Raw genomic sequence first — 105735 nt, forward strand, 5'->3', positions numbered from 1 at the left:
AGCCTGGTTTTGCAAGCCGTACCTTGCAGCTCGTATGGAAATCTGCTGTGGCCATGCAATCTCCCAAGAAAGCCAGTTGAGGCACTGGATTAGTCTAGGGAAAGCTTTCCATTTTCTGTGTTTGGTCTGAATGCTGCTTGCAGCCCCGGACAGTCTCCTGACTTGCTGAGCACAGTGGCCAGATGGTGATCAAACCTGTGCTGTGCCCTGTGGGGCATGGTTTTACACTATAAACATAAATGGAATATAGATTAATGTAAATTATGTGTATATATATAAAAACAGTGACACTATGTTTGTGTAACTAGTGTCTGACATTGGGTATCTGAGCTCTCCCGAAGGAACACTGTCCAGCAGCATGTCTCATGGATGGCAATATCTGAACAAGATGACCACACTAGGAAGTGGGTTTTTAAGCCAGGCAGGCTGGCCCAGATGGCCAGTGAAGTGGGGTCAGAGAGCAGCTGGAGATGTGATGGACATCCTCACCTCCGCTACAGTAGGCAAACATAACCTGAATGACATTGAATTTGAGTAAAATGGAGTCTAGAGCATGAGACTGGATGATTTGAATGGCAGTTTGTATCCCCAAACTCTTACTTCCTTGATAGGAAGTTCCTTTAGGTTGAAGAATGCTTTAACTCAGTGCACTCACTGCATACGAAACTGGTGGACCTGTAATTGCTGCTGAACTGGCGTGTCCAAGGGATCTGCAACAGTCTCAGCTGCACGTAGGCATCTGTTTTTGCAGTCACAAGTGAGGGACCTGTGTTTGTCCAGCTTCAGGGCAGTAGACATCCCTCAGCACCTCACAGTGGGAGAAGAAATAACAGTCTTAATCTCTGCAGAGATCCTCCTTCCGTGTTCAGCAGCGTAAGGCAGAAGGGATCTTTCACAAGTATGTGTTAGATAAGAAATGAGAATGGAAACAAGGCTTTAAACTACATATTTTACACTATTATGTTACTAGCCAAGCTTCTCCTGGGCTATAGATATGTTGGGGTGAGATTTTTGAGAACTAGAGGGTTTTGTGCCTTTTAGTGTCTTAAGTCTCTGAATGTGCTCCACTTATTCTTAGGCTTCCTTTCCAGCTGTATCGTTAAATGTATTTCCAGCTGAAATACATACTTAATCAGCTGCCTCAAGGTTTTTTTTTTAACAGGGAAGAACTCCAAATACGCTTATTTTCATGGTAAGATCACAAGCATTGGCCACCGCTGTGTATTTTGGCTTTTTAGTTCACATGTGTGTTTATACATATTCTTCCTGTCCTTGCAGATGTTCTCAGCTACTCTTTGTAGATCCAACAGACTGACCCTTCTTCTCTTAAATACAAAATTTTATATGTCAATTTAGCAAATAATTGACTGGTTTTCTTTTGAGGATAAGCTCTTTTGTACAGAAGACAGTGGTACTGCCCTGCCAGTGTAGGTGGCTCAAATACTTCATGCTTCTTTTGCTTTTTTTAATAAATATTTCACTGCTCCTTTTTATCTGCACTGGTTCTCCCTGCTTTAAATCAATGTATTGGATTAAATTTACACTAATCCTACTTTATCACGTTGGAGAGTGGTTATGTATATCAATATATGGAATAGGAAGCTTGTTTGGAATGGTAGCAGTAGCTGTTGATGGCTAGGCATAAAGCTACTTTGAAATACTTATGTGTGCTGATATAACATCTAATTAGAGGGAAGATGGATGAAACCTGCTTGTTACTGGATACACAGGCGCTTGCCTCGGGCTCAGCGAGGAGGAGCTCAGCCAAAGCTGAGGACTCAAGTCCCTAATTGGAGCACTGTGTTGGGGAGATGCTAGAGGTATTTCTCCTCTTCCAGCAGGAGAGAGCTGGTGTTCCAGCAGGCGGATTGCTGGGGCGTAACGAGGACATGCCTTTCCCTACCTGCAGAGGGGCTCTTGAACTAGCAGCGTGTAGTCTGAATGCAGGTAAGTGGCCCAAGAGCCTGGGACATATCCCCGGACAGTGGCTTTACAGAGGTGAGTGTCTATAAAGTGGTGTTGAGAAGCAGCAGTCCTGCAGGGAACAGCTCTTGGCCATGGGAGACATTTCACAGCATGAAGCCCAGTCAGTCTGGAAAGGCTGAATTGTCTTTGAAGAGAAGAACCAAAGGAAGAGCAGTTGAATTGATTTTTACAACTCGTAAAGCGATGGTGTTACTTTAAAGCTTGTTTGTAGTGCTCATACTCACCTCTGTTGACCTGCATGGCCAGAGCTGGCTTGCTTTTTCTGCAGTCAAGATTTCTGTTGGGGTAGTAGTCAGAGGGAAATGAGAGGTATCAGCTCTATCCTGGCTGCGTGCTGGGGTAGGCTGCTGGACTGGAAAGGTTAATTTGTGGTTTTAATGGTGTATGTATCTATGGGGCACTTCCTAAGTAGAAAGAGTAAAGTCCTAAGTTAAAAGTGGCTGAGATATTAATTCCCCTCTCTGCAAAATAAGGATAAATACTTCTTCATCTGCCAAAAGGGGCTGTGTGGGCTTAATTAGCGTTTGCAAAGTGCTTGTGGATAGCATCTTTCATCTGAGAATCTAAAGGCAAAATATATTCTAGACATTCTTGCGCAGCTTTGCAATTATTCTTCCAGCTGTTGTGAGCTGTGCCAACAAAAACTACTCTCCTGTCATCAAGGGACTGTTGATGCCTTGTGACTTGTTTTGATTTTGATATTCCCTTCCCTCCACTCCTTCTCCTCCACCCTCTACACAAAATACGGTATGCCTTCCAAATCTGGGGGAGAGAATAAAACCTATTCTTTTCCATCACAAACTATTTGTGTCTTATCTTGTGTGGGTGTCTTTGTCTTTTTGTCTTTCCTCTTTTTTTTTTTTTTTTGTTGTTGTTATTGCCATAATTTATTAAAGTCCTAGTCACTCCAGAAAGGCATGCTGGCCCATGCACTGTCATTTTTTATTTTAAGGTGGATGTGAAGCACTGGATGAATTCCTCCATTCCCTGGACTCAGGTTACCCTGAGTTCATACTCGCAGCATTTGAGGAGTTAAGACCTACAGCTTTGTTCTCCCAAATGCTAATTTTATTGCTAACAGTACTTTGTGAAAGCCTCTTTGTAAAAATCAGCGTTACTCTAAATTTAGTTTTAAAGGAAGGCTTGTATGTATATAGTTTCCAAGGGAATAATATTAAGCCTAACAATTTTTAGATTAAGTAGTTATGGGTTCAACCCAGTATAAACCATAAGCATATCTATGTAAAAAAAGTACCCCTGGATTCCAGATACGTTTGCTGTTGTTGATGCTTGCTGTGAGACTAGGCCCTTGCACTGTGTCTTGCTGTCTTCGCCCACCCCGACATGGCCTTGCAGCACCATCACGTAGTTGGCGCTTGGCAGCAGTAGTTGCCCGCTGCAAAGCTGGGTGGGTTTGTGGGTGAGCTGAGCACAGACTGCCTACGAGGGAAGTACAGACACGGGAAACCGGGTTTTGGGAACACTGGGTACCCCAGAGCACCTCCACAAGTCTATCACTTGGGTAACTGTGGCCATTACTGTTACTCTTGCCAGGATTCATTTATCCTGACTTAAACAGATGAGATTTTAATTCTTTTTTTAACTTGAAGAAAGTGCAAAATAAAATTTGAAGTCTTGGAACGTTTAAGCTTATAATTATCTGTGGGAATGAAGGCTACAAAGAAATTACCTCACGAGTAGCTATGTACGGCCGCTTTCATCAACCTGTGTGTTAAAGCTAGATCTGTTTGCTTTAGCACTTAAACCCTTGCTCCTGTTTGCCCTTCAAACCAAGTAATGCTGTGGGAGAATGAACTGGAGTCTGTCCCACCGCGTGCATCTCTGTCAGGAAGCGAGCTGGTTCTTAGTGACGAATTCTTTTATTGTTGGCAAGGGTTTAAGAGCCAGAAAAATAAAATGCAGTGCAATAACTTGCTTTTAAATCCCAAGTTATACATTGCGGAGTACATGGCAAGGTGTGGTTATTCTCTGCCTGGTGCTTCTGGCTTGAGGGATTTAATGTTCCAAATTGAAATTAATATCCCTGGTTCCCACTAAGGGTGAGGGGAGTTGTATGACTTCATGAAGATTTGTGTCTGTGTTTGTTGGTGTGAACTTCATTATGGGAGCAGAGGTATCTGACTTCCACATAAAATGTAGCAAGTTTCTTCCCTCCAGAAGAGAATTCTGAATTCTGCCAAGTGTGTCATTGATGGTTTTCAAAATAATAAATCTTAGCACGGTGCATGCGCTTTGCTCCTTACCAGAGTCTCTGATATTTGTTGGGTGAGGACGGCAGTAGCTGAGATGCAATCCACCACTGCCTCCCTGTGCTTTGATGCCTTAATAGGGAATGGAAAAATCTTTCAGTGAGCGATAACTTAAGCAACAAGTTTGACTGAAGCACGAGATGAGCTCCTTTGAGCATCCTGATAATCATTTGCTCTTTTATGCAATAGCTGAAATTTGAGCTTATGGCAGCAGATTTCCTTCTGTCCCTGGGCTGCCTGTCCTCTGTGGAAGTGGTGCACCGAGATGGGTATGCCCCATGCTGCTCTCAGCCAGGGGAGGCTTTCTAGTTACCTTTTTTTGCTGAAGAGCTCTTGATGTTTTCCTGAGAAATGTCAGGAAATATTGCCTGGTATTTGGAAACAATTTTGCTTCACTGTCTCTTTTGGAAGGGTTGTTTTTTTCCTTCCTACTAATCCTCTTTCCCATCTGATGACTGTGGCCCCTTTGCGGCAATGCCTGTGGCTCTTGCAGCAACATGGTCATTCATGACCAGGAACCCTGGATGGGGGAATAAAGGACAAGTGGCTTCAAGGAGAGACTTGGAGGAGGAAGTTAAGGAAAACACAAAAACTCCACAAGCAAATTTTGGTTCTGTAACCCTGAGTTCTGGTTACGTGCAGTTCTTCAGCATAACTGTCTTCACAGCTACAGACAAGTTGAATGAAATGAGCAACCAGGGAGGCTGTCAAGCCATACCCCTGGACGGAGGAACCAAACTGCCTCTCCTCTGTGCATCATCTTGTGGTTGTATTGCTGAAAAATGGGGCTCATACTCCTGTTCTTAGGGGACACGTTGATGTTCCAGTAGAGCTTCATCATCTGAAGAAAGCTCAAAATTACATCTCTGAAATTGTCATTCTGTCATTCCAAGCACAGCCTTGTGTATCATTGCCAGATAATTCCTCTCTCTTCAAATATGGGGAGCCATGGAGACGTGTTCCTCTCTCAGCAGCTTTTTAGCTACTCTTACCTCTGGCGCTCTTCTGTTCCTGGAGCAGAAGAGATCAACAAGCAAGTTTGTCATCATTTATTTTCTTACATATGCCTTAATTACAGCACTTCAGAGGAGGGATTTTTCCCATCTCCCTGTCTAGTTCAGTTTGTCTCATTGCAGGCCTTCCCTTTTGGGCTGGAATTAAGTGGTGAGTCGTGTCTCAGGAACCAGCTGGTATTTAGTCATCCCTCGCTTTAAAAGTTTGGTAGAAATCCATTCCTCCAGTTTGACCTCTGTGCTCTCTGCCTGCCCCAGTGGCCTTTTCCTTTTCCTAGCAGATTTGTGTTTCTGAAGCTGGGTGAGTTATTCCCACCCACCACTGTGTTGTGTTTTCCCCTAAACTGGTATGATTGATTCCATTCATACCCTCAAAGCAGTCTTTTTCCTTAACAGACTTGATGCAGTAAAATGAACAGGAAAACAAATTTGTTATTCCTGAATATTTTCAAACTCCCTAGTCTCCCATATTTATTTTTTAATTTTTTTTTTTAAGAGAAACTTCCCATTGAGCTCTCTTGTGAGAGCTTTGTATCTCGACTTTTCCCTTAATGGCTGGCTTCTGGGCTACAGCACTCAACGCACAAGTATAATAGCCTTAAGCATCATCTAATGCTTTCCATTCCCAGGATCCCTAAGCGCTAGACAGCTATACGTTCACAGCTCTGTGGAAATACAGCCATCTGGGAGGTGGAAAGATGATCTTCGACTAGAAGAGCAGTATTACACTTCAGTGTGGGAGCAGAAAGTTGGGCTGAGACTGCTATGGGGTGTTCGGAAGGATTGCTGGGAGGTTCATGGCTCATCTGCATATGGATATGCAAACTAATCTGAATTCAACTTCTCAGGTTCAATTGTTTGAAGTTTATGAAATTTAGTTCTTACTCAGAATGAAATTTGCCTGAAGGTTTGTCTTAATTTACTTCCAGAGTCAAATTAAGCTAATTCAAAAGAAGGTCACTTCTGCAAATAGAGGTTTCGTATGGTTGAACTAATTGGCTTGGATTAATACCCTTTTAGTTAAAATAGAGTAATTTTCATTGTAGTGAAGTCAGCGCTGGGTTAAGACCCAGGAATTCTTCCCGTTGTCAAAGGGGTTTGACTTGCTTTTATTCATGCCCCATTTCTGTGCCTTTGATGTGGGCACGTTGGCTGGGCACCAGGTGTTTTGTGTCGCTTACCACGTGTTCATGTGTGGTGAGTTTTCTCTGTGCACAGCAAATTCACCACATCAGTTGAAATCTGCCTTTCTATGCAGTAAGATGCCTTGAGTCTGTCAGAGCAGTATTAATTTTAAATTTATATTAAAGCAAGTAATGTGTTGTTTTTTCTTCCAGAGCAGTAAAGCAATAAATTAGAAAAAGCCTCCTCAATACTTTTAGGAAATTACAATTTTTGTTTGTACTTTTGGAAATCTACAATGAAAACAATGTAAAGGTTTTAAAGATGCTCCAAAAATGAAAAACAGTCTAAAACAAAAGCTTGGGCAGCTCATGGATAAGTTTTCCCATGAAAAATGCTTTTCCCTTGTAGACATAGTAAAAGCTGAACAATCTTGCTTAGGACTTGATTCTCAGATTTCAGGGCAAGTCTGCTTTAAAGTTCTTGAATCTACGCACATAATTCATCCTTCCTGGTAAATGCTGTATTGCTGGTTTTCCTTGTAAAATCAATAAACAGAGATAAAGAAGAAAAATAAGCGGTAAGATCTTTGAGTGAAGGGGAGAGGTGGTGCTTTTGCAGGTACTTGGAAGAAATAAAATTTAAGCCATTTTCCTCATCTCAAGCTGCTGTTCTTTTTGTAGGTATTGACTTTTAAAATCTTCTTCATTCTCCTGTTCCTGCTAGGAGGCGAACACTTGCACTCATCTGAACTCCAGCATATGGCTGTTATGCAAGTGTGTGAGCAGGAGAGAGGGACCTACAATTTCTCTCAAGCACCACAGATTAGATAAAATTTCCCTCTGTAAAAGCACCTATACGTGCTCTTAATGTTAGACCTTGTGTATTTTATCTTGAGTAGTCATCCTTTCTACCTGAATTATGTTACTGCATTTTAATTGTTAAAAAATATCTAGTTTGATTGTATTGTCTGTTCGATAAACTGGGATCTTAGGTGCTTGTAACTTTTATGGGCAGCTTTGATTGGCATCAGGAATTACCGTTTTGGCATTGACTTCAGCCTGCGAGTAAAGACATGAAGCTTGTATGAGTTGCGTGGCCGTTATATGCAGCTATCAGCTGTCGCTGACACCGTGATAATGATGCTTTTTTGTCATGAGGATTAAAATTATACTGCTCCCTTCCCAAATTAATGAAATAATTATTTAATAATTAGATAAAAGATAAATGGGCATAGTAGACTTGGTTTCATTAGCCTGATAATTTAGTTTGATGTTAGTCTGCTTTTTACATTTAAAATGTTTATATGCTTTCAGTTCATTTTGTTTAGTTAATAAAGTAAATACAGCTGGAAACTTCTGTGTACCATTTACCTTCTCACCAGGAGCAGACACAAAGCGAGAGCCACCCCTGCCTAGCCACCCCCTACCACGAGGCAGCTCCGTGAGCCGCTGGAGGAAACACCTCTCCGGGTGCCACTCAGTCTGTGCAACCCAGGCTGCAGAAATGTGTGGTTCTTCCCTCCTCTCACCTCACGCTCATCTGTAAGCACTTAAAAATACGTATGATGATTTCATCTCCTGGATCTGCTGTTTTTCAGTGCTTACAAAGTCTGCTCCGGGGCAAGACAGTGCAGTGTTGGTAGGACTTCCTGAAGGGCCTTACGCCTTCTGCGTAGGTGGCTGCAGGGAAACCCAGCACTGCATGGTGAACATGCCGAAAGATGAAGGCTGAGAAAGGTGGATAAGGGGATGGACGCTGTGCTGGTTCCTAGTGCTTCTTCAGTGTTATGTGTTGGTTTCAGAGCAGTTTGGGGAAGAAGAGAAGCATTACCTTCATTTATTTTATTTAAGCCAGGGATTTTTTTTGGCCCCACAGGTCAAGGGTTTTCCCTAGGCAAGAAGATAGGAATTACCGGCTAGAAGCCCAAAGCTCTCAGGACCAAGAGCACTTTTGTTGCCTTGGAGCTGAGGTGTCTCATGGTGATGCTGGAATACATAGTGTAGAGAAACCTTGAAGTGGTTCCAGAACTGCTCAAAGAAAGAGATTTCCTCGAGTCTTTTTATTGTATAAAGTGTGTTTTAGTCATTGATGGTGGCCTATTGGCAGGGACCTTTGCAGTGAATGCTCTTTCTTCTTTTTGTGATCAGAGCAGAGTGTGCAGGTTGCTATGTGGCAGGCAGTTAAGTGCAGCCCTGAATAATCCCGTAGAGAGCAGTTGCTGCCCGCAAGAAAGGGTGTGAAGCAACTTCATATTCTCTTATGGGGAGTTCATGTATTCCTATTCAGTGTTAGCTGAGCAGATGCTCAAAATGCTAATGATTGTTTGGAAGACGAACCCCCATGGAAGTATTTTCTGCACATTGTCTCTTCCACATCATCCCCAAGGAATGGAAAAGACCTTTAAGATCACCAAGTCCAACCATCAACCCGACACCACCATGCCCACTAAACCATGTCCTGAAGTGCCACCTCTACACGATTTTTGAATACTTCCAGTGATGGTGACTCCACCACCTCCCTGGGCAGCCTGTTCCAATACTTGACCACTCTATAAAGAAATTTTTTTTCCAATGTCTAGTTTAAACCTCCCCTGGCGAAACTTGAGGCCATTTTCTCTTGTTCTGTCACTGGTTACTTGGGAGAAGAGACCAACACCCATTTCACCACAACCCCCTTTCAGGTAGTTGCAGAGAGCGATGATCCTCTTTTCCAGACTGAACAACCCCAGTTCCCTCAGCTGCTTCTTGTAAGACTTACTCTCCAGCCCCCTCACCAGCTCCGTTGCCTTTCTCTGGACACGCTGCAGGACCTCAACGTCGTTCTTGTCAGGAGGGGCCCAACACTGAACACAGGATTTGAGGTGCAGTCTCACCAGTGCCAAGTACAGGGGCACAATCACTTCCCTACTCCCGCTGGCCCCACTAGTGCTGACACAGGCCAGGACGCTGTTGGCCTTCTTGGCCACCTGGTCACACTGCTGGCTCATGTTCAGCCGGCTGTCAACCAGCACCCCCAGGTCCCTTTCCGCCGGGCAGCTCTCCAGCCACTCCTCCCCAAGCCTGGAGCGTTGCGTGGGGTTGTTGTGACCCAAGTGCAGGACCCGGCACTTGGCCTTGTTGAACCTCATACAGTTGACCTCAGCCCATCGATCCAGCCTGTCCAGATCCCTCTGCAGAGCCCTCCTACCCTCCAGCAGATCAACACTCCCACCCAACTTGGTGTCATCTGCAAACTTACTGAGGGAGCATTCGATCCCCTCATCCAGATCATCAATAAAGATATTGAACAAGATTGGCCCCAGAACCGAGCCCTGGGGAACACCGCTTGTCACCGGCTGCCAGCCGGATTTAATGCTGTTCACCACAACTCTCTGGGCTCGGCCATCCAGCCAGTTCTTTACCCAGTGAAGAGTAAACCTGTCTAAGCTACGAGCCACCAGTTTCTCCAGGAGAATGCTGTGGGAGATGCTGTCAAAGGCTTTACTAAAGTCTAGGTAAAAAACATCCCCAGCCTTTTCCCTCATCCACCAGACGAGTCACCTGGTCCTAGAAGGAGATCAGGTTGGTCAAGCAGGACCTGCCTTTTATGAACCTGTGCTGGCTGGGCCTGATCCCTTGGTTGTCCTGCACAGGCCCTGTGGGTGCCCTCAAGATGAACCGCTCCATGATCTTCCCCGGTATGGAGGTCAGGCTGACAGGCCAGTAGTTCCCGGGATCCTCCTTCTGGCCTTTCTTGTAGATGGGCGTCACATTGGCAAGCCTCCAGTCTTCTGGGACCTCCCCTGTTAACCAGGTCTGCTGATAAATGATAGAGAGTGGCTTGGCAAGCTCCTCCGCCAGCTCTCTCAGTACTCTCAGGTGGATCCCATCAGGCCCCATAGACTTGTGGGTGTCCAGGTGGCTTAACATGTCCTTAACTGTTTCCTCCTGGATTATGGGCGGGTTATTGTGCTCTCCATCCCCATCTTCCAGCTCAGGGGGCTGAATACCCTGCGGATACCTGGACTGGCTATTAAAGACTGAGTCAAAGAAGGCATTAAGTACCTCAGCCTTGTCCTCGTCCTTGGAGACAATGTTCCCCCCCGCATCCGGTAAGGGATGAAGATTCTCCTTCGCTCTCTTTTTGTTATTAATATATTTGTAAAAGCATTTTTTGTTATCCTTTACGACCATGGCCAGACTGAGCTCTAGCTGGGCTTTTGCCTTTCTAATTTTGTCTCTGTTTGACCTAATGAGATCCTTGTACTCTTCCTGAGTTGCCTGCCCCTTCTTCCAAAGGTGAAAAACTCTTTTTTCCCTGATTCCCAGCAGAATCTCCTTGTTCAGCCAGGCCGGTCGCCTTCCCCACCAGCTCTTCTTATGGCACATGGGGACCGCCTGCTCCTGCGCCTTTAAGATTTCCTTCTTGAAGACTGTCCAGCCTTCCTGGACCCCTTTGTCTTTCAGGACTGTCTCCCAAGGGACTCTCTCAACCAGTGACCTGAACAGGCCAAAGTCTGCCCTCCGGAAGTCCATGGTAGTGGTTTTGCTGACCCCTCTCCCTACTTTGCTCAGATTCAAGAATTCTATTGTGTCATGGTTGCTAAACCCAAGACGGCGTCCAACCACCACGTCTCCCACCAGTCCTTCTCTGTCTGTAAACAGCAGGTCAGGCGTGGCACCTCCCCTGGTAGGCTCACTTACCAGCTGTAAATTCCCCGGAGCCTGTCAGGGTGCAGCTCTGGGGACTGGGATGTCACCGGTTAGGACTGTCGATCAGGCTGTGGCATTCCTGGGCTGTGCCCTGGCCTCAGCCCGCCTGGCACAGTCTGGACATGATCACGCTGTTAAGCTTCCAGCCTCCAAATCGTGACAGCTTGGTCCCAGTTCCCTTTGGGGACAGTCCCCAGCCTGTGCCATTTCCTGACCCTTACCTGGGGGCTCCTTGGGTCGGCTCTGGCACGGTTTAACTCACTACTGTAGCCACAGCCCCTGCATTTAGTCCTTGTCCCTGTCATTTAACTACTTGTTTTTTCTTCTGTCATCTCCCTGTGTAGAGAGAGAGATCTTCCAGGTGAGAGACACCTCTTTCTGGATGGTACATGGGGACCATGTTCTTGGGGCTATCTCTGTTCCTGTTGAAGTACTGCACAACAGTACTGCCATTAAACTTGCTGGCAATAATTGGTCTTCCCATGGTAGGATTGTCCCTGTTCTAGTTTCTCTTTTCTGACTTTACTATAAAAGTGTTGCTTTGTCTTCCTGTGTTAGAAGGTTGTTCTGTAGTACTTAAACTCTTTATTTTTGTGGTGTTAACTGCCTGTCACACCACAGAATCCTTCTCTGATTGGTCTTTACCCTCAAAATATTGGCATCGTCATTCCAAACTCCCTCCCCTGCCAATATGTCTAGTCCTTAATGTGAAATGAAAACACAGGAAATCCAAAATATTTCACGTGAAGGTTTGAACTACAAGTTCTGGTCGTGACGTGGCGGTGGCCAAGGACTGGCTGTGCAGTTCAGGGTGGCTGGAGGAGCAGTGCCAATAGAAACCCCTGGTCTGCACCTTCGAAAGGATTGGGCTCCCTCAGCATGACTGCTGGGACAATGCGAAAATCAGCACCAAAAGAGGGAGGCAGGGGGCTGTGTATCTCTAAAATTTTATGTATATGTTTTTTTTAATTGTAATCCATTAAATAATTTTAAAAATGAAATCCCATATGGTCTTAAGGTTTTGGAGGAGAGAGAACAAGACTGCTTTATTTTGGTGAGCAAAGAAATGAAAAAGCAATAGGTTGCCTTAGATGATACCTTACTGTATTTCTTCAGACCATGAGTAGAACTGTAGACTTTACAAAAATCTGTTTTGTTTTGTGTTGTTTTGGGGTTTTTTGAGAAATCCAAGACAAGTACTGAAACCTGTTTGATATCCCATGTTTGAGGCATGTCAAACATTTCGTGTTAGCAGAACCAGACACAGTTGAGGCTAATACATAAAGTAGTAAAAGTGAACATTTTACTCCTGTCTACTGTTACTATGAAATTCCTATTTCAGTCTGGATATTAAATTTCCTTTTCAAAAAAAAATTCTACCTGCTCCTGAATCCAGATCCATAAGACATGCTGTGCTTTCAACCTTCATATGCATCTTTCTTGGATGGGATTCTCATTTAAAGGTTATGGGACTCTCTGGACTGAAACACTGAAGGCAAGTCACTGGTTTTGTATTTATTCTCTTTAGTGCTTCTTCACAGTTTTTGCAGTCTGGTAGCACTGCCTTCTAGAAGCTAACTAAAATCAAAAGGAGATCTGAGACTTTTCAGTCTTGTGGTTGTTCTTTGCACCAGCGGGGTGCTTATCAGAGGATGTGCACACTGGAAGGGATGTAAAGTTAAAGCCACCAGCTTTTACCTGTGTGGCCAGCACGTGTTGATTGCTTGAAGTATTGCAAATTTTATAGTTAAGTGAAGTTACCAGGAAATTACTGTTACTTAGGTCCGCTAAATGTCTTTGAGTTGCCTTTTGTGCATATCCATTTCTTGTTATACTTCAGAAAAAAACTGCGTCTGAAGGAGCAAACTGCAGTATCCACAGTGTTGGCAGCACTTCTACACCAGAACCCTTTGGAGGTGACACATAAGTACGTGTGGGAAGGGGACTGTTTTGAATAGCTTTGCGTGGGGTGAAGTACCTGTGGATAATTTTCGGTGAGAATTATGTACAGGTGTACCGTCTTTTCTTTCTAGTTGACCCTGTAGATCATCTGTGGAGGTGCTGAGATTTTAGCAAAAGAAACGGCTGTGTGGAAATCAAAGCACAGGGGTTAAACTTACTCATTGGGAATCACAGTTTCTTTGTATGGCTTAAGTCTGGAGCCAAGTTTATTGTCTCCAGTTTGAGCAAAGGTGAAGTTTGCATTTGAGTCTACGCTGATCCAGTTCCTGCCATACTTAACATGATTGCCTCTGCCAAAATGTCTCTGTCAGGTAAAGCTTCCCAGGTTACGTTTCACTGCAATGTAAGGGAAATTCTGCAGATACTTTGTAAGAGTCTGTGTTGTATAAAGCACATGGTGCAAAATTAAAGAAGGCACGGAGCTCCACGTGTTGTATGAAATGGAGGCATGTTAATTGAAGACAGCGATGTTTTGCGTTAATGGCACACAGCTGCCTGTCAATGCGCATCTCCATGGCACATTGAAGCAGCTAGATGCCGAACATCACCAAAGTCTCAGGTCTTCAAGATCTTGGGGGGAATGGAGGCACTGTCAACTCTGTAATGTTTATTCAGATGTGTGCACGGTCTGTAGTGCTTTTGTTCCTTAATGGTGGCTCTGCCTTTGGTTCTGGGGTGAATCAGAACAGCTCACTGGGGGACAGTATTTACAAGAATCCAGGACTGAATGAGTGACTGAAGCTCTCGGGGCTCCAGTTGTGCCTCTCTGGCTCGGAGTGATCCCCACAAGCTGCCTAGGCTGTATCTCGCTGCCGGTCTGAATGGCAGATCTGCCGAGGAATGGGCTGCTGCGCGTGAAGCCTGAACAAATGGTTCATTTGCATGGTTAGTTCATATGTTTGCAAAGTTTGTTTCATGCTATAAAGCGCTAAACTTCATTTCTGGTGAGCAGGTGTTTGGCAAGTAAAGAGACATCACACCATCAGCTGGGGTAGAGGAGGAATCTGCTACCAGGGTGTTGATTCAGAAGTCGTGGCTGGTATTCAGGAAACTTCTATTTGAAGAGTTTTCTGAAGTTCTTTGCTTGCAAATGAAATGAGAACCCTGCTGGGCTCCCAGTCTTGTGCTTATAATGGTGCTGGGCAGCAGGATCTGTTTCTAGGAGGTCCTAGGAAGAGGTCAGTGGTGCAGTTAGCTGCGCAAGTCCGAGGAGGGGTCGAGTCCTGCGTCCTTTCAGAGTTGTGTGTCACTGCTGCCCTGCAAATTAATCGGTGTCTCCTTGGCTCTTCATTATTATGGAGTTATCCTTTGCAAAGTCTGCTGTAATACTGAACTTCGGAACATGACTCAAAATAAAGCCCCAAGTAAAAATTTCGTTCAAAGAAGTAACTTCAGATCTCACAAGGTGCCATGAAGGGGGTGTCAGGCTTTGTTGCGATTTAGGTTCATCCTGGTACCCTGCTTGTGTACAGCGTGCTTCTGAGTTGTCAAATGAGTGGGCTTTGGCTCTTAACTGTGCTATTTCCCCTGCCTTTATTCTGCCTCCTTGTATGTCTCGCTCCAGTGCTGGCTCTGGCTTGAGCAGCAGCAGGTTGCCCGGTCTGCTGGGGCTGTAAGTCTGCGTAATGCCGCTTGCTGTGCGGGCTGTTTCTCTTTAGCATTCCCCTGTACTTGCATGTGGGGTTTTTGTTTGGATTGGCGAGCGTGAATGATCATTTTTGAAACACTCCTATAGATTTGAAAGCTTTTGTCCTGAAAAAATGAAGTCTGTCTGCCCGTTCACCCTGGAAAGATTGCAGAAGGGTCTTAGCATTTGGGAGATACCGGCCGAAAGATGCTGTTAGAAGACAAAGGTGCGAAGTGGGATTTCCTAAACGCAGCCTTGTTCTGACTCTGCCCTCGCAGAACACAGTGGCAAAAATAGCAATTATTTTCGTGAAAGCTGGAGTGGTCTTGGAAGATCCCACCCATGCTGTATTCTTTATAATTTATTTTCCAGAGGGATTTTGGAGCTGTGTATAGCAGCAGCCCGGGAGATGGAGTTGTTGGCTGTTTGTGTGGCCCTTTTGTAAGCATAAGTAGGTCAGTGTTACCAAGTGGTACTCGTGACACTTCACCCTGAAAACAAAGCATAGCTGTTGGGCTGTTTTTCTGCCCACTTGCTTCATTTGGGGTACGTGTTTCGCCTTCAAACTGGCATATGATGATTTAAATCCGAGTGAAGCATTGCTGTGATGCTCCCTTTCTTCCAGGGGTCTGAGCCATGAATCCTGTAACACAAATGTGCTAATTAACTAATTGCATCACTGTGCTGCAGGTAGGTATGGATATGCAAAAAGAGGTGGGAGAAGATGAGAGGTTCCCACTTCTGATCTGTCTTTTCTTTATAAATTACCCCAAATTGCTTTTCTGGTTTTGAAGCTACTCTGAGGACTTAGTGCAGTCAATGATTTGCAGTTGATGTGGTGAAAGTGTTTTGAACTGGAACATGCATGATTATTGGTTTTGGCCCTCTTTTTGAGGACCTCAGAGCATCTTACAAAGAACTAGCTCTGCCCCCTTCAAAGGAAAACCATCAGAAGATCCTGGGTACTAGGGTATGTTCAGTTCCAAACAAACTTCAAATTTCAGAGCTACATGAGTGAAGTGTCAGAAATAAGCACCCTTTTCCTCCTTCCTTTTATTCTTTTATTCTGTTTAAATTGTGGGGGTTCTGCCCCCCCTTTAATTTTTATTTTTAATAAATAGTATTTTATTATACAAATAGTATAATGTTATTTATAGAATATTATAGTATAAATATATGTTTATAAAATATATATTATATTAAATAAATAACAGCGATTTATTTTGAAGCTTCAAGTTTGGGCCTGATTGAAGTCAAAGGGCCAGGGGGACTCCAGGAAGACTTCTTGCTTGTTCCTGGTGTTTCTTGCTCCCACATGCAGGTTTTATTTCAGAGTCAGAGCTATGAAATAATTTAAGCCAGACCAGCGCCAGGTGCTTAATTTTTCCTGTCTCTCAGGATCATCTTTTAAGACCATCAAGACCAATGTCCTCAAATAACATCCCTGGCAGTGTGAGGCTATGGGCATGGCTCAGCGTGGGTGTCCCCTTTCAACCTTGTGAAAGTGGGATGGTTGAGGGGTGCAGATTGACCAGTTTTGTGTAGTTACATCTTTTGGTCTTGTACAAGCAAATTTGTAAGATGCTTTATGTCCTGCTGAACAGGAAGTTGCTCTTGATTATATTTCTAGTCTCAGTTGCTATTTGTAACCCATGAGATCCCTTGTGAATTCCTGAGGAATTCTGCAAGCGAGGGAACCGGAGCAGATGAAGTGAATTCCCCGAGGTTGCGCGGAAGGTCTGAGACACAGCTGGGAATAAAACCCCAGTCACCCGACACCCCATCCCTTGCTTTAACTACTGTACAGGAATTTCCTCCTACTGTGTCTCTAATAGAAACTGCAGGGCCAGATTAAGTGGGCAGATTGTAATCACTGCTGCTGAGCTATCCCAGCTGTAGAATTACTGCACCCCTCTGCTCTTTGCTACTAATTTGGAAAGTTTGCTGCCTCTTCCCCTCCAGTGCTCCACCTTGCCACATTCCAGGCTCCGCGTTGTGGGAAAAGAGCTTGAATGACCATAAAGAGCCCAGATGCTGGGTCCGGGGGCAGGAAGCAGGAGTCAGCTACCCCTGATTTGTGAAGCTAAAAATAGTGAAAGCATTAATATGGATCTCTCCTGCTGGGCAGACTGGCCTCTCCAGATGTATCCTTGTTGTGGAGGCAGACAGCTCAGGGCACAGGCAGGCAGCTTGTTAAATTCATTTCTTAGCAATTTGATTTATTCTTTTATTTGTATTACAGCAGTGCCTGCAGCCCTGAGTGGAGCTGAGAACCCCTGGTTAGGACATCATGGCATGACATGGGTGCACTGCAAGAGATAATCTGAGGCTAAAGATATTCTAGATGAATTTAAGAGTGAGCAAGTGTAGCAAAGGAAACAGAAGGCAGCAGCCGCGTGACACAAGCCAGTGATAAACCTACAGCGAGTTGTTTATTATCTGTTACCAGCACAACTGGTGTCCTCAGCTTATCCTTGGCCATATCGTTGCTGGCATGGGCTCACCCTGGTGGGAGCGCTGTGGAATGGCTGGTGCTTGGTGGGCAATCAGGAGAGCCAGGCATCTCCCCCTCTTCCTAAACCAGCTCAGGAGCATGGTCTGTCAGGAGTGGTTGCGTGGGCAGAGCCTGTCTGGATGGCAGATGCACTGGACAATCTTTCAAAGTCCCTCTGAGTCCCCTTTTCAGTGATTTCGTGTCGGGGTAGCGAGTGGGAGAGCACACGTGGGCATCTGGGGGACTAGAGGGCATCTGGACGTTGTTTAGTGTTGTGGCTGGAGTGGGGAGGGTAGGGAACAAGATGATCAAAGTAGCTTTTGTTCCCTGCAGCATAGATTATAGTAATGTTGCTATGGCCACAAATCTCCCACAAATTGCTGCAGCCAATTCATGAATTTCCTTTTTTATTACATCCTAACATTGAAAATCAGCTGGGCTGCCAGAAACCTCTCCCAAGGAAATCTTTACCGCTGGAGACGTGAAGAGCTGCAGCAGAGGTTGGAGTACAGACAGTAAGTATTGCTATACTAGGGGGATGCTGTAAAGAGAATCTCTTGTTGCTGTAATTTTGGGATGCTTTTGAGACTGAAGTAATTAAATTAATCCTAAATATCTATCTGCTCACTTATATCCCATGACTCATTAAGTAGTTATTCCTGTCTCCAGGGTAATTGGAGTATCAGGATACCTGAGCCGCAGGCAGTCTAGTCGTGTGAGCTTTATCCCGCTCTGTTCTGCTCCCTGCAATGCTTTCTCAACGAAGCCGCCTGGTCTCAGACAAGCTTCACCATCCCCTGCGCAGCAGTGGGGTTCCCGAAGCCGGGCTGTGAGATCCCTGGCAATGCCTCCTGCTGCTGCAGCACATGAGAAGCTTTTATTTTTTCCTTCTGTTTGTAGCTTTGCTTGCTTACAAAGGAGCATGTACCGTACAACGTGTCTCTGGCTGCCCAGCCAAACAAGCGTCCCTTCAGCAGCCTTCAGCTCTTTGAGCCCCAAGCACCGGGGGTGAGGGACTTCTGTTTGTTTTTCTTTCTGTTTCCAGTCAGCTCTGCATTTTGCCTGAAATCACTCAGCCAGCAAAACCCTTGTCTTTGTGGGTGGGGAGGAAGGGAGCGGGGAGAAAGTTGGTTTTGGCTGCAGCACGGCTTTCTAACCCCATGGCAGGTTTTGAGATACCAACGCTTTGTCCCACCAGCTCCCACATGAATCAATCCCATGAGGGTTGTGTTAGTGCTTTGGGAACAGGGCTAAACAAGAGACTCCTAAATGCCAGTCGTTTCTCCATCACTGACTGCCTTCTGTAGCCCTGGGCAAATCATTTAGCTCTCCCTTGCCTTAATCTGCCTAATCATTGCCTTCCGATATCTCAAAGTTCTGGTAATTGTTGCTGCTGGCTGTACGTTGAGGCAATGACTGAAGCTCTCAGTTTGGAGAGGGGACAGTTTCAGCATGGCTCCCTGTTAGTCTGTAGCCAAATAAACAGCAAAACTCCTGTTTGCTGTGTTTAATACAACAACTTACAGGTGATGACTGAGTTTATAACACAAGACTTAGCTGTCGGCATGGGGTCACTTGCTTGTTCCAACATGGGTGCTAACAGGTGGTACTGGTGTGACCTTGTTGTTTGGAAATCAAAGTATATGTTACTTTGATCAATCTGTTAATTCGATGCTCATTGAAACATATCCTTCGTACTCGTCCTCTTCTGAGTCATGGGGTAGATTTTGCCATGGTTTGAAGTGACAGAGCAAAAGCTTTAGTGCATAAAACAACCTTGTTCATGAGAAATCTTTTGCATGTCTACACCGTGTATTATATGAGGAACTATGAGGTTTATGGTTATTAAACATGATCGAGCCTTTCTGCCGGGGAGGAGAAATGGTTGTGCCCTCCAACTGTCTGGGTTAAGCACAGCTAGTGTTTTGCATCTTTTATGTCCGTTGGCTTGTTCTTCTTGAGTTCCTTGTTTTTGTGGGTATTGTGGGTCTCTTCTGTGTAACACCTTGAGTTTGCATGCGTACATCAAAGGCTCAGCGTTAGTGCCAGTGTCAGGAATAACAAGCTTTCAGCACCGTGGTTGGGTTCAGCTGCCAGCTTTTATACAGAGCACCTGGGGTGAGATGAGCCTCTGAGGCATCCCATTTGGGGCTGGGGGTGCAAGGAACATGGGTGAAGAGGTGGAGCAGCAAGGATGAGCATTTTGGGGTAACTCTACATAAAGAAGTAGAGGAAGAAATCCAAGTCTATCTCCTGGAGCATTTCCCCGATGGGAGGGAGAGGGCCAAATCTGGAGGAACTGTCTGAGAAATGGAATAAGGATTGTGGTGGAGCTGGAAGTAAAGGAGGGAAGTGTCCCAGATGAGGAATGGTGCACAAGGAGGCAGGTTCAGATTGTAGGCAGAGGCTGTGTGCCCTGATTTAATTCCTTTTTTTTCTGTTTGTTTTTACTTCCTTTTCATGCCATTTGCACTAACTGTACTGACACTTTTGGTTAATTTCTAAGAAAAGAATCAAAAACCTAAACTGTTTCTGCAGCTTCAAAAGCAGGAAATCCTCATTAGCTGTGGTGTGGCCTTATCAGCCCGTTCTCACGCTGGCAGTCTGAGCTTTGCCACCCTGAAGTCCCCTTCCCATGGCATAGCAGGCTTGGACCAGGCTGTTGTGGTTCTTGTGAGCTGCATGTCTGGCTAGAAAAATCAAGGCTATGCTGAACAGACAGACTTGGACTGCTCTGGCACCCAATCAGTGCGATGGTCTTCTGTCCCACATCCATGGTGAGTTCTCAGGTTCACCCCACAAAGTGTTAACATTCTTGTAACTGATTTGGCAGAGAAATTTATGGCCGGGGGAAGTCATAAATAACCTCTTTCCCCACCACTTAGTGTCCTAAATGTTAGTGTGACTTTTTTTTGGCCCCAGAACATCAATTTGTAGTGTCACAAATGTGTGTTAAGTGTGGATGTTTCATAGTCTCTTTGGCTACCTTTTGTAGAGGGCACAACATGGAGCAAGCAGCACACGTGGCTTTGGGTATTTCCCACGAGAGAGACTGATCTGTTCCTCTAGTACAGATCATTCTGTATCGTGCAACTGAATACAGAAGGAATGTGCTGTTTCTTACCCAGGACTTGCTGCTTATTCCTTTCGTCATTTGCTGCAAGACCACCTTACTACCCTTCTGCCTCCAAATCATCTGCTGCAGGGATTGGTTTGGGTCAGTATCTTTTATAAAAATCTTCCAGTGCTATTCCCTCTGTGTGCTATCAAAATATAGATAATAAATACCATGGATCGTCCTTTTGTGTGTGTGTGTGGAGGCAGAGGGAGGTTGGGGGATGTTTTTTTGAGGAAGGACTGTGTAGAAATCTTTCTCAGTTCCGTTCGTGTAATCAGTGTTTAGCATTCTTATTATGTGCTTCAGCCCCATCACCTTTAACTCGATTGTTCTGAGATGACTTATCAGAAAGAGACGGAGGTTCATTATGTTAATTGGCTCTGAAATTACTGCATTAAATATCTGTAATTGGTATTATTATTCTGGTCTTGCCGTGTCCTCGGGTTTTCAGTGAGCAGAAATTAATATGGAAACCTGCACTTTCTGTTGTGGTTGCTGGCGGAGCCTCATGTGAGGTTAATGTTTAAGGAGCCTGTTCAATGCTGCTTTTAGCGAAGAGTGGGTTTGGTGACGTGCAGAGGGGTAAGATCCCTGCTTGAAGAGATCTGTGTTTAATCCTGGCTCCAAGGAGAGCTCCCTGCTCCCGCCAAGGTGGGACTTCTTCAGCAGGACTGCTCTGGTTTAGATCCCAAAGTGCTTTTTGGAGAAGGGAAAGCACCGCTTACCCCACATTGTCCTGAACCAAGGCAAGAGCTGCCCACAGGGAGGGAAGAACCTGCAGGAGTCTGCTGCAAAGCTTGCAACCATGGAGGGGGTTCCAATTGCCTGCTCAGGGTTTTGGCCCTGGGATTAATATAATGCTTTTTGTCTGCTTGAAAGAAGAATTTTCAATCATTTTAGAACGACAACTGTAAGTACAGGGAAGATGCGGCACTAGGAAAATGAACTATGAATGAGCGGTTGGAAAACTAATTTTAGGAGGGAACAAGTGTAGAATAAGCTGGTGTTTCCACTCCTGACTGCACCACCTAAAATTGTTCGGAGAAGGGATAACTTCTGCCAGTGTGGTGTGTCTTTCTCCTGTTGACAGCACAATTTCTACCCAGTTATGAGATCCTCTAACAACCAAAGCTATTCTCTTCCCTCCCACCTTTCCGGTACAGCCAAAACGGTATTTTCCTTCATCAGGCAGAGTGAAAGCTTTCTTAACAGTTACTGACAGTGTTGTGAGCTTGGACGAGCTGTGTCATAACTTAATCCTCTCTAAACTGCAAAGCACAGGCAACGTTTCAGTAATCTGCTGTAACAGGATCTCTGTGCCCAGCAGAAATTACAACGTAGGTTGGAAACTTGGTGTTGGTGGGAGGGCATTGAAAAGAGGGGAGGGCTGCTGGATAATGGGTGAGGAAAGTAAGAGGGCTGGGGTAGGAGCCAGAAATTGGAGTAAGGACAGCATTAACAGGTAGATGAGGTGCATGGGGAGGAAATGGAGAGGTATCTGAGTAAAGGGGAGGAAATGAGGATCTGCTTTCAGTTCCTCCTAAGCAATTCTTTCGAAGCACGTGTTTTTGTTTCTGCTCCGTTCCTTGGTGATCCCTAGGGAACTCGCTCTGGCAGAGGGCTGGAGGGTGACATGCCAAGGAATGCTGGGCCGCTCTTGAGTGTGAAGGATGGGCATGGCTTCTTGCCCAGGAGTCAGGCAAGACACCCAGGAGTTGTTTGGGAGAGGCATGTGGCCACCCTGGCTGGGCCGGAGTAAGACCAAACCCTGAGCTGTGTGTAGGGCATGAGAGTTATTCCCTCGGCGCATTATATCTACCATGGTAATGATTTCGCTCCTTGAAGCCGGATTTATTTGAAGAGTAAGTATGCAGCAGGCTGTTCAGAGCTTCATTTGAAAGAAAACACCTGTACCACTTGGTTGGGCCAAATGTCTGTTGGGAGCAGTGTCCTGCGTGGACGCAGTTGTGAAGGGAAGAGTGGAAGAGCTATCTATAGTGATTCCCCTCCTATTCCCTCCTGTCCCGTAGTAGCCAGGGACCTCCAGAGCTGGAAATTGCCCAGTGACCTGCCCTTTCCATGCCTGTGGTCCTGTAGATCAAACCATTTCTACGTTTGTCCTTAACAAATTATAAATATGTGCCATCTCTGCAAAAACTGGAAGATGCAAATAAAGCCAGCTGCTGACTGCACTTCTACCCTCTACAAACTCAAGGATCTTCCTTTCATCTCCCATATCTTCTGTTCTGTGCATTTGCAAATACTAGTTTGCTTGGCGAAAGCGCACAGCTCTTCATCCCCTCTCCAGCTCCAGAATAAGGGATGAGCTGGACTGTCATCTGTGTTAGACATTGTGGATGCAAATTAAAAGCTAAATTCAAGCTTTAGAGGGCACTTCTTAAGGTGCAGAAGGAAAGCTATTTGGAGACAGTGGGTAAGCACACTGTGGGCAAGGAAATCCTTTTCCCACTCCAGCTGCCTGTGTGGATGCCTAGAGCTTTGTAAAGAAATTTTCCGCAGTCTGATGCACACATTGTAGAATTAAGGACAAACTTTGCTGCCACTGTTTTAAAACGATTTCCTTATTATTTGAATCTTTGATCAAAAATATCTCGAGGCTTTTTTCACCACGCTTCTGAGTCCTCTCTGAGCAACACAAGATGCTGTCAGCCTTTCTGTGGAGTCAAATTTTCTCAAGTTTTGCTGGTTTTGTTGTTGGTTATTGTTTGGAGTTTTTTGTTGTGGGTTTTTTTTTTCCAAAAAGCATTCTTTAGGTTGAAGTTGGAATGATACAGCTTCCATCTGGGAACTATCTTAGTTTTTAATTTGAAAAAACAGACTATAAAACACACACTCATAAAAAGTTTGTCCTTTCCCATGTTCTAGAAAATGATTCTCATCAGCCTCTTAAAGCACTCTAGTTTCATGTATTTGAGCTCCTTGACATGTTCAGGGAGATAGTTACTTTGGGTTTTAATACGGGGTCATACATAAATTTCCAGTATGGATCATTTGGGGAAGATTAATATGGAGAATGTGTTAATAGTAAAGAATATGAAGTCATTGCAGATTTTGCAGCACTTACTATGCACAAATAGTATAGTGACCATAAAGTTGCCGTCCACTTTTGCTTGAAAATGAGATGTACTTATAACTTTGAAAAGTCGCGCCTGTACATGTGCATGCATACTCCTGCCGTGCTGTGGAATGGTAGTTGGCAAGTATCAAGCGTTGGCCGCAGGCTAGCAGTGCTTCAACCTGACCATCTATTTACACCTGCCACTTTGTTGTCATCTTTTTGGGAGCTGCAAGGTTTAACAGCAGGGTACACCGGGAGTTCACTTGCTCGGCAGTAGCGTAGCACTATCCAAATGCATTGATCAGTTTTCTGCAGACTTCTGTAAACCAGCTTCTGCTCCCCAATTTTGGCTTTTTGGCATTTGTTGCATCTCTGGCTCTGCTCAGCGCAATTGAGTTTTCTGGTAGAGGGGCAGGAGTAAGGCACTACTTAACAGCTTAAGAATTTGCCGGCTGATACCTTCAATTTTCCATAGGGCGACACTGATTTCCCAGGCTTTGATTTGATGCTCTTATTCACGAGCCTGACAAAGCCTGTATGTCTCCCTCACCCCCAGGGAGGTCCCTTGATTAAGTCATTTGTGCTTCATGGGACCTCATGGGGAGCCTGTGCTGCCAAAAGTAATGAGCTTGAAAAGACCAGCAGTGTCAGGTTATATCAGCATCCTTCAAAGATCTCATTCACTTCTGATTCCTTGTTATTCTTGGTGGGCTTAGTTAGGATGCCATCTGATTTTTGCGATACGGAATTCTTTTGCAGCTTGGATATGGAGAAGCAGAGTTGGGCAAGGGATGGTGCGAAGCAGCAAGGTGTCTGGCAGTGTTTGACCTGCCAGGGTTGCAGCTGCCCACCTTCTCCTTCATCCCAAGCAGTACTTGCTTCAGGGATTGTTGGAGACTTAAAAAAAACCCCAAAAAACAGCCACCAAACCACCACCAAATTGCTTCTGAGTAACGTGAAATCCTGATTATGGAAATGTTGTGTATCACAACACGCATTCATCTTCTGCCCACTCAGAAATCCTGCTGGTGGCCCATGCATGAACAGGAGTATATTTAAAGAGAATTTTGCTTAAAATGCACTTGTTAGGATGCCTATGTAAAACTTCATGGCTAAAATCGATGTTTTTTGTTTGTGAAGCAGCAATGGTGTACTGAGTAACTTTTATGGACGAATAAAGTGTTAGTCTTTTTCCAAAGGAGCACGCAGCCTGAATTGGATAATGCAGCAAAACAAAACGGCAGAGAAAGGTGAGTAAAGAGCCCTGAGAGGGGATTGATGCAGGTTTTTATCCGAGAGGGGTGGACGGTGGCATTCCTACGCTTCTCTTTGCTAGGATTTCCCTTTAACCGATCTTGTAAAAATACTAGGAGTACATGTAACTTCAGGTGTGACGATTGTATTTTGAACAGAGATAAGTTGCAGTTATAGAGGGCTTGTGCTTTTATTATGCCTTATTTTGCCACAAGTGATGTTGGAAGCTGGGGGCTGATTTTAGGCTCTGAAGGGAGGTGAGGACTCCCAGCTTGCAGACCCGTTGCTGATCCAGATGAATAGCCGAGAGCAGGGATTCCTGAGCAAGCGCCTGGCAAAGGTGTCCTGAACTGCCCTTGGGAGAAATGTATCTGCTTCTCTCTTTCTTTTTCTCCTACTTTGGGGAGACCCTAGAGATATCAGCTAGTTAACTCGGGCACCTAATGTTTGGTGGTGCAAAAACCTCATCTGCAGTTTGACCAGGTTTTCACTTTTCAGTGCAGCTGGGGCTGATGCTAACATCCGTTATTAAAAGCTTGCCAGACTTTCTGTGTTTGAAAATCCTATTTTCGGTTGCTCACATTTTGTCAAACTATGTTTCATCTAGAACTTTCCAGCTAATTGTCTGCTGGGAGACGTGCTTTTTGGGAAGACTAGTGAAAATCATTCATCTGTTTTTGGAGAAAGAAACTGAGAAAATGCACACTTTCTTACAATTTAAAAAAAAAAATAAATAAAGGCATGGTGGCCATTTAAAGTCGCTGTGCCCCTGCACTTGGGAGCAATGATTTGATGTTTGGCAGATGTTTCTTTTGTAGTTCCCTTAAAAATCCTCTGAAGTTGGGCCAATCTGGAAATTTACGGGGGTATAAGGGCAGGGAACTGGAGGAGGAGGGAGAACAGCTCTATTGCTTCAGTATCACTGAATACTGCCCTTGAGTTAGATCCTCACCTTGCTGTTGCCACAGAGTGTGTGATTTTGGGGAAGCTGCTGGAAACGGTCTCTTCAGAAATATTGTTCTCAGAGCAGTGTGTGTTTTTTGGAGACCTTGGATCTAGTTTGGCAGGGTTAGTGGGGTTCATTGGGACCTGTCCTCTCCGGGTGTGCCTGTATATGAAAATATATATGCATATATATATCTGTATGTTGGCAAAGACAGTAAAATATATCTATATATAGATATATCGAGGTCTGAGGCATCCCCATGTTAGCAGTAGCTGCTGGTCCTAGTCCCTCCCTGCCTGAGAGCTTCATGTCCTTATGGCAGGACAATCTTAATGTCTTAGAGATTCATGCTGGGCCGGGTTTGGGTTGAAACTGCTTCAGAAGATTTTAGAAGAGGTGTAAGAAAACACAGTTGTACAAATCTTATTTCTGGAAGAAACTAGGCTGGAAGTGGGCTAAGGGCAGTGTTTCACACCCTGAAGTGTTGGGCAGAGCATCAGTGAGATGCAGAGCGTGGGCTACAGACGCTCTGGTACCCACTCCTGCCCTGCTGGCAGTTAGTGCCTGCAGGAAGCAGACAGGCAAATCACTGTGATCCTGTTAGAAATGGAGGGCCAAGAGAGCAGGAAAACCCCTGAGGGACATCTTGGATAAGGCTCTACAAATTCCATTTGATACATCATGCCTTTTTCTTCAAAATACTCTGGAGTTTGCAGAAAAGGGACCTGAAGCCCTGTGCCTTCACTTTACTTCTGCAGCTTGGACTGGTGCATTGGCCTGTTGGCTTGAAGCGTTGTGGAGGACAGTGAGGATAATGGCCCTTCTTTTTCTTTCTCTTTTTCTTTTTGGTGGAGGTGGTAATGACCTGCAGGAAAAAGAAATATGGTGAGGCATTATGTAATATTTTGTGCCACTGTTCCTCATAAAGGAAAGTTTTAATTGCTGGATGGCTGAGATGAACAGATATCTCATCTCTGCTCAGTTTGCTCAGCAGGAACTAGTAAGTGCATGACATACTCTTCTGTAACAAAACAAACCAGCAAACAACCTCCTTGTCTTGAAGATGGAGCCTGCATTAAAATGAAACACTCAGGGTAGGCGGAATCAAAGTTGCCCGAAGAGCCTCTGTACTTTAATGACATTTTTAATAAAGCTTTTGCGCATGTTAAAGTTATAGAATTAGGCATCATTGGTGGTAGCACCAAGCATCATACCTGTGATGACAAAGGCCTGCAGGAGTACTGGATGGGAGGAGAAAAGTGTGAGCGCCATTGAAGGATGTATTTGTCTTTACTCCTGGGCAAATACCTACATTACTAGTTTTTCAAGTTATTTCGATTTGATAGATGGTACATAAGCAGATGTATTTTTTAAGTATGACTTCTCCTGCTTAATCAATTTTCTCTTGTCCATAGTGAAAAGAAATTGTGTAATATCTTGTGCTTATAGGTAGGAGTGGGTTCTCTGCGAGCTTGTGGTAAAACGCTGCTCTGAACAAATTTAGTTTTGTGTGCCTAGACAGAGTCATGAAGATAGCGTAAGCCCATGTCTCTGCTCTTTTTTTCATCACTGTAGGAAATAAAAGTTACGTAAAGTCTGTGGTAAAGCTATAGCCCTGCAAATGCGATCATGGGATTTCTTAGGAATAGCTGCATTCTTGCTGTTCTTGTGATTTTCATCAAGTATAAAGTCACTGCGGAGAAAATCTCTGGACTTCACAAAACTGATGGAGTAATAAATCGTTATGAGACTACGATAAATGACTTGGAGTAATCCAGATGACTTGTAAACTGCAGTCCCATAAATCATATGTGAAATGACTCACGATGAAGTTGCATGTGGAGGAGCAAGCAGTGTGGGCCATGCCGAGGGAAGAGGGCTCTGCCCTGGAGAAACAATTGCTGTGAAAAAGTAGTTGTGGTTGTACTGAGTAGCCAAGTCTACTTGAATTCCCAGAGTGATAGTGCAGTAAGAAGTGTTTAATGCCATCTATGGACATTTGAACTGTGGAATAGGAACAAAGGATGTTTTTATTTCCAAAAACTGCATTTATGAAAATAGTAGTGGAATAGCTTATGTAGCTCTGATATCCGTGTTTTGAAATGGACATGGGAAAAGCTAGAGAACATGCAGAAGGAGCAGCAGGGCAGTATTTGGAGTGGAGGGAAAATACCTAGACTTCAGCTTTTTAAATCTCCAACCGTGTGTGTTGGGTCAAGAGAGAGACCAAAATATGACTCCCTTGGGTGGGGAGAGAGTACTGGATATTGCCAAGCTTGTTGGAGAGGACTGTGAGAAGTATCAGCTGTTTGGAAGGTTATGTTAGAAGGTGGGCATCGGCTGCAATTAATCATTGGAGCAAATTACCGAGAGGGTATGGATTCGCTATCTCTTCGGATCAAGCCTTGATGCATCTTTGGAAGTTGTACTTTAATTAAAAGCAGGTAACTGGGTTCACTGGGAGACCATATAACCAGTTACTTTTGCTTTACCTGTGGCAGTGCTCAGATTTAGAGAGGGTGAGGCTGTTCTGCTTGTGGAGAAAATCCGTGGCATGGTCACAAACTAAGCTATGGTTTAGTCCTGTGTCCATCGCAAAGTTGACACCATGTCAGGAGATGGTTTCTGAACACCTCATGCCAGCACAATTCTGCACAGTGACACAGTTTGGTGATGTCGAGGAAAGGGAGTGTCCATTCCCTTTCTTGAAGGCTAAATCCCATAGCACCATTTTTGCTGTGAAAGCAAAATACCATCGTGAAACAGAGGGTGGTTTTGCACAGTAAAACGCTGGAGGTTCTTGCTTGGGCCGTTTTCTTTCAAATTCAATTCAAAAACTAATTTTCTAAAAGGGGATAAAGTGCTTTATCTGCCTGTGGAAGAGGGAAGGACTTCTGTGCTGAGACAAAACTACTTTGAAGCAGCAATTTGCCCCTGCTGGGCAGCCCTCCACTTGCATGCTAATTCTTTGTGCCACTCAGCTCTTCTAATGTGAAGAGGATTTGCAATATCCCCAACTGTGGGCTATGACTTCAGGTAAAGAGGGACAAGCCAGCCACAGAGGACCTTAGTTTGAAGATCTATTTTTTTTCCTTAAAGGTTGTCTGGAGCCTGAGCAGCATGTGCAAAGTTGCTTCTTTCTGAATGCTTTTTCTGAGTTAGCTAAGAAAAAAGCCACCTTTTTTTTCTTCCCTCAAAAGTAAGTCCTGATACTGTCTCTTGTCTTCTCAATCTTTGTTGATAAGTGTTAGGAGTAACAGTGCAACAGTAATGTCCCATTTTCCTTTTCCAACCTCATTTTTGCATTGAGCATCCTTGTGCGTTCCTCCTTTTCTTGTGCCAAGCCCTGTTCTTTCTGTGTTTCTATGTTTGCCCTCCCTATATATCGTCCTATCAACTGATTGTCAGACTTGAGCTTGCTGAGGGAATTTAGGGATTTTTAAAGGAGATCTTTGTCAGTTTGGGATTTAGATAGTCATCTAAAGGCACATGGTCAAGAGTTGTGTCTCCTACAAGGGACGGGAAAGGGAAATTGTGGCTACTGGAGTGAGTGGTTAAGGTCACACAAACCTTTCAGTGGAGCATCTCCAACATGAGCTACACCCTGCCCGTGCATTGGCAAGCTCCTGGTCAGCTGTAAGGTAAATTATTAGCTTCAATCCCTTTCTCTTCCGGTGACACAGCGGGCAGGCAGTAGCTTTTAGGGCGTCTCTAGCCTATTTGACTTTCAATTGCAGGTCTGAACCCAGACTGGCAGCCTTTGAAAGTAAAGGGTGAGGTGGTAGAAGGTGGTAAGGGTGGTAGAAACTAATCCTTTGCTAGCAGGGTTGGACTTTAGTCTTATGGGTGGGGGGAATAATTTTCCAGTTTTTTTCTGGGAAATCAGTTGGTTTTGTTTGGGCTTGCAAAAGAAACTAACAGTTTATCCCTATTTTTTTGCAAGCCTTTAAAAATTCCATTCTTGCAGTGGGATCATAAAATCTTTGATTCTCTCTGCTCTGCAACAGCAGGTTTTAATGTCACTATTTGTTTGCTAAAGTGGCAGCTTAGATAGAGGCTCTCTGGGGTTTTCTTCTGTGCTTCTCCCCCTGCCCGGGCCCTTCCTGCCTTATCCCTGTACAGTCTGCCCTGGAACGCTGGCATGACGACAGGCACCCCAAACGCTCCTTCAGTTCTAGCTCTGTTTTACATATTCTTTTCCAGACTATTAATATGCCACTGTGCTCAAACGAGGCATAAACAATTCAGACAGCAAATGCTATAGAACAAGTGCAGTTAATGGACCCAGATGTTTATGTTGCCAGTTTTATGTGACATGTTGCCTGCATTAGCCTGGAAAACTTTCTGCTCTTAAATATCAAAGAGCTCTATTTAATGTTTTGCATTGTCCAAACTTCTGCTGGACTTTGCTATCTCCTTAAGGGTGCTTTGGTGCCGCAGGTATGGGGGGGACCAGAAATGCATTCTGCCTGACATTCCATAATATCTCCATCCCAACCGTGGTCAGCTCAGCAGCTTTGGTGGAGAGGCGGCTGGAGAGATGCCAGTACGTGTGCGCACAGCAGAGCAGATTGCAGCCTCCTGTGCCTTCACCGGGGATGGGTGGCCCACTAAGGCTGCAGATCGGAGCTCATGCTGCGCTGTGTCTTGATCGCCTTGGCCTTCTGCTCAGATTGGGTTAGAGAGTTGCGTGCCAGGAATGATTTCCACGGGCATATTTCTGTATTGGGTCACAATATTTGTCTACCTTAGTGTAGGAGAATGAGCTTAAATCCCCATACTGTAAACAAATTTTATATATGCAATAGCATGCCTGACAATGTGAAAAACAATGATGGTACAGGCAGAAGCAATGTGGGTGAGAGCCTTGAAAGAAGAGAAAATAGGGAACCAAGTGGATATATTATCAGGAAAGGGTGAGGTGAAACCAGATTGTGGTGTTTTTGTGACCAAGCGGTAAAGGAAAAAGCTTTTGAGTGGACGTTGCAAGGATGAGCAAAAGAAAATGGGCAAATTTATCTGGATAGTGAAGAGAGGAGGTCAGAAAGGAAAACTGAGATAGTCAAATATCTGAAGATGCCATTTAGTGCCATGCATTGCACTCTTGGCCTTCCCCAGCCCCTGCTCCAGGCCGCCTGGGGCTTCAAATGCTCCATCCCTATTTCCTGCTGGGAGGAGAGCTCATCTGCGTATATATCCGAGGTGCTGTTTTTAATTTCCAGGAGGATGTAGATCTTCTTTGTTTATGTTGGAACAGTGAGCTGGAGAGGCCCGGAGGAGACCATGTGCCTAGGAGCAGGGATGGATTCCCTGGGGAGCAAGAGGAGCCTGCCTGGGCATCTCTCCACAGCTGCTCTCTGCATCAGCCATGCCCTGCTCTGCCTCGAGCCCATGTTCTTGCTGCCTTTCTCCAGCCCTGCATCCCAGAGGTGCAAGGTACCGACCCTGCCCGTTGTACACGGTACAGCATTAACACTTCTCTTGTCGTAATCACACAGAACTTTGCTGAGACGTAAGGAGAGGTTTAATCCCTATTTTACGTATTGAGGCAGTCCCCATGCTGGACTTCTTCCATCTCCAGCACTTGGTGGTGAGCTTGATGACTTTAGTGTAGTTGCTTAGGGCAAAGCTTCCTTTTTACTTTTCGAAGCGACTCTTACATGCACACGCGCTCCTTGAGGCTCTCCGCAGCAGACATCTGTCGCTTGCTTTGCTCCTGTGGGCAGTAGCGGTGAGGCGCGCGGTGAAAGGTTGACGGTGGGGTGAGTGGCAGATGTTGGTAATCGTCATCTCTGCAGCGTGTGCACTGTTCTGCTCCGTCTGTGCCAAATGCAACCCCGTTTGCTTAGCAAAATAACCCAGGATGAAAGACAGGAGTGACATGAAAAAATTTAAATGTTCTTTAAAAAAAGACAGCAACAGACTTCTGTTTCAAAGGATGGAGGGGTCCTTATCCACTAAACATGTCATGCCATGCAGATTCCTGAGAACTTTAGAGGCTTTTGGGAGCTCCATCCCACCAAACTGTAACACATCAAAGGAGTGTCCATGGGGCTTGGAGTACAAACATGTAATATGCAGATGGCACAGGGAGTTCACCAGGCTCTGAGTCCATGCCCAGGGAACAAATAGTCCCTTGCTGAGAGACCATCTGACAGCCTCTTCCTTTTAGATGACTGACTGCATCAAAGGTGACCTGAAAAACTTTTTCTAATACATTAAAAAAACCCCAGGAAAGCTCCCAACTTAAAGATCTGAAAGTCCAGCTACAAGAGCCATCCCCCTGCTTAAAAGATCATAATTTCCAGAGTTCTGCTTGTCTTCACAGACTTTAAGGCATAGTTCCCTGGCACGGGGTGGCTTTAGTTCTTGTTCTAGCAAACATGGAGCTCTCCAAGCGTGGTGTCCACATGTGCCGAGGGGGGCATGGAGGGACCCACAGCAAGTGGGCAGTTGAGAATGACCCACTCTTCAATACTTACCATGTAGCATCATTTGTCATCTGATAAACTAGAGGGACGGGACACCATCCTTGGCATCAAGGCACCTTGACAGGCTTGATGAGTGGACCCATGTGAACCTCATGAGCTTCCACAAGGCCAAGTGCAAGGTCCCCCACCTGGGTCGGGGCAACCCCTGGTATCAGCACATGCTGGGAGATGCAGGGGTGGAGAGCAGCCCCATGGAGAAGCACTTGGGAGTCCTGGTGGGTGAAAAGCTGGGCAGGAGCCGGCAATGTGCGCTCACAGCCCAGAAGGCTACCCGTGTCCTGGGCTGCCCCCAAAGCCGCGTGGCCAGCAGGGCGAGGGAGGGGATTCTGCCCCTCTGCCCCGCTCTGGGGAGACCCCCCTGCAGTGCTGCGTCCAGCTTTGGAGCCCTCCGCACAGGAGAGACATGGACCTGCTGGAGCGGGGCCAGAGGAGGCCCCAGCGATGCTCCGAGGGCTGGAACAGCTCTGCTGGGAGGACAGGCTGGGAGAGCTGGGGGTGTTCAGCCCGGAGAAGAGAAGGTTCCAGGGAGATCTTATGGCAGCCTTTCAAAATATTAAGGGGATTTATAGGAAAGAGAAGAACTTCTTAACCAGACCTGTAGTGACAGGACAAGGGAAGATGGTTTTAAAATGAAAGCAGGTAGGTTTAGATTGGACTTGGCACTTTTGTTTTTTTAAGATTGGGGCAGTAAAACCCTTGCCCATGTTGCCCAGAGAGGTGGTCGATGCCCCATTCCTGGAAACACCACAGGTCAGGTTGGACGGGGCTTTGAGTGCAAGGTATGACTGCTCATTGCAGGGGGTTTGGACTGGATGACCTTGAAAGATCCTTTCCAACACAAAGCATTCTGTGATTCTGTCATCTCAGCTGGGGATCATGGTGTTTAGCAGTTTCATCTGAGGTAGCAGCAGTGGTGTTTCTGAGGCTATTGGTGCAGGAATTACTTGGGGTTGTTAATACAGTTCTAAGACTTCTGTCTTAAATTATCTTTAGAGCATTGTTTCCTACAGAAGACCTCACCTTTGTAGTAGAGGAGCTTTTGAGGCACCAAGTAACGCTGCCTTATTAGGTGCATCTGTAGTGTGATGTTGGCCTCTTGCTGCAACTCGGTGGTGTAACCAAGATTTACAGGCAGCGAGGCTGCCTCTGCCCTGATTGTGGAGTGGCCCAGGTTCAGCTGGGTTTTACCTTCTGTTGACTCAGGATCTGCAATGCAGATGAAGAGCACAACCCTCTATGCCCTTCCAGTGAGGGTTCGTCAGCCTTGGTTTGTCAACCTTTGTCAACCCCCTCCCTCATTGCAAGCACCCCGAGAGGTGGGTTAAGGCACCCCACATGTGTTTCATGGCTTGTTGGTGTGTGGGTAGTACTTCAGGACCTCAGGAAGGCTCAGCACCCCGCAAAGTGACGGGGAGGCAGGACTTGAATTCAGTCATACCATTTGTCTGGTGCCCAAAGTAATGTACTGCTTTGACCAAGAATGCCCCTGTTCGTTCTGCCCTCCCAAAAACGTGATACTGGAAGCAAGCCCTCTGCCAGGCAAGCAGCCAGCCAATGTCTCAGTAGTGGGGTGTTCTCTGCCCTCCAGCCCCATGGTACTCAGGACAGCTGGATGAGGATGAAGACCAGCATCTCTTACCAGCTCAGTCTGGCAGGGAGAAGCGGTTGGGTTGGTCTACCAGTTCAAGGGATAGCTGATGCAAATTAAATCGCTTTTTGATCGTCTGTAGAGAAGAGTCCAGCAGAAGCCTGGGGTGGTGCTTGGACAAAAAGCAGACGCCTGCTGTCTCAGGAATCTTCAAAACATTTCTCCTTTTGCCAGCGCTGTTTGAGACTTTCCTGGGTTGGGTCTGTGCCAGCCACATTGTGCTCCAATCCCCCGCTTATCCCCTTCAGGGGCTGGCACAGCAGGGAAGCAGCATTACTTGCCCTTGATTGACGGGGCAGCGCTGAGCACGGCGAAACAAATACCCCAGGGGTGTCTGATGTCTCCTCTCCATCTCCTGGAACCGAGCCTGAAGGAGGCGAGCACCCCAGCCTGCTTCTGCGGGGTCCCTTACACGTCAGCAGCACCTCGGTGAGCTGCGTTTCAATCACAGCACACGTTACAGAGGAGCTAGTTTTTGTGCGTAGGGATGAGGGTAAAGGAGAGGCTTGTTTAGAAGCAAATTAGCACAAAGTCTCCTTCAACACCTAATTACAATATGTGCCATCAGTCCATCCTTTCACGAGCCCGGGCTGTGCTCCATCCCACGGAGAGCCCCTCGCATACTACCACGCTTGATTTTAGCCCGAGGGACGTGAAGCAGCATGTTGCCTGCGTTGCCATGTCGCAGCAGATGTGTGCCAAAGTGCTGCTGGCTCCCACTGATGGCAGGGAGAGTCACGACGATGTATGTGTATGTGCGTGTGTTTTGGCAGAGATGCAAAAATCAGCATTTACCGTATATTACGGAGCCACCTCCCCTTCTGTCAAGTGAGAATAACATTTCAGAAAGTGCACATCCCCGTGAGGCAACAATTTGGTAGCAAACAGCAGTTGTTGGCTCTTGAACAGCTTCTGCTGGTCCAGCTAGTTCTTTAAAGGCTGGGGTTTTTGGTGCCTTTTTTTTTTTTTTTTTTCCTTTTAATGGCACCTTGCTAAGGGCCAGATACTGTTGTGACAGTACCTCTGAAATCCTTAAGTTGCTTGCAGCACTCTAAGGAGCCAAGTAATAAAAGAGCTAGAATAAAATGTATCCCTCAATGTCCTTCACTTCTGCTGACAACTGCAGTTTAAATTACTGGTGCAACCTTTTAGCATAGCCAGCTTGTAAAAACTAATAAAAAATAAAATGAAGTCGTAACAGCTACTTGCCACTGCTTCTATGATGGGGAGTAGAGAGAAACTGCCTTTCTTTTTGGGTGAACCTGTGCTAGTGTGCTGCTACTGCTGTTAATATTATATCCTGATCGCTGTCATTAATAGATGCTGTAATTTTTACTTTATGTAAGTTATACAGTGTTTATTAGAGAAGGGGCTTTGCTTTTATCATAAGGTAGCATTTATCCCATGAGCACCCTAATGTTTTTCAGAGCTTACATTAGAATTATGCTTTTAAAAAACCTAAGCTCTCAGGAGAGTGATTTGTTTAGCTGATGCAGATTTGGGCATCCCATTTCCAGATGCTCTGATTCCTTTGGTCCTCTGCCCCCAAGTCTCTAGAGTTTCAGGGACCCAGAAGGATTTGTGACTTTGGAAAAAAAAATAATAATTTAACCAATGTGGATTTTTATTTTGTAAACTGTATGCATTCAAAGCTTGCAAGAAAACATTTCCAGACCTCAAAGAGCCAGTGAGGGTTGTGTACAGATGCTGGGTTCACAAAGTGTGGGTGAGCATTGAAGCGTGTGTTTTGCAGGGCATGTTGAAATCAAATCCTCAGCTTTGGCTGTTGAGTAACATCTTCCCTCATTATTTCTGGAGAACTTTAAAAAAAGCTTTGCAGTCCAGGGAGGAGCAAGGGATAGAGGGGTCGTGGCTGTTAGTTCTCATTTCTGCAAACATCTTGTAGTCTTGTGCAGATGGAAGCGTGCCACATCCTGCAGCCTGCCAAGAGAGAGAAGAGCTACATTCACAATATGTTTCCTTCCTTGTAGCCCAAAGATGTGGGCACTTGGGAAGCATTTTGCTAGCTGAAGTGAAAAGGATGGAGGCAGCCTTTATAAGCAGCTGCCAATCTTGTCACCAGAGCCTAGCATCAGCCCTGGAGGACCAGCACCAGCTCCCTGCCGGGAGCGGCGGCGGAGCTGGGACTGTGTGAAAGGCTGTGAGTATGGAACGCATTAGTAAGAGTAGGGGTGGGAAGAGGGAGGCTTGGGACGTTCTGCTTGTACTAGCCGCCAAAACTGTGACTGTCCAAAAGGCTGTGTAGGAGGATGAAGGCAGGATGTAGATGGCCCTGATGTGCAGTGCTTTTTGTTCTGAAACGAAAGGAAATGCCATCTACAGCAAAGGTGTCGCCCACTGAACGATAGTCCTGAAACCTTGGACTTTGGTTAGCAAAAGGTATTTTATTTTGTTTCAGTTTTCTATATGTTTAGCTGCTGAGATCAGAGAGTTGTTTGCAGCAGAAGCGTGTCTGAGAGAGGATTTCAGCTAGGGAAAAAGCTGGATGAAAATCATAGTGAGTTACTGGGCTTGAGGCTGGAACTGGTGGGTGGAACTCATGGTGTGTCATGCAACAGGTCAGACTGGATGGCTTGCAGTAGTCCTCTTTGACCTTGGCACTTGCAGAGCAAAGTAGGTTGTTGGGTGGGTTTTTGGGTTTTTTTGTTGTTGTTTTTTTTTAAAGTGGGAAACAGTCAAATTCATGTGACTTCAGAGCTATCGGTTGCCAGGTGTTGGAGTATAAACATTTTCTTGTGAAGGGAGCCAAGAAAGCCTGCAAGCTGGTCTTGGGCTGATGGGGCATAGCACTGGTGACCCACATCTCATCCCATTTAGCTACAAAGGATTTGAAATATCCCTTTTCCAGGTTGTCTTGTTTAGAGAGAGCTATCGGCAACAGTTGTAAAGCATGCTGGTCATTTACCGCTGAAGTTCTGCTGTGGCTTGTACTGGCTGTTACGAAGCCAAGTATCCTCATCCCCAGCTCCAGGTAATGGGCCAGGTTTTGGTGGAGTGAAGGTAACTCAGCAAGTCAGTAGCAGGGCTGACAACCAAGAGCATCTTTCACATCCTTCTTCTGGACCTCGCTGTCCCCATAAGTGTGCGTACTGCCCTTAGAAGCCAAAACATCAAATTCAGGCAGGGGAGGCTCAGAGTTCATTTCTCTGGTGTGCCTGCAATGGAAGAGGCTCAGGAGCAGGAGTCCAGGTCAAAACTTTGCTTGGGGAATTTTGGCCAGTTTGCTCTTTATTACAGATGCCCTACAGACTCCCTTTGTGAGTCTCTGCCATTCTGAGGAATATGCAGGAGACCAGGATGTGCCTCATTGCTCTGGGCATGATAGCACCCGAGGTTTTCTTTGCCTTGGGCCTAACCCTGTGCCTGTCTCCTCAGCTGGTGTCCTCCAGCCTCTGATACTCCCCAGCAGCCCAGGCTGTCAAGCCCATGGGAGCATTCAGGCAGAAGACTGACTGCTTATGAATCTCTCATCTGTTTGGAGATGGTCTGGAAGGAGTGTTTTTAGCCTCTCTTGCATGATGCCTCTAGGCGATGGGTAGTACGTTTCTTAAGTACATGTGGTTTTGCTTGTGTTTTTATATTAAATGGGAGAAGAACCCTTGAGATCAACATTGGGAGAAAGAAGAAAAGTAGTGAAGGAGTTGATGCGTGATGCCAGACAGGTCAGAGCCAAGGTGCAGAAGGTAAAGCGCAGATGAGCCCTGCAGTGTCAGTCTACTCCATGCCTGGCATTAGATTGCTTCTTCCCTTGCTGTATTTTAACAGTCTACCAAAACATTTCTGCACTCTTCTAGCAACACTCCCTTCTCCCCATAGTCAGGTTGAAGTAATGGTAAGATGGGGAAAGCTTGTAAAAGTTGGGCAGCACCAGTACAGTGTCACCCATGGAGCCTTAATCAAGCTGCTTACACATTTTTTTGGCCATCAACTCTTTTTTTTAATCATCTATTATTTACTGAAAGTTTTAGCCCAATTCAGTTGGCAGAACTGCAGGCAAAGAAGCAGCATTTCACAATATTCTGATTTCAGCAGTTTAAATTCTGATTTTAAAAGCAGTGTTGAATGGCATTAATGGTCTGAGCTTGCCAGCTCAGTGTCTGGGCACCTGAGGATCCAAATCCCCGCATGCAGCTCAGTGTGGGGAGTTGGGCTCTGAAACGGCATGCGTGATCTGAAAATTTTTCTTCTTTAGCATCTTTCATTGGGCAGATTCTTGTCCCAAAACACTTAGTAACCAAGGTAGGTTCACTGTGCAAGGATTAGTCCGTGGGCTGCTGATGCACAGCTATTGTGTGCCTGACTGGGAACCACGGGCAATCTCACGATAGAGGCTGGAGATTGCTGCCAGCAGCACCTTTCTCCTCCTCCAGTTCTCTTCTCGCTCCTGTAATAAAGCCAGAGGATGGGATTTTGTGCCTTGCACTCAGCTCCGTCAGGCAGACTCCAGAGTGTTGTCGAAACTGTTGATGAAGTTGGGCTCGGGCAAAGGTGTCAAGCGAGAAGCGAAGTGGCTGGAGCCTGGAGTCACTTCTGCCTCTGCCAGGGAGCAGCATTTTCTGGCAGAGGGACACAAGGACAGCAAGTGGCAGTTGCGTCCTATGCAAAGCTACTCTGGCAGCCTGAGTTTTTGAGTGGAAGTAGCACATGGATTGTTACTGGGGGCTGTGACAGATTCAAGTTGGGATTTGGCTGCCAGATCTAACTCCTGCTCTTAGGAAAAGTTGGATGAAATGTAGTGGCCCGTGATACAGCAAGAAGCAGACTAGGTGCTCTCAAGGTCCCCTTTGGCCTTGAACTCTACTAATCTGTGAAAAAATCACAGCTGCATCTCTAATAACACATGACCAGTTCAAGCCCCTGTTTTGACTTGCTGTCAAAAGATTTCTCCAGGAGCGCTGTGTCCTTGTGTGTCATGTTTGGAGCATCTGCTCCATATATACTTGGGTTGAACCGCTTCCAGCAGACTTAGCAACTGTGCTGGTGATTTCCTCCAGGAAATCCAACCATGCAGGATAGTGTTTGACTTACGGGATCGTGGCAATCAAGCCATAATGACACTCTTTTTAAGTTGTCTTTTTTTTTTTTTTTTAACCTGTTAGCTGTCTCTCCACCCCCAACCACACATCTGTACATGTAGGTTGTTTTTTTTTTTGCCTTGTTCAAGTGAAAGAGTAAATCCTTTCTGATATATTCCAGATCAGCCCTTGAGCTCCACTCCTGTGAGAGCCTGCTGACTTTGAATTCAAAAGATCTCATGTCTTTGAGGCCAAGCTGTGGTCTTCCATCTTTCCTCAAAGTTAAACTGAAAGAGAAAATTCTTTTTTTTCTTAAAAAGAGAGAAAGAGAGAAAATAAGCATGCTGTGTAAGGGAATTGGTCTTACCTGCAGCAGAAGAGAATGCCAACATGCAGCATTTCACGTTAAAATATGGTTGTTTAGTGAAGGCTTTATTTTCAAGCACCTAGCATGTTGTTTAGTAAGTGTTTCATAGAGATAAATACTTCCTTTTAAAGCAGTACTGTTGGCTGGCAGGGATCCAACCTGTGATCCTACATTAAGGCATTATTTGGTGTTTAAACCGCTACATTATCATGGTGACTAGAAATGGTAGGTCTGATCCCTAACTTCCTGCAGGTCTGCTGATAACAAGGTCTGGCTCAGGCCGAGTTTTACATGTGCTGACTCCTGAGTTCGGTCTTTATGTCTGTGCCGAGTTTAACTGCAGGCAGGAGTGTTGGTCGCTGGCATAATTGCCTTGTTGCCTAGTTGATATTTTCAGAAATGAATGCCAAAAGATAGGCCAAGGACATCGCATTTCAACAAGTTGGGCTTAACATCTGCCTCAATCTCTGCGTTTTGTTCCCTTGCTGCCCAGCTCAAGGTGTTTGGCGCTGGAAGCAAAGCTGCTTGAACATGGGCTCTAATGCACATGCCAAGCAAGAAAAGCTTGCCTTAAATGTGGATTTCTAATGCTTAACTTGTAACATCATCCTGTAGAGCAATATTAAATGTTGCCAACAGTTGTTGTTCATATCAAATGACTGTCTTGACATACAGAGGGGTTGGGTGTGGTTGATACCTTAAAATGCCTGTTCTGCCAGGCACTATAGCGATGAAGTATTAAGCTATTAAGCCCTATACCAAAGATGAGCTGTGCATCTTGAGAGGAGGTGCAGACAACTATCTGGCACATATATATTCTTAAATATATATTTTTTGTATATGTATGTGTGTGTGTATGTATGTATAGAGCGGAATAAATTTGTAAGAGCTGCTATATGCTAGCTCTCTTCCATAGGGCCCTGCTTAGTCCAGATTTACACAGTTGTTACAGCTGTGTGTTTGGGAGGGCAGAGGTAATAGATGGAAGACCTTTAACATGAGGGGACCTCTCCTTTTAAAAAGCAGCTCTTCTGAGCAAGGTGACCTTGGCTCTGCTTCTAACTTGGGAAACCAGCAATGCAGTGGAAAGGAGATGCTGATCAGTGCAGTGAAGGCTCAGTCAGATGCCAGCAGAAGATAAAACACAGACTGGGTCGGTGGAGTTTTAACTACAAGTGAGGTTGTCAGGCTTGCTGTGTAAAACTGTAGGTGCTCTCCCAAACTTGTATGTATTGAATAGATACCTGGGAGGTGTGTATTGGGTTTTTGTTTGTTTTTTTAAAGCTCCAATGTTGGTATGGCATACTGGGGAGAAAAACAGCTTTCTTACCTGCCTCCAAGGTACACAGTGATTTGCTGTCAGAGTAGGCGACAGCTCAGCTAGCGCTTACAGGTATGGAGAAAGTCTCGTGTGATGTTTTGCAAGGCAATCTTAGCAAACTCTTCGTTTTCAGAAACCATTTCTTTCAAAATTCTATAGTCTGTGGAACACATGCACGAGAATACTTGGTGTTTATACCCTCCTTTTGGGAAAAATACATCTAGAAAGCCCATTGAAACTGCAGTCATTTTCTGGCACGTCTGTGTACAGTAAATCCGTGCGGCTCAGGTTACGATACAAGGACAGGTAATGGGCTGACTCTTTCTTTGTTCTGTCACCACTTCTCCTGCTCTTTTCTTCAGCAGAGAAAAACCACACATAGACCTTCTTCCACAAACCCATGTTCTGAGCCAGCAATAAAATAGGAAACTGTTTTTTCCCAAATATAATTTGAAACATGATGACTGGACCATTCCTAAACAGCTTCCAACTTAACAATAAAGAAACTTCACAGAGTGCTTGGCAGGAGCCTCTGTACATAATTTAGATCATAATCAGATGCATTAACACATTTTATATGGATCTCGTGGGGGCCAAGAAGACAAGGTGTGCTGGGTAATTTCTTTCCAGATTTCTTTACCTGATTGTTTATTACTCTTGGGGACTTCATTTGTGGTCCAAATGTCACCAGCAGAATCCTGCTGCTTCATGTGCCTGCATTTAGAGTAGCTAGTAGCAAGGCTTCAAATAACCTAATTGGCGTGTTATCATCAGTCTTTCCATCTGTGTGTGTCAAAGGGAGGATGGAGAGTACGTGGGGAGGGAGAGAGGCGAGAGGAACAAAAGCAAGGGCCCAATTCTGCAAATTGCTGAGCTTCCCCTGTGCCTGCAACTCAGTGGGAGGGAAGGTGCCGAGACTGCTCGACGAGTAGCGTGTTTCCCACTGAGTATAATCATGAGCTCTGCTTCTAGAGAACTGCACGGGGGAAGCACTCCCTCCCCACCTTTTCATTTTAGCTGTTAAGCATAAGCAGCTCTAATTTTATAAAGCTTGTGAAAGCTTTTCGGCACTCTGTGCAAAGAAACCATCGTATATCATTCGCATTGCTTCATTGTTTTGCCATGAATCCACCCATGCCAAAAGCATCCTTGTTGTGAAATCTCTCCTTTGTCAGAAAATTCTGTTGCCGCTTTGATAAATGATGTTTTGGATTTCTTTCTGCTCCACTGGTTTGTATTATCCCCTCAAAAGGTGGGAAGTGAAGTTCCCTGTCACTTCAATGTCTCCTTTATACATGCTGAAGTAACAACCCTTCTCATATGTTTCATGGGTATTTATTTGTTATTAAATGCTACCATCAGGATTCCCAATCCTTCCCCAGCCGTGGGCTGTTGAGGCCAGGCTCTGCTCCGAGCTGCACAGCGCCGGGTTGGCAGCCTGGTCACCGGGGGGCAAGGGGATGCTCCTGGGCACTGGGGCTCACTCATCCCGGGTGTAACCCACCGGCGGTGGCCTCGACTGGCTAGCATCGACCCACACGATCCACAGCCGTGGGCCAGAAGGCGGCACAACCAGGAACTGACCCCTCAAAGCAGCTTGGGTGTGGCCGCTGTGTTCAGGAAGCGAAAGTTTAAGAGCACAAAAGTGGCCGGATTGTGCCCACTGGACTTGGGGCCAGAAAACAGGCAGATGTACTACTAGTGTAGCCTCGGGGCTATGGTAGTCTGTACCTAAAACAGAGCCTCTCCTTCCCCTTTTTCCTGTGATACTGGTGCTGAAAACCACCCCAGGCTGGAAAGCCAATGTTTTACTGTCACGCAGCAAAGGAGTGCTGTGGCACGGTGCTTGTTGTGCACAGCAGCCAATACAGGCAAACTGTGCCAGCCCAGACCCTTGGAGCCAGAACAGATTTGCGTGCAGAAAGATCCTTTGGAGGCCAGAGGAGAAGCACTGATTTCTGTTTGCCTCTCTTTTTTTCTTTTTTTTTTTCCCCTTAATAATTGTTTATCAACAACATTTTCCGAGGTGATGATGAAACTCAGTATCCCAGATCAACTGAGATCGTCAAGTGACTTTTACAACAGAACATAATGATGATGAAGAAATGAGTACCCTGAAAAATCAGAGGTGATTGAGTTGTTGACTTTCCATTTCATGTGCCAGGCGAGTCCCCGTGTCTCGCTCCTGTAACACCAGTGTGTTGTGCTGTTGAAATGCTGCCGGGGAGAAAGGAGAGGGTGAAGAGCTGAGTCACCTGGTGCCTTTCCCACAAACACCTGCCTTTCCTTGGGTTTTCCAGCTAAGTACAGAGGAATGGCATTACTTGCAGGATATCTTGCCCCACGGTATTAAAGTTATGGTTGTTGAGCTCTCCTGAACAAACCCTTTCCCTTCCATGTCCTGCTTATGTTGAATCGCGAGAGCATCAGAGCAGGCTGATAAGCGCTCCAAAGGGTTTGTACAGGCAGAGCAGGCAGGCGTGCACAAAAGGGAGAAAATATCCCCAGTCCCTTTGCTATTTATAGCCAGCTCACGAGCAGTTTCCTTGCTTCCAGTGCCCAAATTACCAACTGTGACTGATGTATTCTCCTTAGGTCAGCGGCACGTACAGCGACCAACTTGTCTTGACAAGCTTGGGGGGTTATCTGTTCAGCTGATGAAGTTAGCGCAGCGGCATGCTGAGCAGCACCGCGCTGCTCGCTCTGTGGGTTGGCTGGGGCAGGGACATGCTTGGGCTGTGGAAGGGCATCTGAGCTTGCCGGCGTGGTGAAGGAAGAAGAATGTTTTGTTTTCTATTTGCTTAAGATCTACTTGGTCTGGACTAAAGAATTATTGACGTTCAACCTGTCTTTGTACCAAAACACTGTGGCTGTTCAAACAATTGCTCAGCTGAAACTATTGGATTACCTCTCGCTAAAGCATTAGTTAATTTGGCTTGCTGTTTTGTCAGGCCTCTGAAGATAATAGCTTGCTTTAGCCTTTCGTCTCCGGCTAGCATGAAAGAAGCGGCTGCCTGGACTGGATGTGCTGCTGCCTTCTAACTTCTGTGAATTAGAAGCACCATGGCTTATCTGCATGGCATAGGATCCATACAGCCTTCACCTGCCTTCTCCTATACATCCTGCATGTATACCCCTGCTTAGCTGGGTAAGAATTTGGTTTGCTGAAGACCTGCCAGGTGCTGATCTGTTCCTGCTAGATCACAGCTGCTGTGTTCTCCTACTGCAAGGTTTGGGTAGCCCCTTACAGCTCAGGCCTCATATCTGGTGGGGGAAAAAAAAAGAAAAAGGTGGTGAAACTCTTCCAGCTTGTCTTGTCCATGTGTTGTTTGATAAAATGCAAGGGGGGAAGTGTTGCTTTTCTGCTGTGTGGTTTACCTGTGTGGCCTGGCTGGTCCCTCTCATGTACGGGGAGAAGAGCAGAACTGCCACTGAGTAGGGCAACTGAGGAATTTAGGTTCTCTTTTGCCTGATTTCAGGTGAATATCATCTGCTATTTGGTGGATGCTGTTTAAGTGTCACAAGCAGGGGCATAGACATAAATAAGGCAGAATGGAAAAGATAAAACACTTAAACTCTTCTGCTGTAAATGGGAAGAAGGTGCTGCTTTTTTATTTTCTGTATCAGGCAGTAGGATGCTGGCTGTTGTGTATGTGTGTGGTTGCCCTCCACTGCCTGATAATAGAATGAGCTCCTTATACCAGACACTTTTTTTGGCCAAGATCAGTGTGTTTCTTCAGATTGACTTTGAAGAGAGTCAGGAGCATTTTTACGTGCAGGGATGGTGTCATGGTTTAGCCCCAGCTGGCAGCTAAGCCCCACGCAGCCGCTCACTCACTCCCCCACGGTGGGACGGGGGAGAGAATCGGAAGAGTAAAAGTGAGGAAACTCATGGGTTGAGATAAAGACAGTTTAATAAGTAAAGCAAAAGCCGCGCACGCAAGCAAAGCAAGACAAAGAATTCATTCACTACTCCCCATGGGCAGGCAGGTGTTCAGCCATCTCCAGGGAAGCAGGGCTCCGTCACGCGTAATGGTTTCTTGGGAAGACAGACGCCGTAACTCTGAACGTCCCTCCACCCCTTCCTTCTTCTTTGTCCCAGCTTTATATACCGAGCATGACGTTATATGGTATGGAATATCTCTTTGGCCAGCCTGGGTCAGCTGTCCCAGCTGTGTCCCCTCCCAGCTCCCCATGCACCCCCAGCCTGCTCGCTGCAGGCCAGCATGAGAAGCTGGACTGTCCTTGAGTACTTAGCAACAACTCAAAACATCAGCACCTTATCAACATTTTCTCATGCCAAATCCAAAACATAGCCTCACGCTAGCTTCTATGAAGAAAATTAACTCTACCCTGGCTGAAACCAGGACAGATGGGTTGTTGAGAACTGGTTGGTGTGACTGCTCACTCTTCATCTGCAAAGCCACCCTGGGCAAGAGGCAACTTCTGTGAAGCAGAAGGAGTTGTCCACTGCCAAGGGATGCAGAAAAGCAGACTCCATCATTAAACATGGCCAAGGTTTGCAGAGGGGTGCAGATGCTTGCAGTGGGGTAGCCAGGGCTTGGAGAGTCATGCTGCTGCAAGACGTGGCTCTGAGCCATCTATCATCAAGCCCCAGTGACCCCACGGGGCACATCACACCTCAAAATAGGCAGCACACCCCTTGCCTTCTGGTCTGTTCAGTGGAGTAGGCTTGAGTTATGCATCAGGCTGAGAATTATGTGACAGTCTTAATTACCAAATCGTTTGCTGACCTTCAGTTTTATGAAAATAATCTAAAAGTGAGTTTATCAGCACTTAAATGGCTGTTACAGTGGAGAAGCAGAGGCTTAGAGGATTTGAGGGAATTGCATCCAGCACTTGTGATTTCCACTCAGCTGTGTTATACTGTGTCCTTGAAGGTTGCTGATATTCACTAAGTCAGGTAATCCTGGTCAGCAAAACAAGTGACTTGTGGTTTTGGATGGGTTTTTTTCCCTTCTGGATCAGGACCAGCAAAGTCAGGAAGATAGCCATGTGCCTTACAAGACCATATTAAGGGTGAAAATTTTGCACTGCACTTGAAACCATTTCAGAAAGTGTACACTAGGAACTATAGATTTTTGTCTTTTGTAGATTTTGGAAGACAGCTGTGAGAGCAAGCTGAAAGGAAAACGAACCTGAAAGGAGCTTTGGTGAAGCTCTATAGTTACACTTTCCAGTAACAACAGAAGACATTTCTAAAAAAAAAATTCCAAACCTGGTGATACCTAGAATTCAAAGATAGTATCTAATCCATTATTTTTTCCTCCCACTAAAGCAACCAGATGGGATCCAGCCTGTGCATGCCTTGTGTGTCTCTCTGCGTGTTGGATACATGAAAGGATCTGGGGAAATGATTATGTAGTGGATGAGCAGAGAGATGGGAGCAGAGGAATCCTTAAAAGGATGTCTCTTAAAATGTCCTTTAATGTCAGTCCAAACCATTTAATCTCACAGTGTTGTTCTCATGAATGTTTTATCACCTCCTACAGGTATTAAGTTGTTTGTTTGGTTTTTTTTAAGTATTAAGCTACCACTAAAGCACCTCAAATTTTAACGTGCAAGTGGTATATGTGTCTTAATTGAACAGATGTATTCCTGTGTCAAGATGTAAATGTTAGCGAGAAGGAAGCACAGTGTGCTGGGAGACTTCCCCCTGTCACCAGATCATCCATTTAATGAAGAGCTTATGAAGAGTTATTTTTATTATACATTACAGCTTTATATAGTTCAGCTATCTCCAAGAAAGACTTCCACCTTCTCTTTGTCCTTTCTTTGAATCATAGAACAAATCATGTTGAAAGGGACCTCTGGAGCTCTGTAATCCAACGTCCTGCTTGGAGTAAAGCTAACCGCAAAGGCAGGTGAGGTTGCTCAAGGCTTTGTCCAGTTGAGGTTTGACCATCACTGGGGTTGGGGGCCTAAAACCTCTCTGGGCTCCTGTTCCAGTCATTTGTTTCCCCCTGTATATTCTGTCGTAGGAGACTACATCAAAAACCTTGCTGCTATCATGGTAATGAATGTCAACTGCTGTCTGCTAATCTACCCATCCGGTCACTTGGTTACAGAAGACAATCAGATCAGTGAGGTCATTTGCCCACAGTACATCTGTTCCCAATCAGGGAACATCGGTTCCCAATCACTGTCTTCCCTTCATGGCCAAGGGAATGGCTTCCAGGAGGATTTGCTTCATCTATCCCTGCCCACAGACTTCTGCTGGCAGCAAGGTGCCATGCAGGGAGCTGGGCAGGGTAGGTGCAGCCTTTCCAGTTGCATTGCTGTACTCCATATTCCTACCTCTGAGGTACAAATACTCTGAAGAGCGAGATTGTGTTGTCAAAGTTAATGCTTGGAAACTTACTGCAGATAACCTTGGCTTCCTCTTGACTTGGCTGCTCGCGGGCTTTCATTGCCTTAGCTAATAAAGCCTTTACAATTGCTTAGAGACACTTAAAGTTGTTAGTGTTTAAATAAAGGGATTAATATCAGGCATCCTGCTGCTAAACTTGTATGTTTGAATTTTGAAAAAGTGCATTTTCGCTGTGAGGTGCGAACAGGCTCTGAAAACCGGTTAACTTTTACCAGTAAATGGACTGTAACTCCTTCTGAGGAGCCGCTGAACTCTTCAGCATCGATTAATACTTGCCAGCCAATGGAAACAATTATGTTGCCTCCGTGAAGAATATATAGAGAGGGGTCTTACAGCATGAATATAGGAAGATGCATCACCTGCCCTTTAAACGTACTCCTGCTGTTGACTTTATTGATGATTGAGTCAGTATTTTAATATTTCCGTGCCTCGGTTTCACTGCCTATAAATTACTTGCGTCTTCCTTTTGGGTTATTGAGGACTGCTTGGCTATCATGTATAAAGTGCTGTCAAGGTAGGGTGCCAAGTGAATACAAACTATTTTATTTTTAGTGCCTTTTGAAATCTTGGTCTTTTTGTTCTCCCTTTTATCTGTCTTTTTCTTTTTAATCACACAAAATAGAAATAAACTCAATCACAGCTGTTGCTGGAGAAGAATCATTAGGCCCTTCCAGCTGGCTCCCTTGGGGCCAGCGCGGGATTGTTCCCCGCGCTGCATTTCAAACGTATTTTATCTCCTTTACTCTTGCGTGTGTGTGGAGTGATGAGCATCTTTCACTTCTGTCAGCTCTCTTCATTGATCCAAGTGGGAAGGGCTATTTTTAGGTGGCTGTGAATAAACGGACATCAGGCACCGCAGAAAAGGAACTGGGTTATTTTTGGAAACCCATCAGCAGCCGTTTTGGCAGGTCCTGCTGCAAGTTTTGTCTTTGGTTGGGCTGTCTCAGGTTGTGGTATCAGTTGCCAAGGTTGTGAACCTGGTTTCTTGGGTGTGATTTGCTGTCCGAGTCTGGAATTAGCAGCTGCTGGAGATTGTCTTGATGGCATTGGTTTATGGGAGTTAATTCCCTTAAACCAGCCTTGCTTGGAGGAATGCAGGATGAAGATTGAGGTGGAGATTTTGGGGCAGAGGATGAATTCAGCTTGGGGGCAACAGGTAAAATATACCTTGAGTGAAGACAAGCCTGTGGACATGGCCTCACAGTTGAAGCCCTGGTGAATGTGCAGAACTTTGGCATCTGTTAGTGGCTGCGCAGCAGGTTTTGGTGTGATCCTGGGCAGTTTGTTTGTGTTTATTCTGCTTCAGTGGATTGCAGAAGGGTGACATTTTCTTGGGTTTGCTTAGTCTTCTTCATAACCATTTTGGGACAGCTTCTGCCTCTCCTGGAGTTTTGTGCACGGAGCTTGCTGATGCTGTGCCGAGCCATTAGGCGTGAATGTGTGAATGGGAGTCCGTGGGGGCAATGACTAAACCTACACCGTTGCTGGTTGGAGAGCTTGAAAAGCCCAAGCAGAAAACATTGTGTATGTGATTTAGTTGCACATTATCTTCTCTCTCTCAGCAAAGACCCAAGTCTAATTTCAAAGGTCAGAACATACTCTCACCTGGGTGTTCCAGGCCTTTTATAGAGCGTTTGAAGGCCATTACCTAAAATTAGCTTGCTGCTTGGGGAAAGCTGGTATTAGCTCTGTATTGGGAGTCTTTTCAAAGCTCTTGATGATCATTTACTTGATGAGCTCCTATTGAAGCTTGTGGGTGCGAGGTAGAAATGGAAGACAAATAGCACCTGGTACTACTTCCTAACTGAGAAGAAAAATTAGGTGGGCTTTTTGGCAGAATTCTTCTTCTTCTAGGCTGGTTTTTGGTGGTGATGTTTTTCTTTCTAGTGATTTCTAATGAAGCTTTCCTAGGTAGGCCAATGGACTGCCTTTAGAGTTGGACTTATTTTTATTTTCCTCAAACTTTCTGATGATCCAGGCTTGCTGGGGAGCACTGGGAAGGAGAACACATGATTCTGAAGCAGGCTTAAATTGTAAAGCACAGTCAGATCTGCTAAGCAACAGCATTGACACGTTTAAATAAATGTGCTGTTGAGTAATATAGAGTGACATATTGAGAGCAATTAAAAAAAAAAGGAGCTCGGCACAAATTTGGGAAATGACTGGAACAGAAACAGAACAGAGATGTTAGGATGTTGGATAAAAGAGAGGGAAGGCTACTCCACAAAAGGACTGTACTGGAGAACCAGGATGTCCATCAGGAAGGATGAGAAAATAGCAGAAGTGCGGATTTATGCTGAAATGGTCTCTTGGCAGTCGGATCCTTGTATTTCTGCTTCTCTGCCAACACTGATGGTCGCAGGGATTGAAAAGATTAATACTGCCTAGCTCAGAGAGGAGCATGTGGTGGGACGTCAGACAGCTTAGGGAAGGTAAGGTGGCAGTTCTTGTTCTGGTGGCTTTCTTACTGTCGCTCCTCTGGGTCTGTAGTGAGTTGGGTGAGAGTCCTGTGGTGCCTGTTGCTGTAGCGGTGCGTAACACTGTATTGGTAGAAGAGAGCACAGATTGAATTAGGAGGTTTTGTAGTTGAAGCTAGTGAAAGGAGATTGGTTGTGGACCTCAGCTGTGGAACTCACTGCCACAAGAAACTGTGAAGCCAAGTGCTTGATGTGGCTTTCCTTATTTTTTTTTAATGGTTCAGGCTTTGTACAGATGAAAATGCACGTGATTTATTGCTTAAAAAAAGTGGTGGACAGCTTCTGTTCTTAAAGGGCTCATGCAACTCCTATCTGCTAGTGGATAGGGGAAAATTGTTCCAAATAAGTTGTCCTGTGACTATGATTTGTAAGTGTTTTGCACCAAAGCAGCTGGAAAGGAGCACGCAAGAGTGAGGGGTTGAAGTGGATGGATCATTGATTTGCTCTAATATAGCCATCCTCGTGCGTTTTTATTGTTTTTATTGGATTCTATACTGTGGTCAAATTGAATTCTGAATTTTTTTGCTATCTTAATGACTTTGTTCCAAGCTGGTGCCTTCATGTCTGCCTTCATGGCACGTTTGCAGTGGAGTTGGTGGCTGTGTCGCTGAGCCCTTCAAAGTCTGTATTCACCAGCAGCTTTCCCAAGCTCTGGGAACATCTCCTCTTTTCTTGGCTGGGCATCAGGTATTTACTCTGGACACGAGCAGTTTTTGTCCAGTGGATGGCAATAAGTTAACTCATGCACTAGCCAATCTATTATGCTATTAAGCCTAAAAGGGAGATAGCTGTGCTGTCCCTTGCAATGTTTTTGTGCGATCTGAGCCATTTATGGCTCAATCCACTGAGACGAGGGTGAGGTGGCACAGCATGAGAGATGTTAGGCCTTACTCTTCATAAGAAATGGCCAGAAGAGATGTTTGTGGCTTCCTTCTCCATTAGGACCTCTCAGCATCTATTCTGCAAATGGTCCCTGAAGCTGGTGTGAGTTGGAAATGGTCTGGTCTTTGGGATGATGGCTAGGAAACAGCAGTTTGTGTTGGAAGTGGTTGCTTCATCTGCACAAGCATTGTGCTGGCAGTGTGTCCCACTGCCCGTTTTTGAGCTGCTCCAAGGACATTTGGCCCCACTTACCCAGCAAAAATAGCTGCTGTGCATTGGAAATTTCTGCCTGGAGTATTTTTAAGCCTGACATGTCCTCGCCAAAGTAGCTTCAGCCTTCCCAAACGTAACCCCTCTGCTAACATTTGGATTCTCTTCACCTTCTGTTGTTCTCGGACAGGTGGGACTGCGCATGGTGAGGATTACTTGGGCGATCTCTGAAGTGCAGAGCGTATCCACAATATCCACAACACATGATTTCTCTGGGAGTTTTTCCTCTGGGCCATGAAAGTGCATCAGCAATGTTCAACTGTTCGAAGCCTTGTCAGCTGTGAATAAGATCTGTCCTGCACATCCTGCTGCCAATCCAGAGAAGCTGTTAAGCCATTAACTTTGCAAAAACTTGGCTGGTTTAAGCTGCTCAGTGCTAGCACCAGTCTCGCCACTCATTGCAGTGGATGAATAGCTAATGCATTTGGACATTACATGATTACATCAGACAGATTGTCTCAAAGCCACAAGGCATTTAACTGGCCTACGTGTTCGATACCAGTTAATAAGGATTTCTTTAAAAAAAGACACTACTGCTTAGCATTACACGCTCTTTAACATTGTTAGAGTGTTGTAGTAAAATGGGACTTTGGCATCTGGTCTTACTTGTTAGTCTTCTAGTAACTTTTGAACCTATCAGCTGTTTTCGCTCAAATTAGAGGAACAGAGCTTACAAAAAACATTAACTCCCTATAAATGTCCTGCAAATAGGAAAACGAGACTCTTTACAAAGTATTGAACCCCATGGAGGAGTGAAAACATCAAACAGTAAGAATTCAGGCTTCATTTGTGCTGGTGTTCCCAGAAGTGTTTGTTGGGACTACACTGAGACAACAGATTATGTTTTTCTCCGAGTACAGTGCTGAGCATCGCAGGGGCCATTACAAGTGCCTGACTAAATTAATAATCATTCCAGCTGTTTCTTCAGCTGGCTAACGGGACACCATCAGGTTCAGGAGAGCAGTTGGGAAGCACCTCCAGACCAGGCTGTATGCTTGACAGGTTTTTGGTTTCAAAGGCAGAGAGTTTTAAAAAAAACCACAAAGCAAAACACAACTCACATGAGGAGTCATGCTTTGGTGCCTTGGCCTGGAAGGCAGCGTTGAAGCTAAAAGCTCTATTAGTGGGTTTCAATTTACTCAGGCTGAATCCTTCCCTGAGGATTGCTCATGTTTTGTGGAATTACAGGGTTTGTCGTGCTAATGTTTTTTTCCCCCTTTATTTCTCCCTTTTGCACTTTCTCGGTGCGAGCAGGCAAAACAGCAGCAAAACTCTTGCAGAGGCTGGGGAGGCGTGAGAGCGCTCAAGGGTTTGCATGGGAGCGCGGCTCTGTTAGACCAGGAGATGTGCGGGCACAGCAAGACGCGGTCTAAGGAGGTGAGCGATGCTGGCGGCCTTTGAAGATAATAAATGTCAATAGAGGAAACTGGTGCTGGGTGTCTGCCCTCAAACTGCTGGTCCTTAGCTGACTTGCTGTGAAGAAGGAGGCTGGAGGTGGGTCACAGGGAAGCATGAAGAAGGACATGGATGAACTAAACCGATGGGCTGGCTTATCGATGAAGGGTGCAGGAGACGCAGGGAAGTGGTGGAGTTGTGGGAGAGGGAGGACAGGAAAGACCCAAATGGGGGAAGGTGGGATTCGGGCAGCAGAGGAAAGGTGGTGAGAGAGGGGCAAAGAAAATGATCTCGGCAGCTGCATTTTGCGCAGCTACTCCTGTATCCTGCAGCTGTTCATTAGAAATTCTGTTTATGCCACAGGGAGTTTTGGAGTCTCTGAAGCTGACACAGTTTTAATAGACAAAGACATTTTGAGTGCAGTACATCTGCTCCGGGATGCTAAGGAACAGGCTCCATGCGGCAGTGCCATTGGTTGAAGCATTTGATCGTGCCTTTTTTTATTTTAAGACCTCCTCTCTTTTATCCCAAAAAAGTAATTTTTGAGGTCAAAAGAAGTGCTGTGTTTGCTCATTAAGTTTGCAGCCCTTAAACAGTCCTGACGTACTTTTCCTAATATCCCTGAGTTCCTAGCCCTGAGAGTTGGCAGAATTACCTTTTACTTTGAAGGATTTCGCAAAGCGGCCATTGCAGAGGTGCAAAGCAGCAGTGCCACAAAGAATATGCTGCGTAACATGTGGGAGTGCAAAAAAACTACCAGAGTATGGTGGGTTGCTGATGCCTCCTGTGTATGAGCTGGGAACTGGAAGAGTCCAAACAAAATGAAATAGTATGTAAATTATGTATACAACAGGAACTTCATAAAACTGGGAAGCTTTGCTATTAACTGTTTTGGTGGGGGTTTTAACTGTTAAATTTCAGATATTAAGAAACACTCAAAGGGAGCCAGTTGCTTTGGGCTGCGTCCTGCCCAGGCTGCCACAGTGAAGCTGTGGGAGGGAGCAGCCGCGTTGGGACCCTCAGTGTGGGCGCAAGCTTGGGGATGAAGCGATGCTGCTCCAGAGCAGAGAGAGCACCACCTCCTTTGGTGGCCTAATTGCAAAGATAGTGCTGCTTTATTAAAAATTAGGCTAGTGGGTATATTTAATTGATCAATTTCTTTCTAGACAGACTCGATATGACCTTTAGTTTAACTTTTATAACCCGTGGCTTTCTAAACCTCATCTAATCTTGCTCGGTGATTGAGTCTGCCGTGTGCAGGTGAAAAGTGAATTCCTTCCTTCACCTCCAGCTTTGGCCAAGTTCCTTTGACCCCTCTTTCCCTGACCTCTCTCTTAGGCCTTCATTAAACAGAACCATGTAACTTTGCCCTTCCTGACTAGTCTGTTACTAGTACATCTGTCCCCCAGTGGTTTCTGTAAGTCTTCCTACCTCCTAAAACAGGAGGCAGTCTCTATGCTGGGCATATGCTGAGCAGAGTTTGCTGTCTCCCATCCTGCCTCTTCCAGGGACTGGGTGTTTTTAGTCTTCTCCAGCCACACAGCTTGAGATTAGGTTTGTCATTTGTGATACTTCATGATATCTTGCAAGCGAAGCACTGGGCAGCAGTGACAGAACAGCACACAGCGTGTGTCAAATTATCCAGCATTTCAAATCCAAGCAGCGACTTCACTTTGTAGAAATTTAATTATCATGCATTCTGCTAATGCTTATCTTCTATCATACACTCTTCTGCTGGCTAATAACTTCGTTAAGCACACCCACAAGCTTCAGGCATAGTGTTTCGTTCTCTCTGTGTATTTTGAAGTGCTGTATTTGGCTGCTTCCACATCTGCACGTCCTAACCTGCATAGTGTAAGTGTCCTGCACAGATTTGCATTAGCTGGACTGCAAACATCTGGTTTGTTAGGCCAGCTTGAGTCACCTGTTCAGGTTCCTCTTTGCTTTGCCATGACTACGGTAATTAGCTTTAATTTCTTTAATTCAGCCATCATAACATTGCTTTAGCTGGCAGAGATCTTACCTGAAGGGTCTGTCCCAGTGGTGTCTCTTGGTTTGTCTGGCACAGCACTTACCTCAGCAGCAATTTTACAGCAAGGATGCTACACGCCATATCACCTTCTGCCAGCACATGGGTACCTTGTGCAGGAGAGAGATCTGTATATATACTTCATGGTGCTCTCTAAGTGTTTTAAGGATAGGTCATGCCCTGGGGAGCTCGCAGGTTGAACAGATGGGGAGAAGAATGGCCAGATGTGCATGTTCACCGTGACCCATTTCACCACTGAGCCGGGTCTTTAGGAAAGGCTTGCTAGGGTGCAGTGCCGGGTTCATGAGTGAAAGGGGCTGCTGGGGGGACAAAAAAAGAAACAGAAGGAAAACGCTGTGTGATACAATCCAGAAGGACCAGTAAAGCTGGAGGTGTTTGTGTGGTGGGGGTGGAGGGAGCAGGACAGTCATGAACTTTTCTCAGAAGGCTATAAAAAGGCAGAATATCCTCAGGTGTATTTTTCCCCCACGGCTCAGTTTTTGTTGGAGGTGTGATTTCTCCAGAAGCCGTTTTGCGGTTCAGTCTCTGCACAGAGTGCATTTCCACTCTTGTATGTGACCAAATCTACATGGATATACACAGTCCAAAGCCTACCCATGCGTGTAGCATGAGTAGCACTTCGCTACTAGCTACCAGTAGAACAGTGGTAGGAGGACTGGGATGCTGTTATAGTTAAAGGGGTACAGCTTTCACACAAGCCGAGTGGAGGTGGTGGCATGATGGTGTGTGGCACAGTGGCATCTTTCTCCTAAAACTTCTGCAGATGGTGAAGGTGCAGATTAGTTGAGCCACCAGGTTCCTGCTGTGCTGCATGCCTGTGAGTGCAGCAGGAAGGCGTTTCATGTTCCTCACCTAATTGGGACTGTGCGACTCGAGTATCTGGTAATGAGAGAGGGGTTTTCACCAAGAGGACCCTCTTTGAAGCTAGTCCAAATTAATAGAGTCCTGGCAATAGTTGGGTTTGCGCATCTGAATTTCTAGCTTGCTTTGTAATGAACTCTGTCGGATAAGAATCCGTCTGCTATATAAATATGGGTGATTACGGCGCGTCAGGTAATTTAGTTATTTGGCATGATCGATCGGGCTGTCTGAAATGGAGCGGCCTCTGGTGATGAAGCATTCTCCAAAAAGTGCCGAACGTCAGCTTGCTAATGAGACCGCGTGTGGCTGCCCGCCTCGTGCATCAAAGGCTTTTCTGAGAGGAGGTGAAAAGCTGGTGTTAGATGCACAGCAGCACAGATACAAATGGGAAGACGGGGAGTGGGTGAAAGAGCTAATACAGGGAGGAAGGTACGTTTGGAGTTGGTTAGCCTGGTTAATTTGGCCGTGTAGCACCGGCTAATTCAATGTCACTGCACCTTGCTTGGCTGTAGCAGACGGGGTTCCCCGGTTTCTATAAGCTTTCCATGGATGTAAACTTCCCGGCGTGCCTGGCTCGGGAGGAGTGACTTCTGACCTGCCCCCTTGCCCATGTCAGTCCACGAGAAGCCACCCGTACGATTTCATGATTGTTAGAGGCCCCTCGATGGAGATGCTCAGTCTCCAGAACTGGTTTATTCACTGCGTGCGGAAAATGGACAAACTTTCCAGAAAACCCATAGAGACGGGATATTTGGCATAGTGACCCCACTGCTAAGTGAAATGCTGTTAAACATTGTGTTTCTGTGCTGTTTGGGCAGTATTTCCTTTCTCTTCGACAGTACGAAGAAAATTTTAAATTTGTGCATAATTATGACCTGAAGCATCTATCAGAGAGTAGGAGCCTGAATTCTGCCACATGGTTATTTGCTGCTGAGGAAGTGGTGACGATGGTGTTTTAGGGAGGTGAAGGAAGTTTGTGTTTTTGCCTTGGGGAAAATAATGTGCCTGAACTATCTAGGGCTGAAAACCGCAAAGAACACCAAAAACTTGAGCTGTCTCACAAAGTCAGCGTTTGGAAAGCCAGCCCTTTCCTCCTGTCTGGAGTTGACCTCTACATGCTTCTCTCGTTCGACACAAAGTGCCGGGCTCTTCACTGTGGTTTTACCTCAGGACGGTTCTTGTTCATTAATTGCTTCAAGGTTAAAGCAAAAAGAGCCTTCCCCTCCTCCTGCACCTAATTTATCCCTTTTAGCGATGAACAAAAGATCAGCCTCACACCTACTCCTACAGTAGCTTGTGCCACTGCACACGATGAAGGAAAGTACCTGCTTCCTCGTTTGCTTCCCGCATCCCAAAAAATCTTTAGCACTGTGGAAATGGGAACGCTGCGAGCTGTACAACATCAGCAGCTGTGTGGTTGTACGGATTTACCAGCTTTCTTGTAAAGCTCTGTCCTGCGGTCTCCTGATCTGAGATTTGGAGGGGGGTGAACTTCTCATCCAGGGTGCTGTGCTGTTCGGTACTGCAGAATATAAAAAGGATTCTCTAGTATGCCAGCTGTTTCTTTGTGCGGAGAAGTGCTTGTGTGCAGCCTGAAAGAATAAATAAAACAATATGGGTGCTTTATTACCAGAAAATAACACTAAATAATAAATTTAAGAACTAAAAGCTTTATATGTAAAGTAGATTTTGCAATGCATTATGCAAAAAGCAGTAAGTCACTGGAAAAGGAAAGCACTGCAAAAAGTCGGGCTGGGAAGATGGACAATCTTGCGGACAGGACAATTAGATGTGGAGTGAATCCCAAGCTGGCACAGCTTCTGGGGTGACCTTGGGCAAGTTGTTTTTCTGTACCTCCATTACCTGCTCACTGAAAACTGGATGTGGTTTTACTGTCTAAGGATTTCATCAGAATAAATGAATGTTCGTGAACCACGCAGTTAACCTCAGCCGAGGAGCATGACAGACCTTCAGCAGCTGCCTTTTGCAGAGGGCAAAGCAGGCAGGTACCGGGAAGCACCTGGGGGACAGGTTTCTGTAGCTTCTGCTTGCCGCAGTACTGATCATCTCCTGGAGCAGGCTCTTTGTCCCTGTGCCCCAGATAGGAAACAGAAAGTTCTAAACCCAACTGTCAGTTCTTCATTTGTCTGCCTTGAAGCAGTTCGAGTTCACCTTTGCTTTGTAAAGAGGCAGAATGAGGCGTGGAGGTTGTGTAATTTCCTCTGGGTGCTGGAGAGAGGCAATGTTAGAGCTGGGGGCAGACCCAGGGCATCTTGACTCCCAATTTCTGCTCGCATTTCTGAATTATTGCCACCTGAGAGCCCACGTGCAGAATCATACAAACATTTAGGTTGGAAGGGACCTCTGGAGTTCTCTAAACCTAGGCATTGTCCAGATGAGTTTTGAATATCTTTTGGCCTCCTATCACAAGGGCCAGCTTTGGCTGAGCAGGAAGTGGCCAGAGCTACAGTTTGACGGCACTCCTCACCTCCACATGCGCTTTCATTCTGCCAGTGCTGGAGCCCTGGAAGGCCTGGTTGCTGCCACTGCAGGTGGATTTCAGGTTGCAGGTAGTCAGCACGAGGAACTCCCACTCCCAACCCTTCCAGTCCTCTCCTTCCTGCTCCCAGCCTAGATGTCCAGTGCACTTGTTCCAATTCTCCCTCCCTTCTTTTCCTTCTTCCCTTCCTGCAATGGTCAGACAACTCAACTTTCATCTTTGAGGGAGCAGCACTCCATTTTACCTCCACACCTGGGGTGGTTAGCTCTACCATCTCTTTTGGGTATTGGTTTCCCTGTTAACTTGTCATGAGCTCTCTAAAGCACCAACAGACGTACAAACCGATGTGCTTCTTGGAGCCTCGTCTGTTGGGGTTTATCAGCTGATGATGCTTCTTCTGGGTTTTCTCACCATGAAACTTGAGAAGTGGGGACTGCTTCTGTGAAAGGTCTGATCCTGAACTTGCCTGCTGGGGCTCTGCAACCAGCGGCAAAGAGTTCATACTGATTATAATGATCCTTTCAGCAGCTACTGAAACAGTCTGCTGTAACTATCTGTTTCATGCCTGGAGAGCACTGAGCAACTCCAGGGTGGGAGCACAGGTCAAGGACTGGTGCCCTGGGGTGTTGCATGGTGGACTGTCCTCAGCAAGAGATGCTGTGGTTGCAGGAAGGAGCGTCCTTCACCCCCAAGAACATGGGCTGGAAAGCAGGTCTCAAAGGATTCGTCCTCAAGTGCCACTTCCAAACCACTCCAAACGCCTCTCTGATCCCTCTTTGCTCTCACAGTTAAGGTTGATGTGGGGCCTGCAAAGGAGACAAAGTCAGAAAAGCTCTTGAAAGGTTCTGCATTTTCTATTTGGTTGCATTTCTTCCCCCTAGCTCTATTCCCCATCCGTCAGAGCTGTTGGGGCAATTTGTACATGCAGTGGGTCCTTTTCTTCTCTCTCATCCCCTCAAGGATTTCTGAATTGCAGGAGATGCATTTGTGAAGACTGTTAGATGAAATTATAGAATCATAGAATCATTAAGGTTGGAATAAACCTTTAAGATCATCAAGACCAACCATCAACCCAACACCACCATGCCCGCTAAACCATGTCCTGAAGTGCCACGTCCACGTGTTTTTCGAACACTTCCAGGGATGGTGACTCCACCACCTCCCTGGGCAGCCTGTTCCAATGCTTGACCACTCTCTCAGTAAAGAAATTTTTCCTAATATCCAATCTAAACCTCCCCTGGTGCAACTTGAGGCCATTTCCTCTCGTGTTATCGCTGGTTACCTGGGAGAAGAGACCAACACCCTCGTCGCCACAACCCCCTTTCAGGCAGCTGTAGAGAGCGATGAGGTCTCCCCTCAGCCTCCTCTTCTCCCAGACTGAACACCCCAGTTCCCTCAGCCACTCCTTGTAAGACTTATTCTCCAGACCCCTCCCCAGCTCTGTTGCCCTTCTCTGGACACGCTCCAGCACCTCAACGTCCTTCTTTCAGTGAGGAGCCCAACGCTGAACACAGGATTCGAGGTGCGGCCTCACCAGGGCTGAGTAAAGGGGCATGATCCCTGCCCTGCTCCTGCTGGCCACACTAGTGCTGATACAGGCCAGGACGCTGTTGGCCTTCTTGGCCACCTGGGCACACTGCTGGCTCATGTCCAGCCGGCTGTCAACCAGAACCCCCAGGTCCCTTTCCGCCGGGCAGCTCTCCAGCCACTCCTCCCCAAGCCTGGAGCGTTGCATGCGGTTGTTGTGACCCAAGTACAGGACCCGGCACTTGGCCTTATTAAACCTCATACAGTTGACCTCAGCCCATCGATCCAGCCTGTCCAGATCCCTCTGCAGAGCCCTCCTGCCCTCCAGCAGATCAACACTCCCACCCAACTTGGTGTCGTCTGCAAACTTACTGAGGGAGCACTTGATCCCCTCATCCAGATCATTGATAAAAATATTAAACAAGACCGGCCCCAAAACTGAGCCCTGGGGAACACCACTTGTGACCGGCCACCAACTGGATTTAGCTCCATTCACCACAACTCTCTGAGCTCGGCCGTCCAGCCAGTTCTTTACCCAGCGATGATGCTGTACTGGGAGCACTGGTCCTATGCTGTCAGGGCAGGAGGATGTCTGGTTGGAGAGAAGGTAGAAAGCATGGTGGAAAGTGTCCATGTTGTCTGGGACCTGTTTCCAACGGAGCACAGAAGGAGCACAGTGAAAGAGTAGAAGAACGGGGCAGATGTACATGATACTTCACCAATTAGTGTTCAGATGTTGCTGCCTTCAGCATATGTGGGCTCCTGACCTTGCTGGAGGAAGCACATGAAGGGGCTGTTGTGGAGCATTTGTCCAGGGCCCCTTTACCCTACGTGTGGCCAGCTGCAGATGGGGAGCATGGCTGGAAGCAGGTTTAGCTTTGCATGGAGCTGCAAATGTACTGAATGTTTCTTGCTTTAGATAAAAGCTTCCTAAAGCTGGGGATGCAGTTTATCCCCTGAATTTACAGATTACAAGACCTTTTACCAGTTGTGCGTGTAGCAGCGTTGATCTTAGTCTAGGAGAATTTCTCTGTACCTGTGAGCTCTTGAGGTGGTATAAATCCCTCGTGATGATCCCTCAGGCTGCAGCACGCAAAGCATTTCAGAGTGAATTTTCCATCTGCTCCATTTAAAGATGTGCTCTCAAATGTACCTTAAAGCACACACCTAATAGATTTATTCTCCTTGTTCAACTGCAAAAGAAAAATCCTCCAAATGCTTCTGTTCCGAAAGTGATCAGAGATTTGGGGTGTAATCCTTTTTTTTTGAGAGCATTAGGAACAAGAAAGTTATCATCACCGAAGGACTGTTTTGTGTTCATTTCTTTTCCAGAAACGTCTTTCTGAAGGGGACGAATATGCTGTATTTTCCTTTTTTAGTAAAATTTTCTGCTTCTCCTTTTACAAAAAAAAAGATGATTTTTTTTTCCCTTTGATTTCATTTTTAGTGCTGGTGAAAAAGAGACTTGACAAAAGAAACTGTCTATTCAAGACTGGACAGATAAAGCGCAGGAGCCACTAACACGCACTCCCTGACATCCTTCGCTGTTCATCAGGAGGGAGCCTGCATGACAGAGGTGGGTATGGTGCTTCGCTCTCCATGGAGAGGGCCAGAAAAGCAGAAGGTTTGTGGAGGTAACATAGCAGCAGTGACACTGTAGACCCATCATTTGATGAGGAAGGAGTGCAAGGACGAGTATGGGTGCATACAGACCGTTTGGGAACTCTGATTTAGCGAACACAGGATCCCTGTAGATTTTTCGCCTGGAAAGTTTAGTGCATATTCTGTGTCACCATATTCTGTCTGATGGTAATTTATTGCTGTGCTGTGCTCTGGACGACCATAAGTTTAAGGTTTCCAGTGTCTTTTCACAAATATGCTGAGAAAGGAGCAATATTTCCCTTGTTATATAGGGAGATGGACAAAAGAAGGTGTAAGCAGGGAGGAATAGGTGTGCCCAGGTGCTTGCAGAAGGACTTTGGCGAGCATCCACAGATCAGACCAGCCTGACTTTTTCTACTAGAAAGCAAAATGAGGTAGAACTTCAGGTATTCCCATAACTTCACCGGCACGGGGAGCACCCCCTGTGGAGCTGAGGAAAGCTGGGAATGCAGCCTGGGATTTGAGCTAAGATGTGACAATGTGCCCGCACAGCAATTTAGTCTCACAGCCCTGTGCCGTGGGAGAATGAACTGCAGCGTGCAAATCTGTCATGCCTGAGAAGTCGGTCAGATTGGCATTTGAGAAGAGGCTCTGGTAATTATTGAGCTTCTGATTTCCCAAGAGTTCTTCCTACCTCTTTTTGTGTGTGTGTGTAATTAGGTCTACCAGGCAGCAACGTTGTGTTAGAACGTCAACAAGAGTTTCTCAGTGTGGGGCTCGATCAGTTTAAAGGACTAGATAGTACTTGAGAGTGACAGGAATGAGTTGGCTGGAGAGCCCAGCAACTAACCCGTCTCTCCTTCTCCGAGACTTCCTTTTGGGAACTGTGGAAATCAGCAGCCTTTTTCCTCAGGGATGCTTATTGCTCTTAAGTACAGCACTGAAGTATCTGCTGGTAAAACCGCAGATTGGGTTTTTACTTTGCCCCCCCCCCCCTTTTTTTTTTTTAAGTCCTAATAACAATGTGTTACAACCTCAAGCTCTATCAAGTTGATGAGGAATAAAGTCTTAGTAAAGAAGAAGAGTCTGAGAGTGTGTCTAAAGTGCTTGCTTTATTGCCAGCACATATTTCATACTGACAGTCAATACTTTTAACTGATCCCAAGCCACACGTGTTGCATTTTAAATCCCTCCCTAGCCTGCTCTGGTCTTTCCCCTGTGGTCTTTTCCCAGCTAGCAGCAGAGTTTGTCAGCTTCAGCTTTCTGAACATACAGATTTTTTTTAATTCACAGCCCCCATTTTTAGGTCAGGAGGATAAAGTTTGTTCTGTGTCAACTGGGTGGAAGGACCAGAGGAGCTACTGGAAGGATTAGGTGGTGGAACAGCTGCAGAGGATCATGTGTGTAGCAATGGATTTAGCTTTTCAAGGACCCCAGTTGCCATTTTAGGGAGTCCAGTTTGCCATTTCATCACTGTTTAGGGCTCATAAATGGGCAAAGCAACTACAAAGGTACAGGATTTACATGCAGTCTCAGAGATTTAGATGCAGTCTCAGCTTTGGGACTGCCTTTGCTGCCTGTGGGGCTGCAATTTTCTCTGGCTAGTCCAAAGCAGCACATCCATGCATCTCCTCATTCTTTCTTGGCCACATTTATGATCCCTTGCTTCTGCGTTGTCTCAGCACTTTGCACGGTCTGACCACATTTACCGCATGGCACCCCCAAGAAATAAACAGCAGAGCTTGTTTTCCCACTTACGCCTTGAAGTTAAGATGATTTTTGGATTCACTGGTATTTGAGTGAGTGTGTGCTTTGGTGTTTCCCCATGGGAAAAGGGTTAATAGGGCAGCTCTCATCTCCTGGCCAACTGTTTGCAGAAAACTAGAAGCAATTCTAGGATCTTTGCGGACTCTATGAGACCAGTTCAAATAGCAGGGACTGACTGACTGGTGCAAGCACACAGACAGTGACCGCATGAGCTTCATTTCCTGGGGAGAGCTTAAAGAGGGGAGGTGGGAGAAAAATAGACTTTAAAGGCTTTTTTTAATTATTTATTTTTGCCTTCAGTTGCCTGGTTTCTACACTGGTGTACACTCAAACCCTTCTGTTGTGTAGCAGCGGTCCCAGAGACACGATGCAAGTGTGCTGCTATTGCCAGGGCTCCCTGTGCCTGACTGACAGCCTCGCGCAGAAGTGCTGGGGATTTACATTCATCACCAGCCTCTCTCCCAGCCTGGGCAAATGCAAGTTGGTGTACAGAGAATACTATTAAAATGTCCTGCCAGCAGAGCCAAAGCCTCCCCCATCTGCCCACAGCGACTGTGCTGCCAAGATCTGAGAAAGCTGATTTAGCCTTTTCCTGACTTTTTAGCCCTCTTATCCTCCTGGCTTTCTGAGGTTTACACCAGTGCTGTTTGCCAGACAATGTTACGAATTTTAAATCTGCCTTAATTTTAAATGTCCACACTGCAGTGCAACTCCCAGTTGCGGGTCAGGTTAGGGGTGATTCACATTTAATCGTGGGGTGTTAAGTTTCTGACAAAAATGGCCTTGTAACAAAATAGGCCTAGGAACTGTGCTTTATTTACTCCGTTTTTTTTCCTGGTTAAAATAAAATCTTCCATTTATTCTTTCCAACACGCACTTGTGTACTACACTGAAAATTATCCCTGACTTTTCTCTGCTCCTTTAAGGTGAACTTCTGTTTTGCTTTGGCCTGTTTCCAGATCTCTGTTTTAGCTGAGATTTGCTTCCTCGCTTTCTTTCTGCTAATTTTTGATGAGTAGATGAGAGGAGTATTAAATAGATTTAGTGAAAAATGACCGTCACCAGTGTAGATGACTTTCCTCTAATTAAAAATTGAAGCGGAAATTAATAAGCTTCTCTTGAGGCTGTGCAAGAGTCGATGCTAAGCCCAACACTATATTCATCAGTGATGGGGGAAGTCTGGTATGTGAAAAAGTACCTCAGAAACTTAGGTACCTCGGCAGAAGCTAATAAAAGGAAAGGGAGAGTTTCTAGCGGCAGTGTATTCATCTGGCCTAGATTTCAATCTGTTGGCATAGACCAAAGATTCAGAGCTGAGTTTTCCACGACCTTGATTTTTAATGCCCATGCTAGGTAGGCATTCAGTGCCATAGCAGAGTTTTCCAAGCAAAAGGACACATTCAAGCAAGCTGATACCGCTTGGGTGGTGTGGTATCCAATGGATCCTAACTTTGGCATCTTTGCTTAGATGTACAGTGTAGACTTTTCCAGTTTTGACCAGAAATTCTCTCTCCTATGCAGCCAGCTAGCAGAGGTAATCGTAACCAACTCGAGTACATTCCCTTTAAACTTTCTCTTGCAGTGAATCAAAATTTTCCAGCAGGAAATGAAAGCAGAACACTTCGCCTAAAAATTCCTCATCAGCTCTAGTCACTAGACCAGAACAATAATGATTACACTCGGTTACGCAGTACAAATTCACAGCGCTGCTGTGTCCCAGGATCACAACATGCCATTCAAAATCGAGTAGAGAGAGCAGGTATACATTAATATCTCCATTTTGTACATGAGGAGACAGGGGCTTGCAGATGTTAAGCAGCTTCTGCAAAGTTACACAGCAAGACAGTGGCAGAGGCAGAAATAGGAAACCAGATCCAGGGGCTGTGATTTTTCTGGTCTGGCCACTGAATCGTGCAACCGTAATGAAAAGCAGAGTGCCTGGAGAAAGCCATGTGTCTGCATCTAATGAACCCATCACTTCCTCAGGTATACTGGCATTAACCCTGGAGGTGTTAGACATGTGCAAAGGTTGCTCTTTTGCAGAGAGGACAGTTTTTAAAAACTAGCAATGTCTTAGGTCACTGAGGGGTTGTTTTGTTTTCATTGTCTGAATATATGATTGTTCCCTTATAGGAATGGCAGAGCATCAGCTGCGCAGCAGCGATGAGAAAGACTGACGTTCGTACGAGTCTCTTCTGGCTCCTTCTCCACACTGGCTGGTGCCCTGCATATTCATTGGATGGTAATGCACGATGTCAAGAGCAGCGGTAGAGTTTGGCTTGATCCCATTGTGTTTTTCTTCTGCCGGTTGAGACTTTGAATCACCATGACAACGCTGTAACACTTCCACCAGCGGTTGCCCGCAGACTAAGGGTGGGCTGGGGGTGGGTGAGAAGATCAATGATTGAGTCTAACGGGATCAAAAGTTGCGCCTGCAGCAAAACGATCATAGAAAAGCCGTCAGCACGACAAGAAGATGAAATTCCCCTTCTATTGACTTCTCGTTAAGCAGGCACAGTAACTTTTTTTTTGAGAGACTCGCTATAAAAACTCTTTTGGTTATGGCTACTGATCCAACGTGATTGGGCACGCAGTGACTTTTGAACTCATGACTGGATATACGATGTTGCGAAATGGGGGAGTGGGGAATGGAGGCCAGCCCTGGGTGTTGAGATGGTCCAGTCGGATCCGGCTCACCTGGCTTAGTTTCACCCTCTTCATCATCCTCGTCTTCTTTCCCCTCATTGCCCACTACTACCTAACCACCATCGATGACGCGGAGGACGCTGGCAAGCGCATCTTTGGCCCTCGGACCGGCAATGAGCTGTGCGAAGTAAAGCATGTTCAAGACCTGTGCCGCATCCGCGAGTCAGTCAGCGAGGAGCTGCTCCAGCTGGAGGCCAAGCGGCAGGAGCTCAACAGTGAGATCGCCAAGCTGAACTTGAAGATTGAGGCCTGCAAAAAGAGCATTGAAAATGCCAAGCAGGACCTGCTGCAGCTGAAGAACGTCATCAGCCAGACTGAGCATTCCTACAAAGAGCTGATGGCTCAGAACCAGCCCAAGCTCTCCTTGCCCATCCGGCTGCTGCCAGACAAAGACGATGCGACCTTCCCCCTGCCGAAATCCAATCGGAACTGCAGGCTACACAACTGCTTTGACTACTCGCGCTGCCCATTGACATCTGGCTTTCCAGTCTATGTCTACAACAGTGATGATTACCCTTTTGGTAGTTCCTTAGACCCTTTAATTAAACAAGCCTTTGAGGCAACTGTCAGAACTAATGTTTATGTTACTGAAAATGCAAATATTGCTTGTGTGTATATAATTTTAGTGGGGGAAATGCAAGAGCCCGTGATGCCAAAACCTACTGAACTAGAGCAACAGTTGCACTCTTTGCCATATTGGAGGACTGATGGACATAACCATCTCATCATCAATTTATCAAGGAAATCAGAAACCCAGAACTTCATTTACAACATCAGCACAGGGCGTGCCATGATTGCCCAGTCCACCTTTTACGATGTGCAGTATCGACCGGGGTTTGATATTGTGGTATCACCTCTGGTCCATGCTATGTCTGAACCCAACTTCCTAGAAATCCCACCCCAGGTACCGGTCAAACGTAAATATCTGTTTAGTTTCCAGGGGGAGAAGATCGAGTCTCTCAGATCTAGCTTGCAAGAGGTTCGCTCTTTTGAAGAGGAAATAGAAGGCAATGCCCCAGCTGACTATGACGATCGGATCATCACCACCTTGAAGGCTGTTCAGGACAGCAAGTTGGACTTTGTTTTGGTGGAGTTCACGTGTAAGAACCAGCCTAAGGCGAGTCTGCCCACTGAGTGGGCTCTGTGTGGAGAAAGGGATGACAGACTAGAGCTACTGAAGCTATCTACTTTTGCACTGATAATCACCCCAGGGGACACCCGTTTAGTGATCTCCGCGGGGTGTGCCATGAGACTGTTTGAGGCTCTGGAAGTTGGAGCCATCCCGGTGGTTCTTGGAGAGCAAGTTCAGCTACCCTACAATGATGTGATCCGGTGGAACGAGGCAGCCTTAATCATACCAAAGCCACGCATCACAGAAGTGCACTTTCTTCTGAGAAGCATTTCTGATAATGATCTCCTTGCCATGAGGAGACAGGGCCGCTTCTTGTGGGAGACCTATTTCTCCACCTCTGACAACGTATTCAGCACAGTCTTAGCTATCATAAGGACTCGAATCCAAATCCCAGCTGCTCCTATCCGAGAAGAAACCGCCGTGGAGATTCCCCACCGGTCTGGCAAAGCTGCTGGTACGGACCCCAATATGGCAGACAATGGTGACCTGGACTTGGGGCCTGTGGAAACAGAACCACCCTATGCATCTCCCAAATATCTCCGCAATTTCACCCTCACTGCAATGGACATCTACAGGAATTGGAATTCTGCTCCGGGGCCTTTCCACCTCTTCCCCTACACTCCCTTTGACCCTGTTTTACCATCAGAAGCAAAATTTTTGGGGTCTGGGACTGGTTTTCGACCAATTGGTGGAGGAGCAGGTGGCTCTGGGAAGGAGTTCCAGGCTGCTTTGGGTGGCAACGTCCCCCGGGAGCAGTTCACAGTAGTGATGTTGACTTATGAGCGGGAGGAAGTATTGATGAACTCCCTAGAAAGGCTCAATGGTCTCCCATACTTAAATAAAGTTGTAGTAGTGTGGAACTCTCCCAAGCTTCCCTCTGAGGATCTCTTGTGGCCAGACATTGGCGTCCCAATCATGGTAAGAAAGACGTAGCTACTTTGGTCTCAATTCCTGGTGGGGTTTGTGCATTAAAGTTGGCTGTAGATGTTCTATAGCGTGTCAGCTCAGCTTAAGTCATCTAAGACAGCATTCATCTCACGTGGTTGTAGATGTCTGTACCTTATCTGGACTCTTTTATCAGCAGAGAAGAGCAAGATTACAGGTATGACTCATCTGGCTCATTTTAGGGTGTTTGTATGAGCGTGCCATGGCTCGTGCTCTAGAAATACCTGTTTCTCTCCACCAGCTTCGAAGGGGGACTGAGGTGGGTGGCTGTGCTCTGTGGATGTGTGAACTTAGGTGAGATGAATTGCTGTCATGAGAGAATTAATTCGGTGGCCTTTGGGTTATGAAACACAGGAGAGCCTAAATTGTAAAAATATGGCATCTTTAGAGGTGCCAGGTGTTTAGCACTCATGAAACAGTAATTGCTTGTATGGAGCCTAATGTGAATCTTGGAGCTTAAAGCTAGAGATTCTTGTTTATTGAAAATCTTGCTTAGGCTCTTTAAGGAGGACAGTTGGCACCTTATAAATACCTAAGTAGTGACTGCTTCTGCACTTAACCAGGTAAATCTTTTATAAAACCAAAAGAGGGACCCACTGAAGCCGTGCCTACTGCAAGGGCCTCAAAAGTAAGTTATCACTTTATATTACAAGGGATGGCAGAGAAAGAAATATAAGCCAAGGCCAACATGACCATAAAAGCTTCCATGCTCCAAAGGTTGTAACTGAGTTTTGCTTAGTTTGGGTTGATTATTTTTCTTCCCCAGCCAAACTGAAAAAGCAACAGCTTCAAAGACCAACATTAATTTTCATGCCCAGCTACTTACTTGCATATTGGCAGCATTGCTTGTAAAGAGTTAATTCTCCCTAAATTATTACTTAGGTATGTATGTATTTATTTTAGGACTTCTCTGTCATCCCAGCATAACTTTCTGCACTGGCCATTGTTAACAATCAATATTAAATACAAATCTCCACATGCCCTCATAAAGAGAGTACGGGCATAGAGCCACTAACAAGAAGCAACCCCGTGTTGTCTGAATCCGGTTGTGTTTAGAGGACAAATGGAAGGATAATGCCTTACAAATTAGGGAAGGGAAAAATAAAAGAGGGAGATGGTACTTAAGTACGCAAACTGCATGTGGTTTATGTGACAGGACGCTACTAAGCTTAATAGCAATGTGAGCTTTATGCTTCATGCAAAGAGATTCATTGATTTAATATTTCGTTTTATTATTATTGTGATGAATAAATCCTTCTGCTCACATTTAAAAACCCTTATGGTCCAGGGACAATGAGGAGAGAAAATTGCTTGGATAATTGCAAAATAATCTTTCACATTAGTCCTGTTGAATTCTGCAAAATCTTCACATTGTGTCTGCTGAAAAACCATGTACTCCTTCAGAGCTCAAGAGTGGGGATTGTTCTCTTTGGAGTTGCTAATGGGTGTTACTTATGAAAGAAAAATATGTTTCTGTTGATGGACATTAATGCCCTTTTTTACTCTGCTCTCTTCTGCATATCTATTGTGTTGGAGGCCCACTGGCTTTTTCTGGGGACTTTGTCACATACAAGTTGCTGTGTGTTGTCTTCGAGCCACACGCTGTGTTTGTATGCTGTGGGGGATGTTTGGTACCGGTCTGTTCAAGAGAAGAAAATTGTCTCTTGTCTGTTTTGGCATGTGGGGTGGTAACACTGTACGCATGGCCAAGTGCCAGGGAGCGGCTGGAGCACAGCAAGCTTCTACTGGGGTCCTTTCCGAAGGAACGTGTTGGTCTGATAATAGGTGTGCTTTCTTCCCATTTTTCTAAATCCCATTTTTTAAAAGAGCCCAAGTCTCCTGGGATCTTTCATAGGAGGCGTAACTCATTGCAGCCTCCAGGCATCCATCCCACCGCAGTGCTTGTTGCTAAGTCCACATCAAGACTGGGTGTTTAAATCACAGTGGGAGTCTGTAGTGTTCATGTGTACGGATGGTTTAGTACGATAATGATAGAAAAGTTCACCTGGACTTCATCAAATAGTGACAGATCCTCAGACCTGCTGAGGAAAAGGGCAACAAGAACTTGGGGAGTAGAGGTGAAGCTTTGTTTGAGCCCCGGTGGCCGAGACGTGGAATGTGCTAGCCAGGGGAAGAAGCAGGTGGGTATGTGGGCTTGGTAAGAAACACAAGCCCTTATGACCGCTGTTGTCAAAAGAAACTGCAAAGCTGTGAATTTGATTTCCTTACGGGGAAAAAAGTGTCTTTTGTTGGGGAATATCCAGTCCTCAGATCTTGAAGCAGAGCTTTATCTCTATGTAATAAATATGTTCTAGTAACTTTGGGGTGCAAGGAATTGCCCTGCGTTCAAGTCAGAAAGCACAGAGCCATGCAGAGGAAAGTCGAGGGAAAGAGAAGTGGATGGGTGCAGGTTTGGGTGGCGATTGGAGTGGCTCCAGGCACCGTCTTACTGCCAGGAGCAGCGCAACAGCAGCATTTGTGCATCGGCATGTTCCATGACCAAAGCACCCGAAGCCAGAAGGTTACTGAAGTAAATCCTGGTGTAATGAGACAAAGCAATGTGTGTATGTGTAGCATGTCCTGGGCTGAAAGAGCCCTTGGAAGCATAACGGAATCCGAAGTCCCACCCAGCAGTGCCTTGGTGGGACTTAGGGCTACGCTTTTGCTGCGTGACTCTCACAAAGGAGAGTCAGGCTTTCTCCTTTAGCCTTACTGCATGGGCTGACCTTAGTTCATCAGTTCCTTGTAACTTCATTTGCAAACTGTGCTGCTTGGTTGTGATTTGGTTTTCCAAAGCAGATTCTGTGGTTTCTTGTCTCTGGTGGGCTGGGAGTTAATCAAGAGCAAAGCTTGAAGCTGTGTTGGATCTTTGAATCTTTTATGGATAATGAGATAAACAGGGCTACAGAATATATTTGATTTTTTAAAACTTTTACTTAGATATAGATTTCTTGTGACGGCAGAATTTACTAAAAAATCAGTAAGAATCCTTAGCTGCACAGGAGTCTCTGATAAAATATTCTGGCCCTGTACTGAGCTTGAAGTGACTAGGTGCAAATGTAATTTAATATAAAGTTGTGTGTGTAGTCATTCAAGGCTGCCCCTGGAACAGATGTAGGTAGATTACCCTCTAATTTAAAGTGCCTGTGTGCTGGAATTGAGCTGTAAAAATTGTTCCCATCTCACGTTAAATAGTATTGCAGCAAAAAAAAAGGGTTGTAAGTGAGAAGTCTTATTTGTGCGAATTTAAAAACTTGCTTTCTGCAAGTGTTTGTATCTCTAGCACTGCATTAGGAGAACTTCTCTAACAGACAGGACAACCTGGAGAGCATCTCTACCAGCGCCAACAGCAACATTGCAACCACCGTTTAACTTCTGAGCATCTCCCTGCAGCATTTAGGCAGCACTGATGCACGCTTCAAGATAACGTCCTTCAAGATACCTGTGGCATCTGGTAAAGTTGCAATATACTCAAGGATTTAAAACCTGCCTGGACCACTGATGCCTGCCAGCAGTTAAACTCTGCTCCCTTCTAGCAAGGATAAGAGCCCTCCTGTCCATGGCATTGCTGCGGTTGCTGAAGTCCCCGGCATGGCGCTGCTCACACCTCACCAGCGAGTGCTGCTGCTATTTCCATGCTTACAGGGAGGAAAAGGGGAAAGGAATTTGGATTAAATCTCTGCTCTGAACAGATGGAAGGACTGCACTAGGGTTTGAGTGAGGTGGCGATACCTGGCTGCTGCTCTCGCACTGCCCCTGTATGCGCATTGATTTTGGAAAGGTTTCCAGTGGCGGAATAAAGAAGTCGTCATTAAGGAGAAGATCTGGCTTGATCTTGGGGTAGAGACTTCCAGCTTCCCCTTTCAGCATCTCTGCACTCAAGATTTCTAAATAGCATACAGGCGATGACAGGAGAAACCTCACTCTTTGCTTCGCAATTCCTTGACAGCATTTTCATCCACATGAATACAAGTGAAGGGAAACAAATGAAACAAAACACTCAGGCAACCACACATCCAGCCCACGCAAATGGTAATAAGATGCACCCAAGAAGATTCAGATCCTGCTGCGCATTGCGGTGTGCTGCACACCGATGTGCTGCTGCTTTGTGGTTGCAGTAGGGCACTTGCAATTTGTCGGCAAACTTGCAGCATAGATGCAAGTCCAGATGCTTGATAAACCCTGTACGTGGTTTCAGCAGCTCTTCAAATCCTCTAGAGCCGGTTCACCATCCATCTTCCAGGCAGCTCTCAGCAGACCATGGGTTGGGGCAGGGGGACAGGATTCATTTTCCCTGTTTCTGCTCTGGTGTTAATCCTAAAAACAGAAAAGCATGAGTTGCGCTTGAACAGCCACAGTTACCTGAAGAGTTTCCTCTAATATATTTAATACGTATTTCAGAAGGCAGCCGGTGCTGCGTGTGCACTTGGTTTGGTGAGGAAAGCACAAAGCCCCGAGCAGCGAGGTGATTAAGCTCTGGAGCAGCTTGCACCCAAAACAGCCACAGATCCTCTAACGCAGCAATTAAATGATCCATTTCCCTTCCAGAAACTTCCTTAAAGCCCCCCAGGAGCTGCAGTCCAAGCCAGGAAAGCAAACTCTGCGCTCAGCAGCCTCCCCTTACCTGCTCTCCTACCCACATTTCTCAGCCTGTGTGTTGTGCCCTGGAGATGGGAGGGTACCAGGGAAAGGAAGACTGAGCTCAGCAAGATCCTAGATTGGGTTATAATCTTGAATAAAAAAAATTCTCAGCCCATTGTATGCACCCTCTGCCATCCAGCTCCAGCATCTTCGCGTCAGTCTGTCTCTTAAACTGGGCAAAGATACATTTTTAACACTTTTTCCCTCCCCCTTGTAGCGTAAGGAGAAAGCATCTCATTTTAAGTAAAGGTTTTGCCAGCCAGAGAGAGGAACCACTGCTTTCAACCACGAGGGCTTAGTACTGTGTTGCCAGCACAGTGATCTCTCCTTGCCAAAGGCCACTGAAGTCCAAGCAACATGAGAAAAAGTTTGGCAGATAACAGAGAGCTTCATGGGGACAAATGCTTCACCTCCTTACAGGGGTGTCTAAGCCTGGAACAGTGATTTTCAAACAGTGTTGCTTTTATTTCGCAAGGCTTGTCTGATTTTTTTTTTCCTGTCCTGAGCCCTTTGCACGCAGCTCCGGGTGGTTGCTGACATGACTGGTCTCAAATCCATCACTTTGGATGCGTGGCCTGGGAGGTGGTGGCACCATCTGAATGTTTGCTGGCTGCTCAGCGACCCGCCTGCAGACTTCTCAAACAACGTAGTTGCATCTGAGGTTTGAGCTGCTTGGGCTGAGGATGTTGGAGGCAGAGAGAGGAAGAGTGAGATTTATCCTCGTTAGCTGATAATTGAGATTTTGTACCAACCTTAAGTCAGGATGTGTTGCTGGCGAGGTGGGTTGGATCAGGACTATCCAGTTGTGTCATGGTTCTGCTTTGCTTTGAGGCAGTGTAACATCTCTCCTGCTTTCCCACTAACAAGTGGCTTTTGGTTGGGTTATTTTGGAAGCCCAAGGTCTTTGCATGGGCTGCTCCATGCCCATGGAGCATTGACTGTAAACCCAGCTGAGCTGTGAAAGGGCTTCCCACATTTGGGGCTAAACCTTCTTCAGCCCAAAACAATATTTTCACAACCTGTGCTCATGTTCTAAGAAATTACAGCCTGAACTTCCACTCCTCTTTCTTGCGTGCATGCAGGTCGTTCAGTGACAGAGCCGTGGCTGGAAAAGCCCTGCAGCAGTTTGCTTTCTCCTCTTCCTCCGGGGTTAGGTGGTGCGTGCTTGTAGGCATTGCTGTGTAATTTAGCTGGGTTCACTGCCAGTGCCAGCTCCTGTGGCTTTCGGCAGTGACTAATCCTTTCCTTCAGCTTTGTTATAGAATAAGTAGCCAGCTTTGATCTCTGCAGCCAGTTCCAGTGGCGTAACGTCCTTTTCTGCTGGCTTGGTGGCCGGCTGAGAAAGCTCATTCAATTTAGCTGCTTGTTTAAAAAAGAATAATCTTTGGAAAATTTCTAATCCGGAAGCATTGCTGCATCTGCAGACCCGTTTGGCTGGCCGCCGTGTCCCTTGAAATGTTACGTGTTAATCGGGAGCAGACTAGGGGGAAATGCCGTCATGATTTTCCTTCTGTTTGGGCAGTGTCTCTACAGCCATACTGTGCTGAGCTTGCTGCTGGAGGATGGATGCCTGAGGTTTGCATGTCCTTTCTTGAAGGTGCTTTGGTATCTCCATTTTAAGGAACACAGCGGGGTCCCTAGGTGATGCTTCTGGCTAAGAAGAGGAGGAACAGAACCTGGTCGGACTGTAAAATAAGTGTATAGTGTGCCATGGTGGCAGCATGAGCTTCTCTGCTTGTCCTTCAACATCATGTTTGATTTTCTGATAAGAGCAGAGCCAACCTTGCAAGATAACAGTTCACAGAGTCACCAGTAACTCGGGCTGGAGTGGTATGTGTGATCCAGGGTGAGGTCCTCAAGGGGACCATGAGTTAAACAAGAGACTAAAACTCTCCATACTGATCACACCACCATTTCAATTGATTCTTTTGCTTCCTGGGAGCTTTGCATAAAGACCAGCTCAGGTCCGGACTCAACCAGGTACTTAAGCACGTACCTAACCCTTCCTTGGTGACTTGACTTGTGCTTTGCTGGGCAAACTCGCCTGCTGAAGCTCCTCGGTGAGTCAAAGCTTTTCCCTACCTTACCCTAGCTCACAACTCTTGTCTACAAAAAGAGGAGAGACCCAACTGAACTTTCAGGTGCTGGTTTGCATGTGGGAGTGGGGAGCTACAGGTTTGCTTCCAGAAGGAACAATTCAGGCTCTTCTTTCCGCGAGAAAATCAGCTGAGAAAATCACCTTGTTTCTTAGCACTGAGCCACTTTACACAAGAGATTTGCACCATCCGTGGGTTAAATGGCCCCCATCCTGTGCACCAGCTCTACCGGCAGTGTATCATATGTTTATGAGTTCAATGTATCGACGAGACCAATTTTATAAGGCAGGTTGCCCAAAAATGTCTGTGTGCTGCTGTTGGGTACGTAGCACCACCTGCTGCCTGCTGGAGAGGCAGTTCACTTCTCAAATCCCTGCCAGTTCTGCTGTCTCAATATGTATTTTTACCGTTGTATAGCAGAAGAGGAAGGAGAAAATTTGCTGCTTAGTTTACCTGCCATGCTAAAATCCAGATGCTTGTCACTGCAGGGCCTAAGCAAAGGTGCAGCGGTGCGTGAATGTATGCTGATAATGTAACAACAAGTGCCAACTTTGTAGGGATTTGCACTCTGAATATTAACTCAAACACCCTTGCAATACACTGCCGCTACTGCCTAAAACCAGCGCTTAATTCTTTCACGTGCCATATGATGGTTTGTAATAGCTTTTCCATAGACAAAATGTTATCGTAGCCTCAGCTCTCTGAATTCCCTTGGCTTAGGATGCAGCTAATGCGGTCGGTGACCAAAAGGAAGGCGTTACTTTGGGGCATTGGAAAGGAAAAACAAGGGAGGAAAGCGTCCTTGTACACCACAGTGTATGTAATCAAATGGTTTTTCCTCACGTAAAAGCTTGAAAATTTCACGGGGGCCAATCGCCCTGTGTTGAAGCCTTTAACCATCAACACGAAAGCTGTCTGGGCATCTTTAAAACACTTTCCACTCCGGAGCAGAGCCCGTCACAACAGCTAGGCGACAAAAGCAGCACGGTAGGACTTGGCACCGGAGTCAGTGCAGCAACAAAATATCACATTGTTTTTTCCAGGGCTGGATTCTTGCTGCTTTTAGGGTTTGCATGGTGGTATGCATGTGCCTGTTTAAATAACAAGAGAATAAGCAAATTCTTGCATACAGGGAAACAAGCTTAAGGGGGAACTGAGTGTGTGGATGCATTTTCTCTATATTTTTTCTCCTTTCATTTTCACCATCTTTTCATTCTCTGTGACTTTCTTACTATAGATCTTACTTGGTTCATATGGCACTGTGTGTTGACACCCACTGCAAGCTACGTCCTTCTGATAAAATCCAAGCGCCCCAATATCTGCATTTCCTTTCTTCCCATGCTTTTAACTGTCTTGGTGGAGTGGTTTTGCTGTGCAGAATGATTTGATGGTGCATTCTGTCCAGGTTGCTTTGTTTGTGAAGTGAAGACAGCCTCATCTCCCAGAGTAGCTGTAACTTGATGTGGTAGCAGAAGAAACGGATGGGCCCCAAGGCACAGGAGAGGAGTGAGTTGTAGTCACCAAGGTCATGAATTTGGCTTTGGCTTGTGGGTATTAAATACATGAGACAAAAGAAAATCTGTGGTGTTAAAGTTTGCTGGGTTGGGAGGGACCTTGCTGGGCCTTGGGACATCAGAGAGACCACTGTGAAGGACATGAGGAGGTCATAAAGAGGAAGATAACTCTTGGATACAAGGTTGGAGAAAGAGATGAGGAGCAAGAGAGAGGTTTTAATCACTCTGCTTGTTATTACATGTCTGGTGTAGCTCACAGATCCCCCCCAGCTCTGTGGGATTGATCAGCAAAGATACTGCAGCTCTCATATAGAAGATGGTGACTTATTCCCAAGTTTGCTGCTGGCTGGCGACAGTGCAGCTCAGCAGCCACAATGTTATTCACCTCCTGGTCAGTCTCTTACCCTTTTTCCCCACGGTACCTGCCTATATCTGGCGAGGAAGCAGATACTGCTCTCCCTTATCTAACTGATGGATGCTTTTTCTTCAGTTTTCTTGAAATCAAACTCTGCAGCTAGCGATAAGTCATGATGGATCTCCCTGCCATGCTGTGTATACGGAGCGCTCTCCTCTCCAAAAAACAGTGCCTGGCTCTTTCCTGTGCTTCTGGAGGAGGAAGTTCATCTTGTGTAAAAGCGATTGATAGAGTAGAAAGGTGATGGGGTAGCTCGATTCCAAACCAAGGGCTGCAGTTTGTTTTCCCGTTGTCTTGACTGCTATATCCCTGGATTCGGTCCCATTTCACTACAAGTACACAGAAAGGATGGAACTTTTTTTTCCTTCAGTGAGGACATGCCGTTTTAGAGAGCATAAGAGATTTCTAGAGAAAAAACCATCATTTCAAGTCACTTCCATCCATATAAAGCCTTGCGTTAATTAATGAAAATCTGTGTTACCCTGTGAAGAAAGGTGAGGAGTATTTCCCTTCTCCTGAAACCGGCACAAAGACCATAAACAATGAGCTAAGGCCATCTTGCTAATAAGCCAGAGGGAAACTGAGGCAGAGAGAACAGAAAGCCATGGGCACTAAAATGTGCACTTGTATTTCTCCTTATAAGCTCAAAGAAATGCTGTAGAATGCTGTTTTCACCTATTCCCAGATTTACTAGCAGCAGAAAGACGGGAAATCTGGTGAAGCTGTTCTTAGGCTTCACAGATAGGTAACACTTTCAGATCAAAATAGTTTAGCAAAGTCTTATCTGAATTGAAGTCCAGATTTTTTTGAGGTTCACGTAGGAAAGGGAGAAGGGTTTTGTTCTCAATATTGAGCATTTAAAGCATTCTGGGCGGGGAGGTTCATTTTGCAGCTTTGATGTGAAGGGACTAATCTTTACTTTGATCTCCCGAGCTGCCAGGAGCCCCAGCTGGTGGAAACCTGCCTTATCTTTACAGTAAGGAACAGCCCCATCTTTTACTGTGAAAGAAGAGAGCTAACAGGGAGCAAGAAGAGTGCTTTTCTGGGGAATATAACAGCTGTAATCTAGATAATTCTTTGAAATAAGGCTCATTTTCCTCTTGCTCTCAGTGCAGGTGACAAAGCAAATTGATTTCAAAACACTGGTAATAATTAAGTTAATTTTATCAGAAATTTATAAAAGGAGTTAGATGAGGATTTATGCCTCAGTAATGTGAACTATTTAATTTCTAACAACATACTGGTCCTCAATTCCCAACCCATAGTGTGGATTGTGGGAGGTGGTTATGGTAGTCTGTCTTCATCCCAACCATGTGTTTGTCAGTAGTGTATTAACTATGTCTTGGTGGAAACATTTGTTCCCCCTTGATTTTACTTTACTTTTTAATTGACCAGTGGCAAGAGTTTAAATAGATCACTAAGTAGTAACAGGCTCAGGGCAGCCAAGCTTTGGAGAATACGATGTTGCCCACCGCAAAGCCCATGGCTTGGGGAGCGTGGGGATGGTGCTCCTCTTGCTGCTGGCTTCTGCTCCTCTGGATGGAAGCAGGTGGTGGGCTGATGTGGGACATGGACCAGGTGAAATAGGATCCAGCGATTAGAATGCAGCAGTTGAAACCTACGAGCAGAGGGAAAATCATCAGAAACCCACTTGGGCTTCTATCCTGGTTTGTCATCTACTGGCTCTGCCATGTTGAGTAAGAAGGAATTTATTGCTTGCTGAGATGAGATTGCGTGTTTGGTGAAACTGCCTTTCCCCTTTATTTGACCGTGTTCAGGGTAATATACCAACCTATTCTCTGATATTTGAGGTGATGGAAATTGCTTTTCTCAATGAGCTGTACTTATCCCAGAGAAAAATGAGAGATAAAATGCTGGTTAGGGAATAATGGTACGGAGTTGCTAGTTCTTTTCTTCTAACATTACATAAAAGAGCTCCCATCTCTAGACAATGGATTTGAGGACAGATGTGCTGGCAGAAAGCTGTCTTCATTTCATCCAGACCCATCAGAACTTTTCTAGTGAGATCTCAGCCTTCTGATCTTGGAGGTCCCCGGAAAGCTTCCAGTCTATAAACCTGGAAGCCAAAAGTGGGTTTGGGTGCCTGAGTGCTCTTTATGGTTGCTGCTCCCAGCCACGTAACATTAATAAATCCTCTGTCCTCTTCCCATCAAAAAATAACATACCTGCAAACTTGATGGCTTCTTGGCTCTGCTTATATACCAAATCTATATGCCAACTTTTTTAGTAGCTGCTCAGTAAGTTAATAGTCTGACTCCAGTTCCTTCTTCCATTAGTTGAGGTATAATGTTCACTTTGATGCTTTCAGCCCCTAGATACACATGCCTGTGCTAAAGCTTAGGATGGGACACAACAGCTTTTAAAAGCTGAACAACATCACTGGGCATCATTAGACGTAATGTATTCTAAACAGTGAGATGTACCAGTTTTAACAAATTTAAAAATAATCGCACCGGCTCTGCCAGGCATTTTGTTTTACTGCTGTAGTGGAGATCCTGCTTGACAGATACGGAGCAGAAAGAGAAGGAACCTGCTAAAGAAGTAATTGCAGAACAATACTGAGGATTTGCACTGATGAAAGTCTCTGTTAATTAAAGCAGCTGGGCTATCAGCCAAAGAGCAAGTGTGGAAAGATAAGCTCTGCATCACTTAGTGAACAGAAAGAAGGTATTTGCAATAATTCAAGTAATTCCACCTTGTTCCAGTATTTAAAGAGTGGCTACAAAAAAGATGGAGACTCCCTTTTTACAAGGAGCCACAGGGAAAAGACCAGGGCTAATGGGTACAAGTTCCTCCTGGGGAGATTCTGACTGGACACAAGAGGAAAATTTTTCACAATGAGAACAATCACCCATTGGAATAATCTCCCCAGGGAGATGGTGGATTCCCCAATGTTGGACACTCTTAAGATTCTGCTGGACAGGGTGCTGGGCCATCTTGTCTAGACTGTGTTTTTGCCGAGAAAGGTTGGACCAGATGCTTCTTGAGGTCCCTTCCAACCTGGTATTCTATGATTCTATGATAATTCCCTGGGACTGCATCCAGGAATGGATGGAAAGCTGGAAACCCCCGGCTTCCAGCACTTTTTTTCCACTGGAGATGCTCTGACTCTCCGTTGTGCATTTCTGTATCTCTGAGATGAATGTTGGTGTGTTTCTTTCCCTTTGATGTTGATGACCTGGTATTGTACGGCAGCTGATGGCTTGGCAAGAAGAGGGTACCTCAAGGGTGCTCCTAAACCACCTTGCTGACTTTTACATGCGCTCTCTCTTGCAGATGAGATGTGACAGCCCCTCTGAGATCCATCCCTGAGCTCTCAGTCCATTTGCTGCCAGACTTCTCAGCGCCAACCAGGGGACTAGCAACGTGTCTTTTCCAACAAAATTAGAAGTGCATGAATTAGCTAGTGGAGTCGTGAGTGAAGGGCTGAGAGAGATCTGGGCTTCAATACTTCAGAAGTTTTTAGGGTTTGCTTGTTTATTTGAAGGTCAGGGCATCGCACTTTGTGCACCTTTCTTAGGCTCTTCCAAGGAGACTCTTCTCGTATGGCTCTTCCAAGGAGGGCAATATACTGAGATTGTACCTGGCCTGACATATCTCCTGACACATCTGTGGTGAACAGTCTACCTGCAGAGTGCACCTGGGAAGGTGAGGCAGGAGCACTGAATATTTTTGCCAAAATAAGGTCAGGCCTTCCCAGTCAGTTCCCCTGTGAGCTGGTTAAGTTTTTCATCTCTACAGGCTGCATTACATGGCATTTCTGTGGTTAGTTCAAATCCAGAAGCTGGCCATGGACTCTTTCGTGGTCTGTTTTCACTCTGCTGCTCTGAATTTCGCAAGCTGTTCTAAAAACAAATTAGCCCAAGCGGCGTGCAGGAGTCCTGGCTGCGGGTATCCCTTGTGCATCTCTGCCCTGCATGGTGCAGTGCCAGATTCCCTGCAATACCCAAAACTGATCCAAGAGAGAAAGCTAGTTCAGAGCAGTGATCCCTCTAGCCCGATGTGCTCTTCAGGCTCTGCCTGCCTCCGGGGACGGGCCAGGATGCTGCGAGGATTTGCAGCAACTCTGCTGGCAGAACCAAACTCCTGCTGACTCCCAGGAGTCAGAGTTGGCTTAAAACTGAAGCAGAAAGGTGGGATCTGTTCCCAAGCTCGCTGGCAGTATGCATATCTGTTCTTGAGCTGTTAGTATTTGCCAGTCTAAGTCTGGAAAGTTTTTGCTACCCACAAGCAGTTTGAATCCCCCATCCCTGAGTTCCAGGCACCAATACTCCACCTTGTGAAAAAAGAAGATGTTTCTGCCCTCTTCCTGTCTCTTTGCGTGTTCTCTCTTTCAACAGCGAGGGCTAGTTAGAAATGGCATCTCTGTGTTTTACCTAATATTAGCAAAATGGCTTTGGTACAGAAAATACAAGGCAGGCGTTCCCGTTTCATCAGCTCTCAGCTTTCCCCGAGCACGCTGCTGGCTCTTGTTCGGGGAGAGCTCAGGCGCCCAGGTTGGATGGAGACATGAAGCCGGAGGAAGGATGCTGTAGAGATGAGGAAGTCATGGTGGGGAAAAAGCTTCCCCTTGAATTGAATTTTATAGTGCAAATAAAATTTATCCAGGACAGACACGGGAGGCTGACATAAGCCTGCTATTTTTTTCCTGTATTAAATGATACAGAGCTGTGCTTCTCCAGCCCCGAGCTCCTGGGTCTCAGCCTTATGTATCCAACCCTGTTGTTTTACCACTTAACTTAATTGATGCTGCGCTATCAGGCGTTGGCTGAAATGTGTGGGTTTTCATGACTTAGAATCTGAAAGGGCAATATTCCTATTGTATAGGACTGACCTTTGAAAAATCTCTAACAATTTCTTTCTATCCAAAGATCTTTGAGTTGTTCGCAAGCATTCATCAACCTGACAGCTGCCCTGCGAGATTAGGGAAGGGTAGACGACATCAGTTCATTAAAATGCAGCCGCATCGGCTTGGAGCATGCCAGTAGTTTGAACAGTGCATTGTATCATTACCCTGAGCTTTAGAAGAGCAAGTTGTTATATCCAAGAACCTTTCTGCTATTAAAATTACCACTATAGCAGCCAAGGGATATTTGGAGGGGAGGAAGAGGCACAGAGGATGAAGTTCAGAGTTGAGATGGACTTCCAGAAGCAAGAGCTTTTAGGTGGAAAGAGTAAACTGAAGGCTGAGAAAGCAGAGTTTTTCTGAGAATGCATTTTTGTTGTTAGGATGAGTGTTTCGGTGCCATGACTAGAGAAGTCTCGGTGGCAGGATCATTGTCCTTCCTGCAGAAAGCTGGATGCAACACCCCAGATGGCCTCTTGCAAAGGCTCCCTACAGGAGCTGTGGACAGAAGCACAAGAGCAAAACCTCGCAGCGGTATCAGCATCTGGTAAGGGCCATACTGCAGGCCAGTTCAACACCATCGCTTTTAAACTGCAGCAGAAACCCTACAGACAGGATGTTTCCTGTTTATTTGGCTTACTTTGTCTTACAGAAGGCAAATAGTTCTGTACATATGCCCCCGCTTGCATGGAGTCCACGCGTGCTCTTGGTACAGACGCTCCTGCTGCCGTCCATCGTCTCCCCAGCATGTTTCAGCTCTGGACTCTGGGATGGCCCCTAGGTGGGGCAGAATAAATTTCATCTGAATTTTGAGGGCTTGATCTGCCAGGTGCAAGCAGGTTTGCAATATTTGTCTAGCTGCATTTTGAAAGAGCACCGATAAAGAACCACCGATTCATTTGTCTGTCGAAACATCACGCCTTCGGATATTGCCGATTTCATTCCAAAATACAACCCCACCAAACCTAAAATTGGGGTTATCAGTATCAAAACCCAGAAAATCTTTCCTTCTTAAATGACTTTCTCTGTTTTCACAGCAAACAAACAGGGACGTCTCATCGTGGTCCCAGATGTGCTAGTGGAAGTTGGGTCATGAGCTTTTCTATCCCCTTGCACTCAGCAGTTTTTCCTTGCGAGCTTTCATGTAAAGCACAGAGCAGAGTTTCAGAAAGTTGAGAAAGGAGTGAGGTGAAGCAGTGGAGACAAGGTATTTGAAAGCCTCAACTGCAAGTGACAGCATGTTATCCCAGGGACGTTCTTGGGAGCCAAATAATTACAAATAATTGTCAAATAAATCTAATTGGACAACCAACTCAACGCACATCTTTAATTGCACAGCCACTAACAGCAACACACAGAGAGAATAAAAATAAGTATCTAGATCCCTTTAATGTTAGAATAAGTATTCTTCTCCTCTAGTTTCTCTAGAAAGATGTGACAGCTGCACCCATATGAAAATGAATAAATAATCAGTTTTATTTGTATTGCAAGCTGTTTTTTCATCTCAGAGATGAGCAACCCGTTGATAGCAGTCAAGTAGTTTAAAGACAACCCAAGTGTTTGTACATATTACATGCACGGACACAGTAGCAGTTTAAAAAACCAATTTCCACTACTATCTTCCTGTGTGGTTTTGTTCTCAGTGGGGGATAATTTCTGCTTGGTTTTATGTTGCATTATTTAATTACATGTATTCTAAAAATGCATCTGTTTTGCCAATTTATATGCAGTATACTCTGCCTTTGGATAGCTTTGCAGCTAAATACCCTTCCAGTGAAACTCTTTTTCATACCTCTGGAGATGAGTCTTAAAATAGTCTATAAATCCTTTTCATTCAAATTTTGAAAATGCTTTAAATTGGAGGTAGCAAAACACAGAAGTCTGGAGTCTAGCGAGGCTGTTCAGGGCATAAAGGAGGGGGGCTGTAACTGTTTTTCAAGGTGAAGAGGAAGTGCTGGGAAGGAGCAGCAGAATAATTAATACATGAGAAAGGGGATGATGGTAACTTTCCAATCCATCGTCACAAGCAAAGATTAAAGGGAAAGCAAGAAGGTGAAGAATTGCCAAGGGAAGCCACTGTAACAAACAGGGACGTCTCATCAAGCAATAGATGACTGAAGAAACATCCCACTAAGAGCGTTTCTGAAGAGCTGTTTTCAGGTGGACATTCAAATAAATGACCGATCTTTTTAGTGCAAGTGCCATCAAATCAAGCAAGAGAGCGGATGCCGGAGAATACGTAGAGGGTGGGCGAGAACTGATGTGGAAGAGGTCTGGGAACAAGCACCGGAGGAGAACTGCCATCTCCTTTCTCCTGCCTGCTCTCGCCCGTGCTCGGCTGCAGCAGATGCTGGTGTAGCACCATCCGGAGCCAAGCGCCGTGCGGCCTGGGCCTCATCCAGACTAGCTAGAGCAGAGCTGGGAGCCAGATGGGCACGGCAAGGCTGTTTCATGGGGAGAGACCCTGAGAGGTCTCCAGTCATGAGAGGAGCACACGCTCTTACAGCTGCACCTCACATGCAGGTGGCTCGAGCAGCCCGCATCTCTCTCCAGGATGGCTTTGGCCAGGGTAATGGGGCTTGTTCAGGAGCTGTGGTCACATCCATGCCCATTTGTCAGTATCTTCCGTTTTTGAGCATGTTAACCCTACAATAGCGGCAGAAGATTGTTGTCTTAACAAATGTCTGTAAGGTTTTGAGAGACGTTTTGAAAGAACTGCGTTCTCCATCCGTGATTTTGCCTTTGCATCACAAGTTTTTTAAACATTAATTATTATAAAAGCTCACAATCCGAAGAACATCAGTCTTTACAAAATGCCAATCTGCTAAGATCTGCCCATGCTGGCGGCGTTTCTGGAAGGAGCTTTAACACCACGTTTGCGCGTGTGTCAAAGGGCAGGACTGCAATTTCCCCTGGATTTGCAGCTCGTTGGGAATTGTTAGAAACATCCTGTAGTCCCATGTTGTGCTGGACTCATTTCCTCAAGTTTTTGGGTCCGAGCTAGGAATGAGAGCTTGATTACGGGGAGGAAAGATGTCATCCCAGGGGCTTGGTTACAGTGGAGAAACCATGCCCGCACAGCCCCAGCAGCCTGGCTGCATGCCGGGAGGGACGTCGTGTTGTATCAGGTGAGGCCAGATTTTTTTATTTCTCATTAAACAAAGAATTGCAGTCTGAACTCAAGCCTTGGATCTGTGCTTTTCAGTGTGGTTTTGGCTTTGGAAAGCAGGATGCTGGCCAGTAGGAATTGGATTAATTTCTGTCCTCTGCAAATCGGGAGAATATTCTCATAGTGGGAGTCGAGACTGGCAGGAGGAAACAGTTTTGTGTGGGCAGGGCAGGACCGCGGGGCTGCTGAGTTTGATGCTGCACTTTCAGGAGGCAATTGATAGTCTTCAGTAAGCAGCGCTGTAGTTGTCCTTGGTAAGGGCAGTCAGATAGATCTGAGGTCTGGGCTGAGAGCCATGGTGATCTTGCCAGCTTTTGTGGAGCGTCTCAGCTTGCCCAGGAGCAGGTAGTGATAAAATGCTGAGAAAATCAAGATAAAAAAGACTGCAGTCTTGGTCAGAACCACATGATTCACACAAACATCATCTAACTGGGAATGGGTAGAGGGCTGCAGATATCTTTGGTGGCAGCTGTAGCAATGGCAACAGTTCCTTTGGCTTCTCCTTGGCAGCTGCCTTGGCAGAGAGCGTGGCTTCTCGTCGTGCACTTGTGGTGCCTGCCTCGGGACCACCCTCTTTTCTCTTTTCAGCTCCCTGACATGTTAAATGGGAAGAAGATAACGTGGAGCATGAGAGAAATCAGAATCAAAGTCATCTTTAAGAGAGTGACCCTCAGGTGTGTGGTTTCCATATGGAGCCTGTCCCAGTGCCAAAATCCCTGCCATAGCTGAGGATGTTTACAGTGTGCTGTATCCCTGTCTGACATCCCAAACTTGTTGCTAGATTTCCAGCGGGTCAGTGCAAACCCATTCTGGCAGCTGCACTCCCGAAAAAATACACGACTTCAAGGATGCTGCTGTTTCATGGGTCCAGGAAGACTTGTCATCTTCCTCATCCGCATCTCTGGTTGCGTTTGTAGAGAAGCAAGTGCCAGTGTGATCTAACACCTCGGTTGCAGAGGGAGCGGGGGATGGAGTCAGACGTGGTAAAAAAAGATGTGATTTATCCTGCTTATGTGTACATGAATCTGTACATGCACATAACTCCTTCTAGGGAATCTTGTAAATAATCTTCTGACTCGGCACTTGTGTGCTGATGCATAAAGGGAAGGGACCCTGGTGTATCTGGTAGTCTACGGGTCTTAACGTCTGATCTGGGCAACTGAATTGGAGGATGTCCGAATTTGTCCAGACTAGGAGCCTGATTACAGAATAGTTTCAGGTATACTTGGTATCTGCTCATTTTTCCCTTCTGCTGGAGTTTGCCATCTCCCCAAGTCTGCTAACAGACCCCTCCCTGACTTCTATTAAGCCTAGTTTGGCTGATTTTTAATTGCATTCCTTACTACGTTTGCCAATGGGAGCATCTGCGTGTGCTGTAAGCCTGCAGACACATGGGAGAGCTGCAGAATTCTTGGCTTCCCATGTGTTTTCTGCAGAAAGAAAAAGCCATCTTCAAGGTGGATGGAAAGCAGCCTGCTCGACTTGAAACAAGGATGTGGATATGGATGGGCTGAAGATCATCAGCTCCCAAATGTGCAAAACCTGCTGTCCTTGATGGGTGGGGATGACAACAGTGGCACCTCTGGAGCCAAATCCAAGTGGTCAGAGTGGTCACCCGTGATTTGGGAGATGCATTAGCCCTTTTCTTCATGGAGAGGATGTGGACTCCTACGTGCTCCTCCTAGAACAGCAGGGTCCTCGTTGGGAGCTTTGCCCCAGATGAGGTCCTGGGCAGATCCCACCTCTGAGGTCAGTGCAGTCCCCACGGGGCTAAGCTGTGTTTTGCAGAGGGCTTTGCTCCGGTTCAGCAGATCCGTCCCTGGGACAGCAGCACGCAAAATGGCACACCCCGGAGCCTCTGGCTAGGGAGCAAAGCAGGAGACTTGCTTCACTGAATCTTACTAATAAGACATTCTGAGTCAGTGCCAAGAAACGGGATTGACAGTGTTGTAAATCTGCATCCTCCCTGGAGGACTGCGCTGGCAGGAGCTCTCTACTTTTTCCTTTGAGGTGTAGATCGAGGTCGACTGTTCAGGCGGAAGAGGCAGATGCATTTGGCTCCTGCATCTTCAGCACTGTAATTCTCAACTGCATGGTGAAAGGGAACTCATGGTGTCCCCATCCCCACTCTGCCTATGGTGATATTTTTCCCAGCCCATTTGGGTTGAATTGTTACATATTTGGGAATGATGGAAACAGATTCTTTTTTCCGAGCGCTTGTTCTTTGTCTCCACAAATTATCCAGCCCTCCTAAGGGCATCCTTCTGTTTTTTTTCTCATGAAGACCTGAAGTGAGCAATGAGGTTCCTGGTTTCTTGCAGAGTTTGCTCTTTGCCTGGAAATCAATCCATTTCACAAAGTTGAACTGTCAAAACTTCTCCAAGGGCATAGACATTCTTCATGTTTTCACCGTCAAATTATATGTGACACTTAATTTAAAGCTTAAGCATAAAGCCTCACTAGCAGGGAGGCTGCTGGAAGATATTGATTTTACTGCATTTTTGTATTTATGTATAAATACAGACTGGGCAGATTCTGAATTTATGCTTAGTTTTAGTTCTGTCTAACATTTTAAAGGTCCACTGGCCAACCAGGAGCAAATGGGCTTGCATAGAGTTTGTGGGGGGTTTTGCTCCTTGAGTCAGACACCCACTCCCCAAGTTGTGGAACTGAATCACCTTGAACTGATTTGCTGAAAGGAGCAGAAATTTCTAATGTGGTGTGTTGGGTGCTCGGAGGCATTTTAGTTCTTGCAGTTTGTCTCAAAAGTTTGCATACTGTTTAGGAGGTTCATGATTTTGGGCTGGGGACTATTTAACTGATGGCAAAGTGTTTTAAAAAAACTTATTCCTAAGGAAAAGCCCAAAATAACCAAAATACGTCCAGAAATACACAGTCTGGGATAGTTTTGAGTCTGGACAGGCAGGGGTTTGTGTGCAGGTCTAACCACTGACGCTTTGCTCAGTGTTCAGAGCCTTAACATTTGCTGTAAGAGAAGGTGGCTTTTTGGTAAATGTGTTTATGTCTTTCTTGTAGCTCAGTAGGTGATTTAGAATCGTAGAATAGAATCGTAGAATCATTTAGGTTGGAAAATGGATCATTAAGTCCAACTGTTAACCTAGCACTACCACGTCCACCACTAAACCATATCCTTAAGCACCACATCTTAAGGCTTTTAAATACCTCCAGGGACGGTGACCCCACCACCTCCCTGGCCAGCCTGTTCCAATGCTTGACCACTCTCTCAGTAAAGAAATTTTTCCTAGTATCTAGTCTAAACCTCCCCTGGCACAACTTGAGCCCATTCCCTCTCGTTCTATCGCAAGTTCCTTGGGAGAAGAGACCAACCCCCACCTCACCACAGCCCCCTTTCAGGCAGTTCTAGAGAGCGATGAGGTCTCCCCTCAGCCTCCTCTTCTCCAGACTGAACACCCCCAGTTCCCTCAGCCGCTCTTCATCAGACTTGTGCTCCAGACCCCTCACCCCTTGTTGCCCTTCTCTGGACACGCTCCAGCACCTCAACGTCCTTCTTGTAGTGAGGGGCCCCACACTGAACACAGGATTCGAAGAGCGGCCTCACCAGTGCCGAGTCCAGGGGCACGATCCCTGCCCTGCTCCTGCTGGCCACACTAGTGCTGATACAGGCCAGGATACTGTTGGCCTTCTTGGCCACCTGGGCACACTGCTGGCTTATGTTCAGCTGGCTGTTGACCAGCCCCCCCAGGCCCTTTTCCGCCGGGCAGCTCTCCAGCCACTCCTTCCCAAGCCTGGAGCGTTGCATGGGGTTGTTGTGACCCAAGTGCAGGACCCGGCACTTGGCCTTGTTAAACCTCATACAGTTGACCTCAGCCCATCGATCCAGCCTGTCCAGATCCCTCTGCAAAGCCTTCCTGCCCTTCAGCAGATCAACACTCCCACCCAACTTGGTGTCATCTGCAAACTTACTGAGGCTGCACTCAATCCCCTTGTCCAGATTATTGATAGAGATATTAAACAGTTCCCCAAAACTGAGCCCTGGGGAACACCGCTTGTGACTGGCCGCCAACTGGATTTAACTCAATTCACCACAACTCTTGGGGCCCAGCCATCCAGCCATCATGTCCTCCTCATTATTTTAATCTCCTTGGGTGAGGGTAACTGCTGACTCTCTATTTTGCCAGTGCACAGTGTTTCAGCTTTGCTGAGGGAATGCATTTTGTTGGATTTTCACAGAGCTTTTGGCTCAAGACTGTTGAGAAACAAGATTATGTAGAAAGTGGTCATTAAAATGATGGCAGAGTAGGAGAAACAGCCCTGGGTGAGAGATTGAGACCTCAAGCTGTTTGAAAAAGAACCGAGAGAGGGCTTGGTTGTGGCGCCTGTGTACTTTTCTGGAGTGGGAGAGGCCCACCAAAGAGCAGCAGCTGGGAGCCAAAGGAGATAATTCACAACAAGAAGCAAATTATTAATGTTTGAGAGTGAACATCTCAGGTGGATTCTCCCACTATTGATGTCTTCAAATGGAAGCAGGATGCATTTCCAGCAGAGGTACTCCTGCCGGCCACAGCTCAGGTCTGAGACAAGGTCCCTGTGATGTGCATCATGCAAGAGGTTAATGTAGGTGACTTGAAAGTCCCTTTTGGCTTAACTTACTGCTGTCAACCCCACCAGCCATCCACCACTGGTTCTCCAGAAAGCATTTAGAGTTCAACCGGTGCCATGCAGTTCGATCTTATGGCTTTTTAATTTGGTCTGGGTTGTCATTTCACGGCTGTCTTCCAGTGCTGTGTGATGAGTGTCTTCTGGAGGAAGGGTGGCTGCATCAAGTCCCCTGGTCCACCCTGTAAGGAGGTCACACAGGATGATCAAGTCACCTCTGGCCTGTAAATCCCTGAATTTGGCAGCTTAACAGACCTCGTGTCTGTAAAGGTAGACATAGATTTGTGGTCACCATAGTGTCTCCTGGCTTTCTCCACCCAGCCTCACACATGCTGGAGGGAGGTTAATCAGTTGCTGCTGGAAGAGTCCTTTGAGATACCTGCAGCGAAGGACATGGCACAATATGGTGTTATTTGGCTGTAGTGTGTGATGAAGTCATGAAAAATTGCTAAATTTCATTTAATGCCATGTGAGGGAGAGGACTGGACTTTTTATACTTTGCTGCTGTAATAACCCTTCTTTTTTTCACCCGGCCTAATAAGCTTCGGAGTACGTTTGTGCCCGCAATGTCCATTTCATGCCTGAGAAATCTGGTGTTTTTAGAGGCCTGCTGAAATGTAAAAACTTTAAAAGAGAGAGAAATGTTTCAAGTCCCTGAATCAAATACTCTTCCCATTCCCTCTAACCTGGTGTTACAAGATTAGTTGCTTGTATTAAAGCAGAAAAGTTTCCCGAATATACACTTTTATCTTTCTCAAGAGTTGTGTTTTCTATCTCATAATGCAATGCCCTTGTTTCCACAACTCGGGATGCAGCGTATGCAGTCAAGATCAAAACCTGGTCTTGCCTGGGGAGGTACCATGCTTGAACCGTCTCAGGTGGGGATAGAGAGATGGGAGGAAGGTTTTGCACCTCAGCCCCATCGTTCCCATCTTAGAACACTGCCTGCAGATCCCCGAGCTCTTCCTTTGCCCAGGGGAAAGTGCAGGGATTTACAAAAGCCACTCAATAGTTGTCTGCTGACAATTATCTGCATCCTAAAAGTGCTGTAAATTGGGATAGTTTCTTTGAAAACAAGGCATCAAAGGCAAGAGCTTTAAGTTGCTTCTAACTTTTGCTGGAGCTAATGTGATTAATCGAATGTGCTTATCAAGCCTTGGAGGCATCCGGCTCCTTTGTAGCATCCTTCCCTTTAGGGAGGCCTTTAATGCCAGTGCACTGATCTCGCTGTCCTCTGGGGTCCCCAGTTTCAGACATTTCAGGAGGGATCTGCTTCGCTTTCTCAATTGACAGTAGCCGCATCATGTTATTGTTCAGCAAGTTACGGGAAAACAAGTCAATCAATAAAGTTTGACAGGTTTTTCCTTGGGATCTATCAATTTACAGGCTGCTTAAGTCTTAAATACTCCCAGATGAAAGGCAGGAGTACACCTATTTTCTGTGAAATGCAAAGGCTGAACACTGACACTTCCAGGCCTGCAAAGCTTCAGTCTTGATGGAGTAACCCAAAACGTGCCCACGGCAGAAGTTGTGCTGAGTTTTGCTTCCTGTCCAGCTCTTTACAATGCAAGAAGGTGGACCTGCCTCCAAAGCTCAGGTGAAAACTAGCCTTGACTTTGTTAAGTCGTTGGACCTCTGAGCGAAACATTGCATCTTTACCTCTCCCTCGGTTTTGAATAGCAGACAAAGCTCGGAACTGGCCCTGGATTCTCTGTAATCTTTTGCACGGTCCCTTTGGAAATGGGTGACACAAAAAAGTGCAGTTGCTGTGGGGGCTTGCTCTGGCAGTGGAAACGCTTTAAAAGTGGCTTGACCACAAATGCAGGGCGGTGCTGTGGGCAAAACCTCCCTGCTGCCATTTTCAGCTGTGGGGAGCAGAAATCAGTTGACGTTTGCAGACATGGGACCCAAATCTTTCCTGAGAAGCGGAGATGAAGACTCGTGGTGAGTAGGACTCTGATAAAGCGGTACCCACTTCCCAGTGCATCGGTGAGGCAGAGCGGGGTTTCTGCTGCTCAGCCTGGTGGTTCTCGCTCTTTTTTTGTCCTTTGTCCATCCATCCATCTTCAACTGGCAAGGCAGGACCTTGCCTGGAAAGCATATCAATTTACTACAGACTCAGTCCAGCTTCTGCTAATCCTAACGGTGAAGAGAGCGACAGACTTCAGTGAGATCAGGCTTTCTGGGGAAATACCATCATAACAGCAGAGACGCAGCGTGGCACGTACTCTTGAGCAGAAGGCCGAATTATGTATCGGTCCTGGTTTTAATAAGTTTGCAAGCTTCCTAGAAGGCAGGATCTGCAACGGGAGAAAAAAATTGGTGGTCACAAGACTTCATCAGGAGAAACAGTGCTGATTTCAGAAGCCCATCTTACAGCGTTGTTGAGCTGGAGAGAGTGATGACCAGTTCCCAACTGGTCCAGGCCTGAATTTAGCGGAGAGGCCCTTGTCTGTGTCAGAAACCGTGAAAGCTCCTCTCAGGTCATTTTTGCAGATGCTGCTGATCCTGAAGACTTCATGAAGCAGTTGAGAGGTGGGGTGTGGGGTGGGCTGCCTGCACGCTGACCAGGAAAGGAGCCGGCCACATGTGGGAGGCAGAACATTTCCTAAGGCGTTTAACTACTCTATGTAATAAAAATGGATCCTGCAAATGCTGTGATGCACTGGACGATTGATTAAGTAGAAAAAGAGCTGGAAATTGGGGCTAATGGCTTTTAATTAAAAAAGTGAAATGACCGTGTCCCACTGGCGGCATTCAGCAGCCAGCACCAAGGTCTGCTTTGCTGCCCTGGGCAATGTTTTTGGTTTTGTCGTATTGGTTTGCCAAAGTGCTCTTCCAGTCAAAAAAGCATGTCTGAGCGGGGCCCAGCTGCTCCGGTTGGAGCCACATCCCCTTTTTCTGAGCCAGCAGGCCTGGTCTTCCTGGTGCCGCTGCAAGAGCACTTGCGCTTGCTAAAGCCAGTTACAGATACAGCCGTGGCGATGTAGGAGAGATTTAAATTCTCCTTGTCAACAATCTGGGCACTGCTCTTGGCTCCTGTCCTTTACCGGTTGACACATCCAGAGGTGTCTTGGGTTTGGTGATGCTTCTGCGGAGGTGATGTTCTCAAAGCTTGCACTCACCTTCTTGTGTCCAGGTCTTCCTTGGCTTCCTAGGCCAGTGCCTTAGGGCCATACCGTTCCAAACCTCCTGGTTTTTTGATTCGTGTCTTACCAGCTGCCTCCCCCACATCAGTGTGCGGAGTTGCCTCCTCTCCCACTTCCCTCACCATCGCCCATTCCCACCATGATTCCTGGAACTTCTTCTTTTCCAGCAGTTCCCAGATAGAGAAGATACCCGTGGGAGCATCTGCTGGCTCACGCTAACTCTGAAAGTAAATACCAATGCCATGCTGATTTTTGTCATTCTTCTCCATCTCGGGAGGGAGAGGGGGAAGAAATTCCTGTGCCGGCATTGTCTGTCTCTGATTTTGCCTTCTCCTACGGGCACTAATTGCATCGCAGCCCTCCTGGGGTGGGAGTGCCGCCGGCTCCGCTCTGGCCCTGCTCCACCACAGCTTAGAGCTGCATAATTTGTTCACCTCCCTGCAATAAATTGTTCGTGCTTTTGATGGATCGTCAGTGAAATATTTTAATGTGTTCTTGTTGAATGTTCCATTTCCCCCCCCCAGCAGCTATTGACAGATGAAAGCACTAACACTGGCTTTACACGGGAATTTAATCGTACCAGCTGTCATGCAGATCCCCGATACAAATATTTTCCACTGTTAATGGTTTCAGTGTGGGCTTTTTTTATGTGATCAAATGTAATCTTATTTAATGGAGTTTTATTGCTGTGACGCCTTATTCTTTTCACCAGGCTGGACTTTATTTTTAAATCAAGAGAGATTGTTCAGAGGAGAGCCAAAGAAAAGACTGGAGGGATTGAATGGGACGGGAAGCTGGGATGAACTGAGTGACAATAAATCAGACAAGGAAGGTGAAAAGTGTAAGAGCAAGGGAGAGAAAGGGTTCAGCGTGGAAGGGGCAGTCAAGAAGAGGGAGAAATTCAGTCTGATTTTATATGTATGTGGCTGGGGATGAGGGAAGTTGCACAGTGGCGGTGTTGGAAGAGTTTTGAGAGAGGGAGGTGTTGTAAACGAGTGGTGTCCAAGGCAGAAAGCGTGGATAGTTGCAGAAACAGTTCGGATCAGTGCTGGAGAAATGCTGTAAGGGCCACTTCTTCAGCGGCCGTAGGAGAGACGGGCCGTGGCTGCTGTGTTTCCCTCTCTTCATTATCGCAGAGCTACGCTCCTGCGCACGAGAGGGCAGGCGGCCGCAAGCACCGCCGTTACAGCTGGCACCTGGTACCACGGGGCTTGGGTTCGGCTTCGGCAGTCCTGTGAGACGGGTGGGTGCTGGCAGGTAGAAGGTCTGGAAGCTGCACCTGGCACCAGAGCGAGCTGATGCTTTTTGCTTAGAAAGCATTTTCCTATCACAAGGGCTACGAAGCAGTGCTGAAATGCTGGACTGCTGCAGCTGGAGTGTGCAGCCCCAGCCCCTAAATCTCTTCGCTTGTGCACATACAGCTGCCATAACTATTTGTGTGTTCATCTCTTAGGTTGTCCGCACAGAGAAAAACAGCCTGAACAACCGGTTCCTACCATGGGACGAGATCGAGACAGAGGCCATCCTGTCCATTGATGACGATGCTCACCTTCGCCATGACGAGATCATGTTCGGGTTCCGGTGAGTAGCCGCTGCGCACGTAGCCTTTGGACCCAAACTGATGTCTTCTGCATCCAGGCTCTGCTCAGGTGCAGCGTGGCCTCATGGCTAAAGCTGGGGACAGAATTAGGACTAGCATATCCCTTCCCATGGCTTTCCAACTCAATTTGTTGGAGGAGTAACACGCGGTAATGAACTGTTTAATGAGTGCAGGCGGGTGAGCTGCTTTCAGGTTTTCCAGGCAAGCCCGAGTCTCAGGCTTCTTAACCTCGACTCTTTGGCTTTTGCTGATAATGTTTTGGGGGTACATGGCTTCCTAGGGTGGAAGGAAGCTGGAAAACAAATCAAAGAGGCTGTTGCACCCCATCCTTCACGTGCCGTTGGCAAGGCCAGGACATTCGCAGCTGCTGCAGGACACGATGCTCACAGTGGGCTGCCGTCCTTGGTGCTCGGTGTGACACTGGGATGTGACAGGTCTTTTGGCATTTTTTTCTGCAGAGCAAGGAAAAGGCAGATGTTACACAGAAAAGGCTGGTGCTGGTTGTTGTCATTCCCACCCCTCTTCTGCTCCAGCATCTATGTTTTCCCTTCACTTTGCCCTGGCAAAAAAGCCTCCTGATTACAGGGCCAAGAGAGAAAGCAGTTATGTGGGCTCCTGCCGTGGGATGTTTCTCGTCCAGCTAAACCTCGCCGACTGCCAAAGAGGCTCCAGGGAGTGAGGATGGCATGAGGAGAGAGTGCTGGCACTCATTTGGCTGTGGCTCGTCAGCCCGCCGGGCCGGGAGCGGGGGCTCCGATTGCTAATCCAAGAGCACCCAGCAGCTGGCTGGGGGGCGGGAGACGGGGACCAGCTCTCTGATCTCACTGAAACATGTTGACTCACGTTTGGGAGGAAGATTAAAAGGCACAAAATGCCTGGAAACCCAACAAGGTCTCTCTGAGAGATGAGAAATGAGGTGTTAAAGTGATTAAAGCAGGGGAGTAGGCGTCAGGACTCCTGGCTTCCCTTCCATGCCCCGTTTCAGGCTCTTTATCTGAACTTGGCTGTTTTCTCCCCCTCTTTGGTCTCCCTTTTCCTTCGCTCATCCACAGCGCCTGGCTGAGGCTTTACCGATTAGCCATGGAGAGCATCAAATTAAAATTATAAGTGCCATGTATTATTCTCACTCGTATCCTGCTTACAAACACCTTGTTCCCACAAAGCCTCCCTGTGTTAACATGTTCAGCCAGGATAGAGACGGTGTCTGGGCAGCTGAGTGAACCTCTGCCCATAACAACTGTGTTTTGTTGAAACTTAGCTTTGGGCTGTAATTCTTGGGGCCAAAAGCCTCTTCTTGTTCTGTTTGCTGCTCAGGAGTGAGCTGGAGGTGGGAACCCCTGAGCAAACCTTTCTGAGTAGCACACCCAAAACGATTCTCCAGAGAAATCCTTATTTTTCTGGCTGAGCTGGGAAGGAACAAGTGTCATGTTCGTAGGAAAGCGAGATGTGGGAGAAGTGAAAGGGAATGAGTAGTTTCGACTCCGGCTTTTCAAAACAATCACATTGGATTGACAGAAACTGCAGCAAACAAGTACTTGCTGGGAGGATGGTACCAGGGAAGCTGCTGGCAGTGTTAATTACTTGGTTTTCATTACCAGGTTATATCAGACTTTCATTAATCTGAGTTGAGGATATAACAATAAACTCATCTTTGCTCCTGGCTGTGTCAGTAAGTGTAATGAGAGCTCAGGGCTCCCGGAAACTCGGCCTCTTCAGCAGCCTGCAATTGCCCTGCAGCCATCGCTTCTGTAGCTCTCTGCAGGAACAGGATTTGCGGGAGGAGCTCGCATACACATGAGGGAAAAAACCAAAAAGGCCACTTTCTGCCCTGTTTTGTGCCTGTGAAGAAGGGAAAACCTTTCTGTGTCCAACAGGCTCCCACTTGGGAATTGTTTCTTCTAGTCTTCTTTGGATGTTTATCTTGACTTTACAGAGGAGGAAACTGAGCTTCTGGGAGATGGAAAGTGCCAGGGATTTGGGGAGGGAGGCCAGGAGACACTGGGTTCCTCCCAGGCCAAGCCCTGGCTGCAATGGGCTTCTTGTAGCGGGAAATAAGAGAGAAGCAGCACTGGTGTATGTGTCGTGCAGGGGTGCCCCTTGCACGGGCTGCGGGAAGGTGGTGGCAAACAGAAGAGTTTCCCGTCTTGCTGGCTTTCACTGCCTCTTTCTCTGCCTCTCCATCTGAGGTCTTAAGTTTTCCATTCTCTGTGTCATTCAGAAATTAGTTTGGGGCTGTTGGGCTTTTTTGTTAGCTCTTTTAAATCTACAGAACAGCTCTTATGAATTAGAAAATCCCTTATTTGTGAGTTAGGAGCACTTTCCCTGTGGATAAGCAACTCGAATGTGCCTCTAGGAGAGGACTGAGATGAGAAGCTCAGCTTTGTGCCAAGCAACGTTGGTTTGTGCTCACAGCCGTGCTTGGGAAGGTTGGCCAAGGGATGCCTCAGTTCACATCCAACAGCTTTTAACCTTTAACAAGAGAAGGTCAACAAATTCTGCCTGTCCGTTAAAAGCCAAGATTTCTGTGTTCAGCCCTTTCCTGCACTACGACAGGAAAGAAATCAAATTTATCTTGGGGAGAGACCTTGTTCATGTGTCAGGCAGGTGTGATGGCCAGTCGGTCCTACTGAAGTGGAGCTTCGGTGCTGTGGAGGTGGGCGAGCTTGTACTCAACAGCCTACATAAAAAGATGTCTTTTGCATGTTGGAATTTTCTGTAATTTTATTTTTTTTTAAAAAGAGGACTTCAAAGTAAGATAGTTGCACATTTTAACGTTTATTCTTTTTGCCCAAGCTACAATTGTATGTTGGCCGTTCTTCGGATGAGCAGTTGCCAAACTTTTTAAAGTAGGGGCACCTCCATCACCTGCAACCCCCCTTGGGAGCCGTCCGTTGGCGTCAAGGGCATGCTCCTGTGTGTAGTGGCTGTCAGCCAGAGCCGTGCTCATCTGTGCACGGGCTCGCTGGGTTTGTATCTCACTGAAAGGTTTTGTGTTTGCAGCGTCTGGAGAGAGGCAAGGGACCGCATCGTTGGCTTCCCAGGGCGCTACCACGCGTGGGACATCCCCCATCAGTCCTGGCTCTACAACTCTAACTACTCTTGCGAGCTCTCTATGGTGCTCACTGGTGCTGCCTTCTTCCATAAGGTGAGATACCACGGCCACAAAGCCCTGAGCTTTCACTTCCTTCTCAGAGTAACCAGAGTCTGTATGTTTGGGGGTTGTATTTTTTTTTTTTTTAAGAACAAATTTTGGAGCTCACCACTCCTTTTCCCTCGCTTCCAAACTGAAACAGCCCGCAACTGGTCTGTGTCCCAGTGAACGGTCTCCTCGAGGAGCAGTGTATGTTTGTGCCACGCGAGGAGCACCACAGCGCTGAAGCAGGCGGATGGAGTGCGGGGCCGAGCGCGTTTCGGCAATGCTCTCGGTCATGGTGAGGGCGAGGCCGCCATGGGATTCCCTGCCCTGCGTCTTTACTGTAGCATCTTTAATCTTACAGACTCCCAGTGTTGCAAGGGGTAATTTGTGGGAAAGTCATGGGTCTCTGCAGCTGCGTGGTGGCACGGGCTGGCTGGTAGGTGTGGGAGGTGGCTGATTTCTGTTGGAAGGGAGGAGTGCAGAAAGTGGCTCCGTGATGTGTGCTTCTGTGTGTGGAAGAGGCAACAGCGGGCAAACAGACCTCGAGAAAAGGATGGGCTTTTTTTCTGAGAGGGCTATCCTGAGCCATCACATAGCAGTGGGAAGGTAATCCACCAGCTACCACTGTGGTGCTGACTCTGCAGCAGCAAAGACAGCAAGATCTGAGGGGGCTGAAATCATTGTTTCTCGATTTCTGAGGTTACAGGAGCCTCAGGACTCGGCGAGGGTGGTGGCTGTAGGCTAAATTTGCTGCCGCTGTGGCTACAGCAGATCTCCTTGGTGCAAGATTAACTCCGTTACGTAGAGTTTCTCCAGTGGCTTCCCTGAGCTCTCTGCTTGGGACCACCTTGAGCAACGTTGCACCTTTTTATCCTTTCCAGTACTACGCCTACCTGTACTCCTACGTGATGCCACAAGCCATCCGTGACATGGTGGACGAATACATCAACTGCGAGGACATCGCCATGAACTTCCTGGTCTCTCACCTGACGAGAAAACCTCCCATAAAGGTAAAGCACCGAGCAGAAGCTTGTACTGGGCTTCGTGTTTCCAGAGAAACAGTGGTTGTTTTGATGTCTCTGAAAGGAGGCTGTTCTGCTCGGGGGAAATCCAGCTCCCGTTGAGCGCAGAAGCTGTGCTGTGCAGCACATGCTGCCTCTACCAGAATCCGGCTGCGTCGCATCTCTGAAGTGCTGCAGTAGTGACGTGCTCGAAACTGTCAGTGCGTCCCCTCTCCAGCCTCGAGGAGACATCGTGTGTGTTCAAAAAGGTGTGAAAACTCAGTGCAGCCCTTAGAAGCAGCCACATCCCTGCCAGCGCAAGTGGATGAACTGGGGTTTGACTTACAACTGCAGCTCAGACCGGAGGGTTTCCTGGCTGAGCAAAGGCCCTGCTGAGCAGCTGATCCCAAAAAGACAAATTTCCTTCTTTCTGTAACATACAGCACAAGTAGGAATTATTTCAGTGCTGATCTTGTGTAGTTTTCCAGAGGCATTTAGGCTTATCTGTGTGTGGAGGGCTGTTGGTCCAAACACTGCAGCGTGGCTGAAATTTCCCTGCCCAGCGGTAAATGAATGTTGAAATTTTGAGCATGAATTTCGGATGCAGATCATTCTGCTCTTTATCGCTGCTGGCAAACCGCTCTTTACAGCCCTGCATATGTCTCACTGTCACAGGCCAGCTGCCTTGGAGATGGGTCTTGACCATAAATATGATGGGTGGGCTTTTCTGTGTGGTATTCTTCCCATCTGGAGCTACTGTGAAGTGGAGGTTGTGGAGTTGGTGCAGCTGAGAGGAGAATCAGACCAAAACCAAAGCGCACTGCAACGGGATGTCTGATTGAAGACAGACAAGGAGGCCCTTTAATCAACAGGTGGCCCTCAGCACCTCCTGAGAACTGGAGCCCCCTCCAAAGATCTTACTCTGGGTGCCTAAAACAAGAGGCGCCCCAAATTGCTAATTCTTTTGTAGCATCTCTGGCCAGCAGGGCGAGGGAGGGCGTTCTGCCCCTCTGCCCTGCTCTGGGCAGACCCCCCTGCAGTGCTGCGTCCAGCTCTGGAGCCCTCGGCACAGGAGAGACATGGACCTGCTGGAGCGGGGCCAGAGGAGGCCCCAGCAACGCTCCAAGGGCTGGAACAGTTCTGCTGGGAGGACAGGCTGGGAGAGCTGGGAGGTTCAGCCTGGAGCAGAGAAGGCTCCAGGGAGACCTTGTGCAGCTGCCAGGGCTTGGAGTGGGTGAGGAGAAAGATGGGGACAGACTGTTTAGCAGGGCCTGTAGCAACAGGACAAGGGGTAACGGTTTTAAACTAAAAGAGGGGAGATTCAGACTAGATATAGGGAAGAAATTTTTCCCACTGAGGGTGGTGAACCCCTGTCCCAGGTTGCCCAGAGAGGTGGTGGATGCCCCATCCCTGGAAACACCCCAGGTCAGGCTGGACCGGGGCTCTGAGCAACCTGCTCTGGTTGAAGATGTCCCTGCTCACTGCAGGGGTGGGACTAGATGGACCTTAACGGCCCCTTCCCACCCAAACCCTTCTGTGATTCTATCTGTAGCCAGCAAAAGGAAAGGAGTTTCTGTCTCAAGGTCTTTTTTTTCCCTGAAACAGCTTCTCAAACGTTAAACCAGAAGAAAGTAACTAAGCGTTAGTAGATCATCATGTCCCCCTTTAAGCCTCTGCTCTAACAGAGCTGGTGTGGACCATGTCCTTCCTTGCCTGGACACCCTTCAAGGGACACCCAGCAGCTGGGGAGAGCACGACCAAATTTGTGCCCGGTCTGCAGCGCATCACGCAGGACATCAGGCCAAGCCTCCTGCGCGGTGCCTCGGGCGCAGGCAGGGCGTCCCCCCCGGCCGGGGTGCTGTGGGCAGCTTGGCAGTGACCGTCTTTGTCCCTCTCGTTGCAGGTGACTTCCCGCTGGACTTTCCGCTGCCCTGGGTGCCCCCAGGCGCTCTCGCACGACGACTCTCACTTCCACGAGCGACACAAGTGCATCAACTTCTTCGTCAAGGTGTACGGGTACATGCCCCTCCTGTACACCCAGTTCCGCGTGGACTCGGTCCTCTTCAAGACCCGCCTGCCCCACGACAAGACAAAATGCTTCAAGTTCATCTAAAAGCGGGAGGCAGCTGGGTGCCCTCGGCGCTCCGAACATTGGCCGGAGGCGGGTGAGGGCAGAGGGTGGCTTTTTTGATGGGGCTGCGAGTGCAAAACACCTTTTGCTATTGACTCCGGCCTCCCCCCACGGAGCAAAAGGGACGTCCTGGATTTGGACGGGCACATTTCCCCCTCCCTTCCCGCTCTCCCCACAGCGACTCGACCAACCGACAGGGAACAGGATCTCACGGCTTCTGTAAAGACACTCCCTAGGATCGTACACTGAGGAATGACACGTTGGCTAGTGGCTCTGCCCCTTCCCTAGCCAAGGGCAACCGTTCTTTTTAATTATAATTAATGTTATTTAAAATGAAAGTGTTTTAGATTTGCCGCGTGCGGCTTTTCTTTTTTTTTTCTTGTTTCCTTCCCCCCCCCCCACTCCCTTTCCCCCTCTGGTTCTGTCTTCCCACTCAGTGGGGACCGTGGCAAGGCCAGGTTGGAGGTGTTTGACTGCAGAGAGGTTATTCCCAGCGTCGAGGCAGCTCCGGCCACCACTGTTGTCCCCATCCCTTTCTCCCGCGGGGCAGCCCTTCTCCCGCACACCACATCCAGGCTCGTCTCGCCCTGTGGCTACTACTGAGGACTTTCAGGTGTCGGCTGGTGACGAGTTCTTTGCTCTGCTCTGCTCGCCACCCTGAGCCCCGCCTGTGGAGAGGGAAAGAGGTTGGACCTGGAGGGTCCTTCCCCAGCTCCCGGCACCGTGCCGCATCCTGTGCCGGAGCCACAGGGGAGTTCGGCTGCTGCGGTCACGTTCTCGGTGTCTTTTCCCACCCCGCGCGGCACACCGCAGGTGCTGCTAAATCTCCGATGACAAGGGAGCGTGTCTGGGGCTTGGGAATGGTCCAGCTGCAGCGCAGCAGGGGCTGGCAATGCCCCAGGCTCGTGCGTTCGAGCGGGCTGCCTTGGCCCGCCGTTTTCTACAGCTGCGGGGAGTCTCTGAGTCTGGCCTGGCCTTTTCACAAGCGCTTTGGGACTTTTCCTCCTGCCATTCAGTGGCCCTGGAGATCTGCTCCGGTAGCACCCTGAGATCAGCTACAGGAGCCTTTGCTGATAAAATAAACCTCTTTCCCGAAAGCATCCAAGTGCAGAGGCAGTCTGCCAAGAGACAGCTCTTCCCGCTGCCCGGACCCTGCCGGGGGAGCGGGCGGTAGTTCAGCTCTCGGTGCCGGCGCGATGGGAGTCGGGGTATCGGGGCTTTCTCTTGAGGTCGCTTCGCAAGTTGCAGAGTGGAGGAAGGAGAAGACACTCACCCTCCGTGCGCAGCCGAGCGGGGCCGAAGCCAAGCGCCAGCCCAGCCTGCGTGTGCCGGAGCCGGGGCTGCACCGTGGGCCGGAGTCCCCGCTCTGCCTCGTCCCTCGTCTCTCACCCCAGAGCAAAACGTGCCCACATCGGGTTTGCCTGTGGGCCTCAGCATAACTGCCTTAAACCTCCATCCCCTCCACCCTCGTGCCCTGGCCCTGGGCTGCGTTTGAAGGTTAATCCCACCGAGAGCTTTCCTTGGCGCGGTGCCGCTGGGATGGCGTTCACGGGGCTGTTTCTGGAGCTGGTTTCTCTGCCACCAAAGCGAAACACCGTTGGGTCCGTGTGATTGCCCGACCTCTGGGCTTGACTCGCCGCTCCGTGCTGCTTCAATCCCGACCCGCAAGAGGTGGGAAGGACATGGGTTGCCCTCTCCCGAGTGATGTTCTCCCTCAAGGCATTCTAGATGTTTAAGGGCAGCCTGGAGAAGCTCTTGCTGGGTGAAGGTGAAACTTGCGTGATTCGCGTCAGTGTCCCCAGTTTTCCTGGCCCAACTTCCACTGAGGTTGCAGCTCAGCATCCCGGCGCCCTGCAGCAACAGGATGGTACCACCCAGTTGTGCCTCCGGTGTGTCCCAGAGCAGGAGCGGAGATGGTCCGTCAGCAGCTCCTGGGCTTACTCGCAAGGTCAGCCCCGTGCACGCTCCTGTCCTGCAGCCTGCACCTCGCGTCAGGGTGTCAAGTGGCCTCTCCAGCCACGTTTCAGCCATTTTTCATGTCGGCCCCGTGGCTGGCGGTCACCAACACCTGCTCCTTGGCGAGGGGAAGGGAAGGGGCAGCCCATCCCCAGCAGAGCCGACGGCTCGTGCCTTCACCAGCACTACAGACGGCAGCAAAATACAGACCAAGGGATCTTCTCCTCTCCGTATGGTTTTTTTTCCTTTCCACTCTCTTTTTATTTTAACATCCAGTGCTCAAAACAGAGCATGTGGAGGCTCACCATCTCTTTAAAAGTGTGATTGGAGACGCCTGCGAGGCCTCGAAACACCTGGAAGGACGTTTTCTGCCCCTGCTTGGGGTGGAAACATGGCACTGAGCAGCAGCTGCACCAGCTTCAGCATCCCCAAGGGCCCTGACACTCTTACCGCTGGCTTTAATTCCTCCCTTGTTAATAGGTGCTTCGTTAGCAGCGATGCAGTCACTCACGGACGGCACAGGTCCCTGGTGTCAGCCAAGGGTGGAGGCAGCTCCGCCTTTCCCACCCCTCTGCAGGAGCCAAACAGGAGTACGGGCGGGTGCCGGCAGCTGTGGATTGCACTTTAAACAAATAGAGAAACACTTCTCGGCAACTTATTTTCAAAAAACCTTTGAAAATACCTAAACCTTTGAAAATGTAAAACAGAATTTTAGTATTCTGGTGAGAGCCTGTAACAGAGGGAGCTTGGAACACGGGGACGTGCCGTTCGCGCCAGGCGGTTGGGGTTTGCTGGAGCCTCGTTGCTTGGCTGCGGTCGGAGCTGGCAGCAAGCCCGAGGTTGGGAGTTTCTTCCTTTCTGTTGGTGCGTTTCGTCTCAAGGCTGGTAGAGATGTGAAGATCAGCGGTGGAAATGCAAATTGTTCTTCTTCCCAGGCTCTTAAGATGCTCAACTCTTGCCCAAAGGAAAATGCGGAGGATCCCCGGGGCGGCGGTAGCCAGGGGTCAGGCTCGGAGCCTCGCAGCTGAGCGGGGAGAGGCTGCGTGACTGGATCGCCTCGCCCGTCGTGGGATGGTTTCCTCCGTGCCAAGACCCCCCAAAGGGGGAGGATTTGGGGGTGAAGGGGTAAAGGGGTGCTGCGAGTCGCTGATGCGGGGGGACATGCTGGGCGGCAGTGGCAGCGTTGGGAGGGACAGGGGTGCCATGGGGAAACTAAATGCCAGCGAGAGCATCTCCTTCCCCACCCGCAGGCTGGTGCTGTCCCTCTCGGTCCTCTGCTGCTGTGCCTCTTTCCCAGATCTTCCCAAATAGACACCAAAACGGAGTACAGACTTGTGACTCACACCCCGACTTTCTGCTCCTGAGACACGCTGGGATCTGAGCTGCCCTCAGGCTTTCCTCCACCGTCGGGGAGGAGAGGGAGTTTCAGGAGAGCGGCCCAGCCTGCGCCACCGTCCCAGTCATCCTCCACCGCTGCCCACCGCTCTCCCGTCATTTCCAGGGCGTCCCGGGGTGACTCTGAAGCTCAGGTTAGGTTGTTCAATTCGTCCCAGCTCCAGCACAGAGCAGCCTGGGGTCTCCCAGAGGGAAAGGTCTCTGGGCGGCAGCACCTTTCCCAAGGGAAAGGCCTTTTCCCTTTTCCCATATTTCTGCCGCTTCACCCAGGACCGGGGGTTGCAGCCGGCGGGTGCCGAGTGCGGAGCGAGGTTTTTCTCACGTTCGCTGTAAATAGCGTCGTCTACGGCGACACGGACCCCCCCGTGTGCCGTTCGTGTCGCATGGCACAGCCCCTGCCCTCCCCTGCGCTGCGGTTGTGCTAACTGCTCCGTGAGCACCAGGTTTAAACAAACAAGAACAAGAAATGAGAGAGAAGAAACACTCCTTCAACACGAGCACAATGTTGAGTTTTTTTGTAAAAGGATCCAATAAATGGAGAGTTTAACTTGAGAGCGTCTCCGTGCCTGCTTTACCGGCGCTGGGACTGGGATGGGGCTTGCAGCAGTGCTGTTCCGTGGCCCCGGGCACCCCGAAAATGAGCGTCTCTCCAGGCTTGCATTTCCTGAGGGAGCAGGAGCAAGGGGCAGATGAGCTGGTCCGGAATGGTGGCCCTGGGGTGGTGCTGAAAGCCATCGCGGGACGAGTTGTGCAACGGCAACGGCAGCCGAGCCGGTGGTGGGATTGCAAACCTTCCCGTCCCTGCCCTGGGGTCCTGCGAGGAGGAAATTTAGGGGCCGTTTCCCTAAGGCGCGTCGCTGGCTCAGGGGATGCTCCTGGTCCCCCTCCTGTGCGGGAGGCTCAGGTGGAGATGACCAAGCAAATCCGTATGATTTCTCACCAGATTTCCACCAGCTTCAAACCTGCGGGGAGGAGCAGAGGAAGGGGACGGAGCTGGCCGGGCCATGGGCTGGAAATCCCACCGGATCTGGGCCACCTGCCCTCACTGCTCTTCCCGTGGGAAACGTGCCCTTTGTTTTCCCAGCTGCCTTGGGGTAAAGGCTTTTCCCCACAGGGGTGGTTCGTGCTGGGTTTTATTTCCAGGATAGGTTTCAGGGAAACCTCAAGTTATTTTGATCCCGGCAGGACGGAGGTGGGTGCTCTGCCCAGAACCCGCCTCCCAAATGCCTGGGGTCTCACCCCAAAACACTGCTGGAGGGAGAGGCGTGGCCAACAGTGTCAGGGCGCAGAAAACTGCGCTCAGAGGCAGGGACCTGGCTGCGGTGGTGGGACGCCCTGTCGGGGGTCCGGCTCCCCCATGGGCCCAGCAGCGTCCTGGGCACTGGGACGACTGTAACAGATCAGCTCATGGGGCTTTTCCAGCCCTCCCACAGCAGGTAAAAATCTCCAGTTAAGGCAAATAATTTTTCCAGCTGTAACTGATGTGACCTTGGCGAGACGAGCCGCAGCATCATGGCTCCTGTTTGGTTTTCTTCTTTTTTTCCCTATATGAGGGTTTGTACCTTGGGGAGGGGGAACAGACACTGGGGAGAGGAGGAGGGGGTAAATCTCCCTAATAATTCATTCCCTTCTCCCAGGAGGGAGGGCAGGGGGAAGCGCTTTACACTCCTCTCCCCTGAAACTGCTCTCAGTTTTCCCCTTCAGAGGACACATTCCTTGATAAAGGCAATTTCACTGAAACGGCTCCCTCGGTTTCCGTTCCGCCTGTCGGTGCCACAAAAGCAACCAGCTCCTGCCAGAGCCCAGGGGAAGGACCCGCAGCCCCCAGCACGGCTGCCGGCACCCTCCCACGGCCCTGCCGTGTGCCGCGGCCACGCTGAGACAGGCGGGGAGAGGGAAATTACTGGTTTGGTGGTTTTTTTCCTTTTTCCCTAGCTGGAAATGCAGAAAACCACTCCTGCAGGGCCAGGCACCGGCGGCATCGCAAAGCCGAGGTCACGCTGGGTCCATCGTTCCCAAGTTCTTTAGGTGACCGCTCGTCCACCGGCAGGCCCGGGCAGCCTGCGTACCCCGGCATCGCTTTCCTGCTGTAAAAAAGCAAAGGCTTAAACTCAAGAGCATGTGGCGATGTGGGGAGCGGGACTGGCGGGGAAAGATGGTGCTGGGGGGATTACAAACCCCTACACCCATGTAGTTTTTCAGAGCATGTCACCGGGCCTGCGCTAAGCCATGTGCAGGATTTACACCTCCGGCTTGCTGCCTGCAACGAACTGTGAAAGGCTTTAGGAAGAAAAAACGGGATTTTAAGAAGTTAGCCAAAAAGCAAAGGGCTGCTGCCTTTCCATGAGTGCCCAGCACAGAGGGAGGGTCAACCATCACCCGCCTTGCTCCCCAGGTCCTGCTTTTAACCCCGAGTTCCACTCAGCTGCAGTGGAAATACCAAGCTGGAATAGAATGGAATGGAAGTATAGAGTAGAGTAGAAGTAGAGTAGAGCAGAGCAGGAGTAGAGTAGAGTAGAGTAGAGTAGAGTAGAGTAGAGTAGAGTAAAGAGTAGAACAATTTCAGTTAGAAGGGACCTACACGGATCACCTAGTCCAACTGCCTGACCACGTCAGGGCTGACCAAAAGTTAAAGCACATTGTTAAGGACATTAAGAGCCCTGGTCTTGGCTTCAGACCCCGGGGCGAAGCAGGGTTTTGTCCATGGCGCAACCAAATGGAGGTAAAGAGGGAAGGGGGGAAGCGGAAGAGGCAGTTCACACCGCCGCAAAGCACCCGCAGCCACCCAGCGAACGTGTGCGCCAGGCCGACGGCGGCACGCTGTGATCTAGAGGCTCAAAATAGTAAATATTAAGAGCAGTCAGAGGGAAATGAGCAGTTATTAGCAAGGCAATTAATAAAAGACCTATGCTCAGTGTTGTGCCTGCAAGGGAAGGATAATTGTCACCATTCGTTTTAATCCACTAATTAAATGTAGTAAAAAAAACCCAACCCTAGATCAAGTGCAACCCGTCCTTGTGAACACCTCCCCGGAGCCCAACTCTGCCCGGGGATGCGGTGAGTCCTGGAGCGGCACTGTGGCAGAAACCCAACA

At 47.1% G+C, this 105735-nt stretch overlaps 1 protein-coding gene across 1 annotated transcript; it reads left to right on the forward strand.

The window, feature by feature from the left end:
• Window positions 1–64758: 64758 nt before the first annotated feature.
• Window positions 64759–99272, forward strand: EXTL3 (exostosin like glycosyltransferase 3; the record flags this gene model as incomplete). Its single annotated transcript, XM_081998324.1, has 5 exons — window positions 64759–66906; window positions 92876–93003; window positions 96023–96167; window positions 97040–97168; window positions 99063–99272. The coding sequence occupies 5 exons, from the start codon at window positions 64759–64761 to the stop codon at window positions 99270–99272; spliced, it is 2760 nt and encodes a 919-aa protein (XP_081854450.1).
• Between the last annotated feature and the right edge of the window lie 6463 nt (window positions 99273–105735).

Source organism: Phaethon aethereus, assembly GCF_964289735.1.
Source record: "Phaethon aethereus genome assembly, chromosome: 3".
Lineage (NCBI taxonomy): Eukaryota > Metazoa > Chordata > Aves > Phaethontiformes > Phaethontidae > Phaethon > Phaethon aethereus.